The sequence below is a fragment of the Beta vulgaris genome, chromosome 4 (assembly GCF_026745355.1).
Source record: "Beta vulgaris subsp. vulgaris cultivar EL10 chromosome 4, EL10.2, whole genome shotgun sequence".
Taxonomy (NCBI): domain Eukaryota; kingdom Viridiplantae; phylum Streptophyta; class Magnoliopsida; order Caryophyllales; family Amaranthaceae; genus Beta; species Beta vulgaris.
Window position 1 is genome coordinate 59,771,578 of NC_079205.1, and position 143,713 is coordinate 59,915,290.

Genomic DNA, 143,713 nt, shown 5'->3' on the forward strand with positions numbered 1-143,713 from the left:
CCTGATCTGACCGTGTGGAAATGGAAGGTCGGTGTGAAGCTGCCAGAACCCAGAAGTGTTGTATAGATACCCCTTTCCTAACCCCAAAAAAAATACCCCTTGTTGCGAGTATTATGAAACCGAGGAAGTATATATATTAATATATATACATGTGTGATGTAGATTAATATGGTTTTTTTTTGTTTGTTCTTTTTAGTTTGGTTAAAAAAAATGATAGTATTTCAATTTTTTAAAGAATTCGATCAAATTAGAGGGAGAAAACTTAATTACATTTATTTATTTCACACACACTATATTAAATGCATTATCTATTCCATTTGGTAGATGGTAACAAATGATACTAATCATAATGGATTCATACGTAGTTTTAATGAAAAACTGGGCTTGGATAAGCTAATAAAGAGGAAGAGAATTTAGCCCACTTACAAGTTAGAGGAGGTTCCATCCTAAACCAATTGGTGATAAGAAAAGTAACTCTTAATCTTATAAAGTGATTTAGTTTCTCCTCTTTTTCCAATGTGGGACACTCACATGTGGTGATCAATGGGATAACAGTAGTGATTAAGTTGTCCTTCCCCGACACTTTTTAAATCTTTTGAACTTGTAATGTTAATTTCTCAAATTTTTTCTAACATATTATTAATGAGTCTTACTACTTCTCACAGAAGATTGTCTGATCTAAATTAGAGATCCAATATAAGCACCTAATATTAACCCTATTTATAGGGAACCATAAGTCCATAATTATATTCTGTTGAATCCCATCAATGACCACATGTGAGTGTCTTTCATTGGAGAAAAGAGGAGAGACTGAACCACTTTATAAGCTTAGGAGTTACTCCTCCTATCACCATTTGGTTTTAGGATGAAACCTCCTTGGGCTTATAAGTGAGCTAAACTCTCCTCTTTCTTATTGGGTTATCCAGACCCATTTCATATAATCGGAAATTTAATATATTCCACAAAAAATATGAATTAAACATATGTTATTATATGTAATGATTAGAAAGTACAGATCAACCATATACTTCCTCCGTCCCAAAATATAGTTCCCATTTCCATTTTGGGTGTCCCAAAATATAGTTCCCATTTCCATATATAATTCCGCATTTTTTCGTAATTTGTCTAGGAAAATCGTGTCCCATCATTTATTTGCTCCTTAAATTTTGTTTTTTTTCCTTTGTTTATTCAACCAAAATGTTACAATTAATGCTCTTTCACCAATTATTCTTCATTCTCTCTCCTAAAATAATTTTTTCCCATACAACATTTATTTAAATAAACAAAAAATCTTTACTATCCCTCTTAGATTCTACTTGCATAAATTACCGTGAAAAAGAAAGAAAATGAGAACTATATTTTGAGACAGATAGAGTACTTTCTTATCGCTACGAATTACATTGAGTAATGAGAAAGTTTAAGGACAAGATAATAAATCTATAACCTTGCAAGCTTGAACTTTTAGATATTGTAAAATCCTTGCTCATACCGTAAACACCCTAAGAGCATCTCCTGTGGTTGCAAAATAGGACTTGCTTGCAATTCATAAAAGTTTCTAGCTAGTAGGCCAACCATTGGAGTAAAACAAGCAATATAGCTTGAGCAATGTTGTTCAAACAAGCTATATAGCTTGCTTTAAAAGTTGTGGGACCCATTTGTTAAATTACTAATGATATGTAAGAATAAGAGCTTAGTTGGCAAAGTGGGTCACATTCAAGCTGGAACTAGTTGTTACTTGCCATTGAAGTACTATGTAGCTTTTTTTTTTTTTATTGTAGCTTGAAAAGATGATGTGGCATGACAAGCAACATAGGATTGTTGCTTGCCATTGGAGATGTTCTAACGCTCTAATAAACATCTAGTACTCTAGGTATAATCCGGCCGAGCGGTTGCTCCTATGTCCTAAATGAGGCCTAAACTCAAGCTCCCAGGCCGCCTGGCGCCTGCTCGGCCAACCGTGTCATGCATGCGTCTCTAATTGTGAATTTGCAACTTAGATCTCATCGATTGCAAGATGACAGCAACGCCTATCGATGAATAAAAAAATAACGTTGTGTGTTTATAACGTTGTGTGGTTAGAAGGTATTGAACACGTGACATTTGAAAGGAAATTTGAGAGTTTAACCATTGATCCAACATAACATCTTTGATTAATATTTCAAAATAAAATATAATAAGGTTTTGTAATTATATCTCATTAAAAGACTATACAAGTAGTTAGATATTTAACACATTAATGGTAATGATAAAAGACTATTGTGGTCAATTTTTTCCTCACAAGATAAAACTCTAAGAAAAGAAACAACCCGGAGCATCGCCCGGGACACTTACTAGTTCCTTACAATACAACGTAACAATATCATCAATATGAGAATTCCTTGAATTTGATTGACTTCAGTGGTCATAATTTTGGTATGATCACTAAAGAAAAATCCGTAACACTAGGGCTTCGTTTGGTAGGGCGTAAAATATTTTCAGTGTAAAATGATTTTCATGGAAAACAATTTACAATGAAAAATACAATTTCAAAATTAGTTTTCCGTTGTTTGATTTCATGCAAAAAAAAAATGATGAAATGAAAGGAAAAAGAAAGGGAAAGTAAGGAGGTAGTGAGAGGAGTGTACAAGAGAGATAAGGAAAATAATTTTCCCTTCATTTTGAAAGGAAAATGGTTTTTCATCATTGGAAGAATAATTTTACCCCAAGGGAATGGTTTTTACATTCTTTTGCCAACTAAACAATGTAAAACTGAAAATAAAGGAAAATAATTTTCCGGGAAAATATTTACGCCCTATCAAATGGAGACTAGGTGTATGGTTTGTGGAGCTTACAGTTACAGTCGTTAACCTTTTGAATCCCCCTATATGGCTATATCTATTCCCTATATTGCTATGCATTCAAGAAGAGTCATTGAGTTTTTATTTTGTTCTTTTATTTGTTTTGGCTTATTGTGGAGATAAAGAGTCTATTATATTATACTCCATTACGGACATCATCAATTTTTGATGCATATCTTTCAATATAAGATCTCCTCCTGCAAAGTAGCCTTATGTTTTTGACTTTCTCCCTCGCTTTTTTTTTGGAAAGCATTGAAAATTGATGATTATGTGACGGTTTTTCCACAAACAATCAAATTTTATTTTGTAGATCATATACATATACAACTACACCACTTCTCCTGTTTTTAAAATATTGCACCAATTTAACTTTAACAGTATTCATAAATCTAGAGTCTAGATTATTGATTATAGATTTTAACTAATTTTATTACGTAAAATATTATCGTATTTGTCTCAATGTCTTTTTGTCATATGTTAACCTTTTGTAATATTGTATATTAGTGATCAAAATTAAATTTTGACAAACGTGCAAATCAACTACTATTACTTAAGTATAGTACATGATAGATAGATTATTGAAGATATGAAAGAGTAGTATATATATTGAAGATATTGGAAGAGAACATAAGTATAAGAAGAAGATACTCTAGTATGGTGAAATCTTATTAGATTCTAACCAATATATATTTAAAAAAAAAACAAATATTCATTTTTTTTAGTGAAACATAATTAAAAGATATTAATTAGTTAAAGGTTTATATTGAAAACTATGCAAGAACAAATGTAAAGAAAAAGAAATTAAATTATAGTGAAAATATTAATATATCTGATATAGTTATAGCTAGTAGTATATGTGTTGTTTAGATCCATGAGCTTGATTACATTTTGTAAAGTTAAATTATATAATGAACTATATATTGGCTTTGTTTGGCAATATTAGCCCGCCAAAAATAAACTGAAACTGATAAGTCAACTAAAACTAAGAAGATAGAGCTGAAACTGATAATAAGGTAGCTGATTAGATTAATTATTTGGCAAAATTAGTTGCTTAACTTGATAAATTCTTTTGTCAAAATTAGTTGATGTCAAAATTTTTAAAAATTCTCCAAAATTTCAGTCGCCTGATTTTGGAAAAGGTAAATTTTTTGACTTAGGCTATGTTTAGTTCACCGAAAATTTTCTGAACTTATTTTTTCTGATCTGATCTGATCTGATTACAAGATCTTATCTTTTAGATTTTTCTCAATATATAAGAAAAAATATAGTCATGTGGGTCTTGTTTGATTCGTCTCAATAAGTAGTTTATTAATATTCAATTATTATAATTTTACTAATATGTAATGAAAGATATTTAATAGTATAATAATTTTTAAATATAAGCAAGATCTGATCTGAACTTATTTTTTCTGATCTGATCTGATCTGATCCGATTAGATCTGAAATAAACAAAAATAAGGTGAACTGAACATAGCCTTACTATCATTTAAGTCATTTTAACTACCTAAAATTTAATTTTAGCTACTCCCCAAACACTACTAATCATTTTAGCACCTAAAATATGTTATCATTTAAGTTAACAAAATAACTAGAAAAGGGTAATTATATTTCAGATTTAGGGATCGTTTGATTCAAGGTATGGAATGGAAATAGAATACAAACAAATAGAGGAGAGGAATGTTAACTAAAATAGTTACCTTTATTAGGTGTTTGGTTCAAGTCATGAAATAGTAACCATTACCACCAAATAATGCATTTTGTTAACTTGAGGAGAGGGAAAAATAACAAATTAGAGAAATCCATTACCACCAAGTAATGGATTGATGAGTGATTAAATTAAACAAAAAGAAAAGAAATAAATAATTATTCTATTTCTTGAAACCCAAAAATCATAAACCAAACATACTCGTAAAGTTGTCGGCACACATCCTCATCCTATTCTCTCTTTTATATAAAGATGCTCTCCAAATAACTTATTATTTGTCTTAAAGCTCGCCTTATAGCTTTCTTGTAACCCATCATATTGTCATTCATGACCACAAGAACGTAACATAGTGCTGAATGCACAATATCTTTTGACTTAACTCCCTGGGGAAATGGATACATTATATATATATGGTGGCTTTGATTTTTACTCCAAGGCATGGGAATGAAGGCTCCGTTTGGTAGGGCGTAAAATATTTTCCAGGAAAATTGTTTTCCTCTATTTTCAATTTTACATTGTTTGGTTGACAAAAGAGTGTAAAATCATTTTTCCTTGGGGTAAAATTACTCTCCCAATAATGGAAAACCATTTTCCTTTCAAAATGAAGGGAAAACTATTTTCCTTTCAAAATGAAGGGAAAACTATTTTCCTTATCTCTCTTGTATACTCCCCTCACTACCTCCTTACTTTCCCTTTCATTTTCCTTTCATTTCATCATTTTTTTTACATCGAACCAAACAACGGAAAACTAATTTTGGAATTGCGTTTTCCATTGTAAATTGTTTTCCATGAAAATCATTTTACACTGAAAATATTTTACGCCCTACCAAACGGAGCCGAAATGAATGATACATATGATGGAATTTGGGAGGATGGATTCTTTTGGAGCAATATATTTAAAACCTGAAACAACTATCTAGTGGTGAATTATCCACTTGTATGTAGTCCATGAGGAAGACGAAAGTATGTCAAACCATGAGTATTTGAGTTCAAAAGTCAAGGGTGCGTACTTGTGGACAACATCATCATATGTTAGGCAAAACAAACATTAGATATAGTGTAATGGAAACTTTGAAAGACCCTTGCTTTATCTATTACCGGCCATTAGATTCAATTCAATTTTTAAAACTACTTTCTTATAGTTGTATATTTTAAATAATTTTAATCAATATAAAGGAGTAAACAAAAATAAAATATGGTCTCAAGATTATTGTGGCTACTGACTCCTTGTAAAATACTTCAAAAACCTAAGGGGTTATGTCTTTCAAAAACCTAGCTAGTTAGTATAGTACAATATTTGTTGGTCATTAATTATCTTGACCACAACAGTAATTTAATTAATAGGATAATTGTGTAAATAATTAGCAAGTTAGATATATAACCTACTAATTAATGTACATGAGCCGGTGTATTTTACTAAGAGAAGAGAAGTCGGCCAAGAAGGAAAAAGTAAGGATATTGGAATCCTTAAGTACACATATGTTGTTTAGTTACACTAGAGTTTAACTAGAATAATGAGTTATATCAAAGACGTTTTTAGATGATACGTACTGTGTATTAGACGTCCACACGTATATGTGAATACAAGTGACCTACATATATTCTAACACTTACTATGCATGACACATGCACTTATGACACACTCTAATTAATTTGACAGGCATAGATATATTGTAAACCTAATCGAAAAATAACATATTATATTATCTTAACACGATGTTAATCACGTAACTATTCCTAGTCAAGTTCTCATCAAGTAAGGATTATACATTGTAAATTTCAAGTGATATGGAATTGAAAGTTGTTTCATTTTATTCTTCTAATTATCCTTCTCTATTTAATTACTAGTTTTTATATGCACGCGATGCGTGCGAAGATACGTAGAAAATTAATTTCTTTTAGAAGATGAAGAAAATTAAATTAATTATTAATTATTTCTAATAAATTAGGAATATTTGAATTGTTGATGGTTTTCGAACTAGTTTTTATATGCACGCGATGCGTGCGAAGATACGTAGAAAATTAATTTCTTTTAGAAGATGAAGAAAATTAAATTAATTATTAATTATTTCTAATAAATTAGGAATATTTGAATTCTTGATGATTTTCTTTTTGTAATATTTTTTTATTTTTTAAATTAATTAGGTAGTTTTATTTTTTATTTTTTCATTAAAGTAAGTAGTTAGAATAGGGATGTTATGAGGTTAAAATGGGATTTTTAATATTTTGGTGTCCTACCCCTCTTCCCATATAGAACTAGCCTTCATATGCACGCGATGCGTGCGTTAATGTCGAAATTTGTTATTCTATTAGATACTCCATTCGTACTTTATTTATGATTAAACCTAAATGTGAAAAATTCAACAGTTAGATGAATTTAGATATATTAATTCGCTAATGTAAAAAAATAAAAAGGTTGTGAGTGATTGTTAACATTAATTTTTTGTGAATGAATATTGAACATAAAAAACAAAAATAATGAGTTGGTTTAACTGAATTAAAGAATATCAAAGGTAGTGAATGTTCAGACTTTTCATGTGCACGTTATGTATGCCATCTTTTTTTATAAGGTATAAATATTTTGTCCATTTAATTTTTGATTGAAGTATTTGATGCATATACCATTTTAAACTTGTTTTAAATGGCAAGTTGGAATGAAAATTTTTAAATGATTTGTTTTTGTAATTTTTTTTCTTTCCATTAATTAGATCATTAAAGGTATTTTAGTCACTTCAAAAGAGGACACCACACCTCCTCTCTTGGCTTATACTTCCTCCGTGTTTTTATTCTTGCTACATAGAGAAAGTGGGGGATTTTTAAGAAAGGTAGAGAGAGAAAGTAGGGGACCACCACTTTTTGAATAAAAAAACATTTGTTAAGGAAAAAGTATGAGTATTTTAAAAGAGAAGGTGGGGGACCACCAACTTTTTAATAGTATTTTAAGATTTTTATGTTGAAAAGGAATCCATTTATGGTATGTAGCATCTATTATGACATTTCCATTTAAGGAAAATGTAGCATCTATAAAAAAACGGAGGAAGTATAATAGAGATTATCATCCCTTAGTTTATCCAACTTGGCTCACAATGTTGCAAGGGTGTACGTTTTCCCTTCGAGAGGCATGAAAGGTCATTGGCCACCGACCACCGGGCACATTCAATTAACTGAAACTTTTACAGAAAGACCCATGCATGAAAATCCATAAGTACCCATCTAATAAGTATAACCTAGTTAAAAGTTGCTCCATTATCAACGGATAAAGGCCATAAGGGTCTTCTCCCAATAAATCCACGAAATATTCTGAACCTGATAATGTATATTGTATGGGCCATATGTTATGTATATGATTATCTGAAAGGAGACAAACTAGAGATCTTGGCTTATATAATTATCTTTATTCAAATGATTGAAAAGCTTGCATGTTTTTATATATATAGCTTTTCATGTGTCTGATATTCCTGCGTAAATGTATATTTAATATAGTTAAGTATGTGGTACCTCTTCTCTTCTAAGTTATTGTTATTAATATGGTTATTGCCTTATTGGATAATCTTAAAAAATGCAGTTGTTGCTTGTTATGATAGAAGATCGATCATAATGCTCCTCCATTAATATATTAATTAGCAACATCTTTATACAATGTAGACCTTCATGGCTTTTATTTACCACCACTAATTGCGCATCACTCAATAAAGTGGAGGCGGCAAATAGGAGTACTACTGTACTAGTATAGTTTTCCACTAACAAATCAATGATGTCTTGGCCTACTGGTTAAAATTGAGGTATTGTGAACGATAGGTCACAAGTTTGAATCCCTCATCCCCTTCTTTGTACTTTGTACCGTCTTCGTGGTGCGATCTGAGATCCAAGTAATAGATCGGGAAAATCTATCTTTTTTTATCTTTTCAATTAATTACCACTAACAATGAAAAGGGACTACTAATTACTTCCATTGCATGCTAGGGAGGAAAGCAACACCACAATACTTTACTTATCATAGATTGCTTTTAGTTATCTCCTACATCACGTTAGTTCCCCTTTGCCTAATGAGGTCAAATTTGAATCATCCGTAATTGATATGGGTCTATCCGTCTATGAGAGGTATGTTTGTATAATTGTATGTAGATAGAAATATAAACTGTGTGTTGGCTAAGATTTTTTTTTTTTTTATTAATTCTAAATACAAAGTGTTCACAAATAAATGTGACTATAAAGAGGTAGATCTACTAGCTTAATTTATACTAGGTTTTTTCTTCTTCTTTTAGTTATAGGCTATAGCATATTAGCATGCATGACGGAGACAATTTGAGGAGCACAAACAGCACACCAAACGAAAACTGATGACAATGTGTATAGGCCAGGACGTGATGTTGTCGACATGCCAGATTGCCAGTGAATAGTGATATACTGATATCACATGGTTGGTGAAGAAAGGTGGTAAATTTTGAGGTGTTATAAGCGTCTCATAGTGACTAGTGAGATGTCAAAATGACATCTCAGAAAAATTTGATACTAAAGTTAAGTTAAAGTGGTATCAAAATAGAGTTATTTGGTGTAAAAATGTAATGTTGGTACCAAACTGAAATTTGATGCCAAAATAGAGTTGGTACCTAATTACTCTATTTTGGTACCACTTTGACTTAGCTTTGCTACCAAAAAGTTTTGTGAGATGCCAAAATGAGTTGCCAATACTTTCTCGTAAATTTTGAGGTAACTGCATCTCTTTCAATTGATGACTTCTCTAAAAAAAACATCTCTTTCAATAGTTCCGATTATCTCCTCATTCTATCTTATTAACTTTGATCATATCTCCTACTACTAGACTTATATTGGTCATAATAATAACATACATCATATTCAATCAATTAGGATAACTACGTTGTACCATGACACCATTAGATATAGTTGTGCAAGATACCAGCTTATTATAAACACACTAGTAAATCTTGTGTAAGACAACCTTATCATAAAATAAACGGTTATTTCATGAGGTACACCTGAGTACTTAAAAAATTCACACGGTACCCACAAAACTTTTGAAATTCACATGGTACCCCTCAGTTTACCAAAAATGCACCAGATACCCTTAATGACTAACGGACGTTAACACCATTAGTCAATAAGGGCTAATATGCCACGCGGCAACTTCCTAATGGCTCCCTAAAAGATTATTTAGTTAATTAAAAAAAAAAATTTAATTAATAAAAAACTTAAAAAAAAAAAACCAAACCCAGCCACCACTGCCCCCACCCCCGCCACCACTGCCCCCACCCCCGCCACCCTTTCGCCGGCAGTACCCCCACCCCGCAACCCCCCTACGCCAGCGACCTTCCCTGCCCCCACCACTTCCCCGGCAACCCTCCTCTTCCCTGCCCCCACCCCTTCCCCGGCAGCCCTCCTCTTCCCTCCGAAACCACCTTCACCCCTCGAAACCCCCTCCTAACCCCTTGAAACACCCCCTTTGCACCACAGCCGGCGCCAAAACTCCCTCCACGGCGCCGACGAAGCTTCGTCGCCCCACTCCCTGTCATCCTCACCCACTACAAGAAAATAGGTTTTGGGCGACGAAAATAGTCGTCGCCCAATCGGACAATTTCGTTGCACAAAGGTTTGGGCAACGAGATTTTTTCGCGCCAATTTCGTCGTCTTAGGTTCGAAGCCCATTGTATTTTGTGCGTCGAAAATTGTGATCGTCGCACAAAGCACATCTTGGGCGTCAAGTTACATTCGTTGCCCATAATGGTCTTTTGTGCTACGAGCCTCTTATTCGTTGCACATTTATGGAGACAATTGGGCAACGAGTTTCTTAAATCGTTGCCCATACTACTTAATTTTGTGCAACAATAATTGTTTTGTCGCCCATTATAGATTGTAGTTTTGCCTACATAATATCTTGGGCAACACCAGTTTCGTTGTCCAAAATACTTTAGGCTACGAATTGTTGTACATATTTTTCAATCGCGCGTTAAATTGAAATGACAATGTGCGAACCCTATTTTGTTGCCCAAATTGGTATGGACTACGAATTATTGTTATCGTGTAATCTATAAGCTTTTTTCCTGTTCATATATATTAGATGAATCTATTAAAAATAAAAGTATGAGATAATAGAAGAAGTATTCGTGGAATAACAAATTGTATATAATCGGAGTACAACAAAATAATCTTCAAATTTGACATTCGATGTAACTTGAAGAAATCAATGTAAATCTAAAAAAAACTAATTACCAATACCCATAATCTACGAAGAAATTCACACAATCCAAGCCTTACATAGCTTCCTCTACTAATTTCGAAAAATAGTCACGACTCATTGTTCCTGATAAAATAAAAAAACGTTATAATTAGATACCCCTATGATTAAAAAATGGGGGGGGGGGATAATGATCTTTTTACTCTTTCTTCCTAAAAAAAATATATAGGTGCACCAATATAACAAGTATTAACTACAATCGCAAAGAAACTTCAAGTAGAATCATCCAAAAGAAATGCAGGTCCATCTTTGCTGAATATTTTTTTAGCAAATGATATGAAACAACATTTAACTAAATATGTTATGAATTGATGCAACAGTAAATCATCAAACAATTACACTAAGATATGTTTTAGTAACAATTACACAAAGCAGATAAATATTAACATCAAGATTTAAGCATGAAGATATGTTAAATAAAATCTAAATTGTAACAAGTTAGACTAAAGAAAGTAGAAGTTGAACACGGGCATGATATTTTTGTGTAAAAACTAGTCTAGATATTTTGTCTTTAATTAGCTTTAAACTAAATAAGAAGATGATAAACAATGATAATTTTAGTCATTAATAATACGGAGTATAATAATAAATAAGCTACAGAACTTATACCTCATGTCCTGAAACAGTTTCAGCATATCTTCTCTCATTTTCTTTTCACGTTCAATAGCGTCTTTGTTGAGTTTAGAAAATTCAGCTCTAAGCTCTTCATTGGATGCCTTGAACTCTTCATTAGATGCTTTAAGCTCTTCATTAGATGCTTTAAGCTGTTCATTTGATACTCTAAGTTCCTCGTTTGATGCAGCAAGAGTGTCAACTTGGGTAGATAATCGTTCATTGTTCTCTCCAGTTTTACCTTTTTTTGGTGGTCGAGCTCCAGGACCAAGTCCTCTCACATACCCAGATTTACGTTTCAAAGCTTTAATGTAAGCATCTTTCACATTGAGTGTATCCTCACCATGCTCCTGAATCTGAGTTTCATGAAGTTTTTTGAGTTCCTCATAATTTTTTTCAGCAATCGGTTCCCAGCATGCAGTCCCATCCTTATTTTTATGCCTAGCACATTCATGATTAACCAGAAAATGCAATTCAATAAGAAAACAACATGCACAGTTTAGAACTCAGAAATTACAAGCATGTCAATTCACTGTAGGGGGGTCTGCAGGGGGTTGGTGGCAGTAGGAGTGTCTGCAGGGGGTGGTGGCAGCAAGGGGGGTCTGCAGGGGGTGGTGGCAGTAGGGGGAGCGTCTACAGGTGGTGGTGGCAGTAGAGGGGGTCTGCAGGGGGTGGTGGCAGTAGGAGGTTGAGGATCTGAGACACCTGTATCTATATCATTAACATTATAAGAAGAGTAGAAAATAGAAACACAAGCAAGTACAACATAACATACCTCTTGTAAAAAAAACCTGAAAATTAACTAGCTCTAGGATCAGTCCCATGTTGCCAAACATAAACAGAACAGGGAAGGAGTATAGCAATAAGTGGACGGCTTCGTAGTATTGGATGGACAAGTTGGACGGGGAATACTTGTTTTTGCCAATAAGTTCATGCTTATTGTTGCTTTCACAATTTTCTGCTATGGGGTTTTGAAAAGCTTGTGACCGGAATGGTACCCTTAATAGCTAGCATATTATGAAATTGCTGTTATTAGAAGGATCATCTGGTGTAGCTAAGTACTGTGATTTTTTTTGTAGCCTCATAGGGAGCCTGAATATCAGTATGTAGGAGCTTTAATGTTTTGATTATCTTGTTGTGCTCAAGGATAATAATCTCTACTGTACTGCTTTTACACACATTAATAGTTTTGTATGGTATTCTATAGAGGCTAGTCAATTTTTCTGTTTTATGTGGTAGTGAGTAGTGACCAAGGCTTTTATTCCACATTTGAGATTCATAAGTGCTAGAGAACAAAAATTTCCTTTCATTAAGCTTAAAAAAAAAAAGAAACTTGAAGACAGCAACATTTTGCATGACATGTCCATACTAAGTTATCATTAAACCAGCAACAAGACAGCAACAAGACAGCAAGAACACAGCTAAAATAAAGGTCATTTTCCAAAGATTAACAGAGAAGAGCCTTCTTTTCATGTTTAAAAGTCACAGACACACATTAGACTAGAAACCACTAACAGCATAGAAGAAAGTTATTCATTATTTCATTAGATTAACCCACAATGATTGGTGCCACACTCACTTAGTCCCTTTGCTTGAATTTTATGCATGCATGTATCATACATAATTACCAAGAATTTTCAATCAGCTTACTGTCTAACAACCTTAAGAGGAAAATAAACAAATAAAATATCCCAAACAAAAAATAAGGAAATTAAAATGTTTTGTTTTTTTGCTAATTCATTCAAAGTTACATACTACAAATTAAATCGATGAGCCCTATATAAACCCTAAGCCTCCAACCATTTTACTCAGGCTCTCACACTCCAAACATACAACTCTAAGATAAAACATAAGTATTACTTAGTTTTATCACTAAAAATCCTGTCAAAGAAATGGCCACCCCATCTGTTCAAGAAATCCGTGATGCTCAAAGATCCAATGGTCCAGCCACCATACTAGCCATTGGAACTGCCAACCCAGCCAATGAAATGTACCAAGCTGAATATCCGGATTTTTACTTCCGAGTTACCAAGAGCGAGCACATGAAAGAACTTAAACAAAAATTTAAGCGCATGTGTAAGCATTTTCTCTAATCTTTTCTTTCTGTATACATGTTCTTTTTTTGGTTAACTGGAGCAATATATTAAAAAGGGCTAATAGAGTTTAGTACGTACAAATCAAGGGACATTAGTAGTTAGGCTTAGAGGCCCTATATTACAACATATACATAATTGTTCAAAAATAATATCTTCACGAGCAACGTTAAGTTCCTTCCAAGGCTTTTATTCCACATTTGAGATTCATAAGTGCTAGAGAACAAAAATTTCCTTTCATTAAGCTTAAAAAAAAAAGAAACTTGAAGACAGCAACATTTTGCATGACATGTCCATACTAAGTTATCATTAAACCAGCAACAAGACAGCAACAAGACAGCAAGAACACAGCTAAAATAAAGGTCATTTTCCAAAGATTAACAGAGAAGAGCCTTCTTTTCATGTTTAAAAGTCACAGACACACATTAGACTAGAAACCACTAACAGCATAGAAGAAAGTTATTCATTATTTCATTCTCATGGGCATGTGGTCATGACTCATGAAGGTCACTGCTAGCCACATTTACCAATTTCATAACTTGCGCAGCTAGAAACTTTCTTTCGTATTGTAGTACCTGAAGATAGATAATTTTGAAACAAATGCATCACCTTGTACCATATACAACAAGACAGCAGAGACACTCCATTCTGTCACATCTTTATATCAACAGGAGATAAAGAACAGTTCATTAAAGGCAGAATTAACAAGAAAACCCTCAGATTGGAACAGGAGAAAAGAAAGGAATGGATGAAGGAATATAAATGCAATATTCTAACATAGTTGAATAGCCTTACTTTTTGGTCTTCTCAAATAATCTAACATAGATGGGTTCTTGCTCCACTTGAACGAGTTCGGATGATCCTTCAAGATCTTGTGTCGGAACAACGGGTGGCTCATTCATCTACATATAATATAACAAATGATTATATATTTATATAATAAAGAAAGCGAGAATCACAGACAACAAAAATCACCTACCATATCATACATTATTCTTGCTGTAGATCTTGAACCATTGGCTGGTGTTTCAGTCAACTTTAGCTTGTTTTCCGTATTAATTTTGCTGATATGCTACAAATGCATGTTAAAGTAATCAATTGGAGAAAAAATCTTAGTAAATGAGAAACAATTTTAGTATATATTTGATGGAACGCGTCAAACCAACGGTTGCTTTTTAGTAAATGAAAAACAATCTAGCAAATTTAAAAATTGATAACATGAGAAAGGAATTAACCTCTTGTTTTTCAGTACTCCAATGATTGTCAATCAACCAATCCCATTGGTCTTCATCAATACTCCACTATAGCATGAGGGCATGAGCTTTTGTCATCAACCCTTCTTTTGTAAACGAGCCACCTCTATGGCTTGTCTCTAATCTAGTTCTATATTACTTCAAAACAAAATGGACAATGTAGAGATCACATATGTCAGAGAGGGTCAATGAGAAGAAACAGGAGAGAGTAGTGGCCATGTGGCATGTTGTTAAGTGAAAGATAAACAGGGTTGAGCAAAATAAAATTAGAAGTATAATCAACTGTATTATATGTTTAAGTCTGCATGAAGCCCTACTGCAGAGATCAAGCAAGTTCCTGTAAGTACATGATCATGATATTGCCATCAGTTATACGTATATATGCTATTCTCCTCCGGTAAAAGAAAAAATCTGCTATTCTCTGTTTGCCAAGATAAAAAAAAATCGACTATTCTTCTTTTATTTACCATGTTATGTTATCGATTGATGTCGTATATTAAATTTTGTTTATTCTGATCTTTAATTATACTTTATTACTTTATCTTTGGGGCTGCTGTATGTAAACCAAACATCCATTGCTGTAACATTCATCCTTTCTCTGACTCCTTATAGACTTGCATAAATTGAATATTTTATGAACTGCCTGTTAGTTTGTTAGATATGATACAAGATTTGTAACGACTCTGGTAGCCGAAGCAAGAACGTGCTTACTGTCTCCCTAATGATCATACTCTTTTAACCTCATAAAGACTCATAAAGCTAATGATATTATACGCAATTCGATCTCAAATACCCCATAATACATCAGAATTGGGGGAAGGTAATCTCGTTTAACCTCTCAAAGCTTAGTGCTTTGACCCAAAATTTCATAACAATGGGGGAATTGAATACTTAAGTAACCCAGAAATCTAAGAAACTGTAGAAAATCACTTCGATAATGAAACATCATTCAGGGGAAATAGTAACCCAGAAATCAATCAAATATAGGTAACCAATAGAGTTTGATTCGTGAGTTACCTTAACGCCAAAATTGCCGCTAGCCTCGCCACTGACCTCCACCTGACTCACCACCTACCATAATCAAAGAAGTTAGGGTAAACTGTAGAGCAGAAATTCGTTATTCAATCGAATTATCCACAAATCCAATTTTCCCCATAATTAACTAAAGAAACGTCACCTGAAAACCGTTATGAACTCGCCGGAAGCAGCACCAAGTCGCCGGAAGCAGGATCGAATCGCCGGAAGCAGCAGCAATTCACCGGAAAAGATGGAATGAACAGTTTGGCGAAGTGAAGTGGGTGTGTGAGATGAGCAGTTGATGTGTTGAACAAGTGAAAACGTGATTTCGTGGGAACATATTAGCGGGTTCTTTTTCGCGATTTTCGTTCGGCTTTGTGCGACGAAATATAATTTGAAATGCGCCAATTTACTACACAAGGGCAACAAAATATAAAGTTCCGTCGCCTAATATTGGTAATGGGCTACCCAAAACTGATCTCGTTGCCCAAATATGAATTTGGGCAACAACAATGAATTTAGTCGCCCATAATGTACACTAACGGCTACAAACACAGCTCGTTGCCCTTGTTTTCAACTATGGGCTACAACATTTTGTTTTGTCGCCTTTGAGTTTCAATTTCGTCGCCCAAAACCTATTTTCTTGTAGTGACCCTCTTTCCCCCCTTAAACAACCACCTACAAACCTTAAAACCCTCATATCGAAACCCTAATTTTTTATTTGGGGGTTTTCGATTTGGGGGTTTTATGTGGTGTTTTAAGGACTGAAATGGGTTGAGGATGGTCGAGAAATGTTCGCCGGCACCGGGGATGTGATTTAGCCGCCGGTCGTGGGGTGGAGGGAGGTTTTTGAGGGGTGGGTTGGGTTTTGGCATCGGGATGTTGGTTATGCGGGGAGGGGAAGGCTACCGGCGAGGGTGTGACACCAACGGTCCTCGCTCCTCGCCGGCGCAGGAGGGTGACGGAGGCGGTAAAGGCGATGGGATTACCGCCGGCAGGTGGTGGCAGTGGTGGGCTGGTTGCTAGGGGTTGAGATTTTTTTAAAATTTTGTAATTTTTTTAAAGTTTTTTTATTAATTTTGTTTAATTATTAACAAAATATTTTTTAGAGAGCCAATACGAAGTTGCCACGTGGCTTAATGACTAACGAAACTTAACGCCGTTAGAAATTAAGGGCATCTGGTGTATTTTTAGTTAACTCAAGGGTACATGCTGGTGAATTTTTTTTTAAAAAAAGGGTACCACGTAATTTTTCAAAGAACTCAGGGGTACCTCATGAAATAACCGTAAAATAAATTAGTGTAAGTTCACCTAACTTTATTCCCTAAAAATGTCATTTTGTAAGTTAAAAAGGTCATTTTATGAATTGAAAGGGTCACTTATACCATAAGTACCCCTTCAAGACTGCAATTTACCCATATCTTATCACAAATCGTAGTAATTAAGACGTTTTATATGGGACTTATTAGAGATGACTCAGAGATAGATACCAAGTGTTTCTCCAACTACATTCATTCTATCTTTATAGGTACATACGTTTTTTGACATTTTGTCGTGTCTACTATAATCTCTTTGACACGCTAAAATTTAATATCTAATTTATCTTTAAGAGTATTTTTATAATATTAATTTTCTTAATTTTTTTTAATATTAAGAGTAATTAAAGAATCAAATTGGACCACAAACACAGAGGATAAGAGGAAGTATATGTATTTTTTTGTAATTAACAACTTTTTTTTATTTGGCAAGGAGAGTTTTCTTGCAAAAAGGATGAAAAATTGATAAATTTAATATGACTGAAAATGGGCCTGGGAAACCCAATACGGAGGAGGAGAGTTTGATCTACACACACTCCCTCTCACATGTGAGTGTCCTTAGAATTAAGGCATACTAGTCCCGGGCAACCCAATACGGAGGAGGAGAGTTCGGTCCACATGCATACAAGCCCAAAAGAGGTTCCATACTAAAACCAATTAACAATAGTAAGGTTATGTTTAATCATGTGGGATCTTGTTTGATTCGTCTCAATGAGGTGAATTAAACATAACCTAAAAGTAGCTCCTCTAGCTTATATTGTGGTACTTTATCTCCTCTTTCTCCAATGTGGGACAACTCACATGTGCACAATGTACACGGGATTCAACAAAAATTAAGGATCCTTCTTACAAAGGGTAAGAAACTAACAATCGAACCCCTATTATAAGAGTTGAAGGAGAACCTCGTAACCACTAAGCTAATTCCTTAATCCTCTTTTGTAATTAGCAACTACAATAATCTATTTACGGTGAAAGAGCATCTAGTATAAAAGTACAGTATGTATTTATCGATATATGGTACTTTATGGTTTACACTTTACAGATCCTAAATTAGATCACGTGGGATCTCAGTCTCTCACTTTCATCCAACAACATCTTATATGGAGAGTACTACTTTTCTCTCTCTTTTGAGGGGGAATGATGATGAACTAATGATGATTAAGTAAGTAATGGTAAGTAATCAAAGTAGAGGAAACGAAAAGGCCACGTAATTATAATTATAATTATAATTAGGAAACAAACACATATAATGGGGCGGCAATTATTTTACTTTTGGCTTTGCTAATGCTTAGTTAGTACTGACTATTGACTGATAACCACTCCCAAAAGATAGAATCTATCAATTTTCGAAAATTTCTATGTGGTCATTAAGGGTAAGGCACCGTTCACACTTTAGGCTATATATCAAGTCTCAGGAACATGATCACACTGTTTTTATTAGGTTATGGATCTTTATCAGATCACTACTTTTTCAGAAAAAAGAAACAACAACATTTTTCGTAATAGTCATAAATATTTTTGCTTACAATGTTAGACACTCAAAGTTATAGTCTTCTCTATTAATTACTCCCTCCGTCCCATAATATAGTGCCTATTTCTTTTTTGGTGGGTCAAACTTTAAAATCTTTGACCGAATATTCTCATTTATATATATAAAAAAACATATTCATGTGGGATCTTGTTAGATTCGTCTCAATGTGTAGTTTCATAATATCAACTTTTTATATTTTTTATCAATACGAAATTGAAGATATTAAAGGTCAAAGTTACGTCTTGAAGACCGTGTAAAAAAGAAACAAGCACTATATTATGGGACGGAGAGAGTATGTAGTATTAAGACAACGTAGGGTTTATTTTTCATCACGAATCTTAATTGTTTCCCTCATCATAGGAGCTTATCCAAGTTTTCAATTTGAATTATTATTGTACTAGTCCTATTGCATAGGTATATAGAAAAATCTAACCAACAAAAAAAAAATTTATTATGGTTGTCAAGTTTAACCTTATAATTTTTTAAAAAATAATTGAAAATTAGAATAATATAAAGATAATAAATACTAAGCACTAGACTAAGTAGTTTCTAAATTTTAGCTAGTTACAAGTTTTTAAGTTAGTATGACTAGTTCCCCTAAAAAAAAAAGTTAGTATGACTAGTTGATGAGTATATAAATAATTAATTTCGAACTTGTTTTTTACTTTTTGTATGTCATACTTAGTTCAATACAAAGTTACAAACAAGTTAATAGTGAATCTTAGTTGGCTTGGGTCCCTAAAACAAAAGGCTGGCTTGGGGTAGGGGTTCAACACTCACAAGATACTTTTGGTTTATAGGCCTATTGAATTTCATGAACTTTTAATCTACAAAGAGAAGTTGTAATATAATGGTGAAATATATAATAGTAAATAATTAGAGATAACGAATTCAATCTTTGGCTCTATTGATTTTTCAGTATAGGATTCCGCATGAAAATTTAATTTCACTTATTTGAAGTATTATTTTCTGCATTAAGACAAAAAATAAGTTGAATAAAAGAAACTCTAAAACCTTGTTCACTTCACCTAAGTTTTATTAAATTGCAATTATTTATGATAATTAGCACTTATTTTGATTGACTAAAACTAATGTTTGCTAATTTTGTACATAGTATTTACTCTCATGCATTTTTAGCTGATTATTACAAAAAAAAACTAAATTTTATTAGTATATTTCTATTATATAAGATAATTTTTAAACAGTTTAATGTCTACTTAAAATACCCTAAATATTTTTACTATTTAGAAAATATTTTTACAATTTGATATAATACTATGACTATTGTATATATTTTTTTATAATGTGCTAAATCTAGTAGATCTCTAAGTTGAAGTTAGTTGATCAGTAATTAATTACCTTCTTGGAAGTTCCAAGAAGATAGAACCTGTCATCATTGAAACGGTTACTTGCTATTATTATCAAAAATTCTACAATTATTAGTTAGGATCTAAGGTGTTTATTTGATGCATGTTGAGTTGTTGACTATAAAACGTGATTTCAGCTTACCTGGGTAATATGTTGTGGACAGTGTCAAGACCTTTTCAACCTGTTAATGTGCATTTCATTTTGATTGTCTTAATGTCAAAGTTAGTTAATTGTTTTCCGACAAATCTCTCTTATACCGGTGTTTGAAATTTGTGCACTTCGCATTGAGACAGGATCCTAGGATCGAAATGGCTATACCTGAGTATTTTTTACATTAATGGTTGAAAATGAGTTCGGCTCAAATCTCCACCTATATAATTAAGAATTTTGTCCCAAATTATCTTTAATTTTTGGAAAAAGCTAAATGGAAAAACAAGCATTAACTGATCATTTATTACATAGATTAATGCAAACTTTTGTCATAAATTTACAACTAAATTCCATTTTAAACAATGTATTTATATCTTATATGCAGCCCTAAGGACTGCATATAGCATAACCCTTAATTTTTAAGTGTTTGCGAGAAAGAGTTAGTTTTGCAAGGACCTGGTCCATAATAATATTATTGTGGACCAAAGTCACTTATTTGACCTAGTGACACTTTTTTTTTCCATATAATAACCTTTTAAGATTTTAAGTTACACGGTATAGTTATTATATATATCATAGTGATTGTTTTTTTTTTAATATAGTTACTCTTTCTTACACTACTTAATAAACATAATAAAATTTTCACTTTCTGACCTAATAACTTTTTTTTAACATAGTCAAACTTTACAATCTATATCTAATCATCTTTTATATCTATTTTTTTATAGAGTGATCCCTTTCTCCATAAATCACATGAATTGGCATTAGGTCCACACTAATTTAGTATATATGGACTAGCAGGTCCATATAAGTTTTTTACTGCTTCTACCTTACTTTTACCATTTTGTTGTTGACAACTATCTTATGTCGGTTTTCGGTGTTGACTCTTTTTTTCAGTTTTATAATATCACGTAATATCACTTTTTTCATTTTTCCCACCCCTATTTTCCTCATTTACCTGTGTTTTCTCTCTTATTATGTTGACACTTTGTACCACCAATACGCCATTAAATTTCTCTTTTACTTAAACTGCAATTTCCACAAGGGTAATTTTCTTTTCTCCCACAATTTGGAATTGAAAAAGCTCAACGCCGAAAACCGACATTAGGTAGCTGTCAATAACAAAATGGTAATGTAAGGTAGTTTCGGACAACAAATTTTTTATAAGGTAGTTTCTCGCAAAAACTTGAAAGTTATAGGTAGTTTGGAACAAAAAAATCCTATAATTAATCAACCGCTACTTCTTTGGTAATGAGTCTGTTGACCTATTGTAGGATATGTTTTATTCAACTTATTTTTACTTATCTGAATATATTTGAACTTAACTAAATTATCTAAACTTATTAATTAGACTTTATAAAACTTGTTAGACCTTATTTTGTGAAAGTGTAAGTCAAACCTTACAACTTATTACTTATTAGACCTTAGCTTATTAATTTTTATTAGATCTTATCTAAACTTATATTTTAATAAGAGCTAAAAGTAAGATCAACTTAGCATACTCTATCATATTAGTGTAAGCTACTACTCTCTTCTTTTTAGTTAAATAACTAATAGTTTGCCACATTATAAGAAGAGGAGAAAAGAGTTTTCCATTATTAGTTTATTACAAATAGTGAAATAAAGAGAATCTTACGTAAAAATGTTGAATTTCTCGAAAGCCCAGTTGCTTTTCATCATATAAAACATTCACTCTCCAACTGTAGCATCATGCCACCTACCTTTTGGACTACTTGGAATTTCATTAGAGTGTCACATTATTAGATGCTCTCTTGTTCATCTCAAAAGATGTCTGATTTTTGTTCAACACATCTAAAATGATGTGCATATCATGTTATATACAACGGTTGCATATTACATACAACTTAATTAAATCACTCTCTATTAATCAAAAAATATAAATTTTCTTTTTTGCACAAATCATGGACAAATTATGAAGTATGAAAAAAGACGGAAAGTAACTAGGCTTATCCCCAATCTCCCTAGTTATATTTTGAATTTATGGGACGAGTTTGTATTAAGGCTTTTAACCGTTAACAATTAATCTATGCTTCCGTATTTCTCTAAAAAAAAGAAAGACCGAAAGAGGAAACTTCAACAACATTTAATTTCAAGTCTCAAGATAGGTTCTCAATAATCCGTTTAATATATATAAAAAGACAAAGGATCGACAATTTTAAAACTACTCCTATTTACTTGAAATAATAATGTGTTCTTTTTCTCTTATTTTATCCAAAACAGCTCATATTATATGGTCATATATGCAACGCAAAACAGTTCAACAATATACCATTTAATTTGTTTCAAAATATTTAGTCTTCAACTAACTAATAACCCTTTGTTTCACAAAGAAGCCATGAATATAATATATGTCCGTTTCGTTTTAATGCAATAAAGGAATATTTTATATCACACAGCGAAACGAAAAAGTATACCTCTTTGTCGCAAAGGTGCTCTTTGTTTGTTGGTTGACTTTAATTTGATGCTTACGTTGACACTGTTGAAGTCAATAATAGAAGAGGGTTACTTACTTAGCCGCCCTACCCTCTGCCGTCCCTTGTAAAATATTGGAGTACCGCGTAAACATGCAGGAGCTAAGAACCAAGATCCTCAGGAATGTTCTACAAGTATATATAACTCTAAATTTGCCAACAATCCAACTATAGATAGAAAAAAATAGGTCTAGTGGTATATAAACAACTACAAAAGGTGATATTATTTTTACTTTTATAGTCATGACTCGAGGTTTTGTACATAATTTGTAATTGTATTTATACTATCTATTTTGAAATAATGAAACGCTTTTTTCGAAAAATTTTCACAGATAAAAACGTTTTATTTATTTCAAACGAAGGAAGTACGATTTTTGTACATAAGATGTTAAGGAAAAATATTTTAAATCGGAATCTCTGCACGTCCGTACAAATCAACTTAATTGCCTAATTGGTACGTTATTGAATCCTCTTAGGAGTAGAGGGGTGTGATTGTGTGAATGTCCACTTCAAAAGATGCCACTAGTTAGTAGAGATTGTTCCCTCATGATCTTGAGGTGGTAAGATGAAGATGAAATTATTTTTACTATATTAAGTATTAATTATTTACCGTTCAAAAAGTACTACTTATTAAATTTTATTTGCATAATGTAGTTCAATGAACACGATTATATTCTTCAAATTATATTGATAGTATGGTTGAGGGTTGTGGTGGTTGTAGTTCTTAGATTTTGAAATAAAGTACTATCTCTTGTTCCATAAAGTTGGGCGCTTCACAGCAATATATGATCATGCGCTTGCATAATGATAACACAATGACATACTTCTATATTACATACGAATAATATTGATACAAGTTTTTTAGCTGGAGCAGTATTCTCAGTGCTTTTACATATACTGTATTAAATTTTTAGCCTCTCCCAAACTCCAATTAAACATGTACAGTACTTTTTTCTTGGGTGATGGTAGTTCATTTTATACTCCTATTTTATGAAATAATTATAAATACTCTTTTAGTCATTGCTCATTATTTATTAAGTGAAATTCATTCATTATCATAAAGTGACAACATTTACAATAGAAGTCGGAAACTATAAAATACTGCATATCAACTTGAAAGAAACTTAATTTTAATATAAAGTTGGACTCTTTACTCTTTCAGTCATTGTTCATCATAGTTGTGGTTTATAAATAGTTTAATATACTAGTATTTTACTAAATTTTGTACAATGAAAAAAAAAAAAAAAACTAAGAATGTCTTGACCTACTGTGAATTATAAGTTCGAAGGTTCGAATTCTTCCTTTGGCCCTTTCCTTCTTTGTACGTTATACTGCATTCGTGACTCATATGAATAAAAAAATAAAATGTGGTATCCGTAGCCCGTAGGCCGTAACTCCTAACTTCTTGTAAACCGAGTCACACGGCTGTTAATTAGTGATGAAATTTGTGCGGCAGAAAATTTACGTGTAAACCGAAAGAGAGAAAAAGGAAGGTGGGAAGAAAAGTGAAATGTTGGTACCGTCATCTGGTAAAAGTGGGCCGTTTGGGCTGGCCCACATCACATGTCATGCATAAACCATTAAACCTACACCTCATGGGCCCAATGTCATTCTAATATCAGTCAATAAGAGCTAGGACAATTAATGCCTTAGGATTTTGACAGCTATATGGCCCATAAATTGGCCTATTGAAAGCTCATCACCACTCCAATAAGTATTTGTGAGAACAAAAAACATGTCATTTTCACTTTTTTGAGTAGGGTCTGCTTAGATTGAGTTAGGATCTAAGGTCCCATTTTTGGGGTATTCCGTGAGCTATCATAGCTTCTAATTTATGTTAACGTGTTGAGTTGTTGTACTACAAGAGAAAGAAGGAGCTAAGAAATGAAAAAAATATCCTAAGAACTATCTCTAATTGTCTTGTTTGTAGACTATATATACAAAACCACAAAAGACACTTGACGCAATTCGCTTTGACGCAATTCACTTCCCTCCCGTTTTTACTATTTATACTGGAATTAGATGGATGTAATGTGTGTTTCAAGTTATAAAAGATGTAAAAATAGTATATTAACATCAAAATGTAAAATATTTTAAAACATTAAAAGACATTTAATATATCTTAAGTGAACATCAAACTCCTCAATAGTTGTCTTATATAATGGAGATATAAGTTTTTTAACGAAATTTTTGTAAGTCTTATAATATCATAAGAGTTCCTTCAATACCATTAATTTTCCTTTATCATTAGTCATTTATAGTCACCATCCTCCAAGTTATTCCCAAATAGTTGTTCTGTACTTCTGTTCTCTGTTGCAAGTTTAAAAGCTAAAGAAAATGCCACACTTAAACTATGAAAATATGCAAATTATATTCCATATAATAAAAGAAACACAAGTCTAAAATGAGATCTATAATAAGATTAAAGATCTCACATATACTACACATCCATATATTGTGCCAATAAAATAAGAAATAGTTCCACTAACAATATGAATTTATCTTGTAAGAGACGGTCTACTTTTAAATTAAAATTAGGTAATGGTAAGCCCAATATTAAAAAGAGAATAAGCCCAATAGTGACTAGGTTAATTTCTTTAGGTTACCAGTTTAATCTATTTAGTGACTAGGTTTACTTTTATATTAAAATTATCTTTTAATAATTTTTGTATATTGAAATGGTGAATTAATCATACTTCATCATAAGATTAACCTAATTTTGTCTCTCTTTTTTTAAAAAAAATATATCATTCGATTTATAAATTATAATGTATAAGTAATCTAATCTAACATATGTAAACTCCACTTAGATTTCGATGGATATTTAATGCTAATTTAAGAATAAAAGATGATAGAATAAGAATAATAGAAAACAAATGAAATATAACCAATATAATTCTATTAAAAATAATTTATGCATCGCATGGATTCCAAAAACTAGTTTTTAGGCAACAACAAAATAAGGACTAATTTGAGTTGAGATGCAGTGTGAGACAAATGGAGCATTTGATTGAGAATTATGTCACCAGATAAGTTGAATTTCAATTGTTGCTAGAATGAGTTTTGCAATACCAACAGTAATCAAAAGTGGTTCTACACCATTCTGATTCTATGTATGTAACCAGGAAATTGGAATGAGTTCTTGAGGATTTTTTCTAGCAACACATCATATTTTATTCTTCCTGATTTCGGCTATTTATTGATTTCTTGTTCATATGTCCATAAAGGAATAGAGCTGAGTAAAATTTAAATTTTCACCTTAAAGTAGGTTCACCATTGTCTCCAATAGAAAGCTTAGTTATATGTTGGGTTGTTTTAAATTACTTGTAATATTATTATTTTTGAATATTCTTTCTCTCTCTCACACCTCATCATATGGATCACGTTTTTCTCTCTCTCTTAATCTCTCTTCACCTAAATTATAGTATTCATGCCTTCCTTGTTGCAAGTATATCGTAACGGAAGAAGTTAATTATAACCTTTTTTAAAAATTATAATAATAAATATTCCATCGAGGAAGGTGCATGATATAGTTAGCCTTACTTCTTTCTCTTTTAACATGTTCGATCAAGAGATCTAGAACTAAACTCCTGAGTCCTAACCCTTATAAAGAAAACATAAAAGGTGGTATCAAGTATACTACAACATTAACGTTCTTCTATTGCAACATACTATATATTTGGATTGCCAAATTCATAAACTTTTACCATATAATTATACAAAAGTAATAAAAAAACTATTATCAAATGTAATCTTGTTAAATTCGTTTTAATATATTATTACATACATATCGATATTTTATAATTTTTACTAATATGTAATTAAAAGTATAGCACAATTCAAATTCTCCCATTCTTTTTATGCAATCGTTTAAAAAATTGGGATTCAGATATATACAGAACAATAAAAAAATGTTTTGTACAAGGGCCTGGAAAAAAAAATCGACTTTCTACTCTGCAGTCTGCACCCGTAAATTAACAACTATTAACCCCTGACCCATTCACAAATTACAACTATTAACCCCTGCCATATCCACCCACCTTACAAATATTCCTCAAAATAAACAATTAACTCCTAAACCATATTCACAAGTCACAACTAAGTGACTAACTATGAATCTATGATATGTACTAATTTTACAGCAAAAAAAGAGCATTCTAGTGAAAAACTTCAGGAGATGTATAAAACTCTCCTTCGTGGAACATAGGTCTCAAATCTTCATCTCTCATGAACTCCAAGGGGAAGCAAACAATGGTTCCCTTAACAGACTTTAACATCTCTAAAGGGTCTAATGTCTTACGCAGGCCGTCTTCATGAAATTTAACCATTTGAGGTGCTACACCAAAATCTATGGTTGTATACCCAATACTCTCTGTCAACTGTGACATCTTTTGTCTAAAGGCATGCCTGCATAGGAGAAAAAATTAATATGACTATCACAGAGCAACACCTAGTTCCGAAAGTTTGCAATTTGAAGAAAGGGCATACTTACTTCGTGTGTATATGATCATTGGGTGTGCATTTAAAAATGACGTCATAGATTATGGTATTTGCCTGAAAAAACAATCAAGAGTCTTATTAAGGAAGATACAAGCAAACAAGGTCAAGGTGGCAGTATGTTCGATTATCAGTTCAAGCACGTTATGATTGGTAGGAAGGTTTGCTTTGGCAAGTTATAGTCAGCTTGACCTCAGCAAAGTACAGAAAAGTAGCTCCGGATCACTTAACTAACCTGACCAGGATTAATCAAGTGTGTTGAGTCTGGTTCGAGAAAGTTCGATGATCAAAATCTCCACAATATACCCTTGTGTAAGAGACCATTATATCAAGGTATTTGAAGAGGGGAATAAAAAAAATTAAACCCAAGACTTGATGGGATGTGGGTTCACAAAGAACTTGGAATGCATTTTCTTCATATGAAAGTTGTTGAGCTTATCTGAACTCATTTTTATAACTTGTTGGAACTTATCTAAGCTCTAGAGCTTAATTGATTTACACAACCTACAGAAAAGAACCTTTTTTCCTAATAATTTTCGATCTAGGTTTCAAGGCTGTATATGTTTCTCCTCCCCTCAGTTTCCTCCCACTTGTATGTGTTTACCTATGATATGTCCAATCGTGCCATGAATCATGATAACGTTACTCTTCAGCTCTAGAATATTATTACTTCCTCATTCTACATTAGATGTATAGAAGGATATCATACTGAACAACAATGTTTCACAAACCTCAGCAGTTTTCATCCATAAATTTGTGTATGTTCTGTCAGCGACAGGATCTTGGATTTGATTCATCTGCATAAAGGAAAGCCCGATGTTGATTAATGAATTTCATCTCCACGTCATAGTTGAAAAAAATCATGAGGAAACTGGATCAATGGTGTAGATTATGGTGAATATATTACCTCCCCAGCAGAGAGGCCAAGATGCTCAGCCCATAGAGAAAGTCGGAGACTAGAGCTAAATTTTCCAGCCATCCAAGACTGTCCGTTCATAGATGATTCTAGAAACTCCGTATCCTCGATAACTATTCCAATCTACACAGAAGATAAAAGTTAGCATGCCCACACTAAGCAAACATGAAGTTGGACGAAATCAAGGGTTGTTTTACCCCACCCCATTGTAAACAGCGAAGGGGGAATGCACAATGGCATGACAGAATAAGATATCAGACAAGGATACAGAATGAGACAGATATCTTTAGTAGTCAATGATGCTGTTTAAAACTGGATATATAATTCACCAACAGCTTGATTTCCAGTAAGTAACCTCTCCAGAAGTCTGAATCCCAACTTAGGATGTCTTAAATGCCATCCACGTTACAGTTACAGTGGGTGATCTCTATATTCAAATATTCACCGTCTCATACTCGCCTATACTTGAGGCTTCTTAGCAAAGAATTCTTGGTGAAGTAAGACATTTGGGATCAAAGAGCATACCTCAGAGTCTCTTGAGCCAAGCAAGCTCCTGTCATTGATGTTTGATGATCCAACCAAAGCAATACGATCATCAATTATCATCACTTTGCTATGCACATATACCTGCAAGATTACAACGTCTGCAGTCAGAAACAAATTTAAGAACAAGTCCCGTTTGAATTATGCACTAAAGTCTAAAATCCATAAGCTAACAGTCCTTCAAAATGCTCCACCTACAGTTTTAAATTTTGAGAGGAAACACCTTATTTCCTGTTGCTCTCTTTTGACTTCCATAACAGATACTATTAAGATAAAAAAGAGCCTTCCCCGCTCTATATTAAGATGCTTACAAAAACCTCCTATAAAGTTTGACTTCCGCATAAACAAGCAACCACGAAAATTTGAATTCTTAATGCATGAAGAACATGAAAAGCCCTCACAACAGTAAAAAATGTGAGGAAAAATGAACCTTGGTCTATAATACCCACAAGAGATAATGTTTGCTATAGCCCAGACATATAAGCAGCTGAACACATCAAAAGCTTCCTCGGGTAAGAGTCTGGAAGCTCTTAAAACCAGACTGCATTATGAACGGAAATGAAGTAGAGGACATGCACCTGGAGAATTACCTGGCTTGTGACCAGAGGTCCACCTTCGTAAAGCCTACCATATGTTCGAAGGCCGTAAAATGAAATGTAATCATCTGTCTTTGAACCAAGTTCAGCCCTAAGCTTCTGGAGTATTGAATTTTCTCCTCTGCAAATGGTTCGATATTGCCAATGCATTAGGGCTCTCACAGTTGCAGCACCAGCATCGTCCATACCACCCTGGTTTTGATAATATCAAAGCAAAGGTAAGAATGATGGGCCCAAACTTTCTACCAGTACTCCAAGATTGATTTCGTGATTCAGACCTGAAATCCGGGCAGCAGAGGTATGACTATAATAGCTCTGAAGCATTTTTGTTGTTTGTGTGCTAAAAGTATACGCCTATATAGAGCCTCCATGACTCGATTCTGAATAATTCCATCTTCCTGAAGTCCTGATATGAAAAATTGATTCTGGAGCAGCAAACATGGGGCAGGCAGAATAAGCAAAAAAAAAAGGTATGACAGAAGTCTGACTACAGAGAGCATGCTTCTACTTAGGACAAAAGCTTGAAATTACCCCGATCCCCCTACCAAACTGTGGAAAAGAAGGAAATATAGAAGTGCACAACAGGAAAAAAAAAAAAAAAAAAAATTAAAGGTACTATTTTTTTTTTGAGGTATAAGAAAGGTATATTATTTGATGTAACTGATCTAAAGCAAATGGTGGGAAGAGGGTACGATGGTAGTAGTGCAAAAATGATTTGTATAATTGGTTCCGTTGACATTCAAATTGGAATCCCCCTAAATTCTGGAAGAATAATCTTTTAAGTTTTATGTATAGATCATAAAAACAAGTTAGTCATCATCAATAGTGAAGCCTTTACTACAAAAAGTCCCACTTTACATGCTCAATCATTTTACCTCAATATAAATAAAGTGCTCCGCTTGCTCAATGAGGGAACAATAAGCTTTGTGAATACTATCTTCAGATTGGCTTGTTCCAGCAGACCACTGACTCACGCTTCTGATAATCTAGACATGCCAATGTAAGAATTAAGACAATTTGATGAAAGACTCAAACCATCAACATATAATGGAAGGAAAATCTGAAATGTGATTCACGAATGCCCAACAAAATACGGAGAATACTGAACATCTGTGTCAGTATCAATCAGAGCAGCTCTCACCATTAGCCTATTATTATGGTATGTATGATACAAGTTAATTTGACAAGAGAATCTTAAGGCAAACTTAACCATGATGCCTGGATACATACTGTTTATCGACAGATATCCTAAAGCCTAGAGAGATGGTGGAACAAGATACAACTAGTAGTTAAATGCATAAACAGGTGGATATGGGAAGCATCCGTAAGGTGAACAACTATATTTAATATTTTAGGAGCGTATGCTTAATGCCTTCGATGAACCAAAACAAGAAACAAAGCGCAAATCAAATAGAGAAGAAAGGAAGCAAGAGATGGACACATTTGGGAGCCTGGGAGGTGGAAAAAGCCCTCAAAGGAGAGGACTATAAAAACCACCTATGAAAGAGATCTACATTCTTTTGGTCCATCACAATGTGTTTACAAGAGATTTACAAATCTCTACAATGTTTCAAGTCTCTCACTAATGTGCTTGGAGGCTCTCCATAGGATCGATGCTATGAACAATTTCTGAATAAAACCCTTAAAAGGTATTTATATGAAAAGAGCTAATTGGAATATCCCCAAAGTTCATTCAGTAATGAATCCCATGTGACTTTTCCACCCAAAAAAAAAAAGGCAGAAACTTTGCCAAAGAAGCCGCTCATAAAAACTGATCAGGAACTTCGACTCATTTTCTGCTTGCCTGGGCACCCCTGATCAGCTCAAAGTCCAATTAGCCTCTATTGCACCTCCAACAGATAACCATGAGTTCAAGTTGATTTAAATCGACTTCCACCAGACTATTCAGAAGTAATAAACCTTTTCGAAGTATTCGACATATATGCAGAAAGCTTTTCTCTGTTGTTCAATTTCATATAAAAGATCACACACCAAGCATTCATGTCAAGTTGAGGTGTCAAATATATGTCAGGCACAGAACACCTAGGTATAAGGTAACACTAAGGTAATTAAAGAACATTAGAGAGCTGAAAAAAAAGGCATAGGGTAAACCCAAATGAAATGAAGTTGGAGTCTACACTTGAGAAATAGGCTCCCACCTCTAATTAGAGATGAGAATGTGCCTAGCGCCCTAGCTGACTTGCCAGCTGCTCAAGCTCAGTTCGAGATTTTCATGAGTCGAGCAAATCTAAGCACGACTCGAGAGTCTCCAAATACACAAGCTATTCTATAATTACATACAGTAAGTCGTAATTTCCAATTAATAATAAAGATCTGTGTGATACTTACAAGGATCTCAATATATTAGTGCAAACTTAGTGATAGGAAAGTTATAACCTAAAAGAATATCCAATAACAAATTTTAACTCAGGTCGAGTTTTCAGCTTTAGTTTAACTTGTAAGTCTTGAGCTCGTAAAAAGCTCTATATTCAGCACGGGCTTGGATTTAAGTGCTATGAGCCGAGCCGAGCTAGTTCAAGCTCGAGCTCGGCTTGACAGAGCTTGTTATTATCACCCCTACATCTAATATATAAGTTGAATATTTTAGATGGAAAGCTAAGATTGTTTTGTCAGGTCAGCTAACTTAATATTGAGATCTCTACAAAATAACTCCTAATCAAATTTCAGCTCAGGAGATTTACGGGACTTTAGGATTCACTAATGTGGCTTCCTTCATTAAGAACTCCAGATGGCTATTCAAGGAAATGATCCTATAATAATGTTACAGAGGACACTCTATGTGTTGGTATAAAAAAATTGCAGTAATATTCTAATTAAGCAGCTTCTATACGAACTTTAAGATAACTCCTTTTGAGCATCAAAACCTAGGTAGTACATGAAATTACTAGATGTTTTAGTGATATGAATAATTGCCAAAATTATACTAAAATCATGCAATTAATTTATAGAGAAACAACGCTATAGTTCAGTCAGAAGATACCTGGCAATGACATGAGGTACGTGGACCAGTTTGTGAAGGTTCACTTGTGGAATCAACCTCCTTACCTTGCTCCTGTGTTTCCCACCACTCAACTGAATTCTCGTTACAAGAGGTTAACCTTTGATCAAACATGTTATCATGTTGAGGTTGATCTACCAAGCCGTCAATCTGTGTATGTTGGGTTAGAGAATCAACTTTAGTATCCTGGATGAATGATGAACTCTCGTGTTCTTTGTTTGTCAAATCAAATCTACTCTGATCATTTTGAAGAGTATTATTGCATTTGGATTCATTCAAGGCTTCTGAATCTCGAGGCAAAAGCATTGGGATATCCAATTCTGGTGATTCAGGGGAAAATATAGCCTGTTTGTTCATGACTTCCCTTTGTTTCTCTTCTTCGTTCTTCGGGATGTTAATCTCGGTGCTTCTTAGATAGTGAGGAAGAACCATGTGATGACGGGGAATGAGTAGAGGTATTGCTCGTTGATATGGTGCTTTACTTTTCTGCCATAATAATGATGAATCACATTGGTGAACTTTAGCAATCTTAAGCAACAAAGAAATTGAAAAACGAATTACAAAATCAACCTTAGCATAGTTCCACCGCTGAACAAAGTGCCTCGCGACATCACGACAAGGAGGTCCCCAAAGAGCACAGTGCACATCATGCCATGGCATACGAGGGTATCTTTGGCGGTCAAATTCGTCTGTCATCATGTCCTCCCAAGAATTCGGTTCTGACTCTCTAAAGATATAAATAATTAATAAATAAATTTATAGAGAGAACTTTGAAAACTTAATATTGATAGTATTTGAGAAGGCTGAACTCAAACTGGAAATGGAGATTTGGTTTGCTGCGATATTCAAGGCACCTTTTCTTTGACATTATAACATAGACAAGAGTGACGCTAGTTCAAGAATTGATGATTAGTTGCACAATTACTTCACAGAGACTAATTAAAGTAGTAATTGGTTTGTAAATTACTTAAATCAATCTATTAGACACTTTAAACAACTGGAGCTCCCAAAGAAAGGATATCAACTGACCTGGGGTTGTAATAGTCTTTTCCTGGGAAAATTCTGGGAGGAAAATCGCCCACTCCATGATTAACTGTGTCATAACGACCAAAGCACAAATCAAGGCCCCCAATAAAGCATATTTGGTGATCAACAACAACGATCTTTTCATGGTGTGACCTGACAAAAGGCAAGAAAAAATATTTGGAGCATGCATGAAGTTAAAACGACAAAAGAAAATTCAGAAACATATACAAGCATAATCACAAAAACTCCATTCAGTAATTTCCTCGAAAATTGACAAGTATCTTTCACTACTCACCAATAATAGATTCCAGTTGCCAAATGGTCGGGATAGCGTAACACTCTCACATTCTCATGAATGTTGAGGAGTCTTCTTTTACTATAAAGACTGTTAATTTTTAAAGCTATAGAAACCTCCTTGTAAAGAAGAATATAGATCTGCAAATCAGTGATAGTACAAGTCAATCAAGTGGAAACCACTCAAAAAGTGTTATAGCTATAATTCTAAATCATTCAAAGAGCTATATGAACACAGCACATGCACATCTATATATAACAAGGACTTCTATTAGATAGACTTAATATTGATACTCTTGACAAACTTTATGTGGAAGATGTGAGGTTCAATACACTCAACATCATAAAGAATTTGAGACTGCAAGCAGGAATCATTGAGAATTTCAAAGAGAAAAACAGTCAAAGGAAGTTATCAAATTTAATGAGCACAAACAGAGATTCAAGAAGTACGGTAAAACACTAGAAACGTTACACCTTACTCTTTAGGTACTGGCAAACTCTGATCCCAATCCAGTTTGATCCCCCCCCCCTCTCCTCCAATCCCCCTTACAGACTGATTCAATAATGTTATGCGGCGCCTCCCAAAAGTACAAACCCCTCACTAGCTGAGTATATCCCTACTCAACATTGTTCAAACTCCAAACACCAGTGTTTCTTTTATTCTTGTTAAGCTTAGTAGCAACCCCCGCCCCCCAAATTCCAATTTCCCTTCAGTATATGATTTCATAATGTCAGATGGTGTTTTTCAGAAGTAAGCCTCTCACTAGCTGAGTATTCCTGCTAACTTAATTCAAAATTTTAAAAACAATGGTTATCCTTGATGCTATTATGGTTAGTAACAACACAAGTCTTTAAAAGATATTGTTAATCTTTTTTAATACATAATGAGCAAGTAAAGATGTTCAAATGCAAGTCAAACCCCACAGAAAAAAAGAAATCATCAACTATATTCAATTACGAGGCAGAAAAAAAGAATTAGCTATATCTGCACCTGAACCCCTTCCTTCGCCTTTGATTCAAGTAAGACATCTAGCCGGGAGGTCTCATGATTTATAAAAGGACGCCTCAGATATAGCTCTGGACAAAGCCACCAACCAGTAATGAATATCTGCATAAAATGCCATGATATTGGTTATAAAAGACCAATAGCTGATGGTCATACAGTGTAACAGTGTAAGGAACAAACCTCTGCCTTAGCATTCTCTATGGCTGTAGCTATGGCATCAAACGCTGATTCCCCATCTACGAACCATTGAGCTTCACTTCCATCCTCCTGCTTCCTTTGGGGTGCAAAAGAACCAAAACGATGAGGATGGCACCAACCCTCGGGTTGCCTTTGAACAGCATCGTTAACTGCAGCTACCCAGTCTTTGACCTTGCTACTGCTGGAAGTTCTTAGCCTTAAATTCCAGTTGCCACAGGAGATCTTATGGCCATTCCAAGGAAAATTATCACTAAGTTAGCAACGCATAAAAGCACATCAATGCTGTGAGAAAGCATCGAAGTGGTATATGTCCTATCCAAAGCACATACATGGAAGACAGCTAGAATTTGCATGCACAGCAACATCGGTCATTAAAAAGAACCACATGAAGAATATTACTAGCACTCCTTGAATTTGACAATCCTTGTCCTAATTAACTTATTAGGACCCAAAGACAGAAAGCCATAAATTAATAAATGAAGTCAACACTTGTGAAACTCTTAGAGCTTGTGGCCTAAAGTTAGTTCTTGATAGTCCATGACAGCTATATCCGAAATCTCTGAACTCAATGGTCAAATTTGGTTCTTGATGACTAAAATATAAAGTAAGACAAAGAAAGCTGAGCAGAGGTAGTATGATTACTTTAGGTATGACTTATGAGCTACCAAGTCACCAACTGGTCCAAGCCCCCAATCAGGTTACTTGAGTTTAGAACAATGATAGTCAGATAATTGGATTTGTTAATCAGGAATTTATGCCATTCATGCTGATATGTCTGGATGGAAAGAACAACTTTTGGGACCATAAATGAATCTTAATACAACTTGGCTTTCCTCAGAAAATCTGATTTCACATCCACTTGAAATATGCATACTTCTTCTTTCAGAAATTAACCAAAGTGGCACAACTAGTTTCGACATTTAATTGACTATGGTGTGATCTTCAACCAAGAATACTCATCGCCTAGCAGTTATAGCAAGATTGCATCAAAAATTTATCTGACAAAAAATTTATACAACTTAAATGAGAATGTAAGCTTAGTTCCTTCAGTTACTTAAGTATTGACACAATTGAAAGCATACCTTAAAATAATAATGTAAAGGCTTGCGGCTCTTAGACTCATGAGCCAGGTGTACTTTTTCATTACTTATGGATGGTAATGCATCAAAAATTATTATATCCAATAGTTTCATATCAAGCGGATCTTCTAGGAAGGCTAAGAAGCCAGGTTTTAGCACAGCCCACACCTGCATGAAGATAAAGCCCATATCAATATGCCTGTAAAAGGTGACATAGAAAAAGATGGAAATATAAAAGGTGAAGCACCTTTTGCCAGCTGCAACAACCAAACCAATCACAAGGCAAGCACTGTCTAGCGCCATTTTTCCTCTTTATTCTCGCTAGATGATTTACCAACACATAATCCTCTTTTAACTTGGGGCCATACTCCTGTAAAAATGACAGCTTCGAAACCTCCAAAAATTTACAAACCTGTAATCGACAAACCTTCGTCATATGTGGAAAAAGAGGAGCATAGGGGTGTTAAACTTAGGATGCCTGACATCTAGATATCCATGAGAAAAAGAAAAAAAGAGATGACAATGAAAACCAAGGTATGCACAATAGCACTTCAGCCTTCACAACAATAAAATGGCAAGACAAGTGTATGGGCAAATCCTTTTGCTTCAAAAGATATCCTATTCAGTTTCCATGAATGGAAAAAGTAGATTCTGGTCAAAGAAAGAAAACTGGAATCAAATGTATTACACTCTAACTCAGAGGGACAGCGCATAAAATTACGAAGATTTTACAAGACAACAGCCATGTTCTCGGGAGAGAAGTTCAAGAAGACACCAAAAGAGCTGACAATATTTCGTAGACCAAAAAGAAGCAGAGATAGCTAATACTATAAGAGAACATCTATAAAAAAAAAAAAAAGAAAGAGAGTTCCAAAGCGCACATAGTTCTTGCTATACAAAGTTGCAGTCCATTTGCCTCAACTCACCTGTTGAGAATTTACAATTTCCAAGTTGCCTAAAAAGTGATTCAGATATCCTTGCATTGCCACCTTTGCTTTCTCCGCAATTGACTGCTGCCTTCCAACAGATGAACTAATGATGGAAAAGGCAGCTCTAGATGGAATGTTGCTGCAGGAAAATGATGTTAAAATACAAGCTATAAAATCAAAAAGTTGCTCTAATCTGATGACAAAAGAACAGGGTAGCCACTCACTGATGTCGCAAACTTGCATCCTGGTGAAGGCGAACAGCATCATCATCAAAATCATCATCATCATCATGCATAACTGCTGCATGATCTAAAATTCCTAGGTTCTGAAGCCATTCCTTCACCTTTAATTAGCAGGAATAACAAAGATATAAGAACTTCACAATCGCATAAAGTGCACTCGACAATTTATCAGTTACAGGACTAAACACAGTACTTGTAGGCCGAACAAACTTCATAGTTTATCAGAGAGAGAAAAAAAAGGAAGAAAATAATAATTACAATCCAGTCATTAAAATCTCATTTGGTATAAGAGATATACCTGCTCTTGCTTCTCATGGAATTCCTCAATGATTGCTCTTTTCTTCAAAGATATGTGTAAGAAGAGAACTTGCGTTGCTTTCTTTTGTAACAGCCACTTAAACTGTTAGAAAAAGAAACTAGAAATGATAAATTATGGTAATAAAGTATAACAAATAAAGTGAGAAAATGCACCATTACACACTAGAAGATTGTCTCCCAAAGAGATTTAAAAAGAAAGATCAATTGCTTGCTCAGAAATATGATCAGAAATAAAAAATTCAGAAATTGTTGAATCAATCCGAATTCAGAAAAAGTCCAGGAAAAACATCACTCTAGGAAGAGAATCAAGAATTGGAGAAGAGATAAAATCTATTCCTGCATGCTAAGTCATAGTGTCATACAACCTGGACTCAAGCAAGGGTGAACTATAGAGGGTCACTTCTAAAGGCTGGGTCTGACAAATTTGGACAAGTTTGCATCTCTTGGCTAATTTCAGATTCCTTAATTCTCCATACCACATCTGACAATGATTGGCCAACCGGAACTTTGAGCATTTTTCTCAAGTACAAACATGGGTGTTTTGGAAATTTTACATTTGACAAGAGTACTATGGCCACTCGAAACACTTCGTATTGGAAGATAATACATGAATCTTCATATGTTCTCTGATTTACTTTGAGTACAACATTATGAGTACGCGTTGGTGGAAACTGAACACTCTAATAGACTGTTATGGGCATTAGATGTTCATTCCGGACCATAACATGCAAAGTTTCATAGAATGGTCGAGTCACACACTTGGATACATATATGTGTACGACTGAGTCTAACTAACATAGCTTTGAGAAGATATCACAAGTCTGTATAATTCAGCATATGTGAACGTGAAAAACTAACACCTGATATGAGATACATTTCCCACAAAACAACATTTTTTAGCTTATAGGGAAGATGTTAAGAACAACAGATGAATGCACAAAATATCTGGCAGTATTATCTAGCACCAAACGGTTCTGTTGTTCGTTAAGATAGCTATTTGCAATCCACAATATTCCACCTATACGCCTTCAATCCCCTTAATTTACTTGATATGTTAAACAAACACACCATATTTGGTCATGAGGAGAGTCATGTTAAGTTGTTAACTCTTAGTTAAACCATTTAATTGTCAAAAGTTACTCCTAGTAAAAAAAAAAGTCGTTGCTTCGAACTTGAACCAAGTACAAACACACGAATTCCGCCCTCTTAGCAACTTGATCACCAACAGCCATCAAACAATCTTCTTAACTATTTCGAAATTCATATACATTAATTATTCTTTCCTTGTCAGATGAGTAATATTATAAGCCAAGGCATCAAAAGTACAAGTAGCAGGTGTTTTTAATTTTTTTATTATTAAGCATATTACAAAGAAATCAAATAATTATTCCACTTTCACCAATTAAAAAGCAAATCACTCAAGTTTGACAACAATCGATATCAAATTCAGAATTATACCGAATAATATTACCACAACCAAAAACTAACCATTCTTTCAACAACATCAGTTCTACAAAACTACAATGGGTAAAATAATCTATAAACCGTAATAAATACGAACACAACAACAACAGAGTAAAAGAAGACAGAAATTCAACCTGCTTATATTGGACTTCAATGGTGTAAGAAAGAAGCAAAGGAGTGATATTAGTAACATCTGGCCTAGTCACCGATAATATGGTAGCCTTCGGAAGTTCCTCGAATATCGGAGAGTTCATCGTAGTGTTATCGGAGCCTTTACGAAACGACGTTGTCGCCGGCGAAGACATTGGCTTGTAATACTGCCGCTCAGCGCCGCCGAGCAAGTGCTCCGTCGCCTGCTGAATTCAAATGTTTGAGGAATGCTTTTCTCGCTCTAAATTTCATCCATGCATATTAATCGCATATATTATATAACAAAAAAATCACCATAAATAGACCAATATTGAGTACATAAGTACTAATAATATAGTAATCTCTAATTCAATGAGTTGATCAAAATGAGAATTTTTATAGTTCAATAAAAGATGAAAGTCTTGCCATGTTATCGGAGGCCTGCCAATACGAAGTCGTGTTCGCCGACGATGGCATTGGCGTGTTAGGCAAGCGATCACTAGTACCGATCAAATGCTCTGTCGCCGACGAAATCGCCTAATAATGCAATAATCAACAACTTTGTTGGCTAATTTAGAATTTTTTGTAGTTTCAGTGTGTTGTATAATGGTAGTACATGAGAGATGAGAGAGAAAGGTTGCAGAGTTGGAGTTGGCAAAAGGAAGAAGAGGAGATGCATTTTCGTTGAGTATTTGTGCGCCAAAGATGGGAAAACATAGAAAAATGTTTTGGTCATGGGGTCATCACTTGCCATTTGTACTTTCTTGTGAGTTTTTTGGGTTTTTTGGTTTTGGTATTGGAATCTAGGAACGAATTTATTTGGAATTTTGGGATGATTGGTTAGAATATGCTTTTAGGCTTTCACAAATTATTAAAAGAGACGGTCTAATTTTAATATAAAAGTAGACCTAGTAACTAAATGGATTAAACTAGTGACCGAAATAAATTAACCTAGTCACTATTGGGCTTTAGTATTGGGTTTAGCTTTGCCTAATTTTAATTTAAAAGTAGGCGGTCTCTTACAAGACAAACTATTAGGCTTTATCTTGCGCTAGTCAACCAGATTTTGTTTAAAGTTGTAATTGCCCAATTTTTATATCGATGATCACCTAAATGAATTTGATGTCATCTGACTAGATGAGATGAATTAAATTTAATTTAAGTTGAGTTGAACTGAAATAAAATTAAGCGAGGATTTTCAAGGATAATTAAATTAAATTAAACTTAAAAAACAGTTGTATATGAATTTAGGCTTATAAGTCTAAGCGATTGTGCTTAGATTAAAAAATATTTTGTCCTATTATAACATAGAATCTGAATGTCTTTGCTCCGGATCGGATCATATGATTACAAACAACTCTTTGATAGCTTTGGAAAATTTTCGAAGCAGCGTAACAAAAGTAGAACATGGCTATGAAGCTATATCTGAGTAAGGCTTATGATCATGTTGAATGGGGATTCTTACGAAAACTTGTCCTTACTATGGGTTTGATGGCAGATGTGTGAATTTACTACAGTTTCATACTCATTCATCATCAATGGTAGAGTATCTTAATATGTTACTCCTACTAAGGGCTGAGAGCCTGAGACAGGTTGTGGAAGAAACTTAGAAGTTGGAAAGAGAAACTATGATCAAGAGCAGAGAAGGAAATGTTGATCAATGTTGTGATCCAAGCAATTCCCACCTATTTCATGGGAGTGTATAAGTTCCCAGTGGCAATATTCCAGAAGATAAGTTCAACAATGTCCCGTTTTTTGTGTGAAGGTATGGAGAAGCTCAGGGAATGCATTGGCTAAGTTGGAATAAATTATGAAAACCAAAGTGTATGGGATGAGTTTTAAATATCTTAGCTTGTTGTGTTCAGACAATTTTGGCAGCCTCCTTCATTTCAAAGATTCCCTCTTAAGTCGTGTTTTCAAAGCAACATACTACCCATAGTGATGTTCTTCATGCGAGTTTGAGGCGATCTAATAGCTTCTCGTGGAGAAGTATATGATCGAAGTGCAAAAAGTTTGGTGAAGGAATCTATCATGTATATGGTGAAAATGAGAAAGATATTGACACATGGAGAGATGCGTGGATTGGAGATGAGAGGGGGAGATTTATTGAGATTGATGATTTGAAGATGGTTGGAGATTTGATAGATATGAGAGGATGTTAGCGGAGAGGTGACCTAGTTGAACAACTTTTAATGAGAAAGATAAGAAGTGCATTTATGTTATTCCACTTAGTCTTCGTGGATTAAGCTAGTAGTGATGAGTTCATGTGGGTGTACTCGAAGGATGGAAATTACTCTGTCAAAATCGCATATATGATATGGAAGGAGGTGAATCTTGATGAATTCCATGAAACTTGGGTGAACTTATTGAAGATGGAAATATCCCCAAATGCCCGCCACTTCATGTGGCGAGTGTGCACCAAAACGCTCCATGCACGTGCGATTCTCAAGGCTCGCCACGTTGTGGATGATGCTTCGTGCCCTTGGTGTCCTAACATCGACGAGACGGTCCATCATGCTCTTATAAGTTGCAACAACATAATTTGGCAACTGCGTTAGAGTGCGGTTGTGGAGATATGGTTGTTGATCATGACATTCTATAGCTGATTGCAAATTGGAGTGAGATGGACGGGAAGATGGTGCAAAAAGGTTGTATTCTATCGCCGAACTTTTGGTTCGAGAGGAACAAATTTGTTTCCGACAACAAATGCACTCCTTCTGAAGTCGTTGCTCAACGCACTTATAGACAAGCGGAAGAACATAGCACATATACTCAACGTATATATGCATGTTTGCGGAGAAGCACTCCCCCTAGCTCGAAAAAGTGGTGCACCTCGACACTAGGCTTGGTGAAGATTAATACAAACGCATCGCTTAGTGAGGAGGGTTGGGTTGGTTTGGGTGTTGTAGCGCGGGATAGTAATGACAAGGTGTTATTTTCGACATAAAGAGATTGAAGGCTTGGTGGCCATCGGATATTACCAGGGCAACGACTATCCCCTTGGTTGTGAGTTGGTCTAGGAAGCAAGGTCTCAAGAAAATAATATTTGAGTCAGATGCAAAAGTTATCATCTCCCGTCTCTCCATGGCAACTCTTTATTTCTTGAACTTGGATGCAATTCTTGCCGACATTTTTTTTCTCTGTTCTGAATTTGATTTATTAGGTTTTTCTCGTGTTAAAGGGGGTGGAAATTTCGTAGCTCACCACCTTGCTAAGGTAGTGCTTTTGGATATGAACAATGTTGGATGATTCATTGTTCTAGTATTGTAGCTATCCTTATGTACTTATGGCCGCTTTATCCCTTGATTAATAATGCACTACTTATTTTCTTTCCGTATACTATTTATGCTCCATATGTGTTGGAATATTGTGTAAGATATGGTTCTATTTGTTAGTTATATTATATATATTTTTTACATTTACTACATCTAAACTACAACAAGAAGGGAAATATTAAATAATAAAGGGGGAGTGTGAAGCCACTTGATCATTAGGTAGCGCTTGAATATTTAAATAATCAATGATTAAATGTGTGCGTTCAAGTTTTTGAACAAGCAAAAAACAATATTAGAGAATGGATCGGAATGAGTCATTTTCAGTTTTCACTCTAGAAATAAGTAAGTAATCATTGAAACATTCAATTTTATAGATAATCATTCACGCTCTAGGAAATTTTTACATGGGTGTTCTTTATAGCTATATAGCAATTTTTTTTTTCTTTTAAGACTTACATGGATTTACTTTTTTATATTCTTAACTTTAGTATCATCATTTATATGTTGGTTAGATATTTCCACTATGGTTTTAGAGGGAAATACTACAAACTAATCTTATATGTGTATTATGCGTGCGTTGATGTACGAAACATAATTGGTACAAAAAAAACCTTTTAGGTAATAATTATTTATAATATTAATTTTAATATTAAGAGATCAAGGTGCATTATTTTTTAATAATATATTCCCCATGTCCTTAAATAGAGTTATCACTTTTCCATTTACTAGTACATATTATATGCACGCTCTGCTTGCGGAATTATTATAAAAGTTAGATTATTAGTGGAAGTAATTGCTATGCAGTTTAGGGATCCCTTTTCCTTATTCTTTTAGTTAATGACTGATATATTTTGTAATTACCTCTTGTAGTTAAAGGGTAATATGGTAAAGAGCGTAGATACCAAAGTCATTAAGAGTTTCTATATATAATAGACATTTATGTATGCCCCAAATAGATTTCTCATTTCCTTATTTGGTATGAATCTATCAATTAAAATATTATTTAGTTTTTTTTATTATTATATTACTCACTTTTCCATAAAAAATATGACTTTGTAAAGAAGCCCACATTCTCTCTTCTCAATAAATAATTAATGAATTGTGTACCAACTTTAATTTTTAATTATAATTAATCCAACTGAAGTTCCATTTATGATTTCTCCTTAGTACTTGTGACCAAAAGAAATGGGAACTATATTTAGGCACGGATGGAGTAATTTTTTTAGGTGAGGGTATATATATTTGTAATTTTAGTAGGACGACAAATCCTCCTCTATTCAATTATATACTTCTTTCATTTCCTAATAGATGCATCATATTGACTTTGCATATATTTACAGTTGTATACTTGTATATGTACGCGATATACAAAAATATAATTGGTAGAAATATAAATTTAATAGTAATAATTATTTTTGTCAACAATTTTAATATTAAGATATGAGATATGAAGAGTAGTTTTTATGGTTGAGTGTGAAGCCTACGTACAAGTTGTAAATTTGATCAACTATAAGCAATTTGATGCTGGTTCACTTCTTTAAATTATTGTTAAGGATATAGATTGCTTCTTTTACTAGTTTGTTTGATGTGGTTATTTTTTCATATGTTTTTAGAGAAGTCAATCTTGCTCCTCATGATATGACTTATCTTACTCCACTTGAATTCTCTAAAAGAGTGTGCTTGAGTAGTTGTCCTAGTGCCATAGAGGTTCTAATTGCTTTTGACTTTTGTTTGATTAATAAGGAATTCCCATGGTATTTGTTAGGAACTTGCTAGCAAATAAATGAAATGTTGATAGACTTGCCCAACCATTTGAGTAACTCGCTATAACTTAATATGTTAGTAAACTTTGCTCTTCGCAAAATTTACAAAGCCAATCAAATGGGCCCAAAGTAGTTGAATAGTCAACAATATTAGTGTGTGAATCTCACGTGCAAATGGTGTAGAGAATATATGTCACACACAACATTTGCTGGGAAGTACCGGAGTAATATATGCGTTGGACCCATATCATACAATAATTAATCTTTAGGCACCAACATATATAGTTTTATACACAAGCAAATGGTTGACAATTTTGTTATACATTAGTAAAACACAAGTAAATGGATAATTTTTATTCACGATTCTTTTTATAGTTCTACAACTATGTCTAGTATCTTGATTAATTTATAGAGTTTAAAATGTTTTTTTGGGTACATGACGTTTAAAATTCTTAGATTTCATCATTTGTTTTTTTTTTTTTATTAATGTAGAAATTATATATGCAATATAAATACACTTATAATACGCGAAATTGTATAAAAAATTGAAATAGAAAAGATGATTGACATGTGGGACCTATCCAAGCAACAAGTAGTATTTGCGTAACTAATAAAGGGTTTGTGGCTTGAAATGAAGTTAACCAAACAAATTTAGGCGGTACATGTTGTAGCCTAAAGATTGGCAGCTCTAAGTATGACACGTGGACTCATCTGGGTCGCCTACGTTTCCCTTAGGGCCAAAAGGAGGATCGCTGAAGTACGAATCCCAATTTGGAGAAGTACCAACTCACCTTTCTGGACTGGTTTATACTTGGGCCCAAAGTCCCAAAAAGGCACTTGTATAAAGTTGGATGATGTGTGCTTTTCAATAAATGTTTGCCACGTGTCATGATTTCATTGCTTAACCAATAAGGTGCTCCCAAATTAGGGTGACTTCAAGGTACAACAATTATCCCAAACACTATAAATAGTCATTGAAATCAGGAGAAAGGTATTTTTTTCAAAGCAGCGTATTGTTACCCTGTCATAATTCTATCTCTCTAAAAGTTTTCTTTACCACTCCTGATACTTGACTTAAGCTTCGGAGGGAGAAATATTACAGGTCCGGGAAGAGAGCTTAGGTTTGGGATCGTTTGATCAAGGTATTGTTGCACAAGTCTCTAATTGAAGAACCTGTTGTGAGAATAATAGTGTATTTACGAGCCTATCACTAAGTAACAGTACCCTTAGCCAATTTTTTGTTGTACCACCATTGGAGTTGCTCTAATCCGATCTAAAGGCTTTTACTTCCCCGTTATGTTTTAAATGAAACGTTTGTTTTTTCACGCAATCCAACGCACTTCCTTAATCATTAATATTTTAGTTGTACACATGTGAAAAAAATAAAATTTGATAGTATGTATCGAAACTAATCTAACAAGATTCTACTTGACTACGTTTTTCCTGATATGATGACGATAAATTGGAGTCAAAATTGATCGATGAATAATGTCATTTTACCCAATATTTTATTTAAAACAGAACGGAAGATTTTAATAAAACAAACTAGTTTTAAAGTGAGGGTATATTTTGTAATTTTACAATAGGAAATAGAGAATAGAGAGATAATGGTCTTGTGTAGCAAAAGAAGGTTGTAAACCTAACTCTCCAAATCTCCATTTGAATCTGTAGAAATTTCTCGATTACAAGGAATTCGCCATTTCAGTCTGCAGATTACAGATTACAGGTTCTTATTCATCCACTCCAGTTTTTGTTTTTATCTAAAAAGTTCAGTTTCGTATTTTCTGCTCAATTCAAGTTAGAAATCGAAGAATTTCTTCGACGATTTCGTGAAATTGAAGGTTTATTAGGACTAATTTTACTCTTAAGTTCTTATAATAAAATGTTGTAGTTTACCATAAGATATTCGAGTAAGAATTTTACAAAATTCACCTTTGGATACGCCACCGAATCGGGCGGACTGATGTTAGCTCAGCCATGCTAGTGTGTAAAACTAAATTTCTTTAAAAAAAAAAAAGGAAAAAAAAAAGAAACTTGATATTGTTTATTGAAATAATAATGTTGGATAAGGACATAATGTTGAATAAAAAGTGACAAATGTTGTACAAAAACTTTCAATTATTGTATGAAAAATTGAATGCTAATTGTGTGTGATTGGAATTGGCAAAGCTTGAAAAGAGAAGTGAGTTTAGGAGTATGAAGTGTTAATTGTTGTTGGTGATTTGTGAATTGAAACTAGTGAATTGTTTCGAATTTGTGATAATCTTTATTGGCTTGTTCAACTAGTCAATTCAGTGAAATTAATCAGCTTCGTATTCTATTTGGAAGTGGATTGTTCTTAAATAGTCAATTAGATTTTGTGCAATTGGAAGTTAGTGATGATGATGTAATGAATTAATTCCAATCTATGAAAGTCGGGGGAATGCAGTTGTGAGTTTTAATTGAATTTTACGTAATCCAACCTGCTTGAATTAGTTGTAAATTGATTCGTTAATTGAATTTCGGTACTGTACTTGTGTTATACTTCCTTCTTTTTCTTGTATCGTCTAGATCGGGCAAGTGGTTTAAGGAAGATATTAGAGAAGGTAGTCAGACCAAATAATTAAAAATAACTTATAGACATCAGTTAGAGCCTTAGAGAGAAGGTTTGGGTTATGAAGCTTGGATTACTTTAAATTTTTAATAATTTTGGCCGCTTACCCTTTATAACTTCTTCCTTAAATTGCGTGTTGGACCCCTTTGGTGCAAGTTCTTAAACATGCATTGATTTCAAGCTTTTGGAGATGAGAGTGAGCTCTCAGATGGGTAATGTGGTTGACGTGTCAGGAAGGAGTATTTTTAGGAGGGTGAAATAGTGTGGCATTGGTAACAGAGATTTGGGTGGAATTGTTTGAACTCAAGTAGAGAAGTACGAACGTTTTTTTTTTTCGTGAGAGGGGATTGGGAAGATTTCTTTAAAAAATTAAATACATTCTATGTGTGATAGAAACATTTGACTTATTCATTGCTGCCCTTGTCGATTTTGTGCTCTTGCAGATAAACTAAATGTCTGTGTTCTACCAAAACATGAATATTAGAGGTTGCACTGGTATTGCCAAACCTGGTCTCTTACTGATGCAGTTGGACTTGCCGACTTTTAGGCTTGGCGAACTACATATGATTCCCACTTTAACACTTCCATTACCATGTTATCATCAGAAGAAAACAGGTCTTAAACTTAGGTGTCGGCACTCAGTGGCTGAAAGATCATTTTCTAGCTCTCGAGCTGTGTCTACACAGAAGCCATACACCAACCAGGTGAAGAAGAAAGAAGAAGGTGCATCATCCTTGTATATGCGCCCTAGTTTGCTAGATATGAAGAAGCAGAAAATAGAAAATCGAGCCCGAGTTTATGAGTTTTTGAGAGGGATTGGTGTGGTTCCCGACGAACTTGATGGGCTAGAACTACCTGTTACAGTTGATGTCATGAGGGAACGTGTGGATTTCCTCCACAAATTGGGACTTACAATTGAGGATATTAATAATTATCCACTTGTTCTTGGCTGCAGTGTTAAAAAGAACATGATTCCAGTACTAGATTACCTTGGAAAACTAGGTGTTCGGAAATCTAGCATCACTGATTTCTTGAGAAGGTACCCACAAGTCCTCCATGCTAGTGTTGTTGTGGATCTTCAGCCTGTAGTTAAGTATCTGCAAGGAATGGATATCAAGCAAGCTGATGTTCCTCGCGTTCTGGAGAGATATCCAGAGGTCTTAGGATTTAAGCTTGAGGGGACCATGAGCACATCAGTAGCATATTTGGTCGGGATTGGGGTTGGAAGAAGAGAAATTGGTGGGGTTTTGACTAAATACCCTGAGATATTAGGTATGAGAGTAGGCCGTGTCATCAAACCTTTTGTTGAATACTTTGAAAGTCTAGGCATTCCAAAATTAGCTGTTGCTAGATTGATTGAAAAGAGGCCTCACATCCTTGGATTTGAATTAGAAGAGAAGGTTAAACCAAATGTTGGATACCTTCTCGACTTTAATGTCAGAGAAAGGTCACTTGCAGCAGTGGTTGCTCAGTATCCTGAGATTATTGGGATTGATCTGAAGTCCAAGCTTCACACACAGCAAAGCTCATTCAATTCTATCCTTGATCTGGGTCCTGAGGATTTTGGGCAGATAATAGAGAGGATGCCACAGGCTATAAGCCTTAGTAAAACAGCTATAGTGAAGCATGTGGATTTTCTTAAACTTTGTGGTTTCTCTTTACAACAGATAAAAATGATGGTTGTTGGGTATCCTCAGTTGCTTGCAATGAATCTAGATATAATGAAGTTGAATTTCGATTACTTTCAATTGGAAATGTCTAGGCCTTTGGATGACTTGGTTGATTTTCCAGCTTTCTTCACTTATGGTTTGGAGTCCACAATAAAGCCAAGGCATCAACAAGTTGCAAAGAAAAAACTTAAATGCTCCCTTTCTTGGCTTTTAAATTGCTCAGATGAGAAGTTCGAGCGAAGAATGAGTTATGAATCTATTGATTTGGAGGAGATGGAGCCTCAGGCCACGTTTGACATGAAATCTCTTATGGGATCTAGATCAGATGAGTCAGATTATGAAATTGATGACTATGATGATGAAGATATGTAATGTGTATTCAACTTTGTATTTTCATGGGGATTGTGAATTGTTTCTCTGATTCTCTCTCCGACGTTGTGGGAATGTCCATATCGATAAGGTAAAGTTTCTGCTCATCACTGTTTCACTCGTGGTGCTTTCTGCTCAATGAAATGTTATAATGCCCCGTCTTAAAAGGATGATTTATTTTACCTGTCAGTTTTGTGTAACTTGCTGCTTATGTGTCTTTGTGCATTGTACTTGCTGTTTCTGTGTCATTGTTTTGTTATAGTGGGATGCCCTACTTCTCGTTGAATGACATTGTGTGATTGCTTGTCTTTTGCTTCACATTATGGTGTGCGCCTGCCTCTTTGTCATCTATGTATACGCCCTGAGCCTCCTTTTGACTCAATGGATGTCTTTAGAATTGGGATTTGTAACATACTCCCTCTAATTATTATTTTTTTAATTAGGACATTTGTTTTCGCACATGGATCAAGGATAAAGTGCAAAAGGTAGAGAAAAGGAGAGTGAAAGTAAGGAAAAAGTGAAAAAGGTAGATAGAAAGAGAGTAATACAATAGAGAGATGGTGGGCCGACCTACCATGTATGGAAAATGGTTCAAATGTTCCAATTTGAAAAAAGAACACCCTTACATTGCAAAATATCCCAAATTCCTAATTAAGAAAACGGAGGGAGTATAGCATAGTGTAAGTCAAGACTGAAGATTTCCTTTCTCTTCCCCTTTATTTGACTTCAAACTGTGACATCATTTTAATGTTGGTGGTTGGTGAACTTGTTCATGCTTAGAATTTCCATTGTTACTTTCCAGTTTAAACATTCAAATTACCAATGCAATAACCTAAATGAAAGCTTTTCTGACTTTGGGTGCATTACTTTAAAAGAAGTTATTTTGGAATGGAGGGAGAAAGTAAGCAATCACATACTCTGCCCAAAATTAAGAGTACTAATCTTGTATGCACGCAATGCGTGCGAAAACAAACAAAAAGTCAATTGCGTAATAATATATACAAAAAATTGTTCATAAAATTCATTGTATATTTTTCTTTAGTTTTTTGAAAACCAATAAATCAAAGATGATGTAAATATTTTGTTAATTGAGGGTATAATGGTAAAAGATGGTGAATTTGTATTTTATTACTTAAGGGTATAAAAGGGTTTACCATTTTTGGTATCCCCCTCTTCCCTTATATAATAGAGATTTGCTTTATGTTGTTGGTGGTCCTATGCTTCTTTTTATGTGCAGGATTGCAAGCAATGAACGGATTTGTGTAATGGTTGTTAATGGTCATTGATGTGCAAACAAGTTAAAGCACCAAGCTTTCATTCTATTGTGGGGAGTAAGCTCAAAAGATCATGTATAAAATGTTCCATATGTGTCTCAATTACAACTCAGGTTAGTACTATGTTACCGTTTTGATAGTCATGTTACTAACTTATTATAAATATGATTCACCTACATATTTAGTGATGCCATAATGCTTGTAATTGATTGCTTGGATCTAAATTCTAATTACTGTTTGAGGTTCTTATCCAAAATGCTTTATCATGTTTGGATGGCGGTGAATGCTTCCATGTTGAATTTTCTGTTTGGAATAAATGCATACGTCACGTGAAATTGAGTTATAGGTAAATGGGTGGAATTTTTTTTTTTTTTTTGGGGGGGGGGGGGTTTCTTTTGGCATTGACTTGAGTGATGGAAATTGAATGTTCCATGTCGACTGAAACAGTAGCTGCCCAGAAGATGAAGCCCCATCGACCTTAGGATCAGCCTGCCCGGCCACGCGGATGGCCGGGTGCTTCCCTTCTCTTTGCTCGTGCTCATCGCTGCTACGCTGCTGCTCTCTTGTCGTCATACATTGATACTCGCTGCTGCACGTTTGCCGCTCGTCGTCTTTGTGCTTGCTTTCATGAATATGTCTACAACACCATCATATCTTACATGACAGCCTCTTAATGTCTTTTCGTAGCATTCTCTTTACATATATCTGGAAATATATCCTCAAAACATAATTTAGGATTCTTGGATTTATGTTCCTTTGATATAAAATTTTGAGAACTGCTATCATGTGCACTTGTCGTAAATATGACTACTTAAATTATGAATTACTTCTATGTATTATGCGAGAGGAAGAATGGGAATGATAAATGTAGTCAACCTCCTGTTTAAGGATATGGTTACAACCTTGCAGTTTAAGGCTTGTTTCATTGTTTGCATCATATTCAGTTTTTTCATTTTGAGATTTTACAAGTCATGTGATATAGCTGTAAGAGGAACTTACAACTAGTCATACTTATATTAATCATGTTTATCATGAAACGAGACAAAAGAAAACTGGAAACTACGTTTTCTAGATTCCATATTTTTATTTTTTTTCTTTCTTTTAAGAAAAAGTGAATACTAGAACAAGAAACCGTAAACGTACATTTTATTGTTACTCGTCGTGTTTACTCTCTTCTAATAGTAGTCTATCTCGCAGCTTTTCTAGGGTAAGGGCTTCACTAGCTGGTGCTGCTCAACTATCAGCATAGGACTTTACTAAAACTTCTCACTTCCCAGTTCTCATCTGGGATCTTTAATTCTGGTTCTCAACATTCTCTGGAAGACTTAATTTGCTTTGTACTACGTAGTTTTTCTTTTTTAATTCTTGATAGGAACTTACACAGTATAGACTGAAGAAAATCGATTAATCTGAGGTAGCATTTTGTAAATGGTTCCAACCATGGTTGACGTGTATGCGAGTTGCATAGTTCTATCAACGATCTCTTTTCTGGAAAAAAGTTCTATCAATAAATTGATGTGTTTGTATAAACTGTGGCAAGATCAGTGTTGTCAAACTTACAGTACATCTATCCGAGTACATTATAAATCAAACTTCACAACCTTCCGAAGTAATCCTCCATCAGCCTTCATGTAACATGTGTTCCAACTATTCTCAACAATGGTTCACAATTGTAGGATTTGTATCTCATCCATAATGAGATGGATTTTTCATGGACTTTGACAGTTGAAACATTTCCCTCAATTCTTGAGAGATGAAATTTAGTCTTCATAAGGTGGGTGATAACTGATAACTTGTCAGAGTGAGCTGCAACGAGCGAGTGTTTCATTGGAAGGAAAACATTTTCGTGTTCAGTTGGTCTTGTAAGAGACCGTCTACTTATAATTTAAAAGTAGGCGCGGCCCAAGCCCAATATTAAGAAGAGAATAGATCATATTTCTTAATATAGTGACTACTTTAATCTATTTTGTGACCATTTTAATCTATTTAGTGACCAGTTTAATCTATTCATTAGTAACATTCTTTAATTCATTTAGTGACTGATTTAATCCATTTAGTGACTAGCTTAATCCATTTTGTAAGATTGACGAACTATTTTTAAAAATTGTTTGTTCTAATTCGAAATTCAAAGGGAAATAAAAGAGGAAAAGAGAATGGACGACTAGGATGGTGCAAGATACCTAAAATAGTGTTAGGTTAGAGAGAAATTGAATGGGCTTCTTAAGAGAACGTAGGTTTGCATGGTCTAATTTTATATTAAAATTAGACCGTCTATTATAATAATTTGTGTTTCGTGTTAAGGTGTTTTATTTTCGATGGTTTACTTTGTACTGCTTTCGTGATTTATATAGATAAAAAAACATAGACATATATAATATATCAACCAATATTTAAATCCTTTTCCTAAAAAAAAGTAAGAATATCCAAATCATGTTATACTTCATCAGCTACGAATATGCTAAACGACCTATGATTGATGTCCCTCACCACTACCATCTTTATGGTAATAAACAAATCAAAATCATTCTCCGAACGCCTAAAATATGGACTAGCTCTTGATGTATCTTTCATCCATCATTACCCAAAAAAAAAATAAACTAATACAAACTACAAACATAGTAACATGTCATTAAAAAATTGTCCTAGCTATCTTTGTTGGCTAATAAGTTGTTTCATTTTTTTATATATTTGCTACATCTAAGTTGTTGGTTACAAGTTTTCTTTGACGGGATTACAAGCTTTCTTATGCAACGTGAGTTGCGTCTAATACTCCATATGTACGAAGCATTTAAATTCATCATTAGAAATGATTTTGATATGCCAACAGAATAATAAAATATTAATACACTCTCTAAATTGAAAGGATTTGCACTTCTATGTGTTATCAAACTTATAACTACTAATATTATGATAGATTCAACTGGATCACATCGTATCCTATATCTATCTAATAATTCAAGTTATTTTAAGATATCCTAAGAATAATTTATCATACTTTTCAAATTAAAAGAGTTTACATGTTCCATCAATAGAACTATAGCCACTATAATTGTTCCTCTAGATGTAACCGATAGATTGTGTCGGATTAGATTGATTTAGATTTTACCATATTTTAAACTAATCTAAATTATTATTTTGGATATGAAATGTCCCTCACTAAGATTACCGTTGCATTATTGACTTTAAAACTCTTTATTTTTCTAGGATTTTTCTTACCTATGCACCTAGTACATAGGCTTAATTTGTTTGTTTTTAGTTTTATTTAACAAAATTGATAAATATGATATAGTTAATTAAATATATCATTCTCATAATTGATATATAATTTCTATTATGTGAATAATATATTTAATTAACCATGTCATATTTGTAAAATTTGTTGAATAAAGTTAAAAATAAATAGTTAAACCTATGCACTAGGTGTATAGCTTAAAAAAACCATTTCTCTATATTATTACTCGAGAAAGCACAATATTTTTACAAGTGTTTATTTTTAATTTATTTACTTTGGTGAGATTCTTTCACAAGTAATAATTTCAAAATAAATAAGGACAATATTAAAACACCACCTATCTACTCCACTATATTGATGGCTCAATCCCCCTCTCTTAATTTGTTTTTTCATGTACTTGAATAACAATGTTTTTTTTTTTTGGCAACTTTCATTGAATTAGTAATAATAATTAAATTTAAAAGATAATCTCAGAACTTTCAAATATTAAAAAAACTCTTTCAATAATAAAAAAAAGTTTTAAATATCGTAAAAAAACTCACAAGCACAATAAAAAGTGTTAAAAGTGAAGTATGTACTACCCAAAATTACGTTCCTTTACCTTTATATGACGAACATGAAACTAATAAGTCATATAATATCAATTCCCACGTTTATAATCTTGTAACCATTTTTTGTTAAAAATTTTACCGAACAATAATATAATATTATGAAAAAGTCTAATTTGCTAGAATATAGTCAAATAAATGTCATGCATATTGACATATCCATCCTTAGAGTTGCTTTCAGTTTATGAAATAACATCATGAATAATGTATGTCAAACATACATGAATTTTATTTTGTTAAATTTTACCCAATTAGCGTAACTTCATTAGAAAATTGTACCATCGACACCATAAAGTTGGTCTAAATTAACACAGTTATATATAGTTATATACTTACTATATACTAATACCATGTTGTCCTTAAAAGTAATCGCATAGGTTGTCCACTGAAATAAAACATAACCTTTTTAGTTTTTAGTTTAGAAGTTGAGACTTTAGAAATAAAAAAATAGGACTACGGAGCATGACCTGCAACTGCAAGGCTGTAGGAGAGATAGTTTGCAAGACAAATAGTCCCACATCGAGTGATGAGCATGGAGCACAAGCAAATGACGCGTTTATAAACAATAATCGAATAGAGTTGAGAGTATCTTTGCGCTTGGGGCAATGACGCAGCTAGTGAGGTAATAACCGAGGCGCGTCAATTGCTGGTTGAAAACTATTTCCAAACCCCCTCCTCGGCCTGAGCCTTGTCTCTGGCCGTCGAGAATTTCTGGAAGGGCTCCCTCTCGAGGGTAAAGCTCTACAATTCTAAGTTTAAGTCTTACCATTTAATATCTTGAAGTTAACAAGTTTGTCCTAAGTAACATTGAAATTTAGAAGCTAATTAATGAAAACATAATCTTGCATATGATGGATTTATATTTCATGTTGAAGTTCTGAGAAAAATTCCAGTTTATGCAACTTACAATGAACCATGGCTAGAGAAGCCATGTAATTCAGATCTGACTGAAATGAATTTAATATCATAAAGTTAATAAGTTTGTCCAAATTGTAACATTTGATTTCATAAAGTTGATTAATTCAAACATAATCTTACATGTTGAGAAGTGAAAACCCCTATGATGAATTTAGATTTCATGTTGAAGTCTGAGAAAAACTCCAGTTTCTGCACTTACAATGAACCTTGGCTAAAGAAGCCATGTAATCATCAGACCTGAAATGGGTAGTGTTAAAACAAGCAATACAGGAATTAGGAAATGACTGAAAAGCAGTAGAAGTACAAAGTTGAAGTTTCTGAGGTTTGGTGGTGCTAAACCTTTCAGCATAAGGGGATTGACAAGCAGCAACTAAATAATTTTTCGCCGCCTCTTCTTCACCCTGCACAATTAGCAACTTTAGTGTTGAGAATAGAATTTGTTTCGAGTTCACTTTCTAAGGCCGAAAAAGATGTATATAAGAATGATACCAATGCTTCATGATAGAGGCCAGCATACAGATATGCATAGAAGTATTCGCCATCTCGGCTGCTTGAGAATGTATCAACCAACTATAATAGAAGAAATTAGAAATCCAGAACATAGAGAATGGTAAGGAAGTGTTGCAACTACTACTACGAAATGTTGCAACTAAAAGAACATCATTCCACTAAAATGTGAGTTGTATTTAGCACCTTCCGAGGGTCACCACCATCTTTGAACATCTCGTACACTTGACGCATCACCGGTCTTGGATCTCTACCAACCTGAGTACAGCAAAAAGCAAGCATTTTCAAAAGAGGAAAAATCACTTTGGTAGAGAACAAACATAAAGAACAAATATGGTGGTAGTATATTAAGAAAACATGAATTCTTATGATCATATGATGGAGAGATTGCATCTACTACAGGAGTTTTCACAAACTAGCCTCAAGAAATTGATCCCTAGCTTTGTCAACCCCGTAAAGCCGAGCTTCACAAAGGAAGCACCAAATTGACTCCTCAGTGTCATTCGGGTTCTGGGCAACATCTAGCCTGAATTGTTCAGCCCCTTCTTCAAACCTACCAAAAAAATTAATTTCACTTACATTTAGACCAAGAAAAAGAGTATCATATAACTTGTGCGAAAATTTGTTTTGTATATTTCTCTTCATACCCTCCGATTATTGGTCTTAAGAGAATAACTTCTACCAAATGGTATCGTTAATGTAGTTTTATGTAAGCAGGGGAATACCTGTCTAAATAGTAAAGAGACAATCCTCTTTGCCAAAGATCTGCAACAGTATCCCACATCGGTTAATAAATACACAAAAATGTCATTCATAAATCAAACATAAGCGCAGTCAAAAATTTGTAAACGTACATGCCTTTTGACGCGAATCAAGCTCAATTGCTTTATCAAATTCAGCAACAGACCCCATTACATCACCCTACTCAAATCCATAAACAGACAACAAATTTGAAAATCAAAACTCACTCCAGTGGAGTAAAAAATATAGCAGGTTAACGAAAATATAAAGAAAAATATAGCAATTAAAAAAACTCGAGGAAATAATACAGGGAGCATATTTTGACTATTCTACCATTAATCCTGCTATCTACCAAAAATTAGTGGACTGAAAGTAGTGAAAAAGTAGATTTTTTTTTCTCTGTTGTGGGACACTATTATTAATAATCTTTTCGTTTTTTTAAAAAAAAACATTTTACCATTTAGATATGTCTCTTTTTGGTTATTACATTTTCCAAATATTCTATTTTTAGCATACGGTATTCACAATTTATTTATCTTTATACTCTTACTTTTGTCGCTCTACTCTTCACTAATCTCTAGATGTTTTATTGGTCTGTATGCTAAAATAAATATAGCAACTGAAAAAAGACGAAGGGAGTGGTACAATTAAATAGTACAACAAAAGTTATGTTTCTGCGATGCAGGACAACTTTGGGTAATATAGAAATACCTGTCGAAAGAGTAGCATACCACGACGAATGGCAAGACCAGCTTCACGGGAATTATTATTTGTGCCACCAGTCAAAGCATCCCATATGCCAGAAACTGAAGGAAGGAAAATTCTTCTCGAGATAGAAAGTTGTGAATAATTTATGGATGGTTTGAAAATGAGTGATACTGGAAATGGGGATTGAGAGTTGATTGATGTTGTGTGGGAGAAGATAGGAAGAGTTTTGATTGTGGGACTGAAAGTGCTACTTATGCTCATCTTTTGAACTTGTGCAAATTTTTTTTTTTTGTTTTTTTTTGTTTTTGTTGTCTTTGAGCGCGCAGAGGAAGAGAGAGAAAAGACGGGAAGAGCAAGAAAGATAAGGCTAGCTTGTAAAAGTGCCCACAACTTTACATGAATTTTGGGCTCTTCAAATTAGAGTTAGATAACGGGCTGTTACGATTTTATCCATTGGCCATTAAATTCCATGTCTTGCACAAAAATCAGGTGTGACTAGAGTTCTAAATTTTGGGTCGTTATTCGATTCCCTCAATAATTCTAGGTATGCTTCTTTTGTGAATCGGGTTTTGGCCACAAAATATCTGTAAATATGCGTGATTTTTATTTAAGGTGTGATTAGTTGGACGGAAAATATTTTCAATGGAATGTGATTTTCCACGAAAATCATTTTTTAGAGAAAAACTCAATATTAGATTGTTTTTTCTTTTTTGGTGGTAAGGAAAGTAACTTTCGTTAGAACCTATTGTCATTTGTTTGTGTTGTGTTATTGTTTAATAGGATGGGGAAAGGATGATTTTTCTTACTTCCCTATGAAAGTAATTTTCCACACTTGAAAAATGAATTTCAACCCATATTTTCCTTTTCTTGATCAGATACAAACCAAAGTGAGAAAAATACTTTCCTACCAATCAAACACATCCTTAGAGAAAAAGAGGACCAAAATAGTCGGATCAAAGTCTCATAAGTTAGGGTTAATATTGATGACATCATAAGTAAATCTGATAAATGCCCAATATTAGATGTTTTCTCATTAGAGAAAAAAAATTCAAAGAGTTTTTTGAGGTCTTTATTTTACAAAGTATGTTCTATTTACGCTAAAAAAAAACCCTTCTATTTTTATTTTTCGAGGCTAGTCACTTGAGATGCTAGGTGCTAATTTTCATAAATCTCTCTCTTATTGACATGTTTTATTAATAGCCAAATGACATTCTCTTTTAATCTATCTTTTACAATTTTGCATTATTCATTGCAAAACAAAGTAAAAAGAGAAATTTCAAGTTACTCATTATGAGGCGCATAAAAGATATCTTATATACCAGCAAACTATAAGATGCGATAGCATCACATAGCACTTAAAGATAACAGGGTTGCATATTCGAAACGAGCTTCTTATTATTTTTTATCCAATGTAACCCAGTTATTACCCTTTTATACCACATTTATGTTTCCAATCTGTAGTGAAACCAAGCTCCTACAGAGGGAAGCACTTACTGTGGCTACTACTTCACTCTATTCGGTTTCATTGTCTCCGTTGAAGTTAACCATTGCACCAACAGCGATCACCAAAAAGCTTGCAATCCACGAAAAATAGAGCATAGGGATACATACATGACATGAAACAAGAAATTTTACTAATACAACCCCTGAACTTTTAAGCTATTGGAACAGGAGCTACACAACTACGAAGTTAAACCTGATCCAACAGCTCAAACAATTTGCAGAATATGATCAAAAAGTTCGCATTCATCCCTAATGCTTGCACACAATTTCCTTACATAATTTCAAATAGATTACCAAAATTACTGGCACTGTGCAGTAGTTCAGATCCTTGGCAACTACATAAAACATAGCAAACGGAAATGTTTGTCGTGCAACGAAATAAAATTAACAAAAAACTTTCTTCAAAACAAAAATTTTCCAGTCTGATCCTTCTCTCAAAATCTACTCGACTTCACTTTTCTTCTTCTTGGTCTTCTTTGCTGGCCTGCAGTACAGTAATTCAAAAACATTAATAAACTGGCAAAGATGTTAGTTTACAGAAGGCAATTAGACAAATTAAGATTAGAGTCTACGTACTCTGCTGGCTTTGGAGCTACTGCTGGTTCGGCTACTTTCTCAACAGGGGCTTTCTCCATAGGGCCCTGCATAAAGCATTGTTAGAAATTATCAAGTAAATTTTACTTTCACATTCTTTCTGCCAAAATACTGGAAAAACAAATCAGCTCTTGCTGCACGTTCCAAGAGTTTCAACAAGTTTTTTTTAACCCTAACAACTCAGTATATCTCACACATCCATAACACCTTAGACCATTTCCATCAGCATTCTCCTTTAAGCATATGCAACAGAGAACTCTGTGTTAAAGTCTCCCAATTTCCTACATTCCGCAAGTCAGATGTTCTATCAAGCCAACATTGCGCCAGAAATCTATGTTTAAGGTGTGATATGACCGAAATCATCAGCTGCCTCTACTGCTACACATGTCAAGCTCCATAGTAAATTTTAATATATGCTCTATCCACCCCCCAACACGCTGCTTGCTAGACACAATCTGTAATCAACTTCATCTGAACTTGTCTGAAAGGGTGATAATAGTTTTTAACTTTTTTTTGGGGGAAAAGGGGGGGGGGGTTAGAAGGAGAATGATTGTTTAAGAAGAAAGATAATCTCACCAGTGCTAGACGCTCATCCCTCCTGGCAATCTTTCTCTCCCTGCTAGCCTTATTCTTTGCACGCCTAGCCTCAAATTGGTCGGAAAGTGTCTTTTCTCTTGCCTTCTCAGCCTTTGACTTGTGGATGTTTTCCATGAGCACACGTTTGTTCTTGAAGACATTACCCTTAACCTTCATGTACATGTCGTGATACATGTGCTTGTCAATTTTCTTGGACTCTCGGTATTTGCGGAGCAAGCGTCTAAGTACACGCATTCTCCTCATCCAGAGAATCTTTGTTGGCAACCTAGCCTCCCTAGTACCCTTACGTTTACCTATAACATATTTCAAAATTAGCAAAATTGTCAAAGAAACTCTTCATGAACCAAGAAACAGTACCAGAGCATGAAATCCATCTGATATGTCATGAAATATGTAGCCCGAATATGACTGTATGAAAACTGAGTTTAGAAAAGGCTCAAAACAGTTCAAGAAAAGTGTCGTGAGGTACATAATTATTGAAAAGTTATCACCTACAAATGCAGCTAATTGGGGGAATGATTTAGTGATTATGTAGCAGCAGTAGAAGGTCCAATATGACTTATTTGGGGACGAATCAAATATAAAGTGTATTCAGGCAGATTCCAGACAGAATGATACTCAGATAAATCACTACTGAAGTATCAAAACCCACCATAGCCAGAGTGACGACCCTTTCGCTTTGCGATGTTCATTCGGCGAGCACGGGAACGAGAATGGATATTTGCTGGCTTCCTGATGATAAATCCATCTTTGATTAACTTTCTAATGTTTTGTCCTGCAATGAATCAACAATAAGTTACTTAAAAGTGATATATGCACAGGCAAGCATAGAGTGGATAACTGAATAATTTTTCACAGCAGATGAACTAGGATTGAAACAGGAATAAAAAATCCAACAAAACACTAGGTTTACCAAGGATCAGACAGCTAAAAACGTAAGACACAATAACATGTATTTTGCAACACAAGACATTGTTTCAGCAGAGTTTTCCATTCTTCTAGGATTTAATACAAAATGATTCTCTTTTCCAACAAAACTAGCACTGATAGTTTAATAAAAGATGCATACAATGACAAGGAAGCAATTCCAACTGCTCAGAAGAAAAAAAAGGTTCCAGCTGACATGAATTGAACTTATAAACACTGATTACATCTCATAAAACAATTAACTCTGTAATAAGAACAGTTCCATGCAAACAATGTAATAGCATGTATACATGAACCTCCGGAGAGCTTCAAAGAACAATTAGGGATTAACCATAAAAAATTGATGACAGAAGACAAACATGGTCAGACAACAGAAGAAAACTCTACTGATGCATGTGTACTAGTGAAATGTTATCCAGTAACATTGGAGCACATCCCCATTGGCCAAAGAGATGGCTCAAGCAGAAAGGATGAATTCTTATACGCACAAAAAACAACTCAGAAATCATATTTGACAAAAGATTTCCAATATTAATATTGTGCGAGCATGCAGTTACCTAAAGAGCTAGCTGCAGATAATATACAGCAAATCGTGTTACCCCTCCCGCCAGCACACTCCGAGATGTATATAACTAGCATCGAGTATTTACACACAAAAGCAGAATAGTATTCTTCTAGACATCTGTAAACTCTCTTAGTATTCCATCAGAAACTCAAATAAGCTGTTCTTCACATTTCCTCAAGACTATACCCCCAAACACATTAATAAATAACTCCATAACCTTCAACAACCTTATAAGTTGTGTGACTCTATTTTTAGTAGAAACATTCAACTTTACTCCCAAAATGCAACGATCACCGAGCTTCAAGAAGGATAGGTTTTACCCAATCCAAAAGCCATAAAACGGCAAGCGATTTTCTTAACAAGATAAAAGGGAAAAACACTTAAAATCGCCGAATTCGCTCACTTCTAAGATACTTATACACCTTCCGAATTAAAACCCTATATCTTCAGCAATGCAGCAAAAATACAAACAAAAATATACAAAGTCTACCAGAAATGTCTTCTTTCTCATATATACGAGCACATCTCCATCTCAAACACAAAATAAATAAACATATCTTCAGAAAAAAGAAAAACCTCAAAATCATCATACTCAAACCCTAGTTCCCCAAATTTCCGACAAATGATTTAAAATCCTAAATATCTAAAGTACAGACTCCAAATAATCGTTATCAAAGCATAAAAGTACTAATTAAAGCGTAAAAATAACAATTACATTAACTTAAATACAAGAATAAACCTAGAAATCACTCATAAAATGCATTTCATCTAATTTCTAATATAACAAACAAAACACATCGATTACGAGCACTAAAACATCATCTTCATACCAGCTGTAAAATAATCAAGAGGAAAAGTTGAAATGATAATGAAAATGAAAGGAGAAAAACAAAAAAGAGGAGAGAGAAAGTTACGAGAGTTAGCCATGGAAATCTCATTGGATTCATTAGGATCAAGCCAAGTCTTCTTCTTCCCGCAACCAAGTACACTAGCGGCGAGCCGCTTCTGGAGCTTCAGAGACACCATTTCTTCTGCAACTTACCTTTTTTTTTTTCTACGCAGCAGAAATGAGAGCGGCGATAATTAGAGTGATAATAAACTGCTGCTACTATGTTTTAAAGAGAAACCCTAGCTAGAATGAGTAATGGGCCTTTTTTATGGCCTTTTATTCTGAGCTTTGTATTGGATGTGATACTGCTAATAGGCCTTGTTAGAAATTAGTTTTGAAACAAGAGGTTTTAGAGTGATTGGGCTGAAGTATACCACTCCGTATTTTTTTAGTTGTAATTTTTGTTTTTTTTATACTATATATCATTCAATTTTATTATATTATATCATTTTATAAGAAAAAATATAGTTAAATGAGGTTTTGTTAGACTTGTCGTGATGCAAGGATTCTAAATATTAAATTTTTATAATTTTTACTTACACCAAATAGAAGATATAACGTATCGGCAAATGTGAAAAAGCAAATGATGCAACTAAAAAAATACAGAGGAAGTATTTATGTTGTAAGCTATGAAGTACTCCCTCTGTTTTTTTTTTTCATCGTTCTTACTTATAATCTTGACACTATTCATACTTAGAGAGAATCTTCTCAAAAAATTTAAAATTATAAGAAAAAATATAGTCATATGGGGTCTTGTTTGATTCGTCTCAATTAGTACATTATAAATATTCAATCGTTATACTAATATATAATGAAAGATATTTAAGTTCAAAGATGTGCATTGGGAGATATGCACAGGAAAGTGAGAGAGATAAAAATAAAACAATTAAGGAGTATAATATTATGTTTTTTGATGTCCTGATTTTGTAAGAAGGTGTTACTTATATCAACTATAAAAAAAAAAACTATTGTTTAATAGTTCCTTTGCTTTTATATAAAATTATATATCTTTATCTCTTAAAAAAAAATTACATGTTTTTCTTCGTTTGGAAGTTGTATGTTAAGTTTGTTTTCCTCTCTACTTTTGTCTTTCCCACAAAATTCTAATTTTCAACTTAAGAACTATCGTTATCCTTTTCGGTTGTTGTAGGCCATTTTTCTCCTTTTGTTGTTAGTTTTTTTTTTTTATGTTAATGTTCCTAATAAACTTCATTTTCTCTAATGGAGAGTTTTTATACTCGTATATTATGTCATATCTACCCATATATTGGGTTTTATCTCTCTATGTGAAAGTTTGGAGACTTTAGTTTTGATTTTTTATGTAATTCAAAAGGTTGATGTGTTGGCCGAAATTTGTGTGAAATTGCAACAGATGTCTGAATTTAATCCAGTTCTATTTCAAAACTACAAAAGAGGGACATACCTCTTTGTAGAAGGTCGTAGACGAGCGTTTTAAGAAGTGTTAGATCTACTCCACGATCGTGGTTTTGTCATATTAGAATTGTATTTGTTTCATTTTGATATGTATTTGTTTAGTTTGACTTCTATATTATTTGTCGTGTGACTTTGAATCAATGAATTAATTTATTTTTTTAAAAAAAATATCATCGTTAGTTTTGCGTTTCGCATATAGGTTAACAACTTCCTAGATAGTTATTATAGATTTGTATGTATGTGTCATGTGACCATTTGTTATTACCCATGATATATATTTGTCTTTTATTTTAAGAACCTTCAGCATGTAAATTAGATTTTAAAAGTGGGTCGTGGTGAAGTTCAAGACTGATAAAATAGCGATAAAATTTAAAAATGAATTAATATATTGCAAAAAAAAAAAGTTGAAACTTCAAACTTCTTCAATTTGGGAATCACTAAGGCCATTTTAAAAGCCCAACTTAAAATAAATGGACCACAAGGCTCAACCAAATAAAAGTTGATGAAAAGGTTATATAATCTTTTTAACTAGTATTTAAAACCTATGAAATTTACTCATCACACCCAACCGCTATTATACAATATATATTATTTAATTTATAATAATATGATCCATTAATAATTAATGATAAGTATATATAAAAAGTTAAATATATAATTTGCATTTTTATCATTAACTAAATTAAATGCACAATGAGTTTTTTTTTTCTTGAAGTGTAAAAATGAAAGATAATTCATATAAAATAAACAAAATTAGAGGAAATTAAATTAGTAAATAGATGGAAAAAAATATTTGTCCGAAATATTGTAAAATGGGTTTCTATTTATAGAGCTCGGAAAGATAGAGTCGTTAACATTCTTATTTACTTTGTATTTTTTAAAAATATAACCGTTGTAATTTTTGCAACGATTACAATTTAAAACCCAGTTAGTAAATGACACTTGACAGCCTACAACTGACGTTGACACGCATGTCTGGTGCCTAGTAATTTATTTTGGATTTGCGTCAGTCAAAACATATCGTTTTGGCTTGAGTTGTTTCATAACTCAAACCAAAACGACGTTGTTTTGTTTGAGGGAAATCCAGAAAAATGCTTTTAATTGAAAGATCAAAAGGGGTGTTATTAACGCTTGATCGTCAATTCACTCATCTCAGCCCAAATTTCTTCTTTAATCACCCCACAATCTTATTTCTACTCGTGATTAAAGACTCAAAAAATAAAATTATGCTTACAATCTTTATTTTCACTGATGAATAAGGGTGAAAACAATGGCCAAAAACACAATACAAACAAATCAATTACATTTTTTTAGAGGAAGAAATCAAATATACTGAGTACACACTGATCCACAAGTATGTTAATGTAATAAGATTATCATGCATTGTATATTTGTATATGTATCACCCCAAACAAGTATACTTTTTAAAACAATTTGTGATTCCGAGTATGTCTTTGGTAAGACGGTCTGACGTTAAGCTTAACATCAGACTTGTTAACAGTATTACCTAAATGAACAAAATTTATAACTATTAACCCGAAAATCATAACGAATGACTACACAATCATAATTTTAATCCTAAACATAATAACTAATCATGCAAAAAGCATAACTAATTGCCCAAAAAACATAACTAATGGTCGTCTAAAGTTAAACTTTACGTCAGACGGTCTTTTATAAGAATTTGTGATTCCAATTTCGTTCATGAGCTATGACACCCCCCCCCCCCGCGCTCCCTTTGTTACACTATAATTTTTTGCACGCGATGCGTGCTTGAATTTTTTTCAAAACAAAAACTCGGTTTTCTTCGGCATAAGAGTCAAAATTTGAACATTAGACATACGAAGTATAATTGTTTTTAGTTGCAAATTTTGATTGGTTTAGTTTCTGTCACTTAAGTCTCTCACCATTTTTTTTTTTTTTTTAATTTTTTATTTTCAAAGTTAAATTCTATGAACAAAATAGACATTTTTATTGAATTTACTTATGATTTCTAATATTATAATTTTTTAGTTGATTTTTGAATTAAGTACAGTACTTCATAAATTGTAAAGAAAGTGAACACTTTGATTTCAAGTCAATTTTTTCATAGGTTGTAGTTTGTGAGTGATTGTTATAATTATATTTTTGGTATTTTTGTTTGAAGCCACCTTGATTTGTAAGTAAATTTGTAATTAGGAATGGAAAGAGGGTAATATAGTCTCTTCATTCTGGGACACCATAGCTCCCCCCATTCCCTTATATAATAGAGATATGTTGTACTTTAATTCTTGAATGATATTTTACATAAACCTTTTTACCTTGATAATTAATCGCTATTATATAGTAGAAAAATATAGGTCCAAATATATGTAAAAGTTTTATTATATATAGAAAACACTATAAAAAAATTAACAATTTTTGTCCTTGTCTAATTTCTAAATTCTGATTTCACTACAAATACACCTCTATTTTTTATTATGGCACACCATAAATTGTGAATGGTTCTTGAGAAAAATGATTTGTAAATAAATTTTTTGTAAATGTTTTTGTATGTATTGACGTTCTAGGTTATTAGTTTTAGTTTGTATGTTAATTTTAAGTTTTAATAAAGTTTTCTGATTATTTGAGTGATTTGCGTGATCTTTACAACGTGATCTTCTCAATTGTATGAGCGATTTGTAAAGTTTCTTTTTTTAAGTGATTTGTGAGTGAGTGTTGTAAATTAATTTGCGGTAGTTTTCTATGAGTGTCGATTTTGATTTTGACATTTCTTTTGTAATTTAGAAAGGGAAGAGGGGTAAAATAAGTATTTCAAAAGAAGATACCATTGCTCCCCTTCCCTTATATAATAGAGATTTATTTTAGAGAAAGGAGGAAGTATCAACTTCTGATTTTTCTTGGGTTGATATGGTTCCAATCGATTTCCATATCTTTGAGTCAACCTCGAGTGTTTAATATGGTGCCATTTTCAGCTAACCATTTCTTTGGATTTTATGGTCAATTCATGACCAGTTTAGGGTCGGTTTTGGAGTTGAGCCATAGTTATTGTTACTAATTTCCATGTTATAAAAAAATATACTTCATATGTTTTTCTACCTACAACATTTCCTATTTAAAGAAGTTGCAATAGTAATAATTTTTTGCAATATATCATCTTTTTTTTTTTTCATAATATATGAGTTCCTTTTTCTTTTATTTCTTTCTACCTCTTTCCTCTCCTTCGTTCTTGTGCCCATATCCAATATTGCAAGTAAAAAAAAAAAACAGAGAAAATATATACTTCCTCTTTTTTTTTTTAACTTGTAACTGTTTGACTTTTATGTTTGACAATGGAAACTTCATCCATCAATATGTGTAATTACCGATAATTAAAAATTATAAAAAAAAGATATTTGAAAAATACACATTGATACGAATTTAACAAGACCCCACAGGAATATGTTTTTCGTCAACTATAAATCACCAAAAATAAACTAAGTGTAGTTTATGAATAGTATAAAAGTCAAACTGTTGCAAACAAAAAGAAACCAAAGGAAGTCTTAGAGCAACTCCAAATCTCCAATGGTTGTTTGGAAGTCCTTGCTTGCAATTTTCTAAAAGATAGAGCTACTAGCTTTATTGTTGGAGACAAATTTAGCTTGTTGCTTTGTGAAGCCAAGTAGCTCCACAAAACTACTAGCTTTGTCAATTTTTTGTGGGCCCCAATTTCACTTTTATCTTTCATATTTTATTTTCCAATACACTTTCTCTATATATAATTGGAGTTATGACATGTGGGACCTACAAAAACTACAAGTAGTTGTGGTTTTCCAATGAAAGAGGTTATAGCTTAGAAATATTGTAGTTTGGAAATATGACGTGGCATACAAAACTACAACTACTTGTAGCTTGCCATTGTGGGTGAGAAAATAGTACGTAATTGTTATTGTTTCAAATTGTCAAGTTACCACCAACCACAAACGTAATAGTAGCAAAAAGAAGATGAGCTTCATATGACGACATGATTACAGCAGAATACAAACTAGATATAGATGAGCGATTTATAAATAATATAAACATTTGGTAGTATCAATATTTCGTACAACATTCAAATTAGTACAAACAATTTCTTAATAATTACTTTATTTGCTTGTCAATGGTCAATGGGTATAGTAAGCCTATAACCAACTAACTGTTTTCCAATCAAATCATCCATGCTTAAACAAAGAAGAAGAAGGAATACTTTCGCTTATAAAGTCTAAGGTAAGCATGTTATATACCAATCTTTTGTTTCGTGATTTAATCCATATCAATCATTATATGATTTGATTTGTTTCGATATTGAGTAACAGTTATGTCCAAAAATATTATCATATGCATCACGTGCATAAAAGAAAAAAGAGTAAAATCTAAGTAAATATATTATATACCAATCTTTCTATGAAGTTTTTTTTCCTTAAACATATATTAGAAATATTAAATTAATAACTTCTTGTTATGCGAAATTTTGTGGTGAGATCGCAAATTTTGGATCATTTATTTTGTCACGATTGGAGAATTCCCTTACAATATAAGTTTCACAATTTGTCGACTGTATTGGTAATTAGTTGAAGGTTGCTTTACACTTTCCATTTATATACTTAGCTTACTAATTGATTACATTGTGTAGTACTCCTATATTAAAAAAATTACTTTAGATTGGGCTATTGTTTATAAGTACAAAACCAAATTCGAGTTTCGGAAGGGAGTACCAAACCGAATCCTTCAATTCTATTTATGTGGCTTATTCTTGCAACCCGATTTAATTTATATGTGATCTGTCAATCATATTAACCATCCTAACTATCCAACTCTACTCCTTTCGTTTCATTGTAATGGTTACACTTTGATATTTTACACTATTCACATATTTCACTTTGACCATCATTTGTGATTTATACACGATGAAAAAATAGTTATGTGGGATGTTGTTAGATTCATCATATGTATTTTATTAATATGTACTTTTTATAATTTTTACAAATACAAAGCTAAAGGTATATGTCTTAAAAGTTTTGCATTGATATGCGTGAAAAGTGTAATGTGTAGATTAAAATGAAACAGAGGGAATATAATATTATGGCCACTAAAGTGTTGGACATATCATAGAGTTCCTCCGTTTCTTTTTAATCTACATATTTTGCATTTTGACACTATTTATCTATATTATTTTGACCATCATTTGTAATTTATATGTAAGGAATAACATATTCAAGTGGGATTTTGTTAAATTTTTGTCAATATATATTTTCTAAATAGTATATAATTTTTTAATTTTACATGTTTACAGTTAGAGATATTAATGGTCAAAATTTTGCACTAGTAATTGTGAAAGTCAAATTGTGTAAATGAAAAAGAATCGTAGGTAGTATATGCTTAAAGTAATCGTGTGTAAGAGATTTTGTAGTTATCGTATATGTTAATGGTTACTTCGTATGATATTATTTTTAATTAATTTATAGTATGATATTTTGACATATTTTAAATTTATCCCAAATAATGTAATTAAACTAAGCACACAAAACTATTGCCAACCAACTTGAAGATCTAATCCCTATTGTTCGTGCCTGGTTTGATATTTTAGTTTTCTGTGTTGTGATAAAAAGTAAAAATATATTATAGGGGACTATATTACCTAAATATAAAGCGGATCAATTTTTTCGGCCACGAGGCGTACAAAACTTTGGATTGGATGGAATTAATATGTGTTTTTTTTTTTTTTTTTTTTTTTTTTCCAATTGAAAGTGTTTTTGTTCTCACGTATAGTACCATTTGCTTCATTTGTATTTCACTTTTAAGACACACTCTCTGTTTTTTTATCTTTCTTATTTTCTTGTGCGCATCTTCCAATGCATATCTTTGAACTTGAATATCTTTCATTATATATTTGTAAAAATTATAACGATTGAATAATAATAATGTAATAATTGAACGAATTAAACAAGTACCCACATGATTATATTTTTTCTTATAAATTGAAAAAAATTGAGAAAATTCTCTCTAAATATGAATAATGTCTAGATTTTAAGTGAGAACGATAAAAAAAACTTATGCTCATATTAGAAAGCTGAACTTCTATAAATCGCCCCACAATTACTTAAAATTGCCCCAAAAAAATTGAAATTACATTTATAACCTTTCTTTTTCTTTTTTCTTAAATCACCACCACAACCACCCTCCCCCTCACCTCCTGCCTCGCTGCCACCACCACCCACCTCACTCCACCACCCTCACCTGAAATTACCCCTCTCTCTCGTTCACTATTTGCGTACCACCACCACCCTCACCTCCACTTCCTTCGTCACACACAACCACCACCACCTTTGCGTTCGCGTCATGTCGCACACAACACCACCACCTTCAAAAAGCGGGCGCGAATTTTTTTTAAAATCGCGAACGTTCGCCGGACATTTTGGCCATGGGGAGAACGTCCTGTCTGGACTTCCTGGCCATGGGGCAAACGTCCTGGCCGAGCACTCGCGATTTAAAAAAAAATTTGCTGGGTTTTTTAATTGCGTGGGTGGTTGCGGTGGAGGTTGTCGCAGGTGGCAATGGGAAGGTAGGTGGTGGGGGTGGTGGGTGGTATGGAAAAGAGGAGAGGGTAAGGTGAAAATGTAGTGGGAAGATAGGTGGTGGTGGGTGGTGTGGAAAATAGGAGAGGGTGAAAGGACACTGGGGAGGTAGGTGGTGGTGGTGGGGTGGTAGAAAAGAGAAAATGGTAAAATGGTCTATAAAAATAAATTTGGGACAATTTTAAGTAATTTTAAAACGATGTTTAACAATCCTAATTAGAAAGGGTCTATGACATTGACGGCTCAATGCTCATCATCATTCGCTTTCTAGCCAATTGTGGATGTGAATCAGCTGCAACTTGCCTATTCTCAATCTACCCCACAGCCCACATAACAATTCCGCATATGTTAATAATATGAGGCACCAAATGACGAGATGAGATTTATCAAAATCGGGACAATAAGACTTCAATTTCTTCGTGCTAACAAGTAAAACTACAAAGACAACCTACATTATTAATTATTTATACATATATAGGACGTTGATTACTTGCATAACATTAATTAGGAGTACTAATATTTATTCTCCATTTTGGATAACAAATGAAAAAGATGGTGATGATGAACTTCAGCGAGCTGCCTGAGGATTGTGTCTCTACCATTCTATCTCTCTGCTCACCACAGGACGTTTGCCGGTCCGCGGCCGCGTGCTCGGAGCTACGATCGGCCGCGGAGTTGGACTGCGTATGGGAGAGCTTCCTTCCAGTTGACTACCATGAGATTATATCAAGAGCTGATCCATCATTGCTTAAGTTTCGTACAAAGAAAGAATTGTTCTTCCTTTTTTGCAACTCTGTTCTCATAGATGGTGGAAATAAGGTCAGTATAGTTACTTTTATGGATGTTACCTGTACTCTTATCTCTCAATTCCTTACAATTACTGAGGAAAATTTATTAGATAGACCTATCAAAGTTTGTAAATTTTCATTATCTTTATTAGTATGTTGTTTAGCATGCATAATTCATAAATTAATTTTTCTTTTTGACATTTGGTGGAATTACATAACAGTACTAGTGAATCCCGAACAAGTTCCAGCACACAATTTTGCCATATCATGTGCTCGTTGAACTTGTTGCCTATTCACTCTGGTTGTTAGTGCAAACTCAAAGCATAAGCAATAAATAAGTTAAGCCTCATTTTGTTATGGGCATATGAGTTGTCTCACTACTCTAGAGAATAGAAGAGAAAATGGTGGGATAAAATATGATTCAAAGAGCTACTTCTTACAGAGGCACACACTGACACAACCATATAATTTTGGGATATATAGAACCTCTTTTGGCTTCTAGGTGATGTTGAAATTCAATGTGAAGGGAGCAAGATTTGGTTTTAAGTGTCATGGTTTGTTAGAAGGAAAAAGTAGCTATTGCATCTAATACAATAATAAGTATAATTGTGGACTAATAATTGATTAGCATTAAGTATCAAAGTTAACTCAATACTTTCTCTCGTAATAAAAAAAACTTAATACTTTTTCCATTCTCTTTTGTTTGGAACAATTTTCTGTTTGAGTGTTCTTTTTTGATTGTAACATCACCTATTTTAGATATAATTTTTTTCTATATTTCTTCTCGTTACATGAACTTTATTTTTTTCTAAAAAAATCTATCTTTTACCTCTTTTCCTCACTATAATCATATGAGTATATAAAAAAAATCTTTTTCCTCATGGTAGACGACATGTTCTTCACTTTTTTCCCCATCGACCCTTCGTTGCGACTAAAAGTCTAAAATAGAACTCAAAAAGTAGAAGTCTTTATAATATCATGTTTTTACAATATTAAAGATTTTGTATTATTATCTTGTCTAAGCTAATTTATGACTAAAGCTTATCATTGTACTTGTTAAATTTGTCTAACATATGTGCCAAACTTGCTGCCATACAGATTTTTAATTTAGACAGGTTTAGCGGACTCAAATCCTACGTTTTATCAGCACGAGATTTATCAATTGCATGGGCCAACGCCCCACTATATTGGTCCTGGAAAAACTCCCCAGATTCAAGGTTAACCTCCACTAGACTATTCTACAATTATCATCTTATACTTTAGTGTATTTTACGCAGCAAGTGATAATTTAATGATATGAGCATCAATTCTGATATTCAAAGGTCATGAGATCGAATCTCATCCCTTACAAAGAGGGAGTTTCAATTACCCCTCTCCTTATATGGGGCTTTAACTTACCTAGTTACCTACCTAAAAAATTGAATTCATCTGCAAAGCGTATGATAAACAACAATGTAATTATATGTTCTAAAAAAAAGAATATGTTATATTACAAAGGGTGATAATGAAAAAGTAAAATAGTCCGTCTAAACAAGAGTCTATACTACGATGATAAAATTTGTATACATGTTTTAGTAACCTTTGAGATATCAAATTATCACATGATATGAAACGAATAGATTATGTTGTTCAATTCTTTAAATTTAAAATCGCTAAAAATTTAATATTGAATTCTTAATCACGTTCAAGATCAACTAGAATTCCTTATAATATTCAGATCAATAATAAAAGTAATGAACTGATAAATCTACAAGAAAATATTATCTTATTCTCTATCACGAACATATATTAGCTTAACGAAATGATCTTAATACATGAAGTATGTACTTGTGTTACTAATTTCAGGTTTAAGGAAAACGTGGAGCTGAGAACCACATCATGGCTAGAAATCCATGGGTATCTAAAAATGAAAATGTTATCACCAAGAACAACTTATGGTGCCTATCTAATTTTCAAGGTGTCTGAACGTGCATATGGGTTGGATATTATGCCTATGGAAGTATCAGTCAAAGTGGATAATGATCTAGTGTGTCACAATACTATGTACCTGCGCCAAGATTTTGGAAATAAACATCACATCCAATGGTTGTTATACTATAATCGCACAGAAATCTTGACATCAAGGGTAAATCAAGGGTTAGATAATAGCATTCTCATACACCCGGGTGTACGTGATGATGGATGGACGGAAATCGAGTTAGGGCAATTTTTTTGTGGTGGGTCTTGTAGTGATCATAATAAGGTTGTGAAGATGAGTCTAATGGAGATTAAAGGGCATCATTTGAAGGGTGGTCTTATTGTTGAAGGAATTGAAATAAGACCTCTACATTAGTTTGATTATGAAGTTAATTTAATTAATTGCTAGTGTAGAAGAAACAAATTGGTAATTTGTAATTGTTTGTCGTAAATTATAATTACAACGAGTTAAATGCATTCTTTTATCTGTATGTTAAAGGGTTTCTTTTGGTTTTGTTTCAGCAAATTACAAAAAGTTGAACAATTACACTTGTTATATTGTCAATATCTCGTAAATAGAGGATTGAGCATGAATTAGAGAGTCAAACCCGTTTTAGAATATTGATCAATATGATGAATTCCACTTATTGTCGTTAAACAGAGGACTTTTTTTTTTTTTTTTTTTTGAAAGAAAAGGGATTTCATTAATATTTCGCCAAACGGCACTTACAAGTCATTTCTGAAAAACATAAAATTCTAATAGAAATACATATCACCCTAGAAATGTAAACATCGCAGATTTGACTTAATTTTGCCTTAATAAAAATCTTCATCTGAAGCAATGCAATCTGTGAGTTCGCTCTGGTTCGGCATACGATCTGCAGATGCGGAAATTTTGGGATGAACGTACTCCAATAGTCTTCCATAATTTTACAGAAGTTGTGAAACCCTAATTCTTCATGTTGAGTCTCGAACTTCAACAAATGAGAATAATTTCTCATACCTAAAAACAAAAGAACCATACTCACAACTCCCATAGGGGAGAAGGAGATTTCCAAAACAGAAACCAAAAACCCCATAAAAGGGTTTGAGAAAATCTCATAAAGAGATACTAATTTATTGAACAAAACAAGAAAATGAACTAAAAACTGAAAATAAAAGGGAAAAAGGGGCTTACCATGGATGAAAACATCCATGGCAGCCCCCTAATTGATGAAGAAGGGGTAATGGAGGCTAGGGTTTTAGAGAGAGAAAAGGATCGGAGAGGGGAGGCTAAGTACACTTCCGTTAAACAGAGGACTGGAAAAGCCATTCAAGTCCAAAATGCTAAATCCTACTCTTTTTTTTTTTTTTTTTTTTTTTTTTTTTTTTTTTTGAGAAGATCCATTAATGGACTAATGGATTATATCAGAGTCAGAGTGATGAGCTAAAGCGTCGTCTCAAAATGCTAAATTCTATTTTTTTGATAGAATATAAAACTATTCACGAGGTTTCAACCATTAACTTAAACTTTTGGTTGAGTTGATCCTTTAACATATTATCGGAGCCAGCTTGACACTATCCTGGAGCTTCAACCATTTGTTTACAAAATTTCACGTAGGTAGGTATTTAGTATTGAGGAATATATAGCGATGGTAGTGATTGAATTACAAAAAGAAAATCATTCTTTTGCCAACATTTTATTGTACCTTGTCTAATTTGTGAGCTTATTGCTAGGGAGAATATAACAGACGCATAACATGGTAAAAAGAATGATAATCTAAATGATATTTTTTTTGAAGGGATTAAACAAAGAAAGTTTTAGCACCTCCTACAACATAAATATCTCAGTATTGCACCTGCTTAAAAAGCTATATTTCTCACATCTAACCAGATTGAAATGACCACTAACATTTCTTATAACTAAAGAATTACATCGTTTTCTAGTTCTCGCCTTCTCGGCGACAAGAGATAAGCAGAGGGGTAGATGAGGGTATGCAAGGAGCCCAACAGCACAGGGCCCCCAAAATTATTAAGGCCCCAAAATATATTATTTTGAAAATTTTACTTTATATTTGAAGAAATTACCCTTGTTTCCACCCTTAATAAATTTGCCAATGATTTATCTTTAGATTTTCAACTTTCCATCTTTAGAACTCTAACCTTCCATCTTTATTTTCTATAAATTTAGGGGCCCAATTTTTATGTTTGAACCGGGCCCCAAAATCTTCAAGACGGCCCTGGAGATAAGGAAGGTCTTCCACTCTTATGTAGTTGTATCTTGTATAGAGAAGTTGTAGTACTTGGAACCAAATCTCTTGCAAAAGCAAGCATCTTTTACACTAATCGACCTACCTGGTACATATTCCTTTAGATTTTATTATGTCTCGACTCAAAATTCCGCTTTGTAAAGGTGGCAGACAATGCATAATATGAAAAGTTGTTGCCAAATACTATTTCTGTTTTTTTAGTTTTTTTAGTTGACCCTTTTTTTTGTGCATACATGTCAATTCACTATTTTAAAGTTTTATACATATCTCTAATTATCAATAAAAAAATTATAAAAAGTTGATATTTTGAAAATATACCTTAAGACAAATCTAACAAGATCCCACATGACTATCTTTTCTTAAATATAAAACGGGTCATCTAAAAAAACCGAGGAAGTATGCATTTGTAACTAACAAGTCGAATCACGATATTCAGGGGCGGAACCAAGGGGGGCCTACCCGGGCCTTGCCCCCCCCCCCCCCCCCAACAATGAAAACACGAGTAAGTATTAAATTCACAATAGTATAATGAAAAGCATCCGTAGCTTAGATGGTCTATACCTGATTTTAAAGCATGCGTTGGATTGCTGGTGCGGTGTTCGAATCCTTAATATAGCAAATTTTGTTATGCGGGTTCTACTTGCTAGTTGCCAAACTCTTGCATTTTACTTCTATTCTTTCCCATTTTATTTTTCTTTTACTTTTACAATGCTAGACTAAATAACACTTTCAACTATTCGATGAACTTTTACTAAATTGTCATCATCACAATTCATATAATACTGTTGTTTATTTTATATTTATTTGCTACAAAGTTTATTTATATAATTGGTTGATATTATAAATTCAAATACTATTTAATTTAGGGTGCATTCTGATCTCTTCATTCTTCCCTTTCAAAAAAATACATCAAGTCTTCATTCTTCCCTTTCAAAAAAATACTTCAAGTTCAATAATAAGTTTCCAATAAGTTTTTGTAAGTTCTCACATCTTCTAATATAAGTTTCAGTAAGTTCATAAGCTCAGATTAGTTTAGATAGCTTTTATTTAATTCCAATAAGTTCGAGAAAAAATAAGGTGGAGAGAACGCAATCTTTAATAGACCTTTAAAGATAATATACTAGTGAAAAATAATGCTCGTTATTTTTTTTTCTCTCTTTCTTTCTCGGGATTTTTCTCTTGTTCTTCTTCTTTTTTTTTTGTCACGCAACAATATATTTGTGACGCTGTCTCCAATTTTCTTTTTGCATTGTTCCTTGGTACATGTAAGATTTGGAAAATTATTATTTAGAGAAAATAATATTTTTAGTTAAGGACTTATGGCCCACCTAATACAAAAATTCTGGATCCGCCACTGACGATATTAGCGATATCCCCTTAATGATTTGCTTTTGGTTTCCAAGAGCATAGGGTGGCCACACAACCTTTTATAAGATTACTAGTTATGACCTAGCATGAATTTTGTAAAACATACTTTTTTTATATATAAAATAAAGGCTAAATGAAGAACTTATTCTTGACCAAACAAAGAACGGAAATTGATCAAAAGCTCGTATTGATAGATTTTTACCAAAATATCCCTTCTCTTAGTAGGTTGATTCTCAAAATAGCCAACCTCTAAACTCACAAATGTATATATAGGAATATATATATTCTCATAATGGACTCATCTTTTGCCATGATTTCCAAAGAGAGAGCATGATCTGACAATTCATATAAAGTAACCAAATTATACAACTTTGAGTAAAATTTTATTTGTGGAGAGACCCTGATCATGAAGCAAAGAATAAGAATCAAACAACAGTAAACAAGAAAAAAAAAAAATCCTCTTGAAGGAATCCTTAATGCGTACTCTTTTTAGCTTGTTTTCTTAATTCTTATCCTATTGAAGTTGAACAATTCATTTCTTGCGAATCTAAGACGGTAATACCACGAGTCGATGCATAGTTATACCCTATAAGTCTATAACATGGCATTATGGCAATATTCCATCAAAACTCTATCTCAATTCTCAAACTATAAATCTTTCTGATGAAGTTTCATATGACAGGTTCCAGTATTCCACGTACAATAAGTTATTGTGATTTTTTTTTTGACAGGAAATAGTTTCAGATTTATTCCATCACCTCCAAATAAGTTATTATGAAATAAAATAATCTGATATATATATTTTTACCTTTCCCTTATCATTTGACAACTGACCTTCACCATCAATAAAGTAAACAAAGTTTCATCTAAAACACATTCATCATACACCGAGTTAGTCATGTGCATGGTACAAACGAAACTATATATTTTTTGTTCTTTTCCTCATTCAGAGCTCTCCATTTTGTGTGTATTTTGCTTATTGAATGAGCAATATGAGCGAAATATAGCTTTATGACTTTACGTATGTATACAAAGTCGATCTCTTCCCAATCCCTTTGTTTAATTTGGGGATCCCAATCCCGAATTTAGGTCCAATGCATCACGCTTCTCGTTGAAGAAGTCAATAATGGCCTCGTGGGGGGGGGGGGGGGGTGTAGGCCGATGGTCGGGTTGGAATCTTTTTATGGCGGTTCTTCCTTCTAATGACAGTATATCTATGATTCTTTTCTCTCATATGAAGCTTGCTTCGCAGAATCTATTAAAAAAAAAGATAGAGTTATAGCGTGAAAAAGTACTATAATAGAATCAATAGATTATTTGACTTAGTCTGCCATAACTTTCACTTTCTGCACCAACGCGGATCTGATTTCAAAACATGCTCACGATACACTTGGATACGGTGCATGATAAAAATTGTACACCATCTATATACGTGGCCTATTCAATAAAACCTTATATTTATATAAAATGATAACGAACAGTTATCTTGAAGAAAATCTTCGTTGATGAGATACAAGACAACTAAAATTCATTGATTGAATTATTTAGAATCTAATAAAGTAATATTCTACATATTGTATTCCAAATATGCTATAATAAGAATCATCAAGTAATTGTGCCCTAGAATCTTCAACTATAAAAGGACCAAAAGGCTTTGCATTTTGATAAGCTAGCATCTTGTAAAAGAAACACAACCCTACAAGTCCATTGTGGAATTATTAATGCCAATACAAGCAAACTTCGGAAGAAGGGGGTTGTGGTGGCGGCGAACTTCACCACAAGATAAACCTCGACAAGGCGGCGAGGCCGACCATGTTAGTATTGTTACAGTGGCTTGCCTCTACAAGGGTGGTCAGACCATGTGTAGTGGACAAGTGATCACTATTGATCCTAACCAGGTTCTTAAGGTAGCATGATAATTGTGTATATCACGACTTTTATGTATGTTTTTTTTGTCCCTTTTGAACCATGCTACTTATGAGCCTTGGTCACCAATGATCAAAACTAGCTTGTTGTAAACTTTTAGAAATATGTGTAATTTTGTACCAAGTTACTAGTAGTGTAAAAATGAGATAGATTTTCGTTTGGGTTATCTATTAGGCTACTTATTTTCCACAATCTGATAAACTTTTGGAGCTTTTTTTTATTTGGTTTCATTTTACGCGTATTCGTGATTTTATACGTGTGGAGTTTGTGGACGTTTAATATCTGGTACCTCTTTATTATCAATTTTCACAACCAAACTAAGTTTAGATTAGTGGTTGGGATTATGCTTTCAATCTTGATGTTGGGAGTTCAGTTCTCACTAGGATCACTTTGAAGGTCATGATTTATACACGAGGTTACGGTCTGGAAGGGTAACTCATCTTTCTAATCGAAAAACGAGAGAAGTATATCCAATCTTTAGAGTTTTTTGTGGGGATGTACTAGAATAATAGGGCATTTTGTGGGGGCGTGTCCCTCACTATTTTTTTTTTGCGAGAATATACCAACTTAAATTTAAGTTTTGTTACAAGGTACCAAAAATACTATTTTTTACGAGAAAGTCAAATTTATTTTCGACCTTAAATAATGGTCATTAGATTCGACCATTATTAGATTCTAAAAGAGGAAAAACTCACCTTAGCTTGAATATTTGGGTGCATTCGTGTTGGAGTTCACTCCCCATCACTACCTTCACACCTCCATTAAGTTTAATTTAGTTTTGTTATATTGAGTACTCTCCATAGCTCCACAAGAATTAAATTTAGTTCAGTTCATTTTAGTCTTGGCGAATGAGACCTTATTAGTATTCACGTTATGAGCCTATGGGCTATGACATTGGCATATAGAACTAAGCCTCATATATATGCACGCTATGGGTACGAACTCGTCTCCACAGCTAATTTAGTTACATATTTATATCTAATAAAAATCTATAAGAAATATATTTACAAAATTCTTAAAGTAACAATATGTTAATAAAATAAGATATCAACATTTTTAGTACATAATATTATTACGCAACTGAGCTTCTATTTGTTTTCGCAAACATGGTGTGGATATAGAGCTAGTATGTTTTCATAGTAACAAAGAAATAAGTTTATTTTATAACCATGCATATTTATGTTATATAGTCCGTTTTCCCCTCAAAAAAAAAAAAAATTGTTATATAGTCCGTTGTTACCTTGATCTAGACTCAAAGCCCATCAAAAATAAAATAAGTTAAAATATTATTATCGCACTATTATTACAAAATTAAAATTGACTCGTTTATAATTTATACCAAATGTTAAAAGAAAAATTTATGTTATAAGACAAATAACGAAGATTCCACAATCAAGGGGATACATATTAAAAGTTGTATAATTAGAATGCACTCGTCTAGGTAGCAATGACAAATCGCAAAAATTATATTGTGAAGATATTTTTAAAGATTATATCTCATGTTATACTTTGTAGAAAATTTATTTAAATTAAATAATCGAGATATATATCACAAACAAAATATTTACATAATATATTATATTTAAGTTAGTTTGCCATAATATATAAATTTACATAATTTATTTAATCTTTCATGAGCCATGCATCACAAATCACAATAATCAACATAATCAAGGGTTGTGGTTCTTTGTAATCACCAAATGTCTTACTTCTATATAGTATCAAAATTCGCAGTCTATCTTCTCCCTCCCTTCAAATGCCTAAAGCAAACACGTCACATAAATCATATTTCAAACAACAACGTCTTTCTCCAGTAATCACTACTATTGCACTCCACACTTTCAAGTAAACCAGAGAGAAAGAGGAGAGAGAAAGAGAAGAACACTAAAACTCAAAAAATCCCCAAAAACAAAAACCCTAAAATCCAACGTAATTCATAATCAATGGAGAACGACGAAGAAACAAGTTTTTCAGTAAACCAGAGAGAAAGAGGAGAGAGAAAGAGAGAAGAACAATACTGAAACTCAAAAAAAAAAACCCCAAAATCAAAAAAAAAAACCCCTTAAATTCCAACCTAATTCATTATCAATGGAGAACGACGAAGAAACAACACTTTCAGTAAACCAGAGACAAAGAGGAAAGAGAAAGAGAGAAGAAGAACAACACTGAAACTCAAAAACCCCCAAAATCAAAATCAAACCCCCTAAAACCCCCTCATTCATAATCAGTGGAGAACGACGAAGAAACAAGTTCAGGTAAGATGATGGATGAAATCTACACCAACGATAACGAAAAGCAGCGTCACAGATCAATCATAAGATGATGGACCCTTTCGCTTAGCCGTGACTCCGCCGCCTTCGCCATCTCCCCGTTTCTACGCCATTGTTGTGTAAAGACCCTCAAGGTTGGTTTTGACTTTTGATTAGTCATTTTTAATTGTTTATTTTGCGTTTTGGTGGATGATTCGTTTGCAAATGATTGCCCTTCACTTAAGGTTAATTAGTTTTTGTTGTAGTTGACTTTGTTTTACGAAGCTTTATAAAGTAGATGGGTAAGTTTGGCATAAATCTTGCAAATATAATATATTCGTAGTAAATTCGAACGAATTAGTTGTAACAACAATCGATTAATTCTCCCGTCAAAAAAAACAATCGATTATTTATATTTATAGTACTTAAATAATTAACGAAATCCATTGTTATCCATATCATCGTAAAATATCTATCTATACGATTATATATCTGAAAAAATTGTACATGGTTAGTGAAGTTAAATATTTTATGATTATACTCATTTAAAGATTGTTTTATACTATTACATGTACTCCTTTAATATTAATTGGGATACTAGCTTGGCATTACATGATTACAATTAATTTGTAAACTAGTGTCAGTTAGTGTGGATTCTTCATGGAAACTTGAGAATGCTTATAGGGTAATGATGTGTTTCTGTCTTCAATTCTTTGTTCTTTTCGTTGAATTTTTTGTGTTTTGCTGGAATTCTGGGTTTATATAGGTATGACAATTGACATGGTTATTGGAAAAGTTATCAATTAGGAATGGAAAAGAGGGAAGAAATTATGAAATTATGGACTGTGTTGTTGAGTAGGGTGAAATTCTTGTGAGTTGTGAGGGTATATGCTTTTGTGGTGGATGACATGGTTATTGGAAAATTTATGAATGAGGGATGAAAAAGATGAAAGATGAAAGATGAAGTAATTATGGAGGGTTATTTTGATACTATGTGGGACAGTGGGAGGTAAAAGAAAATAGAAAATACAGTCTTAGGTAGCTAGGGAGGCATGGAAATTCCAATCTTAGGTAGAGGGCGGCGTAAAATGGTTTCTGAACGTGCCCCAACAAAAAAAAATCGAGTTCTTTTTACTTTTAACGTCAAGCAGACTTTACAATAGGTTAAACTTGAAAACGTATGCAAAAATTGCATATACTCAACTTGCTCTAGTGGTTCTCTCAGTAATATGTGATTGTTGTCTCTTTTGTTTTGTTTTTTTTTTTCTTTTTTACTTCTTGCTCTTTCTCTTGAAACGTATGCAAAAAAGTATTTTTTTTCTTCTCCATTTTGGATCTCATTTCATATTTTGAATATTTGTTTGTGATATAACGAATACTTTTTCTTCTGTTTATACAAATAAATGCAACAATTTGACTTTTTAACTATGACCAAGATTTAATTAATAAATTTTGCTATTTAAAATTTTGTTCTAATTTTATTTACATTTAATAAATTTATATCAGCTTAAGTTACATCTGTTGATGAATGTGAAAGTTAATATGTTAAATTTAGTAAATTTTAAAGTTACTACAAATAGAGATAATATTGAATACTTAATATTATATATCAAGGTTGTGAAAATTAAAGTGTTGCATTGCTTTAAAATATGATAGTATGATTTTTCTTTTGAAATTTGGATTCGCCCCTGGGTAGAGAGGGTGGTAGAGGGGGTAGGAGTAGGGGTAGGAAGGCGAAAGGTAGGGAAGGTAGGAGTAGGAGGGTAAAAGGGTAGGGGGTAAGGAGGAGGGGGGTAGAGGGGTAAGGGTAGGGGTAAGGTGTTTGAGGGTAGAGGTAGGTACGTAGGAGGAGGGGGTATGAGGGTAAAGGTTAGGAAGCGGGGTAGAGGCTAGGAAAGGGTAGGCGTAGGGAGGGGTAGGAGGGTAAAGGTTAGGAAACGAGGTAGGAGGGTAATGGTTAGGAAGCGGGGTAGAGGGTAGGAAAGGGTAGGCGTAGGAGGGGGTTGAGGGGGATAATAGGAGAGGGATGGGGTAGAGGGATGGGGTAGAGGGTAGGGGGTAGGAGAGGGTACATGGGTAGAAGGGTGGGGGTTAGGGTAGAAGGCAGGGTAGAGGGGTAGGACGGTAGGAGAGGAAAGGAGGATAGAGGGAAGGAAAGGACAGGGTACAAGGTAAGAGAGGAGAGGGTAAGATGGTAGGAGAGGGAAGGGGTAGGGTAGTGTAGATGGCAGGGTTATGAGGGTAGGGTAGATGGGGTAGGGTATAGGGCAAGGGTAGGAGGGTAGGGGGGAGGGTTAGGGTATAAGGGCATTTTAGGATTTAGGGTTTAGGGTAGAGGTAGGAGGTAGGAGGGCAAGGGTAGGGTACATGGCAGGGTAGGGGATAGAGGGGGTAAGGTAGGGTAGAGGGGTAGGAGGGGGTAGAGAGGTGAAGGCAGGGGGTAGGGGGTAGGGTAGGAGAGGGGTAGGGTAGGAGAGGGAGGGTAGGGTAGAGGGCAGGAGTAGGGTAGGAGAACAGAGGCAGGAGGAGGGGCAGGGTAGGGGTAGGGTAGAGGGCAGGGATAGGAGTACGGTAGGAGGGTAGGGACGGGGGGGGCCGAGGCGGGGACGGGGGCCGAGGGAGGGAGGGAGGGGGACGGGGGCCGAGGGAGGGAGGGGGGACGGGGGCCGAGGGAGGGGGGGGACGGGGGGGAGGGAGAGGGGAGGGGGGGAGAGGTGGAGGACGGGGGCCGAGGGAGGGCAGGAGGGGACGGGGTCGGAGGGAGGGTAGGGGGGACGGGGGGGAGGGGAGGGGAGGGAGAGGGGAGAGGGGGGCCGAGGGAGGGCAGGAGGGGGACGGGGTCGGAGGGAGGGGGACGGGGCCGAGGGAGGGGAGATGGAGGGGAGACGGGGGCCGAGGGGAGGGTAGGGGGAGGGGGGGGCCGAGGAGGGAGGGGAGGGGGACGGGGGCCGAGGGAGGAGGGAGAGGGAGGTAGGGGGGCCGAGGGAGGGGAGGGAGAGGGAGGTGAGGGGGACGGGGGCCGAGGGAGGGAGACGGGAGGGAGACGGTGAGGGGAGGAGAGGGAGGGAGACGGGGGCCAGGAGGGAGGGGAGGACGGGGGGAGGGGACGGGGGCCGAGGAGGGAGCGAGGGAGGACGGGGCCGAGGGAGGGAGGGGGAGGGACGGGAGGGGAGGGACGGGGGCCGAGGGAGGGGAGGGGAGAGGGAGGGGGGACGGGACTCTCCTCTCTCCCCTCCCTCCGACCCCTCCGACCCCTCCTCCCTCGGCCCCCCGTCCCCCCCTCCCTCCCTCGGCCCAGGAGGGAGGGGGGCGGGGGCCAAGGGAGGGGAGGGGACGGGGACGGGGACGGGGGGCCGAGCCTCGGCCCTCCCTCTCCCCCCGTCCCCCTCTCCCCCCCGTCCCTCCTCCCTCGGCCCCCCGTCCCAGGGAGGGAGGGGGGCGGGGGCCAAGGGAGGGGAGGGACGGGGACGAGGGGGACGGGGGGCCGAGGGAGGGACGGGGCCGAGAGGGGGACGGGGGGCCGAGGGAGGGGACGGGGGGCCCTCCCTCTCCCCCCGTCTCGGCCCCCCTCCCTCCCCCGTCCCCCCCTCCCTCGGCCCAGGGAGGGAGGGGAGGGGGGGCCGAGGGAGGGGACGGGGGGCCGAGGCCTCGGCCCTCCCTCTCCCCCCGTCCCCCCTCCCCACGTCCTCCCTCCCTCGGCCCCTGTCCCCCTCTCCCCCCGTCCCCCTCTCTCAGCCCCTGTCCCCCTCTCTCAGCCCCTGCCCCCCGCCCCCCTTCCCTCCATCCCATCCTCTTCCCCCCCGTCCCCCCTCCCTCCCTCGGCCCCCCTTCCCCCTTCCCTCCCTCTACCCTACCCCCTGCCCTACCCCTTGCTCTCCCTGCCCTCTACCCTACCCCCGCCCTCTACCCCTCTACCCTACCCTACCCCCTCCTACCCCCTACCCCTTCCTACCCATCTACCCTACCCCCTCCTACCCTACCCCTCTACCCTACCCATGCCCTCTACCCTACCCTTCTCCCGCCCTCTACCCTACCCTACCCTACCCTCCTACCCCTCTACCCTACCCCCCTCTACCCTACCCTCCTACCCTACTCTAGCTACCCCTACCCTACCCTCGCCCTCTACCCCCACCCTCCTACCCTACCCCCCCGCCCTCTTTACCCTACCCCCTCCTACCCTACCCCTCTACCCTACCCCCCTCCTACCCTACCCTACCCCTCTACCCTACCCTTCTCCCGCCCTCTACCCTACCCCCTCCTACCCCTCTACCCTACCCACGCCCTCTACCCTACCCCCTCCTACCCCTCTACCCTACCCACGCCCTCTACCCTACCCTCCTACCCCGCCCTCTACCCCCTCCTACCCCTCTACCCTACTCTAGCTACCCCTACCCTACCCTCGCCCTCTACCCCCACCTTCCTACCCTAGCTACCCCCTCCTACCCCCCGCCCTCCTACCCTAGCTACCCCCGCCCTCTTTACCCTACCCCCCTCCTATCTGTCTACCCCTCCTATCTTTCTACCCTCTACCCCCCGCCCTTTACCCTACCCTCCTACCCCTCTACCCTACCCTACCCTACCCCTACCCTCGCCGTCTACCCCCGCCCTCTCTACCCTACCCTAGCTTCCCCTTCTACCCTATCGCCTCCTATCTTTCTACCCTCTACCCTAAACCCTAAACCCTAAACCCTAAACCCTACCCCCTACCCCCTCTACCCTACCCTACCCCCGCCCTCTATCCTACCCTCCTACCCTACCCCCTCCTACCTTTCTACCCAACCCAACCCCCTACCTCTACCCCCTACCCTACCCCTCTACTGCCCTCTATCCCTTACCCCACCTCTACCTTACCCCCTACCCTCTCCTCTACCCTTACCTGCCCTTTGCCCTACCCTATCTACCCCCACCTCTACCTTACCCCCTACCCTCTCCTCTACCCTTACCTGCCCTTTGCCCTACCCTATCTACCCCCTCCCTCTCCTACCCCTACCCTCTACCCTCCTACCCTATCCTTTGTCGCCTACCTACCTACCCCTTCCTTATCATCCTACCCTCCTTACCTCCCTCTTACTCCTATCCTCCTACCCCCTTACCTACTACCTATCTACCCCATTTTACCCCTACTATCTACCTACCCCATCTTACCCCTACCTAACTATCCCTACTCCTATCCATCCCCCTCCTACTCCTACCTACCCCTCCCCCCTCCTACCCCTCGAGTACGGGTATGTAAATGTGTATGTGTATGGATATGGGTACTCTACTAAGTGCAAATTATTAAGTGATAAATGCACTTTACTAAGTGCAAACTATAATTGCTTAATACACTCTACTTAAGTGAAAATTAATAATTGTTAAGTACAACCCATAATTATGATTCGTAAGTGCCAATTCATAATCGCTAAGTATCAACCCATAATTATAATGGCTAAATGTCAACTCATAAAATTATAATTGCTAAGTGCCAACCCATAATTATAATTGTTAAGTGAACCCATAATTATAATTGCTAAGTGTCAACCCATAATTATAATTGCTAAATGACAACCCATGATTACTACGTGCCAACCCATAATTATAATTGCTAAGTGCCAACTCATAAGTATTAAGTGTCAACCCATAATTATAATTGTTAAGTGGCAACCCATAATTATAATTGTTAAGTTTCAACCCATAATTATAATTGCTAAGTGCCAAACTACTAAGTGCAAACGAATAATTTCAATTTCTAAGTGCACTCTACTTAAGTGCAAACTGATAATTGCTAAGTGTACTCCACTAAGTGCAAAAATTAATAATTACTAAGTGCAAATTAATAATTGCTAACTGTAAACTACTAAGTGCAAACTAATAATTGCTAAGTGCACTCTACTAAGTAGAAACTATTAATTGCTAATTGAAAACTGCTAAGTGTAAATTATTAATTGCTAAGTACAATCTAGTGAGTGCAAACTATAATTTTTAAGTACACTCTATTAAGTGCAAACTATTAATTACTAAGTGTAAACTATTAAGTGCAAACTACTATTGCCAAATGCAAACTACTAATTGCTAAGTATACTCTACTAAGTGCAAACTACTAATTGCAAACTATAATTAGTAAGTACACTCTATCAAGTACAAACTATATTTGCTAAGTGCACTATAGTATAGTAAATGCAAGATACAATTGTTTGCAAACTACTAATTACTAAGTACAAATTACTAAGTGTTCTCTCTTACATTACTATCTTCATTTCGGATTTTAATTCTGAAAGTGTTCTCGTCCGTCCAGCTACTCAATAGTGTGATCCTTGCTTTTAACCCAACACTACGACTCATTTACAATAAAGTTGGTCTAACAATCATCTGATCATCTCATAATTTTTCCAATTAACCTTAGACGTACACTACGGTCATGCTCCTCTATTTTGAATCACCTAGAGCATATCTTACGAATCACATCTTGAATAATATCTCCATTCATCCTTGAAAATAACTATGAGCAGACGCCACACCTACTGTGATTGCAAATTACATACTGAAACACCAAGCTTGTATTAATCAAATACCTCAAGAGTGGGAGCCTTTTGAATCCAACTAGCAACTACTAGTACTAATCTATAACTTGATAGCATCAATAAAATCTCCTTCTTAGTCTCTTACAACATAACTCACGAACATTGTGTAAGAACCAAAAAGATTGAAAAAAAAAATCTAACCACCATACGAGTACCTTGCATTTATTGACAAAAATCTACACCTGCCTAACCTTTCCTAAAATCCTATATTCCAACCTCTCAAAAATAAGGCCTTACCCCAAGTAGCATTTTGCTCACAATATAGACCTTCTTCATCCTAGCATTCAGACACCATTTTGCTCACTAAACATTGCACATCCCATCGACCACAAAGCATATACTATTACAACTCAAGCATTCCACCCTACCCAACAACGGTACCACCAAGATCCACCATCGCCGCCCTATGTACCTAAGATTGGATTTTCCATGCCTCCCACATAGAATCAAAACATTCCTTCAATAATTACTTCATGTTTTCCATCCCTCATAAAATTTTCATATCAATATCTATGTTTTCCATGGACTCTGAGACAATTTTTTGGAGAGGAGAGAGACAGAGAAAGAAAAGAAAAAGGTCACATGTGATGGAAGAGAAATAGAGAGATGTTATTACACAAAATGAAAGTGTCACAACTAAACTAAAATTTCCTAAAATAAAAAGTGTCACAGTTAAATTGAAACGGATGAAGTATAACAATTAATTATGTCTCTCCAAACACCATATCTCTCTTTGTTCATGAAATTTTATTACTCATATCATCCATTATGCAATATTATAGTGTTAATATGAAGAAAAACATAAGACTTTCTTTATTAATAATTACCAAACAACTGTAAGACCAGGTTCTTTTGAACTTATTTTCAGTTCAGTTCAGTTTCTTGTAGTTCACTTCAGTCAATCTCTCATGTTCAGCTTTTTCGTAGTTCAGTTGAGTTTCTCACAATTCACAATCCAATTTCTTTTGATGTAAAAGAACGGGCCTAAGTATCACGTAATTCGTGACGCCATCATATACAAATTTAGCTCAGACAATGCGTTCTCTTTAATATCGTGTTAAACCAAATGGGTACAAATATTAATAGACGAAGTAATTGTAACACCATCTGCTACAAAATTTTGCTAATCGATAAATATGGAAAGTGAAAGAGAGACTATTTGCCAAGAGAAGGGGGACTATATAAGATCTTCTACTTAACACCATGTTATTTGGCATAGGGGAGACTCACTGAATCAGATGCGTTGTTAATTAAATTTCGAGCCACAAAGATTGAAATAATAGACCAATTTTGTATTTATGTATCATAAGGTAATCAATTTCCTAACAAGCTAGTATGATAATGTCATGTGATTGATTTCTGCACCTAACTAATCAAAATATATATACCATCACAACTCATAATCATTCCACCCAACCCAATAACGGTACCACCACGATCCACCACCGCCCTACGGCCCTACCTAAGACTGTATTTTCTTTTACCTCCCACTGTCCCACATAGTATCAAAATATCCCTCCATAATGCTTCATCATCTTTTCCATCCCTCATTCATAAATTTTACAATAACCATGTCATCCACCATCACAACTCACAAGAATTTCACCGCCGACATAGAATCAAAATATTCTTTCATAATTTTTTTTAAAACGCAAGAAACAATAAAAATGACTCAATGAAACTCAAAACTAACCTTGAGGGAAGATACATTGAGGATTTCAAACCCAAACACTTGGTACTTGGTAGCAAGAAGACAAATCCCAAGATCAGTAATCTCCAAGCACCATTTCAAACTCACACTTTGTAATCCTACGCACTCAACAATCACCGAAGCGTATGACATCGACGCATGTGAAGGGTAAAGTCAACTACAACAAAAACTAATTAACTTTAAGTGAAGGGCAACCATTTCCAAGGGAATCATCCACCAAAACGCAAGAAAGAATTAAAAATGACTCAATAAATAAAAGTCAAAACAAACCTTGAGAGTTGAGGGTCTTTACACAACGATGGCGTAGAAACGGGGAGATGGCGAAGGCGAAGCGAAAGGGTCCTCACACAATCAAGTTGTTCGCCGCTTATGATTGATCTGTGACGCTGCTTTTCTTCACCGTTGGCGTAGATGTGATCCATCATCTTACCTGAACTTGTTTCTTCGTCGTTCTCCATTGATTATGAATTAGGTTGGATTTTGGGGGGTTTGATTTTGTGGGTTTTCGAGTTTCAGTGTTGTTCTTCTCTCTTTCTCTCTGGTTTACTGAAAGTATGGAGTGCGAACTTGTTTCTTCGTCGTTCTCCATGGATTATGAATTAGGTTGGAATTTAGGGGTTTTTATTTTGATTTTGGGGTTTTTTTTTTGAGTTTCAGTATTGTTCTTCTTCTCTCTTTCTCTCTGGTTTACTGAAAGTATGGAGTGCGATTTGCGAACTTGTTTCTTCGTCGTTCTCCATTGATTATGAATTACATTGGATTTTAGGGTTTTTGTTTTTGGGGCTTTTTTTTGAGTTTCAGTGTTCGTCTCTCTCCTCTCTCTCTCTCCTCTCTCTCTCTGGTTTACTTGAAAGTGTGGAGTGCAATACTGATTACTGGAGAAAGACGTTGTTGTTTGAAATTTAAATTATGTGACGTGTTTGCTTTAGGCATTTGAAGGGAGGGACAAGATAGACTGAAATTTTGATACTATATAAGACATTTGGAGATTACAAAGAATCACACACCTTGATTATGTTGATTATTATGATTTGTGATGCATGGCTCATGAAAGATTAAATAAATTATGTAAATTTATATATATGGCATACTAACTTAAATAGAATATATTATACAAATATTTTGTTTGTGATATATCTAGATTATTTAATTTAAATACATTTTTTGCATAGTATAACATGAGAGTTAATCTTTAAAAATATCTTCATAATATAATCTTTTCGATTTGTCATTGCTATCTAGATGACTGCATTCTAATTATACAACTTCTAATATGTAGCCATGTGATTGTGGAATCTTCGTTATTGGCCTTATAACATAAGGCTCGCTTTTAACATTAAATTATAAACGAGTCAATTTTAGTTTTGTAATAATAGTGCGATAATAATATTTTAACTTATTTTATTTTTGATGGGGCTTTGAGTCTAGATAAAGGTAACAACGGACTATATAACATAAATATGCATAGTTATAAAATAAACTTAATTCTTTGTTACTATGAAAACGTACTAGCTCTATATGCACACCATGCTTGCGAAAGCAAATAAAAAGCTCAGTTGCGTAATAATATTATGTACTAAAAATATTGACATCTTATTTTATTAACATATTGTTACTTTAGGAATTTTGTAAATGTATTTATTACAAATTTTTATTAGATATAAATATGTAACTAAATTAGCTCTGAAAACGAGTTTGCATTGCACCCATAGCGTGCATATAGGAAAACTCAACATTTAAAAGGTATAAATATAATAATGTGGATATTTAAAGCATGAATAAAAGTTGGTTGAGATGGTAATTGTGTCATGCTATAATAAGCTAATTTTACTTTTGTTAATTGACATAACTTATGTAGACATTGGACAATTCTAACAGAGTAACAGGGGTGTCACGTGGCATTTATACATTGTCACGCATGCCTTTTAATAATGTAATTTTTCAACTTTTTGTAATTTGCTGAAACAAAACCAAAAGAAACCCTTTAACATACAAATAAAAGAATGCATTTAACTCGTTATAATTATAATTTACGACAAACAATTACAAATTACCAATTTGTTTCTTCTACACTAGCAAATAGCAATTATTAAATTAACTTCATAATCAAACTAATGTAAAGGTCTTATTTCAATTCCTTCAGCAATAAGACCCCCCTTCAAATGATGCCCTTTAATCTCCATTAGACTCATCTTCACAACCTTATTATGATCACTACAAGACCCACCAAAAAAAAATGCCCTAACTCGATTTCCATCCATCATCACGTACACCCGGGTGTATGAGAATGCTATTCTCCAACCCTTAATTTACCCTTGATGTCAAGATTTATGTGCGATTATAGTATAACAACCATTGGATGTGATGTTTCTTTCCAAAATCTTGGCGTAGGTACATAGTATTGTGGTACACTAGATCATTATCCACTTCGACTGATACTTCCATAGGCATAATATCCAAACCATATGCACGTTCAGACACCTTGAAAATTAGATAGGCACCATAAGTTGTTTTTGGTGATAACATTTTCATTTTTAGATAGCCATGTATTTCTAGCCATGATGTGGTTCTTAGCTCCACGTTTTCCTTAAATCTGAAATTAGTAAAACAAGTACATACTTATGTATTAAGATCATTTCGTACAATTAAGCTAATATATGTTCGTGATAGAGAATATATTTGAGATAATATTTTCTCGTAGATTTATCAGTTCATTACTTTTATTATTGATCTGAATCTTATAAGGAACTCTAGTTGATCTTGAACATGATTAAGAATTCAATATTAAATTTTTAGCAATTAATCTTTAAATTTAAAGAATTGAACAACATAATATATTCGTTTCATATTATGTGATTATTCACTATCTTAAAGGTTATTAAGGCTCTTGTTTAAATGGACTATTTTTCTTTTTTATTATCACCCTTTGTAATTTAACATATTCTTTTTTTTTAGAACATACATTTACATTGTCGTTTATCATACGCTTTGCAAATGATACATTTTTTTAGGTTTGTAAGGGATAAGACTCGATCTTATGATCTTTGAAATCAGGGATGATGCTTGTATCATTAAACCATCACATGCTGCTTAAAATACACTGGAGTATAAGATGATAATTTTAGAATAGTCTAGTGGAGGTTAACCTTGAATCAGAGACTTTTTCCAGGACCAATATAGTGGGGCGTTGGCCTATGCAATTGATAGTTCTCGTGCTAATAAAACGTAGGATTTGAGTTTGCTAAGCCTGTCTAAATTAAAAATCTGTATGGCAGCAAGTTTGGCACATATGTTAAACAAATTTAACAAGTACAATGATAAACTTTAGTCATCAATTAGTTTAGACAAAATAAAATACAAAACCTTTAATATTATAAAAAACTTGATATTACAAAGACTTTTACTTAGGGGTGTAAGTGGATTGGACTGGATTGAACTTTGCCAAATCCAAATCCAGTCCAAAGTTTTTTGGACTCGAGAAATTGAGTCCAAGTCCGATCCAAATATTTTTTGAGTCCAGTCCAATCCAGACCGATAATTTTTTCTTGAGTCCGATTCCAGTCCAGTCCAGTCCGATTATTATATCTTTTTTCCCTATTTAGATTCAATGATTCACAACCTTTGTTTTAGATACTTGAGCATTTGACATCTGATTCAATTATCAATATCCACAAATTAGATTGAAAGCTTAAATTAAAGCGAAATACTATGAATAAAAAGCTGAATTAGATGCTTACCTTGATCTAAGTTGAGAGGGAGCATAGAGACTGATAATTAATCTGAGGGAGAAATAGAGAATGCGAGAGTCGAGATAGAGAGGTAGAAAGAAAATGAAGAGTAAGAGAAAGTGAGTAGTAAGGACTAAGGAGTGAAATGAGATAGAATTAGTCGGCTAATAGCCTAATACTGCAGTACTGCTAGTATCATTTACTTATTTAACAAATGGAGCTAAGTGCAATAGTCTGGCGCCAAGTAAAATTGTCTGGCGCTAGTTGAGATATTTAGAGAGGGAAGGTTGAAAACTCCAAAATTTTAAAAATAGTATCAGTTTTTTTTTAATATATACATTATATATGTATTAAATATATATTATATATAAAAATATTTTTGGACTGGACTGGACTTATTGGACTCCAAAGGGATGAGTCCAAATCCAGTCCAAAAATATTTGGACTCAAAAATTTGAGTCCGTTGAGTCCGAAAATTTTTCAGTCCAATCCAATCCGACAAGTTTGACTGGACTGGTTTGGACTCTGGACTTTTCGTAGTCCGCTTACACCCCTACTTTTACTTCATGAGTTCTATTTTTAGACTTTTAGTTGCAACAAAGGATCGATGGGAAAAAAGTGTAAAACATGTCGTCTACAGTGAGGAAAAAGATTTTTTATATACTCATATGATTACAGTGGGGAAAAGAGGTAAGAGAAAATATTTTTTTTTGAAAAATAATAAAGTTCATGTGATGAGAAGAGATATAGAAAAAAACATATCTAAAATAGGTGATGTTACAGCCAAAAAAGAACACTCAAACATAAAAGTGTTGCAAATAAAAGAGAATGGAGAAAGTATTAAGTTTTTTTTTAACGGGAGAAAGTATTATGTTAACTTTAATACTTAATGCTAATCAATTATTAGTCTACAATTATACTTATTATTGTATTAGATGCAATAGCTACTTTTTCCTTCTAACAAACCAAGACACTTACTCCCTCCACTTTTTTTTATTTGCTACATTTTCAAAAAGGGTTGCTCCCTTCACATTGAATTTCAACATCACTTAAAAGCCAATAGAGATTCTATACATCTCAAAATTATATGGTTGTGTCAGTGTATCCCTCTGAGAAGTTGCTCTTTATTTCATATTCTATCCCATCACTATTTTCTCTTCTGTTCTCTAGAGTGAGACAACTCATATGCCCAGAATGAGGCTCTACTTATTTATTGTTTATGCTTTGAGTTTGCTCTAACAATTAGAGTGAATCGGCGACAAGTTCAACGAGCACATGATATGGCAAAATTGTGTGCATGCTAATAAAGATAATGAAAATTTACAAACTTTGATAGATCTATCTAATAAATTTTCCTCAGTAATTGTAAGGAATTGAGAGATAAGAATGTTTAGTAATGGTGCGCCATGGGTTAAGGCGGCAGTAGGAAAATGGTGTGATCTCAACCCACTTTTCATAATTTGCATCAGACCTCGACGATGTAAAATAGTTTTCGTACTAGTGAACAAAATTTTTGGCAGTGGTGTATCAAGCCAATTGACAGTGGAAAATTAGTGGTGCTTGGGTTAAGGTGGCGATGGTGCTTGGGTCCTATGGCAAATCTAGTGAGGCAAATTAATTTAGTATTGTGATTAAATTATTTAATTAACTTGATTAATTATGGTCCCCAATTTTCTCTCTATAGATTTCTTGAGATGTGTGCCATTTTTCACTTATCAAAAAATGAAAAAAGTACATCAATAGCTTAATTGTCATCTCATCTTATAAAAAAGCAATATTGATTGTAAACGAGATTTTGTTAAAATCTTTAACTTGTCTCCACAAGTCATGAGTGTACTATTAAAGCTAATCAAGTCTAATAATCAGTTACATCAAGTTCATGTAAAAGTTAGAAATAACTCATATAGGGAGAAGCTGCAACCACAAATAGAACGTCACTCCATGTCTTAAGAAAACGTACATCGATTAAATAACAACATACAACATATCACTAATACAACCACACAAAAACAAAAAACGGATGACTAATGGATGTGATAGGAGAAGCAAATGTCAATCACGATCTGAACGAACCAAAGGCAAGATTTGCATCTCGCCGCATGAGCAATCCCAACGAACTTCTGACGCGTGGGATTGTGGGCTCATGAACTGTGAAAAAGTCGACTCAGGAATCTCTCTCGATAGTACGTCATGTCAAAGACTGTATTATCACTGTTCTTTTTCCCTAATGATTTTGTATTATCTTCTTTTTTTTTTCTTTTATGAGGGCAAAGACTTTGTATTATCTTTTTGTCAAAAAAACCACAACAATTGATTATTCGCAATAAAAACTACAAATAATTACGAGTTTAGACAACAACACATCATAAAAATTACCCGCAGAAGCTCATCTCACGTGAGGTGCTACACCTGTCACTTACGAAACCATCAAATTAATTTTTATTTTTTTTTAAACAAGAAAAACTTAAGCTCCTAGAATAGGACCAACCTAAAACATCGAATCCATCAAATTAGTAGCAACTAAGGGCCGAAACTAGACAAAATTTAATCAAACAAAATTATTTGCAGTGACAACTTCTCAAGCAACTACTCATCTCTTCAATCTCGGTCTGGCTCAAACCAAAATGACTGAAGACTAAATTCTAAAACAATGGATTTACCACGAAATTTCAGAAATAACTCAATTTGGCATATATATGCCAATATGCCATAATCTTGAAGCTGTAGTAGATGAAGCAGTGAGAAACAATCAGTCGACGTGGGAAGAATAGGAGACACCTCTTCAAGTACTTCCCTCAAATCTGCTACTAATTGGTTTGTTGATTCTGATAACAAAAAATTAGTAGTCTTTCGCAACTGATGCAATTCTACAATCAGCTAGTTAAAAAGTTGCACAAATTGTTTTTTTTAGCAATCTAGAAAAGAATTGAAACAGAACCCTCAGCTAATCAATAGAGAAAGTTATTCGATCACAGGTTGATCAGAATTAGCATGGTATAGCTTGCATCACTGGGAACTGGCCAAATCAAAATTTTGAAACTGGAGAAACTATGATAAACAATAAATCATATTGTTAAAAACAGAAAATTAAAGTTCATACATTAGGTGAAAAAACTCAGATAAATGTTGGAAATATTTCAATTCCCTGATCTCCACAAAGAAGACCTCATAATGAGCTGGGTAGATCCATTTATCATCATTGCATATAATAGTCGAATAAAAGACAAATCAGTAAAAGAAACAAAGATAACACCCAGAAAAATTTTAAAGGCTGAAAATTTCTATAGTTTTAGAGAAAAAGTTGCAGAGTATGAGTATCTTATCCAAAAAAAAAAAAAAAAATCACCTTCGTATGGTAACAGCACATTCAAAGCAGAAGAAAACTTAATGACCAGATACTACCCAACCTTCATCGTTTCGACTTTCGAGCATAAGAATAAACACCAACCCAATGAGATTCTCGAATTTTCGGATACTTTTATCCCTACTACTTCCTTTCGTTTGTCTGTCCCGTATAATGTTTACTTAATCTGCATTAGAAAACAAACAGAATGGAAGACCCTAGCTAATCAATAGAGGATATCAGAATTCGCATAATTAGACTACATAGAACACCGGGAACTGAGACGAATCAAACAAGTATTTTAAGAAAATCAGATTGAGATTAAATTAAATTTATGCTACTTGAAAGGGGAAGAAAACTCAGATAAATGTTGGAAGTAAGTCAATTCCCTGATCTCCACAAAAGAAGACCTCATAATGAGCTGGGTATAACAAGCATTTATCATCATTGCTTTTGATTTTCACAAACATTATAATGCAATTGATTTAGAAGGAGTGACTAAATTTTATGACGAAAGAAGCCGATAGACGGGGCGATAGGGGAGATATATTTCTTCCTGATTTTATCCCATTGAAATTGATACTTCAAACTTCAAACAATAAGTAGCACATAACTCAAAAAAATGCAAATAGATCCTTCAGCTAATCAGTAAAAGGAATAATCGAACATGAACTTCCTGTGACACAAGAAATCAAACCCAAATCAAACAATAAACACAAACAAATGATAAAAGTATAAATCAAATTCTTAAAAACAATGAATATTGAAAGGGGAAACAATGCTCAGATAAATATTGGAAATAAGTCAATTCCTTGATCTCCACAAAGAAGACCTCGTAATGAGCTGGGTATAATAAGCATTTATCATCATCGCATTTAATCTATTCTTCATACATAACAAAAATCAGAAAAAGAATCAAAAAACTTTCTAAATAATTAGATAACCAATTCAAACGGAAAGAGAGTCAGTTCAAGATTGATACAAACTTAGGCTTCGCTTGGTTGAGCGTAAAACATCTTGAGTATAAGAAAATACAATTCCAAAATAAATTTCAGTTGTTTGGTTCCATATAAGAAAGATGACAGACATGAAAACTTTGCAAACCAAACAATATAAAATTGAGAATAGACGGAAATGTTTTACGCCCTATCAAACGGACACAAGTCTGAAGCAATAGATGACAATTCGAGATTGATATGAAGGTGCAAAATGTCATCCAGTAACATTGGAGCATATCTCTATTGACTAAAGAGATGGCTCAAGCAGAAAGGATAAATTCTTCTACGCACTAATTAGTAATTACATCTCATAAATCATACTAACAACAATTTCTGACAAAAAATGTAATGCGCGATCACACAAATCACAAATCTGAAGAGCTAATTAACTAAAGAAAAACTACAACAAATCAGGATTAGCCCAGTCTTAGAAATTAACGTGAGAAATTTCTTCAGGGTATAATTGATGTTTTATCTATAAAAAAAAAAAGCGCATCTCCATGTCACTAATTTGAGATAGAGTTTGCCCTTCACATTACAAAGATAAAATTAATTTACGCACAGATAAAATCTTCAAAATCATCATTTTTGATTTCCAAGAAGAACTATGTGCGCATACAGTTTGACTATGTATTTTATATGATTTTGATACTAAAACCAACCTGATAATTTAAGCATATAAAAGCCATGAAAATAAGATATAAGAAACTTGTAACTAAAAATTCAAATAAAGAGAGTGAGTTACGAAAATAAGACGGTGAGTGGCTTCAGAAGCATACGCGACACCATATGTGCAATTTCAGTTTTTTGGTTTGGACTGCGCACGTAGATGAAGCGGCGAGGTTTATAGCGAGAAAACTGGTAGGTTTTAATGGGAAAAGCAGAGAAACCCTAAAATAGTAGAAGGGTGAGGGTTGAGGAAAGAATGGGCCTGATTGTTTTTTCTATCTTTTGGTTTTTGGGATTTGGGTTTTATGAGAGGGGTTTCAAGTTTTAAGATCCATTAACGAATTGATTATTACTTGAGCTTTTGAGATCTAAGATCCATTAGAGAAGTATTTGCTATATATATTAGTTTCACCCAAAAGTTCGTAGGTTCCGTAAGTATTTTCTAACCCGGCTTTGCTATAAAAGTTTTATTCTTAGGAAGCGTTTTTCTTATAGCAAGGTCATCCTGCGATTTGGGAGTACAAAATTTATCCCATGCAATCAGAGGCGTTACATTTTTATCTTTATTTTGTTGTTAGAATAATTTCCTATGAAAAATATCGATGGATTTAGCTAAGCCTGTAGGGAGCATGATGGAGGCACAGATATAAGACGGTAAGACTTTAAGATTACTCTGTATGAGGGTGAGCCTCCCAGCTTTGGACAGAAAACCATATTCCCAGATATTTATCCTTTGATCAGTCTTTTGAACAATATGAGCGAGGTCATCTTTAGAAGAATGGTGGGAATTAAAGAATATTCTCAAGTACCTTTCCAGAGAAGAATTGGGCAACGTATTAGCCCTATATGCACCCAAAGTATACAAATGCATATAGAAAATTAAAATAAATTAGCTTGAATAGCTGTCTTTGCATTTTGTTCTTAAAAAAAAGGTTGTTCAGTTTTAATGTACTGTTTTTTCATCCAATTTTCATTTAAATGAAGCAGGTAGTTATTCTTTTGGTATTCTTAATGTGTTGCCATATGTATGAAGTATAATAGAGATAAAATTTGACCAATAATTTTGCTAATATATAGGACGTGTTCGACAATCATTTTCATGTAAATTTTAGCGTTTGAAATAATTTAAAACTCTAATAATGGTTAAAAGTTGTGTTTGGTGATATAGTCTTTAGAGTACCTTTTCATGCTTGAACTAGTGTTTTGGGAATAAACTATAAATATTAGCTTTTGGGGTTGATGTAGCTTTTGGAGCAACTTTTAACGATTTAAAATGTTTTTTATTTATTTAAAACTCACGACTAATTTTATCGGATACTAATTATAATAAAAACTATTTTCACAATCAAACACTAACAACCAATATCTAACATCTGACAACTAGTACAACTGTACAACAGTTAACCGCCACTCCTATAGCTAACTGCTACTTCTACATCTAACTGCTACTACAAGATCTAGTTTTGATGAACAAGCCCATATTTTCCTATTCTCAATATTAGTTGCAACATTTGCATATTTATGAAGTTCTAAGTTAGTTGCAACATTGCGTTGATTTGTATGTATTATTTTTATCTCTTTCTTAATTACACGAGTCTCTTTTTATTTATCTCTTTATTTATATTTTTGTAGGCCCTCCTAATTTGCGTCTTTTCCCATATGACAACTTAAAAAATACACATTTGACCAAACCTAATTATTCACCTTTGATTGAATTTTGATCCCATTTGACCAAACCTAATTATTCACCCTTGGTTGAATTTTGATCCAATGACTCTCATTATTCATAACTTCCACTATAATCTAAACTCAAACCCGACTTGTATCATTACCACCCCTATTAGTGTGCGTCGACCTCATAGGCTCATACCCTATCGAAAAAAAAAAAAGTAAAGACCAAAGAGGCGTGGAATCATCGTATTTGTTCTAGTGATCCCGTCACTTTTAAACCCCACTTTAATACGTATGTTCAATTAAAACAATAAAGTTACAGAAGACTAGTATTCCTCGTTGATATATTCCCTTTTCCCACATCAAACCATCACCCACTCCTCTTCAGTGTTGTTTCCATTTAACAATTATCCCATTCTCTCTCCTCCATAACTTGTTCTATCATATTCATAGCAATAATAATGTCCGACATCAATGGTGGTAGCAACTCAGAATACCCTTCTACCAGAAGTATTAGCAGCCAACTTTCTGAAGAAGAACCTTTTTTATTCACCTTGGATCTCGTTTCCGCTGCCAAACGCAACCTTAAGTTCCTCCGTTACGTGGATGATTCTCATTGGCTCCACCATCCTCCTACTCTCATTGAAGCCATTCGCAGGTTTCTCATCATACTCTTTTTTTTTTTTCTTATTCAATACTCTTTGTTTTTACTACACAAAATCCTTTTTAATTTTGAAATGGTAACATAATAAATAATCATACACCTTGATCGGGTGTTTAATGATTTTGGAGGGATTATTTACTAGCAACATATATTTTCATAATCATAAATTCATAATGATAATTTTTTTGTAATAATAACAATTTGTTTTTTTTGATGTAAAATGAGCGACTAGGTGAAGTGATGTAGACGGGATTCTATCCTGTTTTGGGTATTACCCCATAAAATTTTACCGACTAAGTTAGATGACATTTATATATGTAATGATACTAGCGAGTCGTTTATGTTTTTTCAATTATTAGAATATTTTGACATTTATCTATAGGAAGCATAAATGTAAGAATGTAAGGTTAGGAGTTAGCTCAAGTGGGTAGAGCACTCCCTTGGTTCCGGGGGGTTAGGAGCATTATGCTGGGGTTTTTCATTTGCATGCTATGTATGCCTTACCAGTTAATATGTTGGTTTACTTTTGACGAAGGAACTTGCTTACCTAGGTCCCTATTAACCGAACAACTTATTGTAATTCCTAGGAAACCAAAATACATTTGAAAAAGAAATTCATAGGAAATGTTACCAAACAAGGACTTTTTTTAGTGATTAAAGTTAGCACCTTCAAAGTTAAAATAACCCAAGAATTTGGAAATAATCGTGATAAAAGAATAATGAGAGATTGTACTTAACTACTCAATTACTATATGAAATTATGACTTAAAGACTGATAGCATCGATTTGCTTTTGTGTCTGACTTCTCTGGAGTGGATTTCTTATAAAACATTATCAGTTTTCAAACGATCCAGATTAATGTTTTTGTGGGCCAATGAATTATTATCATCTCTAAAGGTCTTTGGATTATATTGTATGGATTGTATAGAAAGAAAGTTTCTCTTTTTGGCTGGATGCATTACTTTTCATTATTGATTTTTCTAGTCTTGTTGATATTTTTACTAAAATATAAATGTTACCATCAATCACTTTGAAAATGATGTTTTTTTTCTCTTTGTGGGAAAAAGAAATATCTGGAGATGACATTTCAACCAAAGGTTAGATGGTGTACACGCTAGTACATAGATAGATCATGGTGCGCACATGTACATGAATAACAAGCCAAATGAATATATGTACAGTTGGTACATGTTCATTGGTATTGGTCTCTGTGTACATAACATAGTCGTTCATGTTCATCGTAAGTATGATTATCTTCCTACGGATGTGTGTATGTATTAATATGAACATTTTAACCCTATGGACAAATAATTTTTTATCAATGCAACAAACATCAGTTTTAATCAGTGAAAGAGAAACAGTTCAATCAAGTGATTCAAAAACATAGCCTAAGTTAGAGTATCTTAGATTAAGTTAATGCAAACCGTTAGTTAATCTGTACATGTAAATTTGCATTCTACTTGCTATTCATAATATATGTAAACATATAACTCCAAGTACAAAATTAAACCAATGATTCTCTGGTCAGATATGAGGAACTCTGGATGCCATTGATTTCTGATCTAACAGTTGGGCAGAACCAACGGCCACCGATGATTCTCCCTCCATTTGATATTGAATGGGTTTGGTACTGCCACACTCTTAACCCGGTAACTTAATCTTAAGCCATTTTGATTAAATTTGAAGATTTTTTTTTCTGCCTTTAGCTTTTATTGCTTACAAAAATTTAAGTACAAAACATAATGTCGGATAGGTTCACTACCGAGAGTACTGCAAAACGAGGTTCTCAAAGGTGATAGGGAAGGCAACAATTTTCGACGAGGAGAATGAGGATTATGCTGTAGATATGTGCAGGAAAATATGGAAGAAAAGGTACCCAAATGAAGCATTTGAGAATGAAGTGGAGTCTGAAATGTTATTAAGAGAAGAGGAAAAAAGTGGCAATGAGGAAATATTGATGGGTGAGATAGGTAAACAAAGGGGTTTATATGAGAGGTTTCTTAAAGAGCCTTACATGGGAGAAATAGTGTACTTAATTGCAGCAAAGAGGAGATACAAGAAATTTTTACATCTGATGGTAATCCAACAAGATGATGGGGATGTTGATGGTGATGCTTCTTCAAGTGTCTTGGTCCCTGCTGTTGATATCTTGCTCATGTGGCTCACTCACCAGGTTAGTTATTACATTTAGGGTCCACCTCTTTTGGTTTTCATGTATGAGTTCGTTTTGTTTTTTCATGTATAAGTTCATGCACCACAGGTTGATAATTTGGCGCATCTCTACATAAGCTTTAAACAATTAAATTGTGCTAGAATTGAATTCTAGCGAATGTTGTCAGGACTAGGATTCTACTTTGAGTCGGTAGAGGAGTATTTAGGATAGGATTATGATATTTAATAAACATAAAATCCTACTACTAGACAATTATGTTTTTTTCAAATATCTTTTCTAATATTGATGTATATACATGTTAAAAAGAGGGTAAGAAGGGGTGGGGAGAAGGGTAAAAATTTGATTTTAGTGTGATGGAAAATGAAGAACCCTCAGTGATATACTGATAGTAGATATAATTATTCTAATAATTTCCTAAGTTCAAGATAAATTATTAACATAATTATATCTACAATTATCATGATTCGATATGGTCAGTATTGGTCATGTACAATCTGCAATGAGTATCGACATAATACTGATAGTGAGTGAAACAGGATCATTTTTTGGATCATCATATTGTTCATTGCTTTAAATTGAGTCATATTGGTTGATTCAAATAAGTCAGTAAAAATTTGTTGATTTGAGGTCCACATTATTTAGCAAAAAATTGGACTCAGCTGTAAAGATTACCCTGAAATTTCTGTGGTTTTATATAGTCACACACTCATTCATCCCAAATATAACATTCACATGAACTAGAGCTACCCAACGGTATATGCAGCTGACACCAAGCACGTGGAAGATGAGCTGCTACTGAAGGTGGTAGGCCCGTGGGATCCTTCAGTGAAAGAAGAAGACATAGAGGAAACAAAGTTGCTTTGGGAGGCCACTTTTGATCAGCCATATGAGAAAGCTGGGGGAAGTATAGCCGTTGATTTGCTAGGCGGTTTTGCTGTCCAAAGCTTGGTTTACTGGCTGGTTTCAGACTCTGATGTTAATATAAATTACAAGTCATTGCGCCCAAGATTCTTACTAGAGGTTAGTTGGATGTTGAAACTTCCTTCACTACTAATATAACTGCATTATTTTTTACTGTGAAGATTATATATTAGCAACTTGTTCTAATATAGAAGTATTAGATTATTAGACTTGACAAGATCTCCAAATCTCTACATGGGGGCAACTAGGCATGCTTTGTCGTCATTTTCCAACTATCTCTATCATTTCAGTTTTAATATTGTATGATTGCTAACAAAATCTTTGATGAAGTGATCTATTATAGATTTTCAAATGAGAAATAAAGTAAGGCGTTTTTTTTGGACAAATGGTGTTTATTGATGTTCAAAAGAGTAATTTATTGTCATCATTGATAGAGATTAGAGAATATGTAAGACAAAATGAAAGTTAGGTATTCTGATTAACAAGACATCTTAGTCAATAGTTTAATTTCTTCATGAGATTGTGACCAGATTACCAACTGATGATTGACATTTAATAATATGCCTTACTACACAGAACTTACTCCATTTTATATAAAATGTTGCTTGCAATTTTCAAGGTGAATTTGGACTGTTAATGAATCTTATCATATGTTGATAGAAATTATAAATCTTATATTTTAAACTTAGATTTAACTCAAACCAACCAATATACATTTTCTATTTTCTTATTAATATATAGTGAGAGAAAATGTTAGCCTAAAGTTCATCTTCAAAAAGGAAAAGCGACAGTAAAAATGGAAGAACTTGTTTCTCTTACGCCTTTTGTCGCTTCTTGTTTATACTATTAAGCTGGTCTTGACTCGATTGACCAAAATATATAGCAATTAAACTTTGCAATGAAGATCTGAATATCTGCATACTCAATAACTTTGAACTGAAATATATAGTTAGAGCAACCATTTTTGTGCTTGTATGTATCATTTGGTCAAAGTTGTTGCACTAATTATAGATGGAAGTCTCTAGTACTCTGCTTGAAGTGTTTGTTGCTAATTAAATCACCACATGTGAGGATCAGTTATGTGTATTTGTGAGGCTGAGGTCACATATGGATGCAACACAAGCAGAAAAGACACGCGAGTTCTTGCGCCTACGAATGTTTAGATGTCACAAGGAGCACAAGTTTGACAAGCCCGTTTCAAGGTTCGCTCCAGATTCATGGCAAAAGGCTTGGCATTTCTATTCCGAGTTTGGAACCAAGGGAGTCAGGATTGAGCTTCGCCATTCAGGAAATCTCTGTTTCTCGGGCACTGGTTTGCTGGATACTGTCTCTTTTATGTGGAATGACTTGCTCCGTGCACCATCTCTGGCATTTGGAAGTGAAGTTGATCAGAAAATTAGGGTCTTCACCTCAATTACTCCACCCGTTCAAGCACCATACCTGTTGAAATGTGTTCCTGATCGCGTCAGTGATGATTCTGGTGCTATGATCTCTGATGTAATGCTTAAGCTAAATCAGTATCGGCCCCAGGAAGGAAGATGGTTATCTCGAACTGTCCTCGATCATGCAGGACGTGAATGCTTTGTGGTTCGTGTAAGGTGAGCCTTCTCTTTCCCAAATTGGAGGAGCATTTTTCTTGTTCCTCAAGTTAATCACTGCTTTTGCCAATGAGACCTTCCGGTGAACATAAATACTTCATTGGTATCTGCTGGAGAGAACATCATTTACTTATGCAGATGAGCTAGTTGAGATCAGAGAGTGTTGGTTGGGAGGAAAACATTTTCCTGAAAAAGTGAATTTTCTATCTTCCCCTGTTTGGTTTGGGTAAATAATAATTTTCCAAATGATATGGAAAATTGTTGTTTCCCTTTCTAACATAAGGAATACAGTGTGTCTATGTTGTCTTCCTCTTGATAATTTACCTTCCTCTTCTTTTATCCCATTCATCTCCTCTCCTCTCCATTTTCACTTCTCCCTTTCTGTCAACTTTTCGGAACCAAACAAAAGAAAAACTAATGTACAATTGTGTTTTCCCTTGGAAAATAATTTCCCATGTTTTCGGTCCAACCAAACTGAGCCTTATAGCATTAACTTTCTTCTTTCATAGGGGGGTAAAAGGCTAAAAGCTATTTGGTACGGTTAGGAATTGGACCTGGTCCATGTAAAGGCTATAAAGAGACTTTAGCTGACATCTGTTGGGGTTTGTAATTGGCTGACAGTCGATTACGTGATGGTAGAACGCTAACGAGGTCTGTTAAGCTGATGCCTTACATGCAAAACTAGATACTACCCATTATATAATTTGTGCATCAAGTATTAGGGTACCGGGTCTGATAGAATTGTGCTGGGTAAGTAGCATATTCAGCCTCCTAATTAAATGAATGTGCCCAATGTACAGAGTAGGTGGGGGATTTTGGAGGAGAGGGGGTGAGGCCCCAGAGACAGTGAACTGGGAAGATCGGATTATTGAGATACGCGAAGGTCCATGGTCTTATGTGGCAGGTTCTACAATTGGCAAAGCCCCTGGTATACAACTGCACATCCACATAGTTTACCTTCTTATACACCATAACAACTGAATAGGCGAACGACTGAATGTATTACACATGATTGCAGATAAAGTGGTGGGAACAGCAAAGCCTAAAGAGGAACCAAATGAGAAAACTTCATGGTGCTTTTCAACTGGGGATGAACTGACAGTGCAGTGGGAATCAACAACTTCCATGGAAACTCTTAGCCTTACGCTTAATACCCACCATATTGACTCTTCAGTAAGACTTGAGACGATTAACCATCTCATATTCTATTTTTAAGCGTTACATTGTAGAATTTTACTGAGACATCTGATATCAAAACATTTACCTCTTTTACAGGTCAAGTTGTTGAAGGGTCGGAAAATGCAGTATGAGGTGAGTAAAGAAGAGAAAAAACTAGGTAAAACAGAAGATGAAATAGAAGAAGGGTTTGTGACAGTTGTTAGGTTTTCTGATGAGAACCCGAATGGAAAAGCTACCGCGCTTATCAACTGGAAGCTTCTGGCAGTGGAATTTTCGCCAGAAGAAGATGCTGTTTTCGTGCTGTTATTGTGCCTTGCAATACTGAGGAGTGTTTCTGAGATGAGAAAAGAAGATGTGGGAGGATTGTTAGTAAGGCGAAGACTGAAAGAGGCCAAGTATGGAGAGAGGGATTGGGGTTCTATTATACTTCATCCTTCTTCATGCAATGCATCTTCGGTTTCTTCCCCTCACATTCTGCCTTGGTATTGGAATGCTAAGGTTGTTTTAGGACACGATCCTAGCGCCGAGCATACTTTAAATCAACCAAGTTTTTCTTTGGCTGAAGGTGGTGAAAAATTGTATAAGAGGGGTATTATTTCATGAAAAATTGTTACTTGTTTTCAGTTTTGGTGCTGAGAAATAACGTGGATCAAAAAGGGGAAATGAGGAGTTTGCATATTGATCCATACGAGTGAGGCTGTATATACGAATTTGGAGTTAATGTTTTGTGAAAATGACGCCAAAAAAAAAGGTCAAATTGAGTTACGGTACAAGGGTGAAAGATCCAAAAATTGAAATGGAATGAGATTGAAAATTGGTAATTATCATGCCTTTTCCTGTTTTCGAACTTGCCAGTTCGTTTTAACTTTGAAGTGAGATTTTGTGGCATGAATCTTCATCGTTCTTTGTTGGCCCGGACACATGAAGGCGCGCGGCCCATCTGCGCTAATGTAGTGATGATGTCCAATATTGGCACAAGCTTCATTTTGGCTGTGATGTGTCGCGCTCACACTTGTATCGTCTCGTAAAATAAGGTAAAATTGACATAAATAATTTCAACTTTCATTCATATTCTCAAAATAATCATAACTTTGATGTATTTTAAAATAATCTCAAATTTGAAGGTTGCTTCTCAAATTACTCCAAAATCTTATCATATTTACCATTACTAAGCCATTTTGGGTCTATTGTGTATTAGTTAGTTTGTCTATAAGTTGATTTCTTACGTTTTCCAATGCAAAAGTGTTATATATATATATATATATATATATCCGGTGAGAATAAGGAGTTATGTGAGAATAGAAAATTATGTGAGAATAGAAAAATATGTGAGAATAATAAATTACACTTGTTACATCACACACGTACATCATATCTTTACTACATATACATCACCAATACACTACAAATACATTAATTCTCATATATATATACATCATATTTATTAAAAAAATTAAAATACAACATTAACACAGCAATTTCGCATAAATTCATGGCATATGCCTAAATGAAAATCGAATCAGATTCATTCTAGATAAGAAAGAAAAAGCTCCGTTTAGAGCATTTCATATAGTGTCATGCTTCTAAGTACATTGTGATGCTTCTATAAGTACATCAAGTGTCTAATGTAAGTACATTGACTGAGGAACAATCCAATAATTATTCAAAAAACCCAAAAAAATCATTATCTCAATAAATTATTATTCTGAAGCTGACTACCTTACTACTAAAGTAGTTCCATGATTATGTTGGATAGTTTTAGCAATTAAATGCACATAGGAGGCGAATAAGATGATTCAAAACAATGCATATAAGCTGATAAAATGATAACCATAGGATTGGGATTAAAGTTAGAAAAACTAAGGAGCAATACACTCAATATCTCCAAACCAAGATTTGCAGCACAAACATAATAACATTAGTAAAGTATTTGCGAATTAACTTCGTCATGATCTACATGAACCAAAAGTTTAAATTCATCACAAATAATAGCATAATTCAACTTCGATTTCCGATAAATTTAACATAATAAAATGTTTAAAATCTCACTACAAATTAAAAACCCTAACATTTGTCTTCTCCTTCAATCCTCCAATCAAGGGCAAATTAAAGATGAATTTCGTTTGAGAAGAAATTTTGGTACTTTTAGTTGATTAGAATACAAAATCACTACTGCTAATTGGTTTAAAAATGTAGAGTTTCAAAATCCCCAAAAAAATAGCTTTTTAATGAAGCACCTTCAGTGGAGCTTTAAGCTCTACATCTTAGTTTTGTAAATTTGACGAAAATCACCAGCCTTCGTGGAGCTTCAATGGTGCGACGATTAAGATTCTCGTCCGAGTTGCAATGGAGCTTCAAGCTCTAAGTTTCCAGAATTTTGCGGCTTCGATGGAGATTAAGCAAAGCTCAACAACTTAGAAAGTCTCTGATGGAGGTTGAAATTTGTTGCAGCTTGTAAATTTGGAATAGGTTGAGGAAAGGGAAAGGATGGAGCACTTTAATGGTACGGGTGGAATATGACTCGTTAGATTCAAGTAATCCAACGGTTCAGGTTGATTCTCACATATATTTTTGTTCTCACATAATATAGGTGTTCTCATATGAGCCCAAATCTATATATATATATTATATATATATTAATATATATATATATATATATATATATATATATATATATATATATATATATATATGGGTTGGGTTCTAATGAGAACTCTCTTATGGTGAGAACCGTGAGAACCACTTAAAATGAGAAAAAACTTTCTAAAATGAGAAAAAAAATAGCATTAACATAAAATAGGCAAACGTCTGGCCTGGACGTTTGCTCCATGGGGCTAACGTCTGTCCTGGACATTCGCTCCATGGGGCAAACGTCTAGGCTAGACGTTCGCCCCATGGGAGAGAGAAAGAGGAATGGAAAGAAATTGCACGACCCTAGAGTGTTAGGAGTCGAGGTGATCTAACGGTTGTGAGTTAGTTCATCTCATTAATCTAACGGTTGATAAGGTGGTTCTCACCATAAGGTAGTTCTTACCATAAGGGTGGTTCTCATATGAACCCAATTATATATATATATATATATACATATATATATATATACATATATATACATATATATAATTTTATTAGTAGTATTATTAAAAATTGATTTTGAATATATACATATGGATAAATTGTATGTAAAGCTCTGTCTCAAAATAAAATTTACATATTTCTTTTACTCTCTTGAACTTTTGTCTTTGAAATTTACCTACTAATATTTTAACCCATCACTTTTTTCACAAATTATAAGAATAGCCGGTCTAATTTTAACATAAAATTAGACGAACCTAATACTGATTATTTCTAACAAGCCCATTTCATTTCACTATAACACACTATTCTAGATATCCTTTCTCTTCTCCTTTCTTTGTTTTATTGATTCTCGAACTACAACAAACAATTTTAAAAAATAACTCGATAGTCTTACAAAACGGATTAAATTAGTCACTAAATGGATTAAACTAGTCACTAAATGGGTTAAAGAATATCATTACTGGATCGATTAAACTGGTCATGAAATATATTACACTGGTCCCTAAATAGATTAAACTAGTCACAAACTCACAATATTAAAAAAGAGTTGGCATGTTCTCTTCTCAATATTGAGCTTGAGTGGTGCCTAATTTTAAATTAAAAGTAGACGATCTCTTACCAGATCAACTGCACTTTTCCATTACATTTTTCACTCACTCTCTCATTCAAATATATATAAAAATCTTTATCTCTTATCACATCAACTTTTTCAATAAAAATATCTCATTATTCTCATTATGTTTACTTTCTTTTATAAAAATAACAGATAACAAAAAGGAACTTATCTTTTGGAATTATGTACCATGATAAGTACAAACTACAAAGTATAATACAGAATGAAGGGATTAATATTCTACATTATCAAAGTAAAATCTAATTTTTGTAAAAAATAGATGGAGGGAGTACTTAAGGCAGAACTGTCGGTGCATTTGCTTCTCAGCGAGGTGATAAGCAACCCATGGGCTTAAATCTTAATACTTCTGTTTGGTGATAAGTCTATAGTGGATCTTTGTTTATAAACAATTAAATTCATGACTTAACCACAGTCTTGATTGCTTTCCCCAATTTTTTTTTTGTAAAATGGTCTTTTTAAAAAGTATTATCCTGTGCTTTATAAATGGCAATTTGTATGATTAACAATCAATAGTTGGTCTACTAGTACTAGCTACTAACTACTTGAGGAGTGGCATGCAAATAGAAAATGACCATTAGGACGTTTTTCTTTTGTTTTCCTTGTCATGTTTTGCGTACTTATTAGTTTAAGTAGTTCAGACTTGATTCCTATGAAATGTAAAATTTTTTGTAAATGTGAAGAGTTGTCCTTCCTATTACACTACTTTTTTTTTTTTTTAAATAAGTAATCCCAACTTTAATTTCTTTTTTTATTAATAGATACGGCTATATTATTGTTCATGAATCATGATAATAATTAATGAAATATATTGGTATTTTTTTTTCCTCTCAAAATTAAAGAAGAATACGTACCTTTCTAATTCTATACATTAGAACTTTGACATATAGTTGAAAATCAAAACTTACCACTTTTGCGATGTTAATTGTCGTATTATTTAGATATAATTATCCTAAAAGAGATGATATGATATTTTTTTAATAGAATATTCTATCTCGTCTACTAGTCATCCACGAGCCCATGTCTATAAAAGATAGTAATAGAATTTGTGGCGCACACAGAAGTTTTGATGGACCAGAATAGTATCATAAAATTGCATTTTCATTGATAATTAATTGTATAACTGTGTTTGTGAGAGCTCATGTCTCTCATTCACCTTGGTAGAACCTTTTGTTTCTACCTTTCCTAATATCTTGTGTGGAGCTCACTTGTTTGGCTCCCCTTGGTACTCATGCACATACAACACATATTTATAGTTGTTGTAATGTTGTATCCTAGCTTCTAGATTTTTCTTTCAAGTTCAAATATCTTAGGTTTTTCACAAGATAATTCTAGATACTCATTAGATATTTTTCTCAGATTTTTCATTAAACATTTAGGGCCTGTTCTCTTCGGCATAAAATAGCTGAACTGAACTGAACTGAACTTATTGGAGCTGAACTGAACTAAACTTATTGGAGCTGAACTGAACTTATTGGAGATGAACTGAACTGAACTTATTGAAGCTGAACTGAACTGAATTGAACTGAACTGAATTGAATTGAAATGAATTGAATTAAATTAAATTGAATGTAATAAATATATAAATAATATTTTAAACAATAATAATATGAATATTAAATAATAATTATAATGATAAGTAATAATAATGAATAATAATATAATAGTATTTTGGATATTTTTAAATGATAGTTATAAATAAATAATATTAATAATCATAATATAATAATAATTAATAATAATTATTTTATATTATTTGTATTAATATATTAATACTATGATGATATATAATAACAATAATATCTAAAAAGTAAATTAATATTACTATTTTAATAATTAGATTTAATAATATAAAAATATTTAGTAATAAAAATAATGATTGAGTTGGACCGCGAAAATTACATCATAAAACGTCTTGATGCGATTTGATTGGTTTATGGGCTAAAAAAGTGGGTTTATTTGTGCTTTGACCTAAACTATGTTCCTCCTAATAATAATAGTAATAATAATGAGTAAAGCTATAATAAAAAAAATAATATATAGAAACAACAATAATAATAATACTTAATAGTAATGATGTATATTTAAATAATAATAATAATAATGATAATAATAATGATAATAATAATAATAATAATAATAATAATAATAATAATAATAAGAGTAATTAGTAACATAATAATAATATTTAACAAAATGGTTATAAAAGAATGGAGCTGAACTGAAAATAAGCTGGGGGAGAACATGCCCTTAGAATTTTCTAGATTAATCTCTAACAGATAGATCATCCAAGGAATTTAAGAAGGTTCGATCAAATAAGCCACAAATTGCCTCATCTCCTCCATACTACCAAATAAGCTTAGATTCGGTAAAGTTGTAATCCAATCAAATTCAAAAAAATATTGTGTGTTGCATATTTCTACTCAATGTATGTTATCTGATAGATTAGATTATTTTATAGTTCACAATGATATTAAGCTTCTACGCTATCGAAAATTTAAAACACCATATATTCGTTACGTTGGAAATTAAACCTTCTAGAGTACTCTTCAAAGTGCAAACTGCAAAATAGTGTTTGATTTATGGTAAAGCATAAGTTTATTTATTAGACAAGTGCATAGAAGATTGGAAGCACAAGTGGCCATATGGTCCCATGTGGTAGACTTCAGGGTGGACTTTTAAATGGGGAAAGAAAGAAAGGCATATGCCATAATAACAGTTTAATTAACAGACTACATATTGAAGAATTCCATATTTCCATGATAATTCATGGAGATAGGTACGGTACTTCGCACGTTACTGGGTCCCACGCTGTCTTTACTTCTTTCATCTAAATACCGTACGAATCTCGCATCCATTTCACTCAAATTCCGTAAGATCGAAACAAACAAATATAGTTTTATCATCTTTTGATCTCTCCTAACAAAAATGGTTCAAAAAAAATGACTAGACAATGTTCTTCCTTACTCCTCACTCTCTTAACCGATGACCTCCTAGCTCGAATCCACTCCCACCTCCTAGACCCCAAAGATCGCAAATCGTTTGGACAAGCATGTATCGTCTTCCATCGCATCGATTCATTGTCTCGAACCCGCCTTCAGCCACTCCACCCGTCAATCATTCTATCTCTCCTACATAAACTCCCCTCGGTCCATACGCTCGACCTCTCCCTCTGCCCGCGCATCGACGATTCCTTCGCCTTCGCCATCTGCCCGTTTCTACGCCATCGTTGTGTGAGGACCCTTTCGCTTAGCCGTGCGTCAGGCCTCACATATGCGGGGCTCGAGAATCTCGTACGCTCTTGCGAGAAGCTCGAGGCCCTCGATGTGTCGTACTGGTGCAGGAGGTTCGGGGATAGGGAAGCTCTCGCGATGTCGTGCGCTTCAGGGTTGAAGGAGGTTATTTTGGATAAGTGTTTGAAGGTCGGTGATGTTGGGTTAGCGCATATTGCGGTTGGGTGCGTTGGATTACAAAGTGTGAGCTTGAAATGGTGCTTGGAGATTACTGATCTTGGGATTGGTCTTCTTGCTACCAAGTGTTTGGGTTTGAAATTCCTCGATGTATCTTCCCTCAAGGTTGGTTTTGACTTTTGATGAGTTATTTTTAATTGTTTTTTTGTCATGCCGTTTATAAATATATACTACATGTATTTCACAATACATGTACCTTTTTCTCTTTCGAATGTTTCTCTTTTAATTTGATGTTTCACAATATATCCCTTCTTTTAAAACATATTCACACGAGTTTAAAAAGCAATATGACAACACACTCTTTTTGGACCATTGGTTTCTGTGCCATACAAAATTGGTATATGTATTATCAAATGGAGGTAGTAATTAGATGCGCCACATATGATATACTTTCCCGTTCCTTTTTACTCGTTACACTTTGACTTTCACGCTTGCCGGTACGCTATTTTGACTATTAATATATATTTAATTGTGTATTAGAGTAAAGTATAAAAATTTGATTTTATGAAAGTATGCATCGAGAAGAATCTTACAATATATTACATTATAACATTTGATTTTCTCTAATACTAAATAATGCATGGTCAAATCTCATAAATAAATAGTGGAATTTTTGAATTGTAGCTAGTAATTTGATCAAATGGTGGAAGTACCATAATTGTCTAGGGTATTTTTTCTACTAAAAGCAAGTGTACCTATCACTTTCATCATAGCGGGGTGTTTGAAATCATAATAGCACATTCTTATTCAGTATCTTTTAAATAAAAAACTAAATGATGAGTCATGAGTGAGTATGTTATGGTTTTTTAATTTTGTTTTTGGGTGCAGATAACGAGTCAGTCGTTGCATTCGATTGCGGTGCTACAAGAGCTGGAGAGTTTGATAATGGTGGGATGTGTTTTGGTGGATGATTCAGGGTTGCATTCGCTTGGAAATGGTTGCCCTTCACTTAAGGTTAGTTTTTTTTGTAGTTGACTTTATTTTACGAAGCTTAATAAAGTAGATGGGCAACTTTGGCATAAATCTTTCAAATATAATATTTTCGTAGTAAATTCAAACGAATTAGTTGTAACAACAATCGATTAATTCTATGCATAGATTATCTATAGTTATAGTACTTACATAATTAACAAAATCCACTGTTATCCATATCATTGTAAAATATCTATTTATACGATTATATATCTGGAAAAATTGTAGTACATGGTTAGTCAAGTCAAATATTTTATGATAATACTATTTAAAGATTGTTTTATACTATTACATGTACTCTCTCCCTAACTAAATTTCTATTCATCGTTTTGAAATTACTTAAAATCGCCCCAACTACCATGTAAATGTACCACTATACCCTTGGTTGTTTTTACAACTCTCTCCCACCACCACCTAAAATCACTAACCACCAATTGCTACCTCCAGTCCACCGACGATCACCACCGACGACAACAATGTCTTCCAACGGCGTAATTTTTTTTCTAGCAAGGTAATTTTTTTTAACGAATTTCATGGGTTAACGTGTGGCCTGGAAGTTGTGTCCATGTACACAATGTTTGTCCAAGAAGTTGTGTCAGACGTTGTGTCCATGGACACAACGTCCAGGCCACACGTTAGTCCATGACATTCGTGAAAAAAAAAATTACCTTGCCGAAATTTTGTGCTGGTCGGAATTTTGTGTTTGTCGGTGGTGCTCGTCGTTGGTGATGGCGAAAATGAGAGAGAATATGAATTAGAGGAGGAGTTAAGTTGTAGTAAAAAATCAAAAAATATCGTAAGGGTATAATAGTACTTTTAGAGGGGAGTTGGGACGATTTTAAGTAATTTGGGGGCGATGTTTAACAAGTGGGATACTCGTTTGGCATTACATGATTACAATTAATTTGCAAGCTAGTGTCAGTTTTTAGGTGACTCTATTGGGTTAAATATGTTATATAACTATATAAATCCAATTAAACAACCAATACTACTATACTATTAAAAACAATCAAACTTATTAGGAGTATATCATATTTATTGAATCTGATATTACAATAAAAGGTATAGAGTGACTTTATGCTTGTCTTTGGTATTTACTTTGAGTTTAGCTTTTGCCTTTAGTGAAGTCAATTAAACAACTTCGATAGGATAATATAGAATAGTGTGGGGTGGTATCTGAAATATTTAATGGGGAGGGCAAAGTCACATAGCGTCTCTGCATCTGTAAAGGAAGAAACTCATGTTCATAACCAAAAAAATGGAACTAACTACTACTACATATAATGATATAATATTACATACATAATAAAGGTCCACATGTCATGGGATCATATCAGGAATTAAGCATATTCTTAATTACTTACGTCTAAAATATGATAGGGCTTAAAGAGTCCACGAATTGTAGCTATCCACACTAATAATACAAAAATACAATGGAGCAAAAGGATTTGAGAATAGCTAAATGTACAATAAGTACGTACATGGAAGTAATTTTGTAACCTCACTTAGCTTAATTGAACCACTGCTCCCTCACAAGTCACATGTGAAGTCATCTAAAGATGTTAAATAACACCCTTACATGTGGTGAACAATACTGAACAACAATGGCCCAAGACCGTCTTTTTTGATATATACCATCAGAGATATATAATGGGGCCTGCACACACAGGTGATCCACACCAGAACAGAGAGTGACCACACACAAGTTTAGATGAGGTTCTATCCTAAAACCAATTTGCAATAAGAAAAGTAGTCTATTAAACTTATATGTTAGTCATCTTCTTTTTCTTTTTTCAATGTAGGACAAACTCACATGTGGACAAATTCAAATGAGCTCACATGTTACTATGTTAGTATATCATATATGTGACATATTGTTTCCTTTTTCCCTCATAATAAACTGAGACTTTAAAAAGCCAGTACTTAAAGAAAAAGGATAACATCATTATTATGAATTTCATAACAAGTTAACAACCAATTGAATGCTTACCAAGTTGTGCTATGTGGTTACAGGTAGTAGATATGTCAAGGTGTGATCGTGTTACTTCTGCTGGCTTATGTTCATTGGTTAGAGGACATCGTCAACTGCAACAGCTGAATGCAAGTCATTGTCTGGTCGTGAGTACTGTTTAAACCGTGGGAAACCTTCCTCTTCGTCGTTCTTTATTTCCTTCCTCTTTGTACGTTAATTTAGGTCATATATAACCCATATATAAGAGATTAAGCTAAAATGTGATTACGAATTTTCATCATCTAAGTTTTAATTAAAAAAAAGTTTTACTAAAGCCGTCGATTTACGAATAGATTCGTTTATTTCCCATAATTATAGCACTTTAACTTTTACGACCCATCATCAATACACGTCTTTGATTGTTAATTACTCTAATTATGTATCAGCCAAATTATAAAAAGTTTATGCTATAATAATATATATTTAAATAAATCTAATAATATCCTACATGTTAACATAATCATGATTCATATAAACTCGCATAGTTAAAAAATAAAGCGATAGAACTGGTAAAGTTTGACTTATTGTTGGAAATCGAGGGAGTATTCTTAAATCAAATATGGAAATGTTTGATTTTAACTCACAACATTTAGGAAGTGGCCTATTAGGCTATTGTCATATACTCATATGTGACGAGATATATATATAATGAAACTGTTCCCTCTAGTATTATGTGAAGTACACATTGTGTTCCTTTAACTCCTATGACTATGTTTTCACAGGACCTCACATCTGATCTTCTTTGTGCATTGAAGAACTTAAAACACCTAAATGTATTCAAAGTCGATGGAGCTCGAGTTTCTCATGCTACTTTCCAAACTATTACGAAAAATTTCACATCTCTCGTCGAAATCGGACTAAGTAAATGCATAGGACTAAGGGACATTTACATCATACGACTAGTAACAGGCTGCTGCAACTTAAGATCCCTTAATCTTTCATGCTGTGATACTGTCACTGACGACGCGATTGCAGCAATCGCAGGCTCATGTAGGAAACTGCAGTGCCTGAAGCTGGAGTCTTGTGCTTCTGTCACTGAAAAGAATATGAAATTGCTTGGTTATTCTTGTGCTCATCTTCAGGAGCTTGATCTTACGGATTGCTGTGGAATAAATGATACTGGTAAGAGTTTTTGTTTTTGTCATTAAGTAGTATACTTTTATGGTTCTGATTGATTTTCACAGTAAGTTATGAGTTTCTTGTATTGTTGATTAGAATTAGGTTTGTTTTGCAGCTCTTGGTTTCTTGTCTAGGTGTACAGAACTCCAATTCTTAAAGTTAGGCCTTTGTGAGAATATATCAGACAATGGATTGTTCTATATTGCTTCCAACTGTATGAAGATATCTGAACTCGATTTATACCGGTATACACCCATACCTTTTGCCATTCGTTTGTTAATTAGTATGTACTTAGCCTCAGTATATTCTTATCCCAATAGTTGTTCTGCTTCTCTTTTCAAGGTTACAATTTGTGAAATTTGGCGATATTTTGACTACTAGTCAAAGTTCATGGTGTTGGGTGCACCAACTCAATAGTTTATCGTGTTGAGGCCAGTTTTTCCGATACTAATTAAATATCATCATATAGGATAATATCTTGTTCAATTTGTATATACAAAATTGAAAATACTTATGTCATGATGCTCTTGGAAACCTGACAAAAGAAGTTGAACAACTATTGAAGAACACATGAGTATATTATTAAGTTCATTTAGCTTAATAAAACAATTTCCCGCGTCTCTTCTCAAAAAGAAAAAATCTAACTCACTGAAACTGTTTCCAATGGAATGAAACTCATTTGATGATCAATATTGACAATTACTGATAAAACTGATCTTACGGGTATTTTTCATATTAATACATAAAACAATTATTGGCTATGTTTATGGAAGCATTTTAGGTGCTAAAATAATTAGTGTTGCTTGGGAAGCACCTAAATTAAAATTTTAGGTGATTAAAATGAGTTTATGACTGAAATTGGTAAGTTAAAATTTAACTTATCAAAATCAGGTGACTAAAATTTTGATAATAACTAATTTACCAAAATAATCTATCAACATAAGCAACTAATTTTGCCAAACACTTAAGTTAATTAGTACCTTATCAGTTTCAACTTCTATTCAACTAGTATTGCCAAACAGATCCATTGCTTGATCTGTTGATCAATTATAATATTTTTTTTTAAAAAAAGCTCACACTTTATTCGCATTTGGGATTTCTTACATTGAATTAATATCATGGTCAAAGGTCATAAGGCAACAAAAGTCATATGTTCTAGAGTACAAACATATATAATTGTTGGATACATTATCAAAATTATTTTTGCATGGTCCTCTCAAAATTAAAATTGTTGGATACAGATGCCCAAATATTGGAGATGAAGGAATGGCTGCATTGTCAAATGGGTGCAAGAAATTGAAGAAGCTCAACATCTCATATTGCAACAGTTTGACTGACAAAGGAATGGAGTACATCGGTAGACTAGAGGAGTTGTACGTCCTCGAGATGCGCGCTCTAATGAATGTCACTGGTGTTGGCTTGCAAGCCGTTGCGGCTGGGTGCACGGTATTGTCGGTGTTAGATCTAAAGCATTGCGTGAACATTCAAGATGCAGGTTTCTGGGCTCTTGCCAACTACTGCAAGAACCTGCGCGAGGTAATCTCGCATTTAAATTGAAGTTGTCATAATTTTTTCACGTTTCTTTGTTTAATTTAAGATGGTGTTTACAATTTTGTTTTAGGAATCGAACTAATAGTTTAGTGAACGTCATTTAGCTGGTTACCACAATAACACCCTCCATTGAAGCGTATGATTTCATTCCTCTATTCCAATAACTCTACAATTCAAATTTACATATGCAATACGCGACACCATTAGTTAATTAGAGACTTAAAGGAGTAATATGGAAAAGCATATTGTCAATTGATTATTGATATTGTATATATAATAGAGAAATGATAAGTCGCACCATGACTTGATCATACAGTGCTTCAAATGAAAGGTCGATTGTGTCATGAATAAGGTACATCGTTAAAATTTTGGCATCAAGGAGGATTTAGCTAATAACAATGAAAAGTATAGCACTTAATATCTTTATTTTCATGTAACCTGATACTCCAATTAAAATATTATGTGCGCGTATTGGTACTTCTGTTAGACATTATACTATTTAATTTTCACATTATTACCTATCTTACCATCTAGACCTAGACAATTGATGTTATAATATTTTTCATGTAATTGGCAGATAAATATTGGCCATTGTGTCATTTCCGATACCGCCTTATGGATGTTGCTGAGTAAACTTACATGCCTCCAAGATGCAAATCTGGTTCCCCTAACTAATGTATCAGCAAGAGGATTGGAGCTAGCTCTTAGGGCATGTTGTATCCAACTTAAAAAGCTCAAATTAGTTGGTTCTTTTAAAACCTCCCTTTCCCATGAGTTACTTCAGTTTTTGTGGCTAAAAGGATGTAAAATTAGATGGGATTAGAAATATATATATTAATTTAGCTTTCATTTTGGAGCTAACCTAATTATTTAGAAGGCCTTTTTTTTTTTAGAAAAGAAAAAACCTACATTCATCTATTCTCTATGTGCTTGAAGTGATATTTCTCTCGTGTACGTATATGCTTATCTTGTGTCACATAAAATATTAATTATATATTCTTGTACACTATTGTGCACTTAAGATGAACAGTCATTTTAAGAAGAAAAAATAGGATATAAAATAGAAGCTCCCAAAAGTTACAAGAAGGATCATGAAGCCAATGATGACAGACCACCATTCCTATCAAGGCATCAAGCAAAGCATAGAATTAGCTTCAACCTTTCACCTAAATGCGAACTAACTAAACTTTTGTAGGGGTAAAAGCATAACGTTTAACAATTATCATGACCTACTCCAAAAGAACCTTTTCCTTAGTTGGCAAACATTATTCCTTATTTTCATGCAGTATATTTCTTACCCTTTTTATCCTATAATAAGTTAATAACATACACACATTAGGCCTAAATCAACCCTTATGATCATTGCTTTCCTACAATCCACACTTTACTCTTAACAAAAATGTACAATGTACTACCATTTTTCATTCTAATACTACTTTTGCCTTCTCTTAATAATGCCTCTTACAATGAAAAAACCAATCATTATAACTATATCCCAGAAAAAATTATGCAAAATATGATATCTCAAGTATGTGCCAACATAGAGGATGAAGTTTCTTGCCTCTCTAATGTTGAATCTAGGCTTCCAAATGGCCCTCGAAACGCTAGTTCGATCCTCAGAGCCGCCCTAGAAGCCACTCTTAATGAAGTTCAACAAGCAATAAGAAAAGTTTCCGATTTTAGTTCCCTTTCTTCATCCTCTACTCGTGAGCAAATTGCAGTGGAGGACTGTAAGGAGCTCCTTGACTACTCTGTGACGGAGCTTGCATGGTCTCTCGCCGAAATGAGGGAGATTCGAGCTCGCGGATCGCTCCATGAACATGGAGGAGACCTCAAGGCATGGCTAAGTGCCGCGGTTGGTAACCAAGATACTTGCCTGGAAGGGTTCGATGGTACAAACCAAAATGTTAGAAATAACATCAAGGGTAGTTTAACACAAGTAACGCAACTTATAAGCAATGTTTTAATTTTATACACCCAATTGCATGCACTACCCTTTAGACCCCCTAGACATAATCGTTACAATAATAATAACAACAATAATAATCGTAATAATACGAATCATGATAAGAATAATAGTAGGAAAAATAATATGGATGATGATCAAGATAATTTTCCAAATTGGATGAATAAGAGTGACAAAGAACTTGTGGTTTCTTCGTCTACAAGTAAGGGAATGCATGTAGATGTGGTTGTTTCTTTAGATGGAAGTGGGAAATATCGATCGATTGGTGAAGCAATTGATGATGCTCCAAATCATAGTAATAGGAGATATGTTATTTATGTGAAGAAGGGAGTTTATAATGAAAACATTGATATGAAGAAGAAGAAGACAAATGTTATGTTGATTGGGGATGGAATTGGAGCTACTGTTATCTCTAGCAATAGAAATTTCATGCAAGGCTGGACCACCTTTCGAACTGCTACTTTCGGTACGTTTTATCAACAAAGTTGGTTTTATTGATTTACATGTGCAAATGTTATTATATACTTCCTCCGTTTCTAAATAAGTGCAACATTTCTTGTTTTCACGTTTGCCAATGCATTATTTTAACCATTAATATCTTCAATTATCAATAAGTAAAAATTATAAAAGTTGATATTAAAAAAATTCACATTCGGACGAATCTAACAAGATCCCACATGACTATGTTTTTCCTAAAATGTAAATCACCGAAGCTAATTAAAGTTTAAAGTGTGAATAGTAAACACTATGCAAATGTTGCACTTATTCAGAAACGGAGGAAGTATGTTAAATGCAATTTGTTAGGAAATTCGTTTCTTGTATTGAACTAATCTTTTTTAGTGTATATTGTGACAAAAGCGTTATATTTAGGCCCCGTTCTGTTCAACTTATTTTAACTTATTTAAGATCTTATAAGATAAGATAAGATCAGATCAGATAAGATAAGATAAGCTAAAATCAGATAAGATAAGGCATACCCATTTAAGGTTCTAATTTTTTTCATTTTTAATTAATGACAATAATTCCAAAATACATAACAACTCCCATTATAAGTGCCCAAAATGAAACGGGAACTATAAAATGGGACAGAGAGAGTATATGTTATTGGACTTGTCTTATTATCTACGCTCATAGATAATGAAAAATGTTAATGGTAAAAGTTGACCAGGAGGAGTATAATTTAACTCTATCATAACTTCTTTAATAAATACGTACCCTATTCACCTATTGTTATATTGAAGACCTTATGTTACGTTGTTTACATGCAGCTGTCTCCGGCAAAGGCTTCATAGCAAAAGATATCACCTTCCGAAACACCGCCGGTCCCAAGAACCAACAAGCGGTAGCTTTACGAGTCGATTCCGACCAATCGGCTTTTTACCGATGTAGTATGGAAGGATACCAAGACACGCTCTATGCCCACTCCCTTCGACAATTCTATAGGGATTGTAACATATATGGCACCATCGACTTCATCTTTGGTAATGGGGCCGCTGTGATCCAAAACTGCAAAATTTATAGCCGGACCCCACTTCCACTCCAAAAGGTTACAATCGCAGCCCAAGGACGAAAAAGCCCACATCAAAGTACGGGCTTTTCAATCCAAAGCAGCTATGTTTATGCTAATCAGCCTGCTTATTTGGGCCGGCCTTGGAAGCCCTATTCTAGAGTAGTTTATATGAACACTTATTTGAGTGCTACGGTCCAACCTAGAGGTTGGTTGGAGTGGTATGGGAACTATGGTTTAAACACTTTGTATTTTGGAGAGTATAGGAATTATGGGCCTGGATCTTCGTTAGTGGGCCGTGTTAAGTGGCCTGGGTTTCACAATATTCGAGATGTTTCTGAGGCTGTATTTTTTACTGTTGGACAATTTATTGATGGCATGTCATGGTTGCCAGCAACAGGTGTCAAATTCTCAGCTGGTTTGAGTAATTAGATAATTGTTGGATGTATAAAAATATTGTTGTACAGTAATTATTTCGTGATTTAAGATTCATTATTATTATTATTAGGAAAGATAATTGGTCCAAAGACCAACCTCGTTAGGTTACTAGCTTGGGTACACCAGTTTAAAAGTTGCATACAAAATTAAATAGCTCAAAATTAAATGTCCAACATATTGTTGGAGTCCACTCATGGTACACCCGGGTGTACCATGCTCATGGTACACCCAGGGGCATTTTCGTAGTTAATTGCAACTTAAGGGGCACGCTGGTAATTTGGGGCAATAATTGTTCTTTCTCCTTCTTCCTTCCAAAGCTTAGAAACAGAAAAAATGGAGTGTTCGATTGATCAGTTTGTTGTTTGTTCTGTTGTGTTGTTTCAGTAGTCTCTCTCACCTCCTTCTTCCAAACACAACAATGGAGATCTAAAATTCGCGAAAAAAAAAGAAATTTCAGATCTGAAATTAAGGAAGAAGATGATGAGCAAATGATAAAGTTTGGGTAAAATGTGCTCATCATTTTCTTAAATGAGTAGAAATGATGAGCAAATGATCTATTGTTGTTGTTGTTGTTCTGTTGTTATTGTTTCAGTAGTTCTCTCTCACCTCCTTCCTTCCAAACACAACAATGGAGATCTAGAATTCGCGAAAAAAAAGAAATTTCTAGATCTGAAATTAAGGAAGAAGATGATGAGCAAATGATAAAGTTTGGGTAAAAGTGTGCTCATTTTCTTAAATGAGTAGAAATGATGAGCAAATGATCTATTGTTGTTGTTGTTGTTGTTCTGTTGTTGTTGTTTCAGTAGTTCTCTCTCACCTCCTTCCTTCCAAACACAACAATGGAGATCTAAAATTCGCGAAAAAAAGAAATTTCCAGATCTAAAATTAAGGAAGAAGATGATGAGCAAATGATAAAGTTTGGGTAAAAGTGTGCTCATTTTCTTAAATGAGTAGAAATGATGAGCAAATGATCTATTGTTGTTGTTGTTGTTGTTGTTTCAGTAGTTCTCTCTCACCTCCTTCCTTCCAAACACAACAATGGAGATCTAAAATTCGCGAAAAAAAAGAAATTTCTAGATCTGAAATTAAGGAAGAAGATGATGAGCAAATGATAAAGTTTGGGTAAAAGTGTGCTCATTTTCTTAAATGAGTAGAAAGCTTGTTCATTTTGCTCATTTGCTCATTTTACTCATTTGTTCATTTACTCATTTGCTTATTTACTCATTTGCTCATTTTGCTCATTTGCTGATTTTACTCATTTGCTGAAAATAGCCTTGGGTGTACCATGAGCATGGTACACCCAGGTCTACTATAAAGATTCTCATATTGTTGGAATGAGAATTCGAACCCTGAACAATGCCTTGAAATTTGAGATGATAGTATACTAAGCTACCACTTTTCCGTCCATGATTTAAGAATAGTGTAACTAGTTTTTTTTTTTTGTAAATAATCACTGTATATTCATCTTAATATATAAAATCTTGGTATGATAGTAAGAATTACTTGTCAATTTTTTTTAAATATATTTTAGAAGACGGTACCGTGACAAATTCGCAAATTGATCGTTACTTCGTGAATCTCCTTTAAAAAATTGATCATAAATCATAATATCTCCAATTGACCATTTAACATATTGGTTCTATAAAAGCCAGACGTGTTATTTGGACCAATTTTTTGGTTTTAGATCTATAATATTAGTTAAATTGACTTTTTAATTACATTAACTTTATTTATTAAAAAAGATTTAACAATTATAAATACCGTTGTTTCGCAATTGAATTTCTCCCTCTATTTTTATATGTACTTCATTTGTTTTTTTTTTAAAAATTATTGAAACTTTTGCCTTTTAGGGTGTTCTTATTCAAAATTGGACATTTAAGTCTTGTACATTATCCATCATCTTCTTCTCTCATTTCCCAAGACAAAAGAAAAAAAGAAGTAAAGACACCCAACTTTGATAAACAAAAAGAAGCCCAAAGTTCGACTATATCGCGAATAGGAACTTAAATAGACCCTTACTTTGAAGGTCCTGTTTTTTTGGATTCATTTTCAATTAATTTCAGTTTAATTTAGTTAATTTCAGTTCAGTTAATTTCAGTCCAGTTCAATTATTATTATTATTATTGTTTATTTATTATTATTTTATTTATTACTATTATTTTATTTATTATTATTATTATTATTATTATTATCAGTTATGTTGGAACACAAGGTGACACTCAAGAGGGGGGTTGAATTGAGTGACGAAATCTAATCGATTTTCGCAAAATCTCTGTTATGCTGGCACTGTGCCAAACACTCGTAAATCTCTGTTTTGAGTTTTTGCGAAAATTAAAACCAAAACTATATTAAATCAATACTCAAACTCAAAATATAACGTGGTTCAATCTCACCTCTGAGATCTACGTCCACAAGAAACAAAAACTCTTTATTTCTTTTAAATCCTAAAATATCAACCTCTTGATGCAATAAGATTTCCCTCACTACTAACCCTAGTAGTGACCCCCAACGCTTAACTCTAAGTGTTGACTCTCTATAATGGTGAAATTATAGAAAGAAAACGATCCTCAATTATGTGCTTCTTAGTCAAGCAATTTCGAGGACAATTACAATTGTTGAATAGTTACTTAAACTGACTCGAACAGTGCTATGCTATGTGCCTTAGGGCCTGTTCGGCAAAAGTAGTTGTTGAAGTAGCTGTTAGCTGTTGGAGTAGCTGTTAGCTGTTCGAGTAGCTTTTAGCTGTCTGCTAGTAGCTGTCAGCTTTTACTGAAAGTAGCTATAAAATATAAGTGTTCGGTAAAAGTAGCTGTAGAGACTATATAAGATAAAATACATATTTATTTAATATATATATTTAATAACATGATTAATTATTTTATGGTCAAATTCAATGTTTATATCGTGAACGCAATGCATTACCTTTTTTAATAATTTATAAAATTTAATTGAATTTGGACTCTTAAAGATGATGACATTCAAATATAACATACTTCCGTGTTTCTCAATTGATGCAACATATTTCTTTTATGGATGTTCTCGGTACATCCATCGTTTCTCTTTTGGGTAAATTTTTACGTAATTTACTTCATTGTCCTATATATATATTTCTAAATTACACATCATTAATGTCGAATTCATCGATGCCTATTTACCTAAGGAAAAAAAAAGTTCATCCCATTAGGCATGCCTACACCACTCACCAAAATTAAATCCATTCAGATTAACTCCACCTATGTTCTCTCATCTAACAACTAACCAAGCAAAGCTTTGAAATACAAGTACTAATAAACCAAATTCATATAGAAGAATAGAATATCAACGCAATAAAGGACTATTATTACTAATCTAATACTATAACATAAAAGCCCACTTTTACAAGTAAGCTCTAGAAGAACCCACTGAATCAATCACTAAACCACACTGTCATTCCTCCGTAGTCCCAGATTAATAAATTCATGAAATTCAGAGCAGTAAGTTCACTGAATTTACAAGCAAAATGTTCTCCTACAATTTTCTAATCAATCAAGGCTTGGAACTTGCAAATTCCAATTTCCGACTAAAGCCATAAATTCTACATAGCACCAGCATAAACAACCAAAACGAAAGTAAGAAACAGCCCATCAATGGCTGACACGGCTGCCGCAACCACCACCACAACCAACACCTTCACTACCGCCGCCAACGCCAAAGAGATCGAGAAGCTTTGACCCGACACCGAAAGCACCTTCAATTCTTCTTTGTTCGTGTTCACTCACCTCAAACAATCCCAAAAAATTTCGCATAAACACAACTTTTGTAAGAAAAATCTGGAATTTTCTCCATGCAAGAAAAAGTTCGTGTTTGAACTGGAGATGGAGCAAGGAAGAAGGTGATATTTTCACGGATTTTTGTAATTTTTTCAAGAAAAAAAAAAGAAAAAAAAAGCAACGCTACTTTTTTACCTTGAACGCTATAAATTGTAACGTTTATCAAAAGCTATCTAAACACTACTTGAAACTCTAACCACTACTCCAATCTCTACCATGCCAAACACTTAATTAGTGTTTTGACTCAGTCAAAACACTAAAAGCTAATCCAAAAGCTGTTGCCGAACAGGGCCTTAGGAAACTGTTTTCAGCTCTTAATATCTCCGATTTTTTTCTCTGAAAACGTGAGATCTAAAAGTGAATTATAAAACCCTTTTATAGGACATGGCTTGGACGAAAATCCTTCAAAAATATCTTTATCTTTTAATCCTTAATTTAAGGGATAAAGCTCTCCTTTTTAGAAAAACAAACTTTATCTTTTTTCATCTTTATCTTTAATCTTAAAAAGATAAGTTTTCAATATGTATAAACAGTAGATTTTCTTTTCATCTCAAATTCTTTTATTATCAAAAAAGTATTTTCGAAAATCTTATTTTAGAAAACTATTTTACACGTTTTCACAAAAGCACTTTTTTCTCAAAACACGTTTTTCTTAAAAAATCTTTTATAAAACTGTTTTATCAAAACACGATTTTTTTTCTTAAAAAAATCTTTTATAAAACTGTTTTATCAAAACACATTTTTTCTTAAAACTTTGTTTTATTTCAAAAACTAATTTCCTTTTATATAGTTATATAAAATTAACATAATTATATATTTCCTTAACTCTAAGAAAATAATAATTATCCTAACTTTATATTACTATTTTTGACACATAGCATATCACTTAGTTCAAGTATATTACATTTTTACACAAAGTAACTATACTTAGGAATAATAACTTTGCTCAACTTTTTTCTCTCTCTCTTCTCTCTCCACTCCCACAAAACCCTAATTTTCAACATAGGGGCTACCACCACCCTTTTGGGCGGTGGTAAGCCCCATTTCTCCTTTTGTTACTAGTTTTTTATGTTTATGTTTCTAATAAATTTTAGTCTCTCTCTAATGGAGAGTTTTTCTACCCATATATTGGGTTATATCTACCCATATATTGGGTTTTATCTCTCTCCATGTGAGAGTTTGGAGACGTTGTTTTTGGGTTTTTGTGTAATTCTAGATGTTAATTTGTTGATCGAAATTTGTGCGGAGTTGCAACAGATGTCGAGACTTCATTTACAATCAATTGAATTAAATCCAGTTCTACTTCAAAACTATAAAAGATCAACAGACCCCTTTGCAGAAGGCTGCATCAGACAGCGATGTAAAAGACGAGGGTGTTCAGAAGTGCTAGATCTACTCAACGATCGTGGTTTTATCATATTAGAATTGTATTTATTTCATTTTGATATGTATTTATTTAGTTTCTACTTCTATTGTAGATGTCTTATGACTTTAAATCAATGAATTAATGTTATTTTTTTAAAAAAAAGGAATAATAACTTTGACTTCAATCTTGAATCTTCATTTCTTCAAAGTCTTCATTTGTTTATTCCTTTCTCAATCATCTGTTGCAAAATTTCATACTATAACATATTATATTAATTTTCATCATCAAAACATAACATGTATATGCACAACAAGTTAATTTTAGTTCGATTCAGTCAAAATAAGTTCAAAAGAACAGGGCTGAAATAGGCTTGTTTTGCTTCTACATGATATCATCACTTAACAATCAAAAGCTGTTTTATGTGAATTGTGGTGGTTGAAATTGGGTGTGTTAACAATACTTGCAGAAAAGAAGTCGAAACTGATAAGTTAGTTGAAAATGATAATGTATAGTTGAAACTGTTAACGTGCTGAAACTAATAACTTAGTCGATTAGCTTAATTGTTTAGTCGAACTAGTTGATTTATTTTAGCACCTAAATATTTTAGGAACTTATCATTTTAGGCACCTAAAATACCTCCCCAAATAGAGTTAACAAATTAAAATTAATCATACTTATATTAAATAATAAGTCAATTTTGAAAACTAGCAATAGAGAAATGGAAACTACATGTTCTTGTTTCAATTATTTATTGTTAGTTTAGGCTCTGTTTGGGGAAGCATTTCAGGTGACTTAAATGATAAGGTGCTACAATTTTAAGTCACCTTATATGATTAGTGGTGTTTGGTGGAGGAACTTAAATAAAATTTAAGTCCAAAATTCGACTGAAATTGAGTTGGAGTAAAATATAGCTTCTGAGATCAGGTGCTGAAATTTTATTATTATTATTATTTTATTGTTATCTTTTTAAGCCTAAAAAGATATTTTCTTTTTTTGTTTATAAGTCTAAAAAGATATTTCAGCTACAGTCATAAATAATATTACCAAACAGGTTATACAATCAGCTAGCTTATCAGTTTCAGCACCTTAACAGTTTCAGCTGTTGCCTAATCAGTTTCAGCCACCTTATCAGTTTCAGCTCCATTTCAGTCAGTTTTGCCAAACATAGCCTTAGTAAAACTAGGAACAAGAAACAATAACTAATGGTAGCCATGACAAAAGCCATCCTGATGATGATATCTCCAATTCTATATATTTAGGTTAAACAAATTTCTATAAATTACATAAAAAGGTAAATAATAAAAACTCAACACTATCACCTTATGCGAATTACTCTAGAACTCTACCATTGTATTGATATAGAATCCCCGTTGATAAATTTGCATGAAGTTTGTTAGAAACATGCAAATTTGGACTGATCAAGTGCTAGTATATCGGACGTATGATAGCATTTTTAGGACCGGACGGACGCATGATTAGTTAAACATGAAAAGAGTATTAAATTATTTATGCTTAACCTACCATGTTTAACTAATCACTTGTCACTCTTTTCATGTAGAAGAGAACTTACGTCGTTGATTAATTTTGTCTACAATTTGCACCAAAATTAGCTTTGTCTACAATGCATGAGTGCTAGTTGCTCACGTTTATCATATTTTTGGATGAATACGTATAGTTGCCCTCATATATTCTCTTAGCACCCAAAATCATACTCTATATATTCGCTGAAAATTAACATACAACTTTTTTCTATCACGGTAAGACTATGGCTTTCGCACTATTATATTTTCTTCAAATACTCTTGCATATGTTACTTTTATTATCTTCTTTCGCCTCCTCTGATCAACATTCCTCTGATTTAGAAACAATTTGTAGCAATACTCTTTATCCAAAATTTTGTAGGTCGATCATATCCCAAAATCAATTACAAACAATAACGATTCAAGACTACGGTCAATTTTGCATCAACCAATCCTTATATATAACCAACAATTTCAAATCATTAGTAAACCAACATCTACAATCCTCCAAACAAAAATACATTCCACAATCAACTAAATACGCTCTTCAAGATTGCCGGTCTCTTACTAGCCTGAGTTTCAAATTTCTTTCTGCTACAACCAATTTAATCAAATCTACTATATTAGACACTGATCAAGTCCAAACAATGCTTAGCGCGGCCATGACCAATCTAGACACTTGCTATGAAGGCCTCAAAGAGGCCAAATCATACTCTAACGTGGTCCAAAATCTTTCTCCCATAATCTCAAATGGTACAATGTTTTTAAGCCTGTCTCTTGCCCTTTTTACTAAGGGTTGGGTACGCAAAACTAATACAAATAACTATAATGCCTTGGAATTTAACCATATTAGAAGCGAAAATATTGATGGTAATAGTATCAACAATATGAGGAAGTTGCTTCAACTAGGTGAGGCGGGGATTATTGTGAACAATATGGTGGTGGTGAATCCTGATGGGAGTGGGAATTTTACCACTATCAATGATGCAGTTGATGCAGCTCCCAAAAACACTAAGGCAAATTCTGGTTATTTTGGAATATATGTAGCTGGTGGAATTTATGAAGAGTATGTCAACATTCATAGCAATAAGAAGTATTTGTTGATGGTTGGAGATGGCATTAATCAGACTATAATCACCGGTAATCGGAGCGTTGGTGACGAATGGACTACTTACAAATCCGCTACATTTGGTAAATAATTTTTTAGTTATCGTTTTTCTGACAAATAACTAGCTAGGTGCACTATGTATAGTCGTTCAAAGCGTAGATTATACAATAGGGTGTAAAATGCTCATTGTACACCCTAAAGAAAATATCATTCTTGTAAAATGACACATACTTAAAAATTTAAGAACATGTAAATCTCTAATTACAAAAGAACATAAGTCAAAATGTAAAGAATACTGTTTGGGGAAGCATTTTAGCTACCTTAAATGATAAGGTGCTAACATATTTTATGTGCTAAAATGATTAGTAGGGTTTGGGGAGCACCTAAAATGACTTAAATGATAAGTTAAAAATTTCACCTTTCCAAAATCAGGTGTCTGAAATTTTGGAGAATCTTTCCAAAATTTTGACAACTAATTTTTCTAAAATAATTTATCAACTTAATCAACTAATTTTGCCAAACAGTTAAACTAATCAATTACCTTATCAGTTCTAGCACCTTATCAGTTTTAGTTTTATCTTATCAGTTTCAGTTAACTTATCAGTTTCAGTTTATTATCAACTAGTAACGCCAAACAGATACTGAACATCTATTATTATTATTTTTTTTTGAAGGGACTAAACATCTAGTCTTTTTTTTTTTTTTTTGAAGGGAACTAAACATCTAGTCTAAACTAAAAGAACATACGTTTTAAAATCTATACAAATATATTAAAAGGCGTGCATAAATAAGAAACTGTGCAACGTGGCGCTCTCCCTAGGAAGTTTTAGTTCATGTAATCCATATATAATAAAAAAATTAGAAATTGTGTAGTATAGGGGTTTGATCCCAAGACCTTAAGTACATATACTAAAGTCTTAACCACTCGACTCAGTTGTATTTAGTGTTATTATTATAAAATATTCTATTAATAAATGAAAATTTTCTTACCCGGGACATAACCCGGGCCTGATAACTTTTTTAAATTTTTTTAAAAAAATTTCGCTAACAAGCCATCATATTTGAAAAGAGTAAACAAGTTGCAAGATTTAAGGAAGCAAATAACATCATCTTTTACAAAATCATGGACTATTAAAATGTTAAAACTAGGTCGTTTAGGAAAAGGTGCACCATCCTTTTACATGCACTTGGGTGCTGGGTGCATGTTCCTATTTGCGACAGTGGTCTGCTTGATTTAAGGTAACACAAACACAATCAAGAAAATAATATGAAAGCAGATCCCTTGTTCTGTAAACCTATTACCCATATATATACCTACTATATATCAAAATTTTAATGATTTCTTCCCATGATCACAGCTGTGGCTGCCGTAGGATTTCTAGCAGTAAACATAACCTTCCGTAACACAGCAGGAGCAGAGATGCACCAAGCAGTGGCGCTTCGAAACGGAGCTGATCTTTCAACCTTTTATAGATGCAGCTTTGAAGGGTATCAAGACACATTGTATGCACATTCTATGAGACAATTTTATAAGGAATGTGACTTTTATGGTACTGTCGATTTCATATTTGGTAACGCGGCAGCAGTATTACAAAATTGTAACATATATGTTAGACAACCATTAAAAGGCCAATACAACCTCATAACTGCTCAAGGCCGAACCGATCCAAACCAAAATACAGGATTTTCAATGCAGTGTTCCTCTTTTAAGGCTGCCGATGACTTAACATCTAGCGATTTCGCCGTCAAGACTTATCTAGGGAGGCCATGGAAGGAGTATAGTGAACAGTGTACATGCAATCTTTCATGGATAGTTTGATTGAACCTGATGGTTGGCATGAATGGTCTGGAAGTTTTGCACTTGACACATTGTATTATGCTGAGTACAATAACATTGGACCTGGATCTAGTACTGCTGATCGTATCACTTGGCCTGGGTACCATGTGATTAATGAGACCATTGCTTCTTATTTTACTGTAAATTATTTCATAGTAGGCAACTTTTGGTTGCCTTATACTGGTGTGCCTTATACCTTAGGTTTACTTTGATTTCAGTATAATGTATATATCTAAAAAAAACTTCATATTTTGTGGTCTTATGTGCTTAGGGACGGGCAACAATGTAGCTTATCACCTAGCTAGTTAATTGTTCCTTTTACTGTCGAGTATTGTTGGGAGTTTTATTGTCCTGGTGGCACCTTATGTTTTAATGGACTCTTTGTCGATGGATTAATATAAGAACCAATCTTTTTCTTTAAAAAAGTACTTCATTTATTTTCTATTACAACGTGTTGGCTTTTACAAGGGTGGATACGGGTGAGTACACAATGCTGACTATATACTATATCTTTAATCATTTATTAGAAAAAATTAATAAAAGATTGATATTATACATTAAAATGAATTCAATATCTAACTTAAAATTTGAAAATATACATAAAATGAATCCAATGTCTAACTTAAATTCATATATTTATTTTTATACTAGTATATGACTAATGAAAAAGTTAAAATATTGCACAAGAAAAAAAAAGTCTTAGGGTCTGTTCTCCCCAACTTATTTTCAGTTCGGTTCACTTTCGTTTAGTTCAGTTCAGTTCAGCTTAGCTCCATTCTTTCATAACCATTTTGTTAAATATTATTATTATGCTAGTCTAATTTATTTTATATTATTATTATTTATTTATTTTTATATCATTATTGTTAGGAAAATTTGCCAAAAAAAACCTTTTAAAGGTTCAATTTTGCGAAAAAAAACCTTATAAAACATTCTTTGCAAAAAGAAACCACAAACTTAATTTTTCTTGCAAGAAGAAACCTATTCCCATTTTCCGGTGTGTTTTTTCTCAATTCCGACGTTGACTCTTCTATCTTTCTTTAACCCTCTATTTCCAGTAACTATAGCAGCACCCCTATGCATCTCAAAAACTACACCGGAAAATGGGAATAGGTTTCATCTTGCAAAAAAAATTAAGTTTGTGGTTTTTTTCGCAAAGATTGTTTTAAAAGGTTTTTTCTCGCAAAATTGAACACTTAAAAGGTTTTTTTGACAAATTTTCCTTATTGTTAAGTATTATTATTATTATTTCTATATATTATTTTGTTTATTATAGCTTTATTCATTATTATTACTATTATTATTAGGAGGAATATGGTTTAGGTCAAAAGCACAAATAAACTTACGTTTTTTAGCCCATAAACCAATCAAATCGCGTCAAAACGGGTTATGATGCAATTTTCGGCGGTATGACCCAATCATTATTTTTATAAATAAATATTATTATATTATTAAAATCTGATTATTAAAATAGTATTAATTTACTTCTTAGATATTATTGTTATTATATAATCATCATCAAGTATTAATATATTAATAAAAATAATATAAAAAAATTATTATTAATTATCATCATTATCATTAATTATGATTATTATTAATAATTTATGATTATTAATATTATTTATTTATAACTATCATTAAAAAATATCCAAAAATGCTGTTATTATTATTCATTATTATTACTTATTATTATAATAATTATTTAATATTCATATTATTATTATTTAAATATTAATTATATTTTTTTTTACATTCAATCTAATTCAATACAATTTAATTCAATTCAGTTCAGTTCAGCTCAGTTCAGATGTCTTATGCCAAATAGAACAGGCCCTTAGTTTGAGGAAGTGACAAAGTCAAAGCTTTAGGCCTTTTGCCTCAAAAGTGAACCTACCATAGGTTACCACTTGTGTATGTTAATTATCTTTACTATAGATGGGTTGTAAGAGCTAATCGAGCTTAATTTAGTATTTGATTAATTTCAGCTTTTATTTGCGTGTTTTTATTTATATTGTAATTCCAAGTCTTAATTAATCCAAATTATGTTGATGTAAAAAAAAACTTGTCACTCAACCATCCACAAAATATTGAGTTTGTCAAACATGTTCGTAAATTATTGATGCTAAAAGCTTAATACAATTGGACAATACTACTAGTTGGGCAAACAAATGAACCACCCAAATATAGCAAAAAAACATTCCCCTATTTACAAGGGGGTAAGCCTGGAGCATCACATAGGCACTTGTTGTGAGAAAAACCAGAAGGGCTAAATTGCTTCAATCTTCCACCTTTGGGGATCTTCCCACATAGCTCGTTGAAGCTCACATTGAAATAAATCCATTGGTGCAACTGCCCAGCTCGTTTAGGTAGAGATCCATATATATTATTGTAAGCAATGTCAAAATAGTTTAAACTCATGGGAAGGTCTACCTTACTAAAATTGAACTTCAACTGATTTTGCCTTAACTCCAATATAACCAGAGGTTTATCCTTACTAAACAAAAATGATGCATCCCCAGTAAATTTGTTATATGACAAATCTAGAGTCGTTAAATTAGGTTTACCCAACGATTTTGGGATTGCACCCGATAATCCATTATTCCCTTGAAGTCTTAATGTTTTCAGACCAGTCGTAAATGATCCAAAACTCTCGGGGATTGCACCCCTTAGCCTGTTGCTGAAATGTGACAAACACCAATTCAAGTAAAGATTAGAAATTAGAATTAGTATATTCAAATCGAGTATCAGGACTGTCTTAAACATATTGGAGTCTTATCCTACTCAAAAAACTTGCGATCCTCGAAATAAAGCTAGTATGCATAAGTCTATTATTTTTTACGAAATATATAAAACATCTAATGTTTGAGAGATCAAATAATAGAATAATTCTTTTTTATGAATTTCAAAATTCCGGGCCTTATAATATGAGAAGCCCTATGGGCTATGTTACAATAAGTCACTTTTTTTTTTTTTGGTAAACATGGCTTTCATTCATTAACTAATAAAGTTGAAAATATTACAGTCCGAAAGTAAATGTTCCAAACAGTAGCTAGGGGGATTGGGGAAAAACCTAGTTACAATACTATCACCAGCCATGTTCCTACACTCCTTGGCCAGAAGATCCGCCACATTGTTGTGCTTCCTGCTACAATACTTAATCTGGAGATCCGGTCGTTTAGTGATCCACTGCCTGCACATATTAGTCAAGTTTGAATATAGGTCAGACTGACCCCCTGTGAGAAGGTTGATCGCGTCATTACAATCAGAATATATAATGGCCTTCGGGAGCTTGTATTTGTCAATGAGAACGAGAGCCTCAAGAATTGCTAGAATTTCCGCTGCAAGAGAATTGTTAGCATATGTCTTCTTTCCAAACCCCCAAACCCAATGACCATCTCCACTACGAATAACCCCCCCAATCCCAGCAACTTCCATATTCCCAACAAAAGATGCGTCAACATGAATCATCAAGAACTCTTTCAAGTGGTCAAAAAAGAGTGGATTCCTAAATAGAGTAGTTGAACCTGTGGCAGCTAGGTAATCCTTCACCTTTTCTCTGGCCCTAAAGCACACAATTCGAAAGGATGAAGGGTTTTGGTTTTTAAAAACACAAGCATTTCTATCCTTCCATATTTCATGACACATATAGGGGAAGATGGACCCCCAGGGTAGGTCCCAGAATGTTTTGTTAGATTGCATATTTTCCTTAATCCAGCACCTAAAGTCCCTGTGATTTTGAGCAGGCATCCCCGGCCAACCCCAAACCTCGCTACTTTTCGTACACTCCCGTATAATATGCTCACTATTTTCAGGTGGGTCTGACATCTAGGACAGGTGGAGTCATGGGTCATGCCTCTAATTGACAGGAGATGCAGTGGGGGATGCGATCAAGCCAAAGAAGCCACATAAAGAATCTAACTTTTGGTTCACAACATCCCTTCCAAATCCACGATAGATCTGGGTGCGAGGGGAGGTGAGTTAGTTGGGCCCTATAGGCCTTCTGAAGCATGAAACCTTTGTGGTTAACAAAGTTTGGTACGAGGAGATCGGCGGGTGCATCCTGACCCGGAGGAATTGTGGTGAGAATCCGATTTTTGAGACACGTTGGGAGCAGGAGGGAGAGGGAGGAGAGGTCCCACTGGCCACTATTAATAACAGTATGGACTTTTCTATTATCTTCTTGTGGAGTAAGGGGGCCCTGGACCCTCGCACGCAAGGGACCAATTGAAAGCCAATCATCATGCCAGAAGTCAATACTCATACCGTCCCCAAGGTTCCAAGAGCTATTGTCCCTAAGGAGGTCCCATCCTTGGCCAATACCTTTCCACACGACAGACCCATTTTGGAATTTTGTCACTCGATCTTTGTGCATATATTTTGCTCTAATGCACCTCTGGGCCAGACTAGGTTGTCCCTGCGCTAATTTCCACCCTAGTTTCGCCATGTATGCTCTATTCATGAGTTTTTGACATGTGATACCCAGACCCCCTTGGTTTTTTGGCAAAAAGGTAGTTTCCTTACTTACTAGGTGAATCTTCTTTTTTCCCCCCTCCTCGCCCCAAAGGAAATTATTACAAATAGAATCCAGGTCCTGCAAGGTACTAGACGGAAGGGACGCGGCCTGCATGTAGTAAGCCGGGATGGTTGACAAGGTAGAGGAAATGAGGGTCATCCTACCTGCTCTCGATAGAAATTTTTTTTCCAATTTGCTAGTCTGTTCCTGACCTTATCTACAATGAATTGGACCTGGTTACGGGATGGGCGTTTGTGAGAGATTGGAAGCCCCAGGTAAACACCCAAATCCTTTGATTCCTCTATGTTAAGAGTCTCTATGAAGAGTCTCTTGTGCTCACTGGAAGTGTTAGGGGAGAAAATGAGCTTGCTTTTGGCCTCATTGATTTTTTCACCCGAGTCCTCACAGAACCTTTCCAGAACTGTGCGAACCGCAAATGCAGTGTCCTCGTCCACCCGCCCAAAAAGGAGGAGGTCATCTGCAAAGAGGAGATGGGAAATAGGAACACGGCCCCTCCCAACCCAAAAGGGTGTCCAGTCTTTGATCATGCAACTTTCATTAATTCTACCCGTCAACGCTTCAAGACATATATTAAACAGATAAGGTGACATGGGGTCCCCCTGCCTAAGACCTCTGGAATGTTTGAACTCCTCTGATTTACGCCCATTTATTAAGACACGAGAAGAGGCATTAGAGATGCAACTCATAATTAGGTCAATAGCAGGAAGGTCTAGCCGAAGGTTCATGATACAATAAGTCACTTTGCACATCATATTAGACGGTCTTGCATAGTTGCATGGAGAACATGTCATCCGCTAGTGTAAATCTATACAAATATACTAAAAGGCATGCGTGACATTAGTTATGTTAATTAACAAAAGTAAAATTAGCTTGTAATTTAACAAAATTTGAACCCGTGCCCTCTTGCCATTATACATGACACAATTACCATTTCAACTAACTTTAATCATGCTTTAAGTGTCCACATTATTATATTTGTACCTTTTAAATGTTGAGTTTTCCTTAATATATTTTAGTGGGAATGAAGAAAAATGCATATCAAGTCGGAAACGTACACAATACCAACTCAGGAGTCGGGACAACGCCCAGACCCAAATACTAGTTGTAAACCTTAAAACGAGGTAAAAGAGTGGATGACGATATACGTACCCGCTGAGATCAAGTATAGAGAGGATAGGAAGAAGAGATAGAGACGAGGGGATGGAGCCTGAGAATTGGTTGGAACCAATCTGAATCACCCTGAGTGTCTTAATTTGGCCTAAAAAATCAGGAATTGGTCCACTCAAGCTGTTGGAGTCTAAATCGAGCACTGCTAACATGGTGAGTTTTGTAAATGAGGGTGGAATGGAACCTGTAAGATTTGGTTGACCAGAAAATCCGATAGTTGTCAAGAAAGGCAGATCACCAATTATTGAAGGGATTTCACCAGCGAGGCTGCCTACACCGGAAGCCTGGGTGATGAAGATGCTGTTGATTCTGCCTAGACCTGGCGCTTGGTCATGGCAATCCACGCCTTCGTAGTTGCAGCAGTCGTCGCTTTTCGGGTTCCATTCGGAGAAGGGATAAACGTTGTGGAAGTGGTCTTTTATTTGTAGAAGCACATTTTTGTCATCAGGGTTGCATGAATTTGGTGTTGGGGATGAATGAGCTAGTTGGTTTACGGAGGAAAATAAGAGGAGGGAGCAGTGATAAAAGATGAATATCATTTGTTGACGTCCCTTCATGTTTATGTTGCGCAGCTTATTATTGATTTATGTGTGGTCTTTTGAAATATATAGGAGACTCTTATGATAAACGCAAGCTCCCAAATTGCGCACTTTTTTTGGAAACTAAATCAAAAAAAGCTTGCAATATATAAGGTATAAGTCCAATCTGATGTTGAGATTATTTCGTTCAAACTTATATATATTTCATATTATGATATGCTTCCTAATGTGGCACCAAATAAATGTGCTATCCTTATGGCCTTATGTAGCTATACGAGGAAAGAAATATGAGGATTCCTTTAAATCAAAAGAAGAAATCTGAGGGTTCCTTTAAATCATAAGAAGAAATCTGAGGATTTCTTTAAATCATAAGAAGGAATCTGAGCATCACAATCATGCAGACCCTCATCCGAAGCAGCAAAGAATCCATGAAAAAGATTTGGTAGGTGTGCGACAACTAGGGGTGTAACCGTGTAAGTTAAGAGTAGTCTTGCATGGATCGGACATGGTCCACAATAATAATTAGTGTGGGGTTGTAGACCAAAACCACCCATATGACATTTAGTTTAGTAATCCTTTGTTTTTCATATAATAACTTTTTTTTTGTTTGAAGTGAAATGGTAGGTAATATTATTAAGGAATATTGTTCGAACAGTCTGATACAATCAAATCCGAGACCCAAGTAGAAGTAGGACCCCTTTCAAGTCAAAACTCATCACAAAAACTAGAAGTAGCCCATTTTGCAAGACGATAGGCGATTTCATTACATACTCTATAACAAAAGGGAAAGCTAATACAATAATCAAATTCAGAACTAGAATGGCGCACATCCTCCACCATTGAATGTCCCGTCTTCGCTGGGACGAGGAGTTGATAGCATGTGTGATGGATTGGGCATCACTCTCCACCACCAGATTAGTCCAACCATGCTCCACCGCCACTTTGAAAAGAGGAAACAAGTTGCAAGATTTAAGGAAGCAAATAACATCATCTTTTACAAAATCATGGACTATTAGAATGTTAAAACTAGGTCGTTTAGGAAAAGGTGCACCATCCTTTTACATGTACTTGGGTGCATGTTCCTATTTGCGACAGTGGTCTGCTTGATTTAAGGTAACACAAACACAATCAAGAAAATAATATGAAAGCAGATCCCTTGTTCTGTAAACCTATTACCCATATATATACCTACTATATATCAAAATTTTAATGATTTCTTCCCATGATCACAGCTGTGGCTGCCGTAGGATTTCTAGCAGTAAACATAACCTTCCGTAACACAGCAGGAGCAGAGATGCACCAAGCAGTGGCGCTTCGAAACGGTGCTGATCTTTCAACCTTTTATAGATGCAGCTTCGAAGGGTATCAAGACACATTGTATGCACATTCTATGAGACAATTTTATAAGGAATGTGACTTTTATGGTACTGTCGATTTCATATTTGGTAACGCGGCAGTAGTGTTACAAAATTGTAACATATATGTTAGACAACCATTAAAAGGCCAATATAACCTCATAACTGCTCAAGGCCGAACTGATCCAAACCAAAATACAGGATTTTCAATGCAGTGTTCCTCTTTTAAGGCTGCCGATGACTTAACATCTAGCGATTTCGCCGTCAAGACTTATCTAGGGAGGCCATGGAAGGAGTATAGTAGAACAGTGTACATGCAATCTTTCATGGATAGTTTGATTGAACCTGATGGTTGGCATGAATGGTCTGGAAGTTTTGCACTTGACACATTGTATTATGCTGAGTACAATAATATTGGACCTGGATATAATACTGCTGATCGTATCACTTGGCCTGGGTACCATGTGATTAATGAGACCATTGCTTCTTATTTTACTGTAAATTATTTCATAGTAGGCAACTTTTGGTTGCCTTATACTGGTGTACCTTATACCTTAGGTTTACTTTTTTTTTTTTTTTTTGGTGAACAAGCGATAGCATTAGATTAAGAAGTCATGGCAAATAGCCTATTACAATCCGAGTCTAAAAGCTCCATACAATAGTCAGGTGGTGCGATAATATGATGAATTACATTAAGATCACTTCCTCCACTCCTACATCTATGTGATAATGCATCTGCAACCTGATTATCTTTCCTTCTAACGAACAATAACCCCGTCTCGTGGAAATACCGCAACAGCTCCCTGCAATCCATAACAATATCACTATAAAAATCGTCATGATCCAAATTGTTATTAATCAGGTCCACAGCTTGCTTGCAGTCGGTGCGGATGACAATGTGTGTATAGTTTTCTTCACTTGCAACATGTAAACCCTGGCGAATTGCTAACAACTCTGCATGTAAAGCATTATAAGCATATGACAAACAATAAAACCCACTACACCATTTCCCTTGTTTATCCCGAATAACACCTGCTATGCATATTTTGGTTTCAATGTCAATAAAGGATGCATCAATATTCACATGGACCCATAAGGGCGGAAAACTTTCACACACATGGGCAACACTAGTTGTTGATACATTAAGGTTCTGAGATGCACTAAATTCTTTAGCTAAGGACACAGCGGCTTTGAGTAAGAGATGGGGGGAGGAAAGTGTTTTGCATCAAAAATAAGCTTATTCCTAGCTTTCCAAATCTCGAAACATAAATTAGGAAACAAGACCGACCATTGAATACCCTCGTAACCATTGGGAATGGAAATACAATATTTCAACCATTCCGCTATGCTCATAAGTTCCCAAAACTCCCCAGGAGGTCTCACTAAATCCCACACTTGGGATGTAACTACACAATCCCTCATCACATGCATTGAGCTCTCTTCACTCATATTGCAACAAGGGCACATAGGAGATGGAATGATGTGCCGTACATAGAGGAGAAGTTTTGTAGGGATTCTATCCCACCATAGCAGCCATACAAAGAAGCGTAGTTTGGGGGATGTGTTTATCTTCCAAATCCAGTCCCCTCCTGTTCTAGAGGGTTTCATGTATGTATATATCCTGTAAGCTTGGGAGAGAGAGAACTTACCCTGGCTCACTAAGCCAGAATAACTCCGATCGTTATGGTTATCAAAGGAGATAGGATGTGTATATATGCGATCGGATAGAAAAGGGGGGAATGCGATGGATATCTCGTTCAAATTCCAAACGTTATCCTTAATTAAGTCACTGACCTTTAAATTCAACTCTTTCTCAGTTAACGGTCCTTGCACCCAGGTGCGCAGCGGCCCAACTCCTAGCCAGTCATCATGCCACACCTTGACGGATTTTCCATCCCCAATTTTCCACCTTATGTTAGAGCTCAAGAAGTCAAAACTACGCCCTATGTTTTTCCACACTTGGGATCCTTTTCTAAAAGCAATCTGATAATCGTCCCTCTTATATTTGGATGTAATACAATCCTTTGCTAAGCTTGGGTCGCCCTGGGTCATTTTCCACCCTAGTTTGGCTAACATAATGGCGTTTAAGTCACTATGACTCCTAAGTCCTAACCCCCCCATGTGTCTAGGTAAGAAAGTATGATGTTGTCCTACCAAGTGAATGCTTTCTTACCCTCCGAATCCCCCCACAAAAAGTCATTGCAGATTTTGTCTAGTTCCTTGAGCGTGGCTTTAGGAAGCTGGGTTGCTTGCATATAATAAGAGGCTATCGAATTCATGGATGCTTTAATCAAAACTAACCTCCCTGCTCTGGATAAGAACTTCGCCTTCCACATACTTAACTTCCTACGTACTTTATCTACGACAAATTGGACCTCATTTCTCTTAGGCCTCATGTGTGACAGTGGGAGACCTAGATAAAGCCCTAAACTCTCACTTTCTTTAATATTCAAGGTTTCCTGAAACAACATTTTATGGTCTAACAATGTGTTGGGTGAGAAAGTTAGCCGGCTTTTCCCCTCATTAATTTTTTGTCCTGATGCCTCACAAAAGGTTTGTAGAATATGGCGCAGCGTGAAAGCGGTAGACTCGTCTACCCTCCCAAAAATAAGTAAGTCGTCTGCAAACATAAGGTGTGAAATTGGCACTCTATCCTTCCCTACCCAAAATGGCGTCCAAGTCTTTTCTAAACAGGCTTGGTTGATGAGGCCGGTCAAATGTTCCAAGCAAATGTTGAAGATGAAAGGGGACATGGGGTCTCCTTGCCTAAGTCCTCTTGAATGATTGAAAGTTTCAGACTTTTTTCCATTTATTAAGACCGAGGATTGTGCCTTATTAATACAATTCATTATGAGAGTTATAGACTGTGTATCTAGGTTATGGTCTGTAAGACACTGCCTAATGAAATCCCATTCTAGTCTGTCATATGCCTTCTCTAGGTCAACTTTCAAAGCAAACCAGCCTAATTTGCCTTTTTTCTTATGCATAGAATGCAGTACCTCTGAGGCTACAATAAGGTTAATATCTGTTCCTCTACCCTGGATGAAACCGTTCTGATTTTTTGAAACCCAATCAGGCATAAATGGTTTCATACGGTTCACCAAAATCTTGGTCACCAGTTTATACATGGTGTTGCACAAACTTATAGGCCTTAACTGTTTTACACTTTCCGGATTCTCTTGTTTGGGGATGAGACAAATTAGGGCTTGACCTAGGTCCTCCGGGATGTCCTGTTTGCTAAACCACTCCCTAACTTTCTCACAAATCTCCCCTCCAACAATATGCCACTCCTTTTGGAAGAAGATTGGGTGGAATCCATCTGGTCCGGGGGCTTTTAGAGGTTTCATTGAAAAGAGGGCCTTGCGGATCTCTTGATCAGTTGGGGGAATCACTAGATTGATTTGATGATTGCAGGCATGTGGGTTTGTTCTCACACTCTCAATTTTCTCCGTGTTATATAGGTCGATGTAAAACGTCCTAATAAGGTCGGTCAACTCACCAGGGTCTGTTATGAGATTTCCAACATTATCCTTTAAACATCGAATACTACTTCTTTGTCTCTTAATCAAAACGCTTTTATGAAAGAACGAAGTATTACGCTCACCTTGCGTCACCCAATCTATCCTACTCTTAGCAAGCCAAAGCCACTCTTCTTGAAGAAGTATATCCATGAACTCAGTTTGTAGGGACTCTTCCAAGTTAAGATGAAAAAAGGAAGCAGGGTTAAATTGAAGGTAGTTTTGGATTCCCTTGAGACGGGCAAGCACTCTTTTCTTTTTTGAATATACGTTCCCAAAAACCTTAGTATTCCACAAGGAAAGCTCTATTCCTACTTTCTTTATTTTTGAGCTAATGGTGTCATACTCTCTATTCCAAGCCTCCTTTACCACCCCCTCAAAGGTCGGATCTTGAATCCACATTGGTTCGAAACGAAAGGGTTTTACCCCCATAGGCGGGGGAGGGTTGTCAAGGGTACATAAAATAGGTGTATGATCCGATGAAATTCGGAGAAGGTGCCAAATACAAGAGTTGGGATACATTGTCATCCATTCATCATTTCCAAAACCTCTATCTAGCCGCTCGAAAATGGGATTGTTTTTTCTCTTATTTGTCCATGTGAATTTTGGGCCATTGAAACCAAGATCAAGCAATTTGCACATATTAATAGTATGGTTAAACAAGTTAGTGCGTGAGTTATTTATTGTGTTGCCTCCCCATTTTTCCGATTGACAAAGAACCTCATTAAAGTCTCCCATAACCAACCATGGTATATTAACATTTTGCGAAACTTGATATAAATCATCCCATAATAATTTTCTATTCTTAAATTTAGGACTAGCATATATAGCGGAAAGAAAAAAG

At 34.4% G+C, this 143,713-nt stretch overlaps 12 protein-coding genes, 2 long non-coding RNA genes, 4 other non-coding genes and 1 pseudogene across 22 annotated transcripts; 8 read left to right on the forward strand and 11 right to left on the reverse strand.

The window, feature by feature from the left end:
* Nucleotides 1–10,625: 10,625 nt before the first annotated feature.
* On the reverse strand, nt 10,626–16,200 carry LOC104890377 (uncharacterized). 2 transcript variants are annotated; one of them, XM_048643537.2, is made up of 7 exons: nt 15,931–16,200; nt 15,771–15,824; nt 14,736–14,891; nt 14,490–14,572; nt 14,296–14,402; nt 11,405–11,848; nt 10,626–10,861 (listed from the first exon to the last, which is right to left on the reverse strand). In XM_048643537.2, exons 5-7 carry the CDS (start codon nt 14,400–14,402, stop codon nt 10,846–10,848), a joined length of 567 nt encoding a protein of 188 aa, XP_048499494.1. In that variant the 5' UTR covers nt 14,490–14,572; nt 14,736–14,891; nt 15,771–15,824; nt 15,931–16,200; the 3' UTR covers nt 10,626–10,845. The 2 variants fall into 2 exon arrangements, with proteins under 2 accessions (XP_048499494.1, XP_048499493.1); XM_048643536.2 differs by having other exon boundaries at nt 14,480–14,572; nt 15,931–16,199.
* A 10,296-nt stretch (nt 16,201–26,496) lies between these two features.
* On the reverse strand, nt 26,497–39,721 carry LOC104890344 (phospholipase D zeta 1). Its single transcript, XM_010675788.4, has 21 exons — nt 39,310–39,721; nt 38,889–39,107; nt 37,271–37,372; nt 36,955–37,073; nt 36,728–36,869; nt 36,049–36,213; nt 35,805–35,969; nt 34,705–34,944; nt 34,510–34,626; nt 33,520–33,659; nt 33,228–33,377; nt 32,769–32,925; nt 32,181–32,684; nt 30,055–30,165; nt 29,458–29,604; nt 29,174–29,371; nt 28,566–28,667; nt 28,032–28,163; nt 27,856–27,921; nt 27,120–27,181; nt 26,497–27,034 (listed from the first exon to the last, which is right to left on the reverse strand). Exons 1-21 carry the CDS (start codon nt 39,358–39,360, stop codon nt 26,785–26,787), a joined length of 3,339 nt encoding a protein of 1,112 aa, XP_010674090.2. The 5' UTR covers nt 39,361–39,721; the 3' UTR covers nt 26,497–26,784.
* Nucleotides 39,722–45,502: 5,781 nt separating this feature from the next.
* Nucleotides 45,503–51,357, forward strand: LOC104890343 (hypothetical protein). 3 transcript variants are annotated; one of them, XM_010675787.4, is made up of 4 exons: nt 45,503–45,647; nt 46,958–48,644; nt 49,791–49,940; nt 51,025–51,357. In XM_010675787.4, the coding sequence occupies exon 2, from the start codon at nt 46,967–46,969 to the stop codon at nt 48,554–48,556; it is 1,590 nt and encodes a 529-aa protein (XP_010674089.1). In that variant the 5' UTR covers nt 45,503–45,647; nt 46,958–46,966; the 3' UTR covers nt 48,557–48,644; nt 49,791–49,940; nt 51,025–51,357. The 3 variants fall into 3 exon arrangements, with proteins under 3 accessions (XP_010674089.1, XP_048499495.1, XP_048499496.1); XM_048643538.2 differs by lacking the exon at nt 51,025–51,357 and adding an exon at nt 50,275–51,018; XM_048643539.2 differs by lacking the exon at nt 51,025–51,357 and adding an exon at nt 50,278–51,018.
* Nucleotides 51,358–54,254: 2,897 nt separating this feature from the next.
* Nucleotides 54,255–54,408, forward strand: LOC125497235 (U4 spliceosomal RNA). The gene has a single exon (XR_007273864.1). It is a non-coding gene; the product is annotated as a U4 spliceosomal RNA (small nuclear RNA).
* Nucleotides 54,409–54,492: 84 nt separating this feature from the next.
* Nucleotides 54,493–57,060, reverse strand: LOC104890342 (hypothetical protein). The gene is made up of 8 exons (XM_010675785.4): nt 56,545–57,060; nt 55,947–56,013; nt 55,818–55,857; nt 55,513–55,645; nt 55,279–55,350; nt 55,075–55,155; nt 54,925–54,986; nt 54,493–54,822 (listed from the first exon to the last, which is right to left on the reverse strand). Exons 1-8 carry the CDS (start codon nt 56,800–56,802, stop codon nt 54,744–54,746), a joined length of 792 nt encoding a protein of 263 aa, XP_010674087.1. The 5' UTR covers nt 56,803–57,060; the 3' UTR covers nt 54,493–54,743.
* Nucleotides 57,061–58,153: 1,093 nt separating this feature from the next.
* Nucleotides 58,154–61,817, reverse strand: LOC104890341 (60S ribosomal protein L19-3). The gene is made up of 5 exons (XM_010675784.4): nt 61,642–61,817; nt 59,888–60,010; nt 59,215–59,528; nt 58,621–58,685; nt 58,154–58,528 (listed from the first exon to the last, which is right to left on the reverse strand). Exons 1-5 carry the CDS (start codon nt 61,751–61,753, stop codon nt 58,486–58,488), a joined length of 657 nt encoding a protein of 218 aa, XP_010674086.1. The 5' UTR covers nt 61,754–61,817; the 3' UTR covers nt 58,154–58,485.
* An 8,348-nt stretch (nt 61,818–70,165) lies between these two features.
* On the forward strand, nt 70,166–72,860 carry LOC104890339 (F-box protein PP2-B15). Its single transcript, XM_010675780.4, has 3 exons — nt 70,166–70,441; nt 71,509–71,627; nt 72,256–72,860. The coding sequence occupies exons 1-3, from the start codon at nt 70,166–70,168 to the stop codon at nt 72,740–72,742; spliced, it is 882 nt and encodes a 293-aa protein (XP_010674082.1). The 3' UTR covers nt 72,743–72,860.
* LOC104895874 (uncharacterized) lies at nt 70,287–89,525 on the reverse strand. Its single transcript, XR_007273678.2, has 3 exons — nt 88,700–89,525; nt 88,412–88,586; nt 70,287–70,415 (listed from the first exon to the last, which is right to left on the reverse strand). It is a non-coding gene; the product is annotated as an uncharacterized LOC104895874 (long non-coding RNA).
* Nucleotides 89,526–90,540: 1,015 nt separating this feature from the next.
* LOC125496789 (F-box protein PP2-B15-like) lies at nt 90,541–92,078 on the reverse strand. Its single transcript, XM_048642380.1, has 4 exons — nt 92,064–92,078; nt 91,628–91,693; nt 90,783–91,015; nt 90,541–90,643 (listed from the first exon to the last, which is right to left on the reverse strand). Exons 1-4 carry the CDS (start codon nt 92,076–92,078, stop codon nt 90,541–90,543), a joined length of 417 nt encoding a protein of 138 aa, XP_048498337.1.
* A 2,495-nt stretch (nt 92,079–94,573) lies between these two features.
* LOC109134760 (uncharacterized) lies at nt 94,574–97,785 on the reverse strand. The gene is made up of 2 exons (XR_007273679.1): nt 97,244–97,785; nt 94,574–95,687 (listed from the first exon to the last, which is right to left on the reverse strand). It is a non-coding gene; the product is annotated as an uncharacterized LOC109134760 (long non-coding RNA).
* LOC125497225 (small nucleolar RNA snoR53Y) lies at nt 95,091–95,174 on the reverse strand. The gene has a single exon (XR_007273857.1). It is a non-coding gene; the product is annotated as a small nucleolar RNA snoR53Y (small nucleolar RNA).
* Nucleotides 95,266–95,364, reverse strand: LOC125497221 (small nucleolar RNA snoR69Y; annotated as a pseudogene).
* Nucleotides 95,852–95,955, reverse strand: LOC125497220 (small nucleolar RNA snoR69Y). Its single transcript, XR_007273854.1, has one exon. It is a non-coding gene; the product is annotated as a small nucleolar RNA snoR69Y (small nucleolar RNA).
* LOC125497219 (small nucleolar RNA snoR69Y) lies at nt 96,275–96,380 on the reverse strand. Its single transcript, XR_007273853.1, has one exon. It is a non-coding gene; the product is annotated as a small nucleolar RNA snoR69Y (small nucleolar RNA).
* A 1,405-nt stretch (nt 97,786–99,190) lies between the features above and the next one.
* LOC104890340 (glycine-rich domain-containing protein 1) lies at nt 99,191–106,075 on the forward strand. Of its 2 annotated transcripts, XM_010675781.4 has the most exons (8): nt 99,191–99,496; nt 101,031–101,151; nt 101,256–101,675; nt 102,417–102,695; nt 103,674–104,194; nt 104,995–105,122; nt 105,213–105,367; nt 105,470–106,075. In XM_010675781.4, exons 1-8 carry the CDS (start codon nt 99,300–99,302, stop codon nt 105,974–105,976), a joined length of 2,328 nt encoding a protein of 775 aa, XP_010674083.1. In that variant the 5' UTR covers nt 99,191–99,299; the 3' UTR covers nt 105,977–106,075. The 2 variants fall into 2 exon arrangements, with proteins under 2 accessions (XP_010674083.1, XP_057250472.1); XM_057394489.1 differs by lacking the exon at nt 101,031–101,151 and having other exon boundaries at nt 99,357–99,496.
* Nucleotides 106,076–111,723: 5,648 nt separating this feature from the next.
* LOC104890337 (F-box/LRR-repeat protein 3) lies at nt 111,724–119,051 on the forward strand. Its single transcript, XM_010675779.4, has 7 exons — nt 111,724–112,654; nt 113,378–113,503; nt 115,535–115,639; nt 116,255–116,654; nt 116,767–116,896; nt 117,893–118,187; nt 118,780–119,051. The coding sequence occupies exons 1-7, from the start codon at nt 112,022–112,024 to the stop codon at nt 119,023–119,025; spliced, it is 1,935 nt and encodes a 644-aa protein (XP_010674081.1). The 5' UTR covers nt 111,724–112,021; the 3' UTR covers nt 119,026–119,051.
* A 228-nt stretch (nt 119,052–119,279) lies between these two features.
* Nucleotides 119,280–122,179, forward strand: LOC104890336 (putative pectinesterase/pectinesterase inhibitor 22). The gene is made up of 2 exons (XM_010675778.4): nt 119,280–120,634; nt 121,437–122,179. Exons 1-2 carry the CDS (start codon nt 119,602–119,604, stop codon nt 122,105–122,107), a joined length of 1,704 nt encoding a protein of 567 aa, XP_010674080.2. The 5' UTR covers nt 119,280–119,601; the 3' UTR covers nt 122,108–122,179.
* Nucleotides 122,180–129,470: 7,291 nt separating this feature from the next.
* Nucleotides 129,471–131,965, forward strand: LOC104890335 (probable pectinesterase/pectinesterase inhibitor 7). Its single transcript, XM_010675777.3, is given in 3 exon segments — nt 129,471–129,999; nt 131,275–131,697; nt 131,700–131,965. Coding segments are annotated over 3 exon segments (1,218 nt in total).
* Nucleotides 131,966–139,218: 7,253 nt separating this feature from the next.
* Nucleotides 139,219–139,959, forward strand: LOC130591211 (probable pectinesterase/pectinesterase inhibitor 7). The gene has a single exon (XM_057394158.1). It carries the CDS (start codon nt 139,219–139,221, stop codon nt 139,957–139,959), a length of 741 nt encoding a protein of 246 aa, XP_057250141.1.
* The last annotated feature ends 3,754 nt before the right edge of the window (nt 139,960–143,713 follow it).

What these genes read in the sequence shown, in the direction of transcription:
- LOC104890344 (XM_010675788.4), bottom strand. Translation starts at nt 39,360, where the DNA reads ATGCCATCGTCGGCGAACACGACTTCGTATTGGCAGGCCTCCGATAAC. An exon ending in TTGAAGTCCAATATAAGCAG is followed by an intron (nt 37,373 to 38,888) that starts GTTGAATTTCTG and finishes TTTTTCTAACAG; the next exon opens with TTTAAGTGGCTGTTACAAAA. An exon ending in CTTTACATTATTATTTTAAG is followed by an intron (nt 34,945 to 35,804) that starts GTATGCTTTCAA and finishes AATGGCCATAAG; the next exon opens with ATCTCCTGTGGCAACTGGAA.
- LOC104890336 (XM_010675778.4), top strand. Translation starts at nt 119,602, where the DNA reads ATGTACAATGTACTACCATTTTTCATTCTAATACTACTTTTGCCTTCT. An exon ending in CTTTCGAACTGCTACTTTCG is followed by an intron (nt 120,635 to 121,436) that starts GTACGTTTTATC and finishes GTTTACATGCAG; the next exon opens with CTGTCTCCGGCAAAGGCTTC.
- LOC104890342 (XM_010675785.4), bottom strand. Translation starts at nt 56,802, where the DNA reads ATGAGCATAAGTAGCACTTTCAGTCCCACAATCAAAACTCTTCCTATC. An exon ending in TGATTCGCGTCAAAAGGCAT is followed by an intron (nt 55,858 to 55,946) that starts GTACGTTTACAA and finishes ATACTGTTGCAG; the next exon opens with ATCTTTGGCAAAGAGGATTG. An exon ending in CAATCCCCTTATGCTGAAAG is followed by an intron (nt 54,823 to 54,924) that starts GTTTAGCACCAC and finishes TACCCATTTCAG; the next exon opens with GTCTGATGATTACATGGCTT.
- LOC104890341 (XM_010675784.4), bottom strand. Translation starts at nt 61,753, where the DNA reads ATGGTGTCTCTGAAGCTCCAGAAGCGGCTCGCCGCTAGTGTACTTGGT. An exon ending in GATTTCCATGGCTAACTCTC is followed by an intron (nt 60,011 to 61,641) that starts GTAACTTTCTCT and finishes GATTCATTGCAG; the next exon opens with GACAAAACATTAGAAAGTTA. An exon ending in GGGATGAGCGTCTAGCACTG is followed by an intron (nt 58,686 to 59,214) that starts GTGAGATTATCT and finishes TGCTTTATGCAG; the next exon opens with GGCCCTATGGAGAAAGCCCC.
- LOC104890377 (XM_048643536.2), bottom strand. An exon ending in TTATTTGAGAAGACCAAAAA is followed by an intron (nt 11,849 to 14,295) that starts GTAAGGCTATTC and finishes TGAATGTGCTAG; the next exon opens with GCATAAAAATAAGGATGGGA.
- LOC104890337 (XM_010675779.4), top strand. Translation starts at nt 112,022, where the DNA reads ATGACTAGACAATGTTCTTCCTTACTCCTCACTCTCTTAACCGATGAC. An exon ending in TCGATGTATCTTCCCTCAAG is followed by an intron (nt 112,655 to 113,377) that starts GTTGGTTTTGAC and finishes TTTTGGGTGCAG; the next exon opens with ATAACGAGTCAGTCGTTGCA. An exon ending in TCTGAACTCGATTTATACCG is followed by an intron (nt 116,897 to 117,892) that starts GTATACACCCAT and finishes TGTTGGATACAG; the next exon opens with ATGCCCAAATATTGGAGATG.
- LOC104890339 (XM_010675780.4), top strand. Translation starts at nt 70,166, where the DNA reads ATGAAAAAGATGGTGATGATGAACTTCAGCGAGCTGCCTGAGGATTGT. An exon ending in TCATAGATGGTGGAAATAAG is followed by an intron (nt 70,442 to 71,508) that starts GTCAGTATAGTT and finishes GCTGCCATACAG; the next exon opens with ATTTTTAATTTAGACAGGTT. An exon ending in AAAAACTCCCCAGATTCAAG is followed by an intron (nt 71,628 to 72,255) that starts GTTAACCTCCAC and finishes TACTAATTTCAG; the next exon opens with GTTTAAGGAAAACGTGGAGC.
- LOC125496789 (XM_048642380.1), bottom strand. An exon ending in TAGCACGAGAACTATCAATT is followed by an intron (nt 91,016 to 91,627) that starts GCATAGGCCAAC and finishes TTCAGATTTAAG; the next exon opens with GAAAACGTGGAGCTAAGAAC. An exon ending in AAGAAACATCACATCCAATG is followed by an intron (nt 90,644 to 90,782) that starts GTTGTTATACTA and finishes TGGGTCTTGTAG; the next exon opens with TGATCATAATAAGGTTGTGA.
- LOC104890343 (XM_010675787.4), top strand. Translation starts at nt 46,967, where the DNA reads ATGTCTGTGTTCTACCAAAACATGAATATTAGAGGTTGCACTGGTATT.
- LOC130591211 (XM_057394158.1), top strand. Translation starts at nt 139,219, where the DNA reads ATGATCACAGCTGTGGCTGCCGTAGGATTTCTAGCAGTAAACATAACC.
- LOC104890340 (XM_010675781.4), top strand. Translation starts at nt 99,300, where the DNA reads ATGTCCGACATCAATGGTGGTAGCAACTCAGAATACCCTTCTACCAGA. An exon ending in GCCCAAGATTCTTACTAGAG is followed by an intron (nt 102,696 to 103,673) that starts GTTAGTTGGATG and finishes TGTGAGGATCAG; the next exon opens with TTATGTGTATTTGTGAGGCT. An exon ending in CCCACCATATTGACTCTTCA is followed by an intron (nt 105,368 to 105,469) that starts GTAAGACTTGAG and finishes CCTCTTTTACAG; the next exon opens with GTCAAGTTGTTGAAGGGTCG.